This window comes from Abrus precatorius, unplaced genomic scaffold (genome assembly GCF_003935025.1).
Source record: "Abrus precatorius isolate BTA unplaced genomic scaffold, Abrus_2018 Scaffold6, whole genome shotgun sequence".
NCBI classification, from domain to species: Eukaryota; Viridiplantae; Streptophyta; class Magnoliopsida; order Fabales; family Fabaceae; genus Abrus; species Abrus precatorius.
The window spans coordinates 7,273,446-7,417,624 of record NW_020874406.1 but is presented as its reverse complement, the minus strand read 5'-3'; the positions used below and the strand labels follow the sequence as shown (position 1 = coordinate 7,417,624).

At 31.4% G+C, this 144,179-nt stretch overlaps 7 protein-coding genes, 1 non-coding gene and 1 pseudogene across 13 annotated transcripts; 4 read left to right on the top strand and 5 right to left on the bottom strand.

Annotated features, from left to right (window-relative positions):
* Nucleotides 1–23,322: 23,322 nt before the first annotated feature.
* Nucleotides 23,323–26,386, top strand: LOC113868921 (receptor-like protein EIX2). 3 transcript variants are annotated; one of them, XM_027504921.1, is made up of 3 exons: nucleotides 23,323–25,367; nucleotides 25,584–25,904; nucleotides 26,239–26,386. In XM_027504921.1, exons 1-2 carry the CDS (start codon nucleotides 23,345–23,347, stop codon nucleotides 25,901–25,903), a joined length of 2,343 nt encoding a protein of 780 aa, XP_027360722.1. In that variant the 5' UTR covers nucleotides 23,323–23,344; the 3' UTR covers nucleotide 25,904; nucleotides 26,239–26,386. The 3 variants fall into 3 exon arrangements, with proteins under 3 accessions (XP_027360722.1, XP_027360721.1, XP_027360720.1); XM_027504920.1 differs by having other exon boundaries at nucleotides 23,323–25,511; nucleotides 25,630–25,904; XM_027504919.1 differs by having other exon boundaries at nucleotides 23,323–25,904.
* A 43,127-nt stretch (nucleotides 26,387–69,513) lies between these two features.
* On the bottom strand, nucleotides 69,514–70,604 carry LOC113869399 (annotated as a pseudogene).
* Nucleotides 70,605–71,224: 620 nt separating this feature from the next.
* On the bottom strand, nucleotides 71,225–73,564 carry LOC113869398 (pentatricopeptide repeat-containing protein At5g18950). The gene is made up of 3 exons (XM_027505703.1): nucleotides 73,441–73,564; nucleotides 73,256–73,349; nucleotides 71,225–73,161 (listed from the first exon to the last, which is right to left on the bottom strand). Exon 3 carries the CDS (start codon nucleotides 73,063–73,065, stop codon nucleotides 71,296–71,298), a length of 1,770 nt encoding a protein of 589 aa, XP_027361504.1. The 5' UTR covers nucleotides 73,066–73,161; nucleotides 73,256–73,349; nucleotides 73,441–73,564; the 3' UTR covers nucleotides 71,225–71,295.
* Nucleotides 73,565–89,959: 16,395 nt separating this feature from the next.
* LOC113869521 (UPF0496 protein At4g34320-like) lies at nucleotides 89,960–92,102 on the bottom strand. 3 transcript variants are annotated; one of them, XM_027505880.1, is made up of 2 exons: nucleotides 92,017–92,102; nucleotides 89,960–91,407 (listed from the first exon to the last, which is right to left on the bottom strand). In XM_027505880.1, exon 2 carries the CDS (start codon nucleotides 91,387–91,389, stop codon nucleotides 90,271–90,273), a length of 1,119 nt encoding a protein of 372 aa, XP_027361681.1. In that variant the 5' UTR covers nucleotides 91,390–91,407; nucleotides 92,017–92,102; the 3' UTR covers nucleotides 89,960–90,270. The 3 variants fall into 3 exon arrangements, with proteins under 3 accessions (XP_027361681.1, XP_027361679.1, XP_027361680.1); XM_027505878.1 differs by having other exon boundaries at nucleotides 91,743–92,047; XM_027505879.1 differs by having other exon boundaries at nucleotides 91,925–92,047.
* Nucleotides 92,103–103,192: 11,090 nt separating this feature from the next.
* On the top strand, nucleotides 103,193–104,523 carry LOC113870092 (serine/threonine-protein phosphatase 7 long form homolog). Its single transcript, XM_027506690.1, has 5 exons — nucleotides 103,193–103,219; nucleotides 103,265–103,414; nucleotides 103,526–104,031; nucleotides 104,107–104,191; nucleotides 104,290–104,523. Exons 1-5 carry the CDS (start codon nucleotides 103,193–103,195, stop codon nucleotides 104,521–104,523), a joined length of 1,002 nt encoding a protein of 333 aa, XP_027362491.1.
* A 1,320-nt stretch (nucleotides 104,524–105,843) lies between these two features.
* On the bottom strand, nucleotides 105,844–108,243 carry LOC113870091. The gene is made up of 4 exons (XM_027506689.1): nucleotides 108,174–108,243; nucleotides 107,979–108,092; nucleotides 106,873–107,165; nucleotides 105,844–106,617 (listed from the first exon to the last, which is right to left on the bottom strand). Exons 1-4 carry the CDS (start codon nucleotides 108,241–108,243, stop codon nucleotides 105,844–105,846), a joined length of 1,251 nt encoding a protein of 416 aa, XP_027362490.1.
* Nucleotides 108,244–113,341: 5,098 nt separating this feature from the next.
* Nucleotides 113,342–118,867, top strand: LOC113869079 (deSI-like protein At4g17486). The gene is made up of 4 exons (XM_027505221.1): nucleotides 113,342–113,488; nucleotides 116,665–116,915; nucleotides 117,332–117,619; nucleotides 118,362–118,867. Exons 2-4 carry the CDS (start codon nucleotides 116,705–116,707, stop codon nucleotides 118,604–118,606), a joined length of 744 nt encoding a protein of 247 aa, XP_027361022.1. The 5' UTR covers nucleotides 113,342–113,488; nucleotides 116,665–116,704; the 3' UTR covers nucleotides 118,607–118,867.
* Nucleotides 118,868–120,998: 2,131 nt separating this feature from the next.
* LOC113869052 (probable NAD(P)H dehydrogenase (quinone) FQR1-like 2) lies at nucleotides 120,999–122,625 on the top strand. Of its 2 annotated transcripts, XM_027505170.1 has the most exons (3): nucleotides 120,999–121,037; nucleotides 121,149–121,525; nucleotides 122,394–122,625. In XM_027505170.1, exons 1-3 carry the CDS (start codon nucleotides 120,999–121,001, stop codon nucleotides 122,623–122,625), a joined length of 648 nt encoding a protein of 215 aa, XP_027360971.1. The 2 variants fall into 2 exon arrangements, with proteins under 2 accessions (XP_027360971.1, XP_027360969.1); XM_027505168.1 differs by having other exon boundaries at nucleotides 120,999–121,525.
* Nucleotides 122,626–129,042: 6,417 nt separating this feature from the next.
* LOC113870535 lies at nucleotides 129,043–129,149 on the bottom strand. The gene has a single exon (XR_003505558.1). It is a non-coding gene; the product is annotated as a small nucleolar RNA R71 (small nucleolar RNA).
* Nucleotides 129,150–144,179: the final 15,030 nt, after the last annotated feature.

The following is a 144,179-nucleotide window of genomic DNA, read 5'->3' as shown; positions in this document are numbered from 1 at the left end:
GCTCGAGTAGCAAAAGTACAAACTGTCACCAAATGACTGATCATGGTAGGACTAGCGTGTGTTTACAAACAATTTATGATCATTTAAGCATGAAGCCAAACACGCAAGTATGGATTAAGTCAATTAATATACTTTTTTAAAATTAAAATTAAAATTAAAATATTGCTCACATGTTTGAAAAAGTGATGGTCTAAATTTCAGGTATGGTTAGAAATGAGTTGAGTAGAGTTGAATTAAGTTATTACAGAAAAAGTCATGCTATATTTGTTTCAAAGTTCGTTGTACTAAAGTTATATTTGGATCGATGGAAATGGGTAGAAAGAAGGGAAATGAAATTATAAAAATTTCCTTTGTGTAGATTCTTTATAATAAAAATAAACGGAATGAAATATGAAGGAATGGATTTCATTCCATTCCATCTATTGTTAGGCTTTTTTTATCACTATAGTTTATTATCCTTACTATAAGATTAAAGTTTATTTAAATAAAGATGAAAAAAATAAAATAAAATGAAGGATCACGGACCAACATTCAAGAGTTAGATTATTAGGCAAAAGATGAAATTATATAAGGGGCTCTCGGCCAGTAATGGTATCAGAGCTTTCAAATTGCTTGATGCTCATATTTTCAGGGTTTATCAGCTGGACAGCTGACAGACACCTACCAGAGAGACTGTATCTACAGTTGCTTCTGTCTGTAACAATGCCACGAACTCCTGTATTTATTCAGAGCCTAAAGTATCTGTTGAAGGAGGGGATAAGTGTGATAGTCATTATAAATAAAGTAAGTAAGAGTCTCTACAAAATCATGAGTACAACCACAAATACTAGCCAAACTTCTACTGAAATTTCTCCTATTCTCCTAAATTCACCAATCTCTCTACCAAAAGACTGTGTCAGAATTGCTTCTGACAGGATCGAGAACCTGATAGAATACACATATGTTCCTAAAGATGCTCAGATTCAGGAATCCATAGCCCCCTTACTAAGTCCTTATAATGTTTTCAGAAGGAAAAAAATCCTGGACCAATAAGGTTAACTTGTTGATTCTTAGGAAACAGTCGCCAATAAAAGAGTATGTTCAATCCACTCGAATGGACCAGTGTGATATACCTGCCACCAAAGAAGAGAGGTATATTAATCTCGAGATCCCGAAGAACTTCATAGACCACTGGAAAACTGAAGGATATACTGCTCTACACTTTGGAGCAATCAGATTAGTCCTATCACTGCATGGTAGGAAAAATCTCCCAGTGACTGCCAGAATCTCTCTCCTTGATACCACTTACCTCCACTATGAACATGCTGTTATAGCTACTCTCTTAACTACTCTTCATGCTGGAAGTGTGGTTCTCACCATCTTCCTGAATTATAATGTCTCCTTGAAAGATAAAACCTTTCCAACCAGACTGAAAGTTCAGATTCAGCTCATTAGAGCTGAACAAATAGAAGAAGCCATCTCTGCAACACTTCATCATCAAATGATCTATAGGCTACAGAATCATGCCCATGATCTTCCTCTTCTAGGAATGGTAAATGACAATCTCTTTGTCATAGCCAACAGAAATGAAGACGAAGTCCCATCTATTATTTAGGTTCCAAGACAAATTCCCAAGGAAGAACTTCTCAAGTTGATCCTGCTTGGGTGGACAACCAACTATGAAAAGATCAGGAAAAACAATAGACCAATCCAATCTTTTGAAGCTACTTTCAGAAGACCTGTTGATGGTGGTGTCCGAACTATATTCAAAAAACTTGAAGATGAACCAAGCCCTTCTTCCAATTGCTTCCAATCGCTTATGGTTATTCCTGTTGGAAAAGAACACAGAATTCCAATATACAGCTTTAAACCTGATGGATCTTCCATCTTTTCAGACAAATTTGATGGTCATTTCATGTGGGATGTTGATCCCTCCATGTGTGATCCTGACTGTGATTACTGGATGCATACTGGTGATACATCTGATGAAGAATCAGATGATGATGATGAAGACAATCTGAGAAAGAAGAAAAAGAAACTGTGCAAGCTACCGCCTCAGCCCAGAAGAAGAGACCCTGAATTTACTCCATGGGTAGGGATAAGGAACGAAAGAAAACCTTTGCCCATTTATAATGAAGCCCTGGAAATCTTGAGAAAAGAAGGCTTGTTATCCAAATCATCTTGTGATCCAGACTTGATTACATAGCCTCTTCCTCCAGGATTGTGCAATTCTTTCAGCACACCTTTAGAAAAGGTTCCAGTTCCTGTTCCCTGTATGATGTTTACCAAATATGATGAAAAATTTCCTTCATTAGAAAGGAAAGTAGATCCAGTCACTAAGGCCAATACCAGACCTTTAGTGATACCCACTGAAGTGCAACCTGATGGAGTCTTTAAAGCTCCATCTCAGGCTGAAGAAGTTCTCAATTGGCAGATAGAGAATTCTTTAGCTCAAAATAAACTCTTAAGAAAGATGGATGGAAAAATGGACCAGATTGCTGAAACTGTTCATAAGAATGAGGAAAGACTCCAATATCTTTCTGATAAACTCAGAAGATGTTCTAAAGAATCGCAAAAGCAGATTGCTAAATTAGAGTTAGATATCTCAAAATTGACAGAAGAAAAAGTTGTTTTTACTGGAGAATATCATAAAAAAGATAGAGAAATCAGGAGACTAAAAGAGCAAGTCAAAGAAATGGATGAATTGATTGCTGCTAAACAACAAAATAGGGAAGCTGAAGTTAATCCCTTTCTTGTTTTACCTCCTATACAATCAAGTTATTATTCTCCTTTCAGTCCATCCCCCTTTTACCAAGGTACTTTTACAGCACCATCTTATTCCTTACCCTCTGCTTATAGACCTAAACCTAGGTCTTCTACACGTGATTCCAAGGGAAAAGGAAAGATGAGTATTTCCTCTTCAGAAACCATCAAAACAAAGGGCTTAGAATCTTCTGAAGAAGAAAAGTCTCCACCAAAGAAGTCATCAAAAGGAAGTCAAGAAAGAACACCTTTTATAGGCATAATATTTGAAGAAGATGACTTAGCTGATGATTCAAATTCCAGCTTATCTGAAGAAACTGAGAAAGACGCCCATGAGGGATCTTATGAATCTTCAACAGCTGAAGAATCTCAGAGTGAATCAGACTTGTCAGAAATCAAATCTTCAGATGAAAACTTCACTAATATTACTGAAATGCTGATGGTTAATACAACACAATCCAATAATCAAAGAGGATTTTTTTATGATTCACCTGATGAAGAAGAAGAAACCAATAGACGAGAAAGAAAAGGATCAAAGATTAATGGAGGTCCTTATTTCACTCTTGATGATATTTCTCCACAATATTGGAGGAAAAGATTACTTGATTTTGGAGCTTGGTTAGATACTCAATTCATGAAGCTAGATGCAGATCCATACAAAGTCATTGAAGAATTCTGTTGCAGAATGACTGGCACCCTAAAAGAGTGATACCACAACCTTGGCAGTGTCAAACAGGACTAATTTCATCAACTAGGGAATACTTGCTAGGTTCTTGGAGCCATACACCAAGAATTTGTGGGTGACATGTATCTCTATGATAAAAAAATTAGGTAAGAATATTTTGAGATGAGATGCTGTTCATTAAAGAAAAGTGATTTAGGAAAACATCATAAAAGAATGGTAGAAATCTTCTATCTTCTTAATGGCTATAATGATGTTAGTCTAAAAAACACTTATGTTGCTTCTCTTCCTCAAGAACTACAACCAGAGATTCACAAACTTATTGCTGCCCAAGGACAGGATTTAACTAATCTAAGCCTTGGCCAAATTCACCAAAAGACATTGGAATCTCTTGATAAACTGTGCAGGACGCATCTATTCATCTCTGATGTGATGAATGAAAGATCAAAGTTCACTAAATCCTGCAAGAAAAAATATCTTGAAATTGGATGTAAAGACAAGAAGTGTATCTGTTCATCCAAGAAAAAAAGGTAAAATAAAGAAGTTTTCAAAAAAGAAGAAGAAGAAGAAATATTTCAAGAAGAAGAACAAAAGAGGGAAAAACAAAGGCACGAGGTGTTTCATTTGTGGAAAGAAATGACACTTTACAAAAAAATGTCCTAATAAAGATGCCAAAGCCCAAAACCTGGTAAATTCATTAGACCTTGTTGAAGGGGATATTGAATCTGAATATTCTAAACAGGAAGAAGCAGACCAGGATACTGTCTTTGCTATTCAAGAATCGTCTAATGATTCTTCGGATTCCTCTAGCAAAGAAGAAGAATATATTTCTCTTTATTTTACTCAAGAAGTAAATAGTGTTCTTCAAACTCCATCGCAACCTTGTGTGGAAGTGCAAGTTCTTATAAATAAATATGTTACACCAATCAAAGCCATAGCCTACATGGATACTGAAGCACAAAGAACCATGATAAATCCAGAGGTTCTTCCAAAAGAATGTTGGACTCAATATACTACCAGTTTTGTAGCAGCTGATGGAAATATCTTCAATACACACTTGATTTCCAAAATGGCCATTGGAATTAAGTTGTTTCCAGATTGCATAATTTGGATTAAGCCTATAGGAACTCATCTTCCTAATAAAGACATTCTGCTTGGGATGGATGCCTACTGCTTGATTGACAAACTTCAAATTCTTCCCAGAGGAATAAAATTCAAAAGAAACTTCAAGCCTTATACAGATGTATTAAAGCTTTATTCTCTGGAAGAAAGTCCAACAGAATATTCTGAAATCAAGGAGAAGCTGAAAACCTTATGTGCATATAGTCATGAGAATTTCTCTCATCCTAATCCAATCTGGAATAATCCAGAATTTTTTATAAAGTTTCCTTTCAAGCTTAATGAAGACATCAATCCTACTAAAGCCACTCACCCTGGAATGAGTCCAAGTGATCTTCAGATAGCCAGACAAGAATGTAATGAGCTTCTTCGTCAAGGCTTGATTGAACCAACCAAATCAGAATGGGCATGCCAGACATTCTATGTTGAAAAAAGATCCGAAAGGCTCAGAGGAAAGAAGAGGTTAGTAATTGATTATAAGCCTCTTAATCATTTTCTCAAAGATGATAAATTTCCAATCCCAAAAACCTCCTCTCTTCATACCTTCATCAAAGATGCCATGATCTTTTTCAAGTTTGATTTAAAATCAAGATTTTGGCAACTTGGAGTAGATCCTGCTGATAGATACAAAACTGCTTTCTGTATACCAAATGCTCAATATCAATGGAAAGTTCTTCCATTCGGATTAAAAGTAGCACCTTCTTTATTTCAGAAAGCAATGACCAGAATCTTTGAACCTATCCTTGATAGTATACTCATCTACATAGATGATGTATTACTATATTCAAAAGATACAGAATCTCATAAAGTCCTCTTAGACAAGTTCTTTAATCTTGCCAACACTTATGGGATTATGCTGTTAGAAAAAAAGATTCAGCTAGCTCAAACGCATATAGATTTTCTGGGAATGCATTTTTCTCAGAGAAATTATCAACCACAGCTTCATATTACTGAAGAACTTCTGAATTTTCCTGATAAAAATTTTACAGTCAAACAGATTCAACAGTTTCTTGGAATTTTAAACTATATTAGGGATTTTATTCCTAATGCAGCTAAGTATACAAGTTCTTTGTCAAAATTGCTAAGAAAAAAATCCTCCACCTTGGAGCACTGAACAAACTGAATCTGTTCAACATCTCAAAAAGATAGCCCAGAATCCTCCACCATTGAAGATTCCTGGAAATGGAAAAAGAATCCTGCAGACAGATGCTAGTGATCACTATTAGGGAGCTATTCTACTTGAAGAAATTGATGGGAAAAAGGCATATTGTGGCCATGCCAGTGGACAATTCAAAGAATTTGAGAAACATTATCATACAACTTACAAAGAAGCCCTAGCAGTCAAGAACGGAATCCAAAAATTTGACTTCTGTCTAAGGGGTCACAATTTTGAAGTTCAGATGGATAACTCTTCTTTTCTTGCACTGCTTGATTTCAAAAACAAAATGCCACCTGATCCTCAGGTTCTCAAATTAAAAAATTGGTTCTCTAGGTATGATTTTACTGTTAAACATATCAAAAGAGAAAAAAATGTTGTCCCTGATCTATTGTCTAGACCAAAAAAGCCTATTACCATTGTCACTTCCCTAAACACCTATCCATTAATTTTTCCACTCAATGTCATAGAAAGCAGTACCAGCCAAAGTCCTCTTCCTATATTTCCTCCAGAAATGAGGAATGACGGTTTCATTACACCAGAATACATCAAAGATTTTGCTTGGAATCATATGTTCCATTATCTGGCTCTTTCTCTAACCATAATGTCAAACCAAAACCTTCTTGGTTCCAACCTGATGCACCATACTTAAACATCTTTGCTTTATTAATGGATTTTTCCATGATTGAAGAAGATGTATGGTATCTATGGTGTGTTTCTCTTTTATTCCATTATCCTATAGTCTTTCCCACATTCAAAATGTTTGAATTCCTTAATAATCCTCAAAATAATTCATCTCTGTTGTGGAAGTTTCTCACATGGTTTCAACCCATCCATAACTGTAAAAAAGACGTTCAAACTGAAATGGAAAGACTTAGTATTTGGAAAGAGATTAATCTGCCTCCAACTGAGTTTCCAAAGCATGTAACGGTGGTGATTATTCACAGACCATATTTTGAACATCCCCGTATCAAAATTGCTTTATACTCAAAATCAAGTTAAAGTCTGGAATACTTATCAAAGCATACTTGAAATATCCGAACCAGACAGACCACCCTTTAATCAGGCAGATTTGAATGTTCATCTCCATGTCAAAAATGGCACACAAGAGGAAATGATCAAAGTAAAATCCACATGTTCTAAATTAAAGGTAATGGACATTATTTGTCCTCCTGATACTGATAATCCAACAATGTGGGACAAAATTTAAAAAGTAAATCCTCCAGTAACCTGTTCTAGTGTTACTTTTGAAAATTGGGAAACAGAAAGTCATGTCATATTTCGTGATGAAGCTGAATCATCACATGCCACAACAATAATGGATTCCCAAGATCCGTATGACTCTGTCATCTACCAAGAAGGATGGGGCACTGATGATGACCCTAACATATCACCAAGTCACAAGCCTATCTTCAAGGACTGAAGAATCTCTGATGAAGCAACTTTATGTGATAAAGTATCTTTATATATTATGTTTTTAGTGTGACTCAAATGTACTTAAAGTTTTTCTTTTGTATGCTTGTCTAAAGTCACTTTGTAAAAGGTTGGAATCTTATCCAAACCTGTCTGATGTAATGATTATGTCTGTTGTCCATCCTCTATATAAGGAGGAACTCTTGCCATTTGAAGGTAGACCGAATTGAAATAAAACTTGTGTGTTTTCATATATCATGAGTTGTTTCTAAATTTCTCTCTCTGAAAGCTTTGTTTATAATGACTATTCTCTAGTCCCTGACTAGAAAGAAGTATGCTCTGCACTTGCCATTTATTGGATCCTGTGTATCAAAAAATTTCTAGGTGAAAGATCTTGTTGCTACGGTCCTTTTTATTGTAATTCAGAAAGAATGATCAACATAAGTATAAGAAAAATGCATATGGGTTTGCTCAAAGTATTAGAAAGTGCTGTTGGTTTCTTTCTAGGTTATGATATAAGGGGCTCCCGGTCAGTAATGATATCAAAGCCTTCAAATTATTTGATGCTTATATCCTCAGGGTTTATCAGTTGGACAGCTGACAGACACCTATCGGAGAGACTGTATCTACAGTCGCCCCTATCTGTAACAATGCCACGAACTCCTGTATTTATTCAGAGCCTAAAGTCTCTGTTGAAGGAGGGGATAAGTGTGATAGTCATTATAAATAAAGTAAGTAAGAGTCTCTACAAAAGATGAAATTATATATATATGCTTTATCTGGAGACGTAGTCAATGGGAAGAAATATTTTATACCATACATTTCCGATGAGCATCTTTTTTGGGTAAGAGAGGGGGTTTATAGCCTCAACCTCAAGAGTTAGATTATTAGGCTACACTATAAAAAGTAGAGATTCTCATTACATTATGTAAATTTAGCTACCCTATCTCAAGAGGGGCTATGAGATAAATCAAATGACAAGTATCTTGATAACAACCCACATCAGCTTATATGTCAACACATGTATTGGGCTCTTTTGCGTATATTCACCGCACTAGTTTCTCAAATCATGTTGCAATTTATTCCTTCGAAAAATAGCTACTTTTACTGTAATTATTTGGGATGAAAATTGAAAAAGAGGAAATAGAAAATTTTTAAATTTGAATTGAAAAAAGAATGAGATGAGATAAATCTCTCTCTTCTCTTCTTTTAAACCAAATAAAAGAAAATATATTATTGTTTGTATATTCTTTTTTGACTTTTTACTTTCTTCTCATTCAAACACACCATTAGTCTAATAGTAAAGGACATGTTAGTTCCTGAAATATTGGAAAAATTGGGACATAGACATGCAAATTGGAGGAACATGGTGGGAAAAATTGATTACCTTAAACAAGTAAATGAATATCATTTAGTTGAGAAGAAACTTGTAGTGTAATTCGTGTTTGAATAGCAAACTACATGTTACACCACATGACTTGTAATAATTTAGTCATTTTGATATACTGAATTACTTTACATTTGTAGCTTAAAACGCTTTATATATATATATATATATATATATATATATATATAAATGAAAAAATTACTAAAAAGTAGTTCACTGAGTTGATAAAAGGGAAGGAATGGCAAAACATGAAAGAGGCAATTTGTGTTCACACTTTAGCTATGATATAATCCATAAATGAATATATAGTTTTTCACTATCTAATGACGAGCAGTCAAGGTAAAGAGGAGTGTCTCAGAAGAAATAAATAGATTGAGTAAAAGAGTGAGTAATTGTCCTTTATATTTTTATGTAAAGATTAGAATAAGGTCATTGAATAATATTGATTTTAAGAATATATGTTTATTTAATTGGCTATATTGTCCTCGTACTTCATTGATGTTTTCTTATTTCACTTAACAGAAGTGTTAAGAAAAGGTAGAAAAATAATTATTCTCTTAATTTTTCAAATTAAAGTTCAATTTGAAACAAACTAAAACTTTCAAGTGATGATTATTTGGAAATGGAAGGAACACAACTACAAAATTCTGGCTTATCTTGCTCCCATGTAGGAAATGGACAAGCCATAAGATTCAGAACTATTAGTAGATCTACATTCCTCTTTAGGCTTTTTCCACTGTAAAACGTTGGTGTTTTAGGCAGAGGAAGTGATGCATTTTCACTTGTCAACATGTTTATGATGTCTGATATGGTTGGCCTATCAACTGCATTTTCTTTTGCACATAAAAGACCAACATGAATGCACCTTAATGCTTGGTCTTGAATGCATGAATCTCTTATAGTTGGATCCCACTAATTCTAGTCCTTGACCTTGTTGCTGTAGTTCCCAAGCCTGAGGCATCACAGAATACATAACAAATGTCAGAAGTTATATATATATGTATGTATGTGTACGATTAAATGTTACAACTTTCAACAAAAAAATTACTTCTATTGGCTTCTTATTCTTATTATATGCAATATTGTACAAGTTAGAAGAATCTTCCAGTTTATTGTCCACTAGTAGTGTAATGGAATCCACTTTACCTACAAGAGGTTTTATAAACTTGTTACACTACCTATATTTTTCTCTGTTACTCTTGTTATTTTAGGTAGACCTATTCACCTCGTTTTAAACTAATAGAAAATCCAACAGTATCAAGGGGGGTTAAGTAGATTAGATCTTGTCCAAAATACAGGTGGGTGAGTTTTAATTTGGCTAAAGCAGGGTTAATGAAACAACCTTGATTGTTTTACCTCTTTTTTTTTACACCTCCCTTTATATCATGTGAAAAAGAACTTTTGTTCTTTCTCTCTCACGCACACATCACTTGCTATTTATCACATATTTCAAGAGTTGTAAAAGGATTGATTTATAATGAACACTTTTGGTAATCAAACAGTCACAAAAGAACATACATGTCCTATTAGATTGCAATGGCGTTCGGCATTCTAGAAGCCGTTGTTTCTCCTTCCACTAATAATTTCAAGCAACAAGACTCAAAAACTATGAAGATCTGATTTAATTGAGAAAATTCACCTCAAGACATACTCAGGTGACATGCAACCACTGCAGAAAATCACAAGGAACATAATGTCATATAGTCCAAGTGCACATGAAAAATTATTGGCTTTGAAATTGTACTCTCTATGTCCCAACAATTGAGGCAGTATTTACTTCTGATTATTGTGGGCTGAAAATTCTAGCCAAGCCAAAATCTGAAATTTTTGGATTCACATTTTCGTCTAGAAGTATGTTACTAGCTTTCCCATCTCTGTGCGCTACTTTCAATCTTGAATATTTATGAAGATAGAGCAATCCTTGAGCAATTCCTTCAATTAAGTTGAAACCTCTCTTCCAATCTAGAAACATGCTTCTAGTGTGATCTATTCAATGAAAAGATAGCAATAAAAAAGAAAAGGAAAAACAAATCAGAATGACGTCCTTCCTTACCAAATAAAAATAAATCCAAGTTTTATTAGCCATGTACTCATACATTAACATTCTTTCTTCTCCATGGATGCATTAACCCAATAGCTGAAAAGATTCATGTATTGCAGTTCTGATATGAGGTTTAACTCATTTTTAAACTCTATAGCTCCTGGTTTTGAACCTTTTGATAGTCTTTTTATTGCCAGCTCTTAGCTTATTGTTAAATACATAGCGTGCATTTGGGTATACAACTTATTTAAGTATTTATTCAATAAGCTACTTTTAAACAATGAATTATGTCATAAATTTAATGATGAAACTTACTGGAATAAGATGAAAATAACTTATTTTGATACGCTCTATGAAGAAGCTTATTAAAATAAAGTAAAAACTGAGTTATTTTTTTCTAAACTATTTATATGCTCTCCAAACAAATCCTTACAAGTTAACAAGAAAAATTAAAAAGAAAGAAAGGGTTTCAAGTAAGCACCTTGTATAGTGGTCCAAAACCCCCTTCTCCTAACTTGTTTTAATATTAAGAAATTGTTGGTCATGGCCATGATTGATGCATAGCTGAAGACTCTTAAATCACCCCCCTTTCTTTACTTCAATATGAATTTTACCAACAGCATATCTATCTGAAACTACTAATTTCAGCATTTTATTTTTCAGTTTTGGTTGTGTTATCTCTATAAAATATATGATAAAATGAGGTCTTACCTATGAATAAAAATAAAGTCTGTGATGCTTAATTTAAAGATATTGCTCCATAAAAATAGTGAAGCATTTACCTTTAAGTGCAGCTTTTCTCCATAATTTTGTATAGAAAATGCCAAGTAAGATAATTACAATAACAAATGCTGCTGCTGCTGCTTCTGCTGTAACACAAGCACCAATCCACTTCTTCATGTCTGCATTATGTTACCAATTGACTGATATTTATATAAAACATGAAATTTCAAGCACTTGTGTTCAGTTGTAGAGACTGTAAATGTGTTAGAATTCTTATGCTACCTAGATATTTGGTAGAAGTCAAGCACACATGAAAAGAATAATGAGAAGAGAATTTTGAAGTACATTTACAACTTCAAAATTTTCAAATTTGTAGGAGTAAATCTTTATTCTATTTCGTTCCAAATTATGATTGTATAGGTAGAAGTGTAGATTAAAAAAGTGAGGGAGTGAGTTTAGTGCCAAAATATTATTGCTCAACACTAAACTACAAATTTTGTATGCAGAAATATGTCGGGTCAAACATTACTAACCAATCACTTGAGCTTCTTCCACAAAGGCCCCAAAATTTGTAGACCTACATATCCAATGTTATTTTATTTCACTTAACCATTCCCCTTCAAAATTTTGTTTGAAATGTGACCTCTAGTTATGAAAATAGCATTCGAAGTTATTTTACTTCACCTAATCACTCATATTGAAAAAAGTGTTTGGAATGTGACTAATATTTTTTTAGTTCTGAAAAGTATGATGTTTATTTCACACCACTTTTGTTTTATACTGCATTACCTACATTTTTTTCTCTCTAAATGTTAAATCACTTAATAAAGAGAGAAAGAGTAATTTTTTTATTTCACCTTATCTTTTTTTTACGCTGCTTAAAAGTGTCAAATCACTTGACACGAATATGTTAGAGAGTAAACGAGACTCTATTGTATGAGTCTACAGGTGAAAGTATAAAAAAATAATGTTAAATAATAAAATTTTCTATCCCAACGAGTGTAAAGATAAGAACAGTAAAAAAGTGATAAAATAATTAAGGTTCATTTGGAAACAACCCATGTAAACCATTACGTTGCAATCCTCATATGAAAGGAGATTTAAGACTAATTACAGTTGTTGCAATACCTCTTTGAACTGATTTCTTCCTTGTTAGAATGTTAACACTTTCATCAGCACTATACACATAAGCAGGCTCCCAAGGCCCAAAACAGGAACAATTGGTCGAGCAAGCAACCTTACAATCACTAGCACTTAAACTAACATTGTTGTCATTTGCAATTAAACCACCATTAGCCACTGATGAAGGATCAAAATATCCAGATTTGATGTCAAATATGTCACCAGGGTTTCTACATGTGGGTTGTTCCCATCTTTGATATCCTCCCTCAGTGTTACAGTCATAACATGTATCAGCTCGTGCAATCTCGCTTCCTCTGTTTGAATCCTCTAGCTGACCATTTTGAAATAACACTCATTGTGATACATCATGTTAAGTATTTGGACATGATTTTTTTGGGTGATAACTTAAATACTTTTCATGTTAAGTATTTGAATTTTTTGGGCAAATTTAAGTATTTTGATTCCCTTTTGATATATTTTGTAGTTGGAATCAAAAGAGAAACATCACACAAAGTTGAAAAAATTTGAAGAATTGAGTAAGAAGCACAAAAAGCATGAAGTTTGAAGGCAAAAAGAGCTCACATGGTCTCTTGTAGCAGCAAGAAATCCTTGCTGTAGCGAGGATTCTGATAGAGTCGGTCAGCTAGTAAGGCCAAGACCTCCAATTAAACACGTGTATTCCAGGCGGGTTCCAGGCTGTAAGTAGAGGCAAAATAACTAACTGATGATGGTAGTTAGTTAGGGAAAAGATATAAATAAGAGGTTATGCTCCTCTGTAGGGGGCTGTTTTTTTGGGAGAAAAGGTTGGAACTGATTGTTGAAATCAGTTGGGGAAATTCTTTCTCTCTACCTTCAGTTTTGTTTGTAATCTGATCTCTTTTCATCAATAATACAACTTCTCTATCAAGAATCACATTGATTCTTGATAAGAATATTCAGATCCTATAATTCTTGCAAATTCTATTTCCAGCTTTAACACTGGTATCAAAGCACCGATCTTGGTGCCTTGAAAAGCTAATTGGAGCAGCGCATGAGAACGAGGAGCATGGAAAAAAATTTTGATGAATGGGAGAAAGAACGTGAGGAGATGATGACGCGATTGGAATTAACTGAGGCAAGAACAAAGAAGAATGAGGAATTATTGATGGCCATTGCAACGAAATTGGGGATAGGCCAAGAAGACGCCTCCAGTGGACATGAATGTGAGACGATTGGAGGAAGCTCTGGAGCAGAGCATATCAATTCTGGAAAATGGAGGAAACTGGAAATTCCAGTTTTTGCAGGAGAGGATGCGTATGGGTGGACTCATAGATTAGAGAGGTATTTTGTCGTGAAAGGCGTGACTGATGAGGAGAAGATGCAGGCTATTATGGTAGCTTTGGAGGGAAGGGCGTTGAGCTGGTTTCAGTGGTGGGAACGATGCAACCCAAACCCTAATTGAGAGGGGTTTAAGTATGCTGTAATTAGGAGGTTCCAGCCTTCTATGATCCAAAATCCATTTGAATTGTTGTTGTCCTTGAAACAAACAGGAACCGTAGAGGAATTTGTAGAAGAATTTGAGAAATATGTGGGGGCGTTGAGGGAGATAGATCAAGAATTTGTCAAAGTTATTTTCATGAACGGACTTAAGGAAGAAATGCAAGTAGAGTTGAGACTCTATGAACTCAATACACTTTCAGAGGTAATTCAAAAATCGTTGATGATTGAACAGAAGAATGTTGTTTTGAATAGGAAGAATAATTCGCAAAATTTTAGAGCATATGGCAATTATAGAAATGGCCCTTATAATAGAACTGTGATGCTGGAATCTAAGAATATGATTGAAAAGAAGGGAGAACCTATGAGTTTGGGGGTAATTGTTCCACAAATAAATTCAGGACAGTCAAGGGAGGGACCAAGAAGTAGAGGAGGAGAGTTTAAACATCTCATCGGAGCTGAAATGAGGGAGAAAAGAGAAAAGGGGCTATGTTTCAGATGTGATGAGCCGTATAGCTGGGAGCATAGGTGCAAAAATAAACAATTGAGGATGATTATTTTAGAAGAGGATGAAGAGGAGGAAGGCTTAGATTAGAATCAAACAGTGATGGGGAATTTCAATGCACTGCAATTGTCTCTGTATTCAATGACTGGATTCACTACGACCAAATCTTGGAAGGTGGGAGGGCAAATTGGAGATAAGTCTATTGTCATCCTGATTGATTGTGGAGCTTCCCACAATTTTATTGCAAGGGAATTGGTGGAGCAGCTTGAGTTGAGAGTGGAAGACACACCGTCATACATAGTGGAGGTGGGAGATGGACATAAAATTAAATGCAAGGGAAAATGTACTCAGTTAATGATGATGATGCAACAGATCAAAATAGTCCAAGACTTCTATCTTTTTGTACTAAGGGATTGATGTGGTGCTAGGGTTAGAATGGCTGGCCAGTCTGGGAGAAGTTAAGGCAGATTTTGGCAAACTTGAACTGACTTTAAGGCAAGGGGGAGAGTTGTTCAAGGTGATAGGGGATCCTGCTATGACCAAGACTGAATTGTCCTTTGGGGCATTCATGCAAGTGCTCAAATCAGAGGGGGAAGGTCTGTTGTTGCAATGTGGAACAACAACTAATTCGGAAAAGATTGAGCAGAAAATTCCAGCAGATGTGTAGAAGTTGTTACAAGGTTCCCAGGATGTCTTCCAAGATCCACAGGGTCTACCTCCTAGTTGAAGACACGATCATGCAATACATTTGAAGGAGGGAGCCTAAATTCCAAATTTAAGGCCTTACAAGTATCCTCACTATCAGAAAACTGAGATTGAAAGACTAGTGATGGAAATGTTGGTTGTGGGAGTTATAAGACATAGCATCAGTCCTTATTCTAGCCCTATTTTATTAGTCAAAAAGAAGGATGGAGGGTGGAGATTTTGTGTGGATTATAGGGCTTTAAACAAAATTACTATTCCCAATAAATTTCCTATTCTGATTATAGAAGAGTTATTGGATGAGATTGGAGGGGCTTCTATTTTCACTAAACTTGATCTCAAATCTGGCTACCATCAAATAAGAATGAAGGAGATGGATATACCAAAGACAGCATTTAGAACTCATGAGGGACACTATGAGTTTATTGTCATGCCATTTGGTTTAACCAATGCGCCCTCAACATTTCAGGCATTGCTGAACGAGGTTCTTAGACCTTATTTGAGAAAGTTTGCTTTGGTATTTTTTGATGATATCTTGGTGTATAGCCAAGATGAGCAGTCTCACATAGACCATTTGCAAAAAGTGCTGCAGGCTTTAAGGGATAATTCTCTAAAAGCTAATTTGAAGAAATGTACTTTTGGATAGAAAAGCTTGGAGTATTTGGGGCATGTTATTTCAGAGAAGGGTGTGGCGGCTGATGAGGCCAAAGTAGCTGCAATGAGAAATTGGCCTATACCAAAGGATGTTAAAGGCTTAAGAGGATTCCTTGGACTCACGGGGTATTACAGAAGATTTGTGCAAGGTTATGGCAAAATAGCCAAACCTATTACTGATTTGCTTAAGAAAGACAGGTTTTATTGGTGCAAGGAGGCTACTGTAGCATTTCAACAACTGAAAAATGCTATGGTGGTTTTGCCACTCTTAGCTGTTCCAGACTTTTCCAAGGTGTTTGCCATAGAAACAGATGCATCTAGTAAGGGTATTGGAGCTGTTTTGATGCAAGAAGGGAAACCTTTAGCTTTTTGGAGTCGAGGCCTTTCTCCTAGAGCCCAGCAGAAGTCAGTCTATGAGAGGGAACTTATGGCTTTGGTTCGGGTAGTTCAAAAATGGAAGCATTATCTGATGGGCCATCACTTTATAATTAGGACAGATCAACGAAGTTTGAAATTTTTAACTGATCAGAGATTTTTCAGTGAGGAGCAGTTTAAATGGGCAGTCAAGTCAATAGGGTTTGATTTTGAAATTCAATTCAAACCTGGTAAGGAAAACATAGTGGCTAATACTCTTTCTAGGAGAGAGCTGTATTCTGCCCTCTCAGTGGTTAATATGGCAGAAGTTGAGGAGTGGTTAGAGGAGGTTCAATCAGATCCTAAGTGGCATCAGATCATCCAGGATTTACTCCTAAATCCAGAGGCTCATTCAGGTTACACTTATAAGAATGGTAAGCTGCGGTATTAGGGTAGATTGGTGCTGTCCAAGAATTCTAATCGCATCCCTATCATTATGGCTGAATGCCATGATGGCCCCACTGGAGGTCATTCTGGTTTCTTTAGAACCTACAAAAGGGTGTCTAGCTTTTTCTATTGGGAGGGTATGAAGGGATATATTAAAAAGTATGTTGAAGCCTGTGAAGTTTTTTAAAGAGCAAAATATTCAACTTTGAGCCCTGGAGGTTTACTGCAGCCTCTCCCTGTTCCTACACAAGTTTGGCAAGATATCTCTATGGATTTTATAGGAGGTTTACCAAGATCAAAAGGGAAAGACACCATTTTGGTAGTTGTGGACAAGCTGACCAAATTTGCCCATTTTTTTCCCTTTGGGACACCCCTATACAGCCAAGGAGTTAGTAGCTGTTTTCATAAAAGAAATAGTCAGGCTTCACGGTTTTCCATCATCAATAGTCTCTGATAGAGATCAAATTCTTCTCAGCCAATTTTGCCAGGAATTGTTCAGGTTGGCGGGCACTAAACTTAAACTTAGCACGGCTTATCACCCTCAAACGGACGGCCAAACTGAGGTAGTCAACCGTAGTCTGGAAACTTATTTGAGGTGCTTTGTAGGACCAAAACCTAAATCTTGGGTTGATTGGTTACCATGGGCTGAGTTTTGGTTTAACACTAACTACAATAGTTCAGCTGGTATGACTCCTTTTAAGGCTCTATACGGCAGAGACCCTCCTATGTTGATTAAGGGCTGCACTTTTACTTCTAAAGTGGAAGAAGTCAATCAATTGTTGCTTCAAAGAGATGTAGTGTTATTAGAATTGCAACGAAATTTATTGAGAGCAAAGGATTTAATGAAATCTCAAGCTGATAAGCACAGAAGAGCAGTGCATTTTGAGGTAGGCGATTGGGTTTATTTGAAGCTTCATCCATATAAACTGAAGTCTTTGGCTAGCAGACCTTTTGCCAAGCTATCAGCTAAATTCTATGGTCCTTATCAAGTGCTTGAAAAGATTGGAGAGGTGGCTTATAAGTTAGCTTTACCGGAACATACTAGGGTGCATCTAGTTTTCCATGTATCTTTATTGAAAATAGCTATTAAAGCCTCTCAACAAGTCCAACCTTTGCCACCAATGTTGAGTGAGGAGTTAGAATTACAAGTCCAGCCTAAGGAGTTACTACAATGGAGACATAATCAACAAGGGCAGACAGAGGTGTTGGTTCAGTGGGCAAATTTACCACCTTGTGATAGTTCTTGGGAGAGTGTATCCCAATTACAATCCAGTTTTCCAGAGTTTCCACTTGAGAACAAGTTAGCTCTCATAGGGGGGAGTATTAATAGAGTCCGTCAGCTAGTAAAGCCAAGACCTCCAATTAAACACGTGTATTCCAGGCAGGTTCCAGGCTGTAAGTAGAGGCAAAATAACTAACTGATGATGGTAGTTAGTTAGGGAAAAGATATAAATAAGAGGTTATGCTCCTCTGTAGGGGGCTGTTTTTTTGGGAGAAAAGGTTGGAACTGATTGTTGAAATCAGTTGGGGAAATTCTTTCTCTCTACCTTCAGTTTTGTTTGTAATCTGATCTCTTTTCATCAATAATACAACTTCTCTATCAAGAATCACATTGATTCTTGATAAGAATATTCAGATCCTATAATTCTTGCAAATACTATTTCCAGCTTTAACAGATTCACTTTTGAAGAATGTGTGATTATGTGTTTTTCTTGCTACAACAAGACATTGTTTGCTATAGCTAGAGTTATATCGCTGTAGTGAAAGGCAAGTAGAATGACCTAATCTTTACTTACAGTTCTCGCTATAACGAGAATATAGCGCTGTAACAAGAGAAGCTTTGTCCAAAATGGTATAAAAAGCAATTTTTGTGTTTTAGAATAGGTTACTATTCCATTTCAAGATTTTGAGAGAGAAAAGCGTCGGAGAGCTTAAAAGTAGAGTGGGAACACCCATTTTCTCATGTTTTATACCGTTTGTACCCCTTTTCTTGATGCGATGGCTATAATGCGTAGCTAATACTTTTGTGGAATTGAATGTAGATCTTCAAACTTGATATATTCTCAGTAATTTATATAAATATAGATATTTTTTCTTCATTTTTATTGAATTAGTGATTTCAACCTGTGTTTAATACTTGAATATGTTTAATTGATAGTTTCTTGAGCTCAAATCTGAGTTATATCTGAGAAGGTATTGTTTAGATCTAGATCTGATTGAGATTACTCAGTAAATGGTCATTCTAGAAATAGATTTGGAGTTATTGATTGCTTTTAAATTTCAATTGTAATGCTAGATAGTTTGTTAATTGCTTTTATATGATTTTTGTATTTTGCATCAATATCAATGTAAATGATTACTATATTTATCACTGAATTACTAGAATATAGAGATGGAGATAGATGAAATTCAATTTCAATTTCTCTAATTTGATTTTTACTACATTTTACATCATTGTCTTACATTATAATTTTTACTCAATTTTTATAAAAACTATCAATTAATTTTATTGTATATAAGCTCAATCAATTTATATCTTAACAATTAATATATTTTGAATTGCTCTTTGAGAATGATATCCCGATATTCCACCGGTAATTACATGCAATAGATCCGGTACACTTGCTGTGTTTTAAGAAAAAAATTCCAACAATCATCAAATCAAGCAACTGAGTCAAGATCATCTCCCTGGTGAAGGTGTTATGAGGTAAATGATGAAGAATATGCCACATGGAACCTGAGAACAAAATGAGAGAGACATATCCTCATCTCTTCTAGAGCCAATGAATTTTGAGGACGAAATTCTTAAAAGGTGAAAGAGTTGTAACACCTTAGCTTTCATTGCATTTTTGTTTTCAAATGGAGGAGTTTATTTTTGTAAAAATACAGTATTTCTCGCGTAAGCGAAAAATATTTAGCTCATGCAAAATTGTTTAATCTGAGCAGGCACACCTTTGGAGCATTCTTGCTTAGGTGAAATAATTTTCGTTTAGGTGAGATAGTTCTTGCTCAAGCGAGAGTGGATAAAAATTGCTCAACTATGCTTTTGGTTAGGCGAGGAGCTCTCTTGCTTAAACAAGAATGAGTGACAAAATATGAGCTCTCTAGAGGGTTTTTGCTCAAGCAAAAATGTCTTGCTCAACCAAAAAATCAATAGATATGCAAAAAAAATAATTTATCTGCTTTTCTCATTCAAGCAAGAATAGTTTCGCCTAGGCGAGAAAAGGCTGTCGCTCAAGTGAGAATCCTCGAGTAAAGGGGTATTTAAGTAATTTTGACATTTTTAGAACTTAGATTACAAAGCAAGTAACCATTCTCATCTCACTCTATTCCACAACAAGAAAAATGCCTTATTCCCAAAACCTCTCCTGAATATGAACTTTGACAACTTTTCTACTCGATTTCTAGTAAGTTTCTTAGAGATTTTACTTCTAATCTCACTTCTATTTCATCATTTTCTTTCTTCTCAAAAGTTATTCTACTTTGTAATGCATAGGAAGAATTTAGTCTTTTGGACAACATCTATCAAAACTTTACGTAAATCATCTACTTAAGGTAAGGAGAGTTTTATCTCATCGATAAAAATTATACTCATGTGATGTATATAGATTTTGCATATACTCTTTGCTTTTATATGTGGTTGTATGCTTTTTATTTTAGAAATCTAAGTTTAAAAATTGATTCTGAGTGTTAAAACCTAGGATTTGACTCAAGGATCACTTGAATCAAAATTTTCTAGAGAAAGTTAGGAGAAAAATGAGTTTTTAGTTATTTGTTTGAGTTGCTGAACTAGATGATATGTGCTTTATTGTTTACTGAATGACTGAAATATGGTTTATTAAAAATATGCAATTTGAGTTGAGTCTGGAGGTGTTTGACCTTCACCATGACTTGTTTAATGTATGATGAGAGTGCTAATATTTAGTTATGAAGAGTCAAATAATGAGGAATAAATGGTAGAAAATATAACATAAGCAAATATGATGAAAATTACTATAGATAGTTACAGAGATATAGAAGGAGTATGAAAAATGGAGACGATTTTAGAAATATGAAAGAAATAAAAGGTAGTGACTACTATTTATAGTTGCACAAAAATTAATGAAAATGGAAGCTTCACAAGGCTTCATACTTATTTTCCAATTAAACTCTTAACTGTACTTAATCCATGTGCAAGGCTAACTCACAACTATCCATACGCATGTATGATCTCATGGATCCAAGAGGCATGATTGATTGTGTTAAGGACCCAAGAGATATTATAAAATACTGAAAGATTATGATCACAATATGTAATGAATTGTGTATACAAGAGAATGGCACATTACGTTATGCAATTATAGTATATGTTTTATGGCATTGTTGATTTATTTGTTATTTTGCTTGGTTGTTGTGAAATTTCTAAATTGATTATTTGGCTCTATTCTAGTGGAAAGAGAAGACTTATCTTTATTTACATTTTCAGGAAATAAAAATGACCACTTTTCAAAGACCAATTAAACTGATTCAGATTAGGATTACTTCTCTGTCTCTGTATTTGGGTATAGAAATTATCCGCTTATTAAGACTTGATATATTTTAATTTTGTAATTATTTAATAAGTCCTAATATATTTTGATTATAACTTGTAAATATTGAACTCATGTATTTAAGTAATACTAAATATATTAATAATGTACTGCAGTTCAAATTTTATTTTTGTTTAGTAAGTTATGTTATATTAAAAAATATTTAATTATGTGTTAAATTCAATCATTTTTAGTATTATTAAAATTTTATGGATTCAACAACAAGAAATGAAAGTTTTAAAATTTTGTTATGTTTTTTTATCATGATTTAGAAAGAGTCAATTAATAATTTAATTAAAATTATAAATTCTTTATAATACATAAAAATTATAAAAATGATTTATCGATAAAGAGTGTTATATGAATCTGATATGAATGTCAACTTTCTCGTATTAGAAAGTATGTCCTCTCTACATAGAGATGTCATCGGTTGTATGGCACATGAAAGTATGAAATATCCATGTGTAGTATTTGGGTCCACAGTTAGGGACGTCACATAGATAAATGAAATCAAAATGTAAATTTTTAATTATAGAAATTAATTTGTAAATAGAAACTAGCTTATATTATAGTTTAATCTTACCTTTAGAACACACCTTTTTTTTTTTTACTAACAAAAAAATTACTTCAAGTTATAAGTATTTTCTTAATTTCAATAGTTAAAGTTGAGTTTAAGCATTTAAACATAAAAAAAATTATTATAAAAGAATTCACTTATTATATCAAAATTACAAAAGTATAAAACATTTCTCTTTTCAATAAATTTTTTATAAAATTAGTTTTTTAAATTTAGTAATAAGGGTTGAAGTTAACTTCTTTATTATTTTATATTTTTACCTTTTATCATACTTTCAAATAAATAAATAAAATATCAATATTAACAGTTTTATTATGCGTCAATTACTATAGAATATTTGAAAAAAATTATAAAAAATAAGAGATTTATTATCTTTAAAATACAAAACTACACTATATATAAACTTGTTTTAATATATAAGTTTTTACTTTATTAAAAATTTTGGTTTTTAATTCGGTACCTAAACAAATAATTTTTTTTTAAATTATAGTTAGAATACATATTTAGTTACAATAAAGTATAATAAATGTTTTTTATTTTAATAAAATTTTACTATATTTAGTTGTTTAAACTTTATCCTTAAAAAATTCACATTTTTTATTCTAATTTTTATTTTTTAAATATAAGTTTTTAATTTCTTAAAATTTTATGATATTTTCATTTGATACTTCATTTTTTTAATTAAGTCTATTTTATTTTTAATTTCTAGTTAGAATAAATATTTAGTTTTTATAATTAACATTTATTTATAAATTATTTTTTATAATTTTAATTTATATTTTAATTCTCATATGAATTTTTATTTTTATTTTTACATTTTGTTTCTTTTTATCTAACATTGTTGATAAATTTTAAGCGATAAGATTTAATTTAAAATATTTACTTATATAAAGACTAAATTATAACATTTTTTATGTAAAGATAAAATTAAAATATCACATTATATATAGAGACTAAATTTATAATTTAACCTATTTTAAAAAGGTAAAAACTTAATTATTATTATAGACTAAATATTAAATAATAAAAACTAATTTTTTATTTTTATTGTTAGAAACTAGATATCAAAAAATTATTTTTAAGGCTTAATTTAAAGAATATAGACAAGAACAGAAAAACTTATTTAAATTATAAGGATGACAGGTTAAATAAGTAATTAATTTAGTTCTCACATTACTAAATAAACATTATTTTAGTATTTAGATTATAACAATAAAAACTTAAATGAATTTTTAGGGATTAGAAAAATAATTTTGTAATTGTTAAGAATTAAATTACATTTAAATTAAATAAACATTATATATATGGGAGGAAATATATTCTTATCGCAGCACTAGTATAAGTTTAAATTAAATGAATAACTCAAATTTAATGTAATAATTTTTAGACTTACAACTAGTGTGAAAAAATTTTGTAAATATATATATATATATATAATTTATTTATTTATTTTCGTGAAAATTACAATTTTCGTTTTCGTCACGTAAACGAATCAACGAAGCACATGCTTGGTTGAATGTTTCCAATTTATCGTAATTGATGCTGAATGTCACCATAGACTTTCAGGGGTAACGTACAGGAAGGACCTTAGTAGAACAACGTCTAATATATGGAGCGATTAGAGTCACCATAAACCATTTCACTGATTTCTTATACTCAAAACTAATTAATCATCAATGGTTCAACAAATTTCAATTGTTCTGTTGCTATTGCTATATGCAACCAAGTTCCACTTTGGCTTGTGTAGCACCAATATGAAGCTGTTCTGCAACAATAAAGATCGATATGCGTTGCAAATGTTCAAACTTGGTGTTTTGAACAATAGCCACAAGCTCCCCACTTGGTCCAATGAAGGAGATTGCTGTGCGTGGAAAGGGGTCCATTGTGATAACATCACAGGCAGAGTTACAAGACTTGATCTAAAGCAACAATACTTGGAAGGTGAAATCAACTTGTCTTTGCTCAAAATTGAATTTTTGAACTACTTGGACTTCAGCTTGAATGGCTTTACAAGTTTAAGTGCACCTTTTAATAAAACACATGCTAACTTCTCTAGCATTCAGTTCCTAGACCTATCCTTTAATGATGACCTTCATGTTGATAATCTTCACTGGCTTTCTCAATTTTCTTCCTTGAAATATCTCAACCTTAGTGAAATTAATCTTCAAAATCAAACGAACTGGCTTCAGTCCATGGCTCTGCATTCATCACTATTAGAGCTGAGACTGGGTAGTTGTCATCTTACTGATATCAGTCCATCCATGAAGTATGTGAACTTTTCTTCACTTTTAACTTTTGACCTCTCTGGGAACCACTTTGTCTCTGAATTACCTTATTGGTTGTTTAACCTCACAAGTATCTCATATATTGACCTTAGCTTCAACCTTTTACAAGGACAAATACCCAAGAACATGTTGAGTCTTCAAAACCTTAAATCTCTAAGGCTGAATGACAATGAACTCAATGGATCCATTCCTGATTGGCTTGGTCAGCATGAAAATTTACAGTTTCTTGGTTTATCTGAGAACATGTTTCATGGTTCAATCCCTTCATCTCTAGGAAATCTCTCATCCTTGGTTGACTTGAGCATCAGCTCCAATTTACTGACTGGTAATATTCCAACCAGCATTGGACAGCTCTTTAACTTACGGACTTTATTCATTGGAGGTGAGTCCTTGTCAGGTGTTTTATCTGAGAAGCATTTTTTCAACCTCTCCAATTTAGAATCACTGGTTTTGAGTGCACATTTTGCATTTGATTTGGATTCTGATTGGATTCCTCCTTTTCATCTGAATGGCATCAGTTTGAGCAACACAGTTCTAGGTCCCAAGTTTCCAGAATGGATATATACACAAAAGTCACTAGAATATCTAGAGGTTCCCAACTCAAGCATCTCATCCATAAATGGAGACATGTTTTGGAGGTTTGTGGTTAACATTACTCAGCTCAACTTGTCCAAGAACACAATCAGTGCAGACTTATCAAAAGTGACTCTAAACTCTGAACTTATATTTATGGACCATAATAATTTCACGGGGGGGCTCCCACACATATCAGTAAATGTCATCTATTTGGACTTGTCACACAACTCTTTCTACGGACCCATTTCCCCTTTGTTCTGCCACAAGTTGGGTAAGGAAAATAGTTTGGACTATTTGGACATATCATCCAATCATTTAACTGGAGGAGTTCCTGATTGTTGGGAGTATTGGAAAGGTTTGTCTTTCCTTTTCATGGAGAGTAACATGCTAAATGGTGAAGTTCCTCCATCTATGGGCTCATTTGTTGACCTCATAGCATTGGATTTGCACAACAATAGCTTGTCTGGCAATTTTTCGTTGGACCTGTCAAACGTAAGAAACTTGGAATTCATCAACCTAGGAGATAACCACTTTTCTGGAAGAGTACCAACAAAGATGCCGCATAGCATGGAAGTGATGCTGTTGGGATCTAACCAATTTGAAGGCAATATTCCACCAGAACTGTGCAATCTCCCTTCACTGATACAACTTGACCTTTTCAACAACAAACTTTCAGGGCATATTCCAAAATGTTTTAGCAACATTCCTAGCATGGGTGGAGCACAAAGAACAAGTCACTATCCATTTGAGTTCAATTTGTACACCAAAGGCCAAGAATTAGAGTTTGAAGACTATGGGTTGCTTAGAACTCTTGACCTTTCATTCAACAACTTGTCAGGTGAAATCCCTGCACAAGTTTTCAGTCTTGTTCAGCTGCAGACCTTAAACTTGTCAAGAAACCATTTCACAGGAAAGATATCAAGAGAGATTGGAAGCATGAAAAACTTGGAATCTCTTGATCTGTCCAATAACAAACTTGATGGTGAAATTCCTGTGTCCATTTCCTATCTTTCTTTCTTGAGCTTTTTGAATCTGTCATACAACTATTTCACAGGACAAATTCCATTGGGAACTCAGCTTCAGACTTTTGATGCATCTAGCTTTGTTGGGAATCCTGGACTTTGTGGTGCTCCTCTACCATTTAACTGCACAAGCGAAAGTGGTAATGTTGATGATTCAAACCAAGGAAACAATGATGATGAAACTGAGTCACTCTACCTTGGGATGGGTGTTGGTTTTGCAGTGGGTTTCTGGGGCCTTTGTGGTTCTATATTCCTCAGCAGGACATGGAGGTGCGCGTATTTTCGGTTCCTTAATCATGTTGCTGATCAAGTTCTTGTATTTGTTGCTGTCAATTTAAAGTTCAACAGCTAAGGTAAGTGGGAGTTGAGTTCTGTTCGTTGTCAACAATTTACTTAGGAAATTGTTTGTATTTTCTTTTCCGGTCCCGCATTACACCCATTTAACTAGAAATTATCATATAGTCCGAGATCACCATGATGTCTATGATTCTGAATAATTAAAAAATAATGTTTGACTATGTCTCTAATTTAAAAGAAAGAATTAATCAAAAGTTAGCTACGAATCATTTTGTGATTGTGGGAACTTAAGACACGTGATGATCCTCATTATAAAAAGAAACAATATCATTTCTCTATGCATGTTAAAAAGTTTTTCTTTGTTTTATATCTCATTTGTCAAATTTGCAGGTTCAAAACATTGAGGATTGCACGAAATCACCGAAGTACCGAGTAGCTGTGGCGTTTATGCATCATATGTTTTGACCCTGTAATTAATAAAATAAAGCTATATTTTGAACTTCTTAAGGAGAGGCTAAAATAAATAATCCTTTATTTATTTTCACAAGTTGGCATTACGTACCACTACCAGCCATCTCCGAGTTCTTTATAAATAGTTTTGAACGGCTGTGTTTATTTGGACGAGTGTTAAAAATCTTTAAGCTCAAGTTTAGAACTGTAAACTTGTTTGAAATTTGTGTCAAAATGTCAGGGGATTTTATGATATAGTTGATTTTGCCTCTAAACTTCCATTTCAGTTGACATGATAAATTGTAATTTTCATGTTAAATTGAAAAATTTATACTAATTTTGCTACAAATTTATTTTTATGCAAAAAAAATTATATATAAATCACATAACTTCAAATTCACTTCTAAATAAAATCACTTCTAAAAAATTCAAAATCGTCTAAATTCAAGTTTGCAAACACTCATCCAAACATTCACTGCATGGTTGTTTGTTGGATATTCCTCGTTAATTTAAAATGTGTTGTTATTTGAAATAGACTTGATACCTGAATGACGAAAATTTGATGTCAATTTTATTAATTTTATACATTTTATAAACATGCATACCTAAAATACATTCAAAATATATGAGAAAATATCTTGACTATTTCCAAAGTTTGTACCCAAACTTTTTCAAAATTCTAAACTGATAAGTGAAAGAACTAAAATACTCTCAATTAGTTTTACTTAGATTAATGCTATGAAAAAAGATTAATTATTTAAATGATAAAATTATACTAGATAATCCTAATCAAGAGAAAGCTAGATGGTCTAGGAGGATTGAATGTGAATCTCAAAACTACACCCTTACATATAGAAGTGAAATTACCTAATTGTCTCTAGAATGTGAAATACGTAAAATACCCTTAAGTATACTTTTAATCAAGAGAAAAATGGTCATTTTTGAAGGAGCAACGGAGGCATCATTCAGCAGAAAGGACTTCTAAATCAGCCAAGGCTATGAGAAATGTTAAAAATTTAGAAAACTTATCTCTTAAACAAAATTATCTTAAAAACTATTAGGATTTCATCCTTAAGTAATTGAAGGCACATGAGACAAATTAAAGGCCTGAAGTTTCGGTTGAGGTTGGATAAATAGGTAAGTAACTGAGGCAACCGTAAAACCTACGAACAGTTTGTGGCCTTAGAAGTGGGGGGAAAAAGGAGAAAAGCGGAAGTTCAGCCACCTATAATGTCCTTAAGCAATCACAACCACCATAGGAACCAATGAGGGACACTTGTCCTAGCAATCTCACACCTAGTTTGGATTCAATGAGAGGTTAGGTAATTGATTGAGTTTCAATGAAAAATTGGCTATTTGAATATTTCGGATTGGATTCAATCAAATGGAATTAATCTAGTTAAGTTACTATAACTAAGTTATGATAGAATAGTTATCCTTCACCACTACAAATAGAAGGCTTAGGAGTTAGAATTTCTTGCATCAAAGTTAAAACCTTTCTTTCTGTCTCTTGAAACCGAGTTCATGATCTAGTGAGGTTTTGAATTTATAAGTTCTTAAAGTTTTCTTTGAAACCTTGAAATAATTTGTTTTAATCCATGAGAAGTCTTACATCTTGAGTTCTTGGAGTTTTCAAGTTTAGGAGTTCCTTGGACTTGTTGGTGTTCATTTTTCTTGTTCATCATCCTAGTGATTAAGGTGGAGGGTAAATGAGCTTATGATTTACCTTACTTGGACAATAATAAATCGAAAGAAAGGGATTTTCTTACAATCCCAAGGGTAATTTGAAACCAAAATTTAAATGTTCTTAATTTCATTGATTTTTGGTTGTTTGATTAAGATTGATTATGTTGTTTGATTTTTCTTATTCTTATGTTTGATTAGATGGGTTCTTATGCTACCAAAAATGCACTTAGCGTCAGTTCATTAACAGTAGTTATTAATAATTGTCAACAAAACACTTAGAAGATAATATTTAATATCAGTTTTAATAATTGCCGCAAAAAATGCAGAATTTAGCGTCAATTTTGTATAACTGTTGCATAAAATGTAGAATTTAGTGTCAATTTTGCATAACAGCCACAAAAAATACAGAATTTAGCATCAACTTAAGAAAACAGAATACAAGGAAGATCACTTTGCCTCCACCCATTCTCCATCACCCACTCAAAGCTACCATTCACCTCCACCTTAACCTCATTGAGTTATACTATCGCCCTACTCTCTGCCAATGTCACCACTACAACCACTGTCAAAGTGTATTTTTCAATTATGACAACCAATTTTTGGTAATTTTTTATTATTCTTTTCACTTCCTCCAAAAATGGCTCTCCTTCAACAATTTTATACTATAAATTATATAATATATATGTTGTGATGTTAAAAATGAATGGATTGTGAACTCAAATAGCAAAAGAAAGAAATGAGTAGAAAATAAGAACAAGAAAAAAATGTGGAAGCCAAACTTTAAAACAAGATAGTGTTTCTTGCCACGCACTCTAATAATTGAATTTTAAATTTATGATTTTGAATACTTGAATATGAAGGCTAGGGAGGGGAGGGGTTGTAAGGAGAGGAACGGGGGCTAGAGGAGGGTAAGACAAGGCTAGTGGGTGGGGGAGTTGAAAAGGGAGAAGGAAGGAGAGGCGGGGGAGTTAGCTCCACTTAAACAAATTTTACTATTTTTAAATAATTTTTTAAATAAAAAATCAAAATTGAATTAAATAAACGACATTAAGGTCATTTAAGTGTCTCCTAGGATATCTCTGTTAAGTCATACAACAAAGCTATCTTTCTATATGTGTGGATAACATATGCATTTTTTCTATGGATACATTCGAAATGTTTGATTCTTGCTTGAGCCGGATGATGAAAAATTATCATGTCTGATTCTTTCGGATGATGGATCTATAAGAATTCATCTATCCTACTAACAAAAAAACCTAACTTAAATGATCTTGTATTAAGAGCTAAATTGGCTAAAGGAATAGGTCATAATTATTAACTAACTTAAAAAATATATAAAACTTCAAGAACTAAATTGAATAAAAAATAATTAAAAGACTAAAATAAATTTTATCATAAAGTTAAGAGATGAAAAGATTAATTTTTCCTTTTATTTATTTTATATCTTTTAAATTTAAATAATTAAATTAAATTTTTTTAATAATTTTGATAGTGGAGGAAGAGGAAAGTGAATAGTTGAGTATAGAGAAAAAAAAGAGAAATAGGTATTCGGTGATGTGAGAATGAGAAGAGGAAAAGAGGAATTAGGTATGAGATTGAAGGAAAAGAGAGTTAGGAGGGAAAGAGAAGAGTTAGAAAGAAGAAGGTTGAATATGGAGGTTGAAGAGGAAATGTTAGGTTTAGGGAGAGGAGAAGAGAAGATTGATTGAAATTAAAGTTTTCTGTCCATTTTTCGCTTAAACCTATCATTTTTGTTTAAGCTTTTTTTTTTTTTTCCCCACTTAAGCTATTTGTTTTATAAAAATTAGCTCAAGCCATTTTGTCATAATTTTAAGGGAAAATAACACATTTTCACTTAAGTAAATTTTTTCACTTAAGCGAACAATGATTGGAGGTCTAGTTCCCGCCTAAACAGGAGATATCCAAATTACTTTAAGCTCTCACATTTCAATCTCATCAAATCCTTATATTATAATATGTATATATATTAAACTTGTTTGAATACATTTTATTTTAATAATATAAAAAAATCATAATAATTATAAGTAAATAGATGTGATTATTTTTTTTGAGTTTATTTTATTTATTTATTTTTGTTAGTAAATATTAATAAAGATAATATTAAAAATAGTGATGAAGATATATAAAAAAGGTAAATAAACTTCTTAAATTAAAGTTTTATAGTAATTTTTTTCTTTATTTTTCAAAAATTAAATAAAAATTTAATTTCTAAATGTTTTTTATTTTATTTATTTATTTCTGTTTTATGTTCATTTTTATTTTTATGTTAGTCAAGTAAATAAAAATATTTTAGTTTTTCAAATAATAATAATAATTATAGCGATGAGGTATCATGTATTTATTATTGACATTATAGTTATACTTCTACTTTATTTATTAATTAATATTTCTTTTTATTATTTTATTATTGTATAAGTTTAATATGATTTGATGTAGATTTATTTTATTTTACGATTGATAAATTAACTTTATTTTAAAATTTTATAATAAATAAATATATAAAATTATTATAATAATTTATAATGTGAATGTACAGTGTCTCTATCATTATGCATTGTAAATCATCAAAATTTATGTATATCAACTTTATCTTAAGTTTTATACACAGTTAATTTACTTAAAAGAAAGTAAAATCTAACTTTTAAAATTTATCAATTATATACTTATTTATTTTTTAATCTATTATTTAGAACATTCTTTTATTTAAATTATTAAATGATATAAAATAGTAAAATTCAATTGTATTTATTTTTGATTAATTATATATATGTTACTAATTTAAGTATGCTATCTTTAATTTTTATTTTATTTATTAATTAAAAATATATCCTCTCAAATATTTCTCTATTCTTTGTTATGAAATGTAATTCATTTATATATTTATTAATAAATCAAATTTAAACATTTTCATCTATTAATAAAGCAATTTATAGTGTTATTATATAAAATTTTGACTTTTATATGTTTTAAATCATTAAGACTTTTGTTTTTCAATGTTATCTTGAGTCCTATATAATATAAATTTATCAAAATGAAGTTTTTATCTTTTTATTAAATAATTATCTTCTTTAATCAATTCAAATATATTTATTTCTTTCATTAAATAGAATTAACTTCATACTTTAAATTTTTTAAGCAATATTTTTAATTTTGATAAATTAAATAACCAAACATTTGATTACTTAATTTTATTTTTTCATTTTATTATACAAATTTTTGCAACATTAACGCGAAATTTACATTAGCTTTGATTGTCCAATAAATTATAAGAAATTTTTGTATAGCTTACACTATCTTAAATTCTTGTTCAATATAAATCTTCAAATTACAACATAAATTCAAACTTTTTTATTTACAAATAAATTATTTTTTTAGTTTATTAAATTATTTTTAACGATTTACAATATAGCTATTTGATTTTTCTTTGCATTTTATATTATTTATCATAGGATGTGGTCATGTTCGTCTAGTGTGACAGGTATCTCTACACAATTAATATCGTTTTTCCTAGATCAAATCAATCTTGTCCATTTCATTGTGAAACCTCGTCGAAACTGGACGACTCTCAAGACTTCACTTAAGTGCAGGATTTGGTCATATAGGAAGGTCAATGTATGGTGGCCACATATCTTCATCAAGAATTGAAGAGAATTGTGCTTTATACACATTGAACACGAACTCCATGGTGTAAACATTGTGAACAAAAGAGGTTCAATCTCTTTGAGCGTTAGAGCAAGCAGCGAGTGCATGACAACATGAATGATGTAACTTTTGAAATTTCCTACAGTCACACCATTGCTCAGCTAAATACACCCGAAATTCCTGATGACCACAACTTTCCATGTTGTCTCTTTCAAACACCAACTAAGAGCATACATCATGGGTCACTCGAGTGCTACTCATATTCTCAAAGTGTTTCCTATGCTCTTCAATTGCATTTAACAGGATTTGTAAAAAAATTTTGCCACTAGCAAGTTTCGTCTTTTCCTCTGTCCCCTTTTATACGAACAACTTAATAAGACGATAATATGTTGACTTAACTATGGCTGTAATAGGAAGATTGCGAGTGCCTTTTATGACCACATTCATACACTTAGATATATTAGTAATCATGTGCCCAAAGCGACGACCCTCGTCAGCATATTGATCCCACATTGCACGCGGTATGTTGTTAGCCCATGCACACATCGCGAGATCCATATCGCCTAATGCTCTCAATCAGTACAGAAAATTATGCTCAGTCTTTGCATATGCTGCATTCATTAACAATCACTTTGCACGTTTGTTCTTGAACTTTACAGCAAAATTTGCCGCAATGTGTCACAAATAATATGCATGATAAGCTGCAAGGGGATGACACCCACTGCTTGTAGCTTCTAGAGCTGTTTTGATAGCATGATGCCTATCAAATATGACAAGAATGTCCTCTTGTGGTGTCACATGCTAACAAACATTTCTCAGAAAAAATGACCATGCTTCTTTTGTCTCTCCCTCCACCATTGCAAATGCATCTGACAAGATATTTCAGTAGCCATCTTGGGCAATAGCCATCAACAATGTTCCACTATACTTGCCATATAAGTGTGTTCCATCAATCAAAATCAATTTTTTGCAATATTTGAATGCCTCTATGCATGGTGGATAAGTCCAAAAAAAATGATGGAATATAAAGCAACAATAATCTACAACATCACCAACATAGTATGGTTCAGTTTGTATTTGGACAATAGTACCTGACATATAAGACTACAAGCCACCCAACCATCTTGGAAGTTTATTATATGATTCTTCCCAATCGTCATATATCATAGTAATAGCTTTCTGTTTGGCAAGCCACACTTTTCTATATATTATCTTGAACCTCAACTCTGACTCTACTGATAATTGTAGAGATTTGATTTTTATCGTCGGATCTGCTTGTATCATGAGGTATAAGTGGGTGACGATAATATTATAATCCATCTGAGTATGTTGATTCATAGACTCTGGAAAGACACATGTGTGTGGTCCTATCAATTTTTGGACTTCTTATAACTGCAATTTTTGCCGGAAAGTGACACGTATACTCCAATTACAGTTAATGCCAAAATTCACACACTTGCAATGAAATTTTATGTGATCAGATTCATAAATTTTGTACTGAACACCTCTTCGGATCCTGTAATATTTAACAGCAAACGTCACTTCATCTTTGGTGCAAAATACTTGACCAAGTGACAAATCATTCTCTCCCCTATGCTCAAACTTGAACCAGACCCACTCACATTACAATGCAGTGCATCTAAATCAATTGTTGAGGAGTGACTAGGACACTATCGAGCTTGAGATTAGGATTGGAATTAAGATAGCGATATCAAATCTTCATCCAAATTCTGCACATCAAACAATTGTTCATCTTCTTTATCATTAATGTCCTCCTCTTCATCAAAATCTCTGACCAAGCTACCTTGTCTCATTTCCTATGGATTAAGTGATAATGGATCTTCAATATGTCTAACAAAGTGCTCAAAACTTGGAGAACATACCTCATCATGTGAATTGTGCACGTCATGATGGGACATCTCAACTAATGGGCCTGCATTTGATAGAGAAGGTGATAGATCTGAGACTGAACCTCCAGAGCTAAAATGATCACCTTGTAATTCGACAAAAAGCTCTATTTACGAGCTTCAGCAAATGAGTTAAAATAACTAAACATGTTATCAATGTGCTCATCTTTCTGAATTCTCCACCTTTTATATCGAATACCATTTGACCCAATATCAACTGCATCTTGTAGAAAATTTTTGAGACTTGTATATTGTTTCCCTCATACTCCTCTAGTATTCAGCTCTCCAATTGTAACAAAGTAATTGGTGGACTAACAACTAACCAAGCCTGATTGTCGTTACGAAATGTCTCTCTCTCTACTATGTTTGCAATCTCATCATTATAATATATAAATACATGAACATCATTCTCTCCCATTTTACTAAAATTTTTGCACTCAATTTGCCAAATTTTTGAACAACTTGATGCAAACTCGATAAGCTGTTTGTTTATTTATAAGGGAAGAGGATATTGAAATCCATTTTTAAACTAAAATCTACTTGAATTGACTTCTGCATTGTACTGAAATCTACTTGAATCGACTTCTAAATTGATCTAAAATCTACTTGAATCGACTTCTGTATATAACTAAAATTTATTTGAATCGACTTCTGTATATAACTGAAATGTATAAAATTTTAGTGAACATCGATTTAAATCGACTTCTTGACTAAAGTAAAACTAAATCAACACAAGTCAATTGAAGTCGATTTTTGTTCCAGCATCATTCAAAATTTTAATCGAAGTAGATTAAAATTGACTTTTATGTAATTTAAATTAGGATATTTATGTAAAAAAAATTATTTTGGTGTATATGTAATATCAAATTCTTTTTATTTTATTTATCTAAAAAAGAACCCAATTTTCAAAACAACGTTTCTGATATACATTAATCAATTGATTGCATTTTTAATTATTACCTGTTTCCTAGCAACAACGTTGACCATTAGTTATTAAGAAGTAACATTAGAATTTTTCAATGTGTACTCTGGACAATACAATAAAAAAGAATATTACTGCAGCATTTATTAAACTTACGGTTACACATTTTGCATGAGTGACAACGAAGACACGATCTTGTCAAAACCTTAAATACCATGGACCCAGGTTTGACGCAAGGGAAGTGGTCCCTCAAAGTAAAATTAATTTTCTGTGCAAAATGCACAGTTGTTTAGGTAACTCACCCACAAATTAAGGTTAAATGTGCCCACCACTCTTTTAAAATTTCGCCAAACAGCACTCTTATCTTGAAATTTTCTAGTTCCACCCCTTGCTGTGTGATTATAAATAGCAAGTGTTTCCAGAGGCTCTTCAAAATCTCATTCCTCCAAATCCAATCCTCGTCCTGAAGCATTCCTTGTAATAATTGACATCGAATTTCCTTTCCCCAATGTAGAAATATCGTCCTTTCTTTCATAGTTGGCGATCATTTTTGTTTTGCATCTGTGTTGAACAAGGTTTGTATGTTCTTCCTCCTATAACTTTTCCATTGGTGTCGTTACTATTGTTTTATTGGTTAATGTATAACATAATGGACAATTCACTCTTTTATTTTTATTGTTTTTATTACGATTGGATATACACACTTATCCTTTTCTTTAATTATTGGGGTTGCTAATTCAATAATAGAGTACTCAGCTTTTAAGAGCGACTTCAATTTTTACACATTTCTACGAAATAATTGATTCGTTCATATCATCAGAGTTTGTAAGACCATGACTGATCCAGAAAAAAATAAATGGAAAAAGTAACATGTCGTATTAATGGCAAATTCTAAAAAGATTTCATTCTTACTGGATCCGGCTCAATTTTTTGTTAACGCATGTCGTATTAATTTTTTTAGTGTTGCAGGGTACGTTAACGCAATAGGGTGGTCTAATTGGGAAGTTTATGGTATAGTAAATGAGAAGTGAAAAGGAAATGACATCGCAATGGCAATTTTATGGAGTGAACAAACATTCACCATCCAAAGTGGAACTCCAAATTTCATGCACTTCATCAACATTGTCTTGTTTACTCACATTCCAAACATTATAAGCACTGTTTATTCAGACTCCAAACATTACGTTCAAAATTTTTTTCAAACAAGATATATGATATTGGTAGGCTCATGCTTAACCACTGCTTGAGAGCGGAATTTCCGTTGAAAATGTAAGTAATAGCAGTATCCATTATTTTTTATAAATCTCGTGTACTTCATTTTAGTAGTCTTCTTTCTGCGTTTATTGTTAATGTTTTATTAAATGGAACAAGTTAGGTTCAAAGCACTTGACTCGCATATCCTATGATGAACAATGATATTTGAACCAATTTCAACATTAAATAAGGAATTATAATTGTTTCTAATTTTTCTTTACCATTTTTTCTGCAGCTTTGAAAAGTATGTAATAATTGGAAGTGAGAAGAAGAGTAGAAGATCACAGAGGTCTAACAAATCATGTGTGGATTATTTTAGACCGATGCCTCCATGCTTACATTTCAAATTTTCCCAATTTAGATTTGTAAGTTTTTTTTATGCTTTATTAGTATTTGGGGAAGGTAAAAGAAAGATGAGCAGGGATCTCTTACCTAAATGTTAACCAAAATCTTAGGCTTGAGGCTTGTCAAGTAAAAAATAGGCATTGGGAGAGAACTTAATCCCTTTAAATGGATCTTCCTGATGCGATTCTAATTAATCCAAATATAATGAGTTCCAAATGCTCAAACCAAAAAGATTATTAGCATGTACTTTTTCTTTTATAGGTAGAAGATAAGTATAGAGGGGGACAAGGCTAAATGAATTTCAAGGAATTGCAAGCCGTAAGCCCCTATCAGCACACAATGATAATTGCATATATTACTTGGCGATGAAGGATTGCTGAAACCTTTCAACACAATGCAAGAAAAAGTGAAAAGGCTTAAGCATAATACTCTATTTAGTTTGTATTTGTTCCTACTCCATTTGAAATGTAAAAGACTAGAATTAGAAATTCAGTATACTAGCCACTTATATTTCAAGTACAGAGATATACAAAAAATGTATATCTTCATTATTATGTAAAAATATTACAGAATTAATTTCGTAGATTAAAAAAATTATGTGTTCTTCACTAACTTATCTTGTTTCTGAAATTGGGGAAGAAAATTGATGATCTATATTTAATTAATATATAAATAAAATATCAGTTATTAAACCATCGTTGATAAAGACTACTTTTCCTTTGAGACTCTTTCCTACAAAGAACATTTATTTCAAAGTCATGAAGGCACACGACTGAGAGGTTCTTAAACTTTCATTGAATATATAAATAATTCAGATCGTTTACTTTTACTTACTAGCTTCTATAAAATTATGATTTAATTTTTTATATAAATTGATAAAATTATGGAATTGTGTTGATAGTTATTTTTAATCTTTTTCATGCAAATTTTATATATATTTTGTAAGTAGCATGTGATATTAAGAATTAAAACTTTAAAACATTGTATCACAGTTTCAATTTATAATGAAAAGCAACTTTTAAATTAATAAAATATTGAATATTATCGTAAACTTGTAAGGTTCAAAGCAAAAATCATACACATATATATATATATATATATATATATATATATATATATATATAATAGGCTTGACACAATGGGTACCTGAATAACTTACTAAATTTGACGGGTTGAGTTGAATAGTTTAGACTCAATGGCCCATTTAGCCTGCAAAAATGCAGGCCAACAGGGGATTGGCACATCGGGCCCATATTTTTTTTAAATTTAAAAAATAATTATTTATTAATTAAATATTATTTTTATTAATATAAAATTAATTTTTAAATTTTTTATTTTTTATTGTAATTTTTTATTTTTTATTATTTTTTGTGGACCGGCCTATTAATTAAATGACCCACCAAATTTTAAATTTTTTTATTTTTTAATTTTTAGCGAGTTGGCCTGTTAGCCTTCTCTTAAACAAGTTAGGCTAGAAAACCTAGTCCATTTTTTAAATGGAATGAGCTAAAGCTAGTCTATTTTTGGACGGGCTTTTGGGAGGCCTGGGCAAACTGGCTCATTTTACAATCCCTAATATTCACAGTTTTAATTCATCATAAAAATAATATTTTATATTGATAAAATGTTCAATACTATTTTATATCTTTCTCATGTCCTTATTGCACACTGGGTTTAACCTTACTTAAGTGAAACTTACAGGAAATAATTGTCCACCCAAAAAATATTGTGTAATCAATGTTTAAAGTAATTTAAGAATATGATTTTCACTTAAGCATATAACTATTATCTTAAACAAAATTTATTTGGCTTAAGCGAATTGTACAGACAAAGAATTTTTGTATTTTTAACTTAACCAAAAATTGGTGAAATTTATATGGTTATCATTGTATATATAACTTAAACAAATATTGTATGACTTAAGCAAATTTTACATAAAATAATTTTCTTACATTTTTTTGCATTCAACCACTTCTCTTTAGTCATTACTTTAATTTTGATTTCATTACTTTAATTTTAATTTAGTCAAGTTGATCGTTATTAAGAATTGAGATGGGTATATAATATTTTTAAATTTAATTAGTTTCACTTACAAAGATTACAATATAAAGAGAATATAGTTGTTGAATTTTAAAAGCAAGTTTGCATGTTATGTGGGGGAGGAGAATCAGGTGCAGGTGACATTTAAGTAGGATAAATAAAGCCTCAATTTATTCCAAATAAAAATTATTTGATTTCATTCAATCTTTTAGGTTGGATTTTTTTTCAATTTTTTAATCTTAAATTTCAATTACAACAACTGAATCTATTTAACTAGTTGTCAAAATTACAAAGAAAATACTCAAATTAACTTAGAAAGAAACAGAGATGAAAAGCAATGTATTTAAAACAAGTAAGGTTAATAATTTCATATAAATGTTAAAAAAACTCACCTTCAAAATTGTTACAGTCAAATTTTTAAAAACAAAAATTGTCTTAAAAAAATATTTCAAAGGACTTAAAATTGGATGGGAATTTCACAAATGAAGCGAATATTTTGCAAGGATTTAAATTTTGTTGTTACGTAATCGTTTATCAAATACTAAAAAATTTAAATAGCGATATTTCATTTTCAAAAGTATCAATCTTGGTGCTAGTGGGAATAATACATAATAGTTCTTGAAATTAGAAACATCAATCAATTTAGTTCCTATACTATTTCTGAAAAATATCATTTTTATCCCTAACATTACCAGACTATAGTCCCCAAATTTGCCATAAATAAGGATTAAAATGTCTAACAGTACTTGCAGAGAATACAATACAAATGGTAGGGTTGAGTTGCTTTACGACATAGACAATATAATAACAATTCTCAAAATAATACCCAAACAAATAATTTTACAAATCTCAGGTCCTTATTTTAAATTTTCGAAAATTTTGAAATTCTACATCAGAATATTTGTATAATCGTAAGCTGATTGGCCAACGACAGCAAATGCTGCCCAGAAGTACAATTTCTACATTGTACGTCAAAGCACGTATAAAACTGTTGTCAGTTGGCGTGGGTGTGGAATTTCATCACAAGTGGTTCATCTCCAATGGATAATTCCATATTTGCTCTGTTATTTTCCCCTCCGACAATAACTACTCCAATCTTACTGTGATTGATTCATCCATCATAAACTAGTGTCACAAGCCAAGACAACTTGTCTTAGCAATCAAACACAATGAAGAAGCATGAAGAAAGAACAAGATTCGTTGTCTGATGGCACTTTATACTACGTCCAGCTATGGGCATGGAAGAATTAAGAAAACACTGTGTCACTAGCTGCTCAGGTAACTTGTAGAAGCGCGACTAAAATAAAAGTGCCATCATTTTTTAACTAGAGTATAATCAATTTTTAAGAATCATTCAGATCAAGCAACCTCTGTGCCAATTGCTACTGCTAGTTACTAGCATAAAGTAATTATAGTATAAGCAGAAGTGTTTCCACATCAAGGCACTTCCATTCAGTCACTAATTTCACTAACCTCATCAGCTTCTTAAGGATCTTCATGTCACTTCACTAAATTTATGTCAACTACTTAAATTCTGCTGATGCCTTAGCTGAATCCTCATTTCTAACAACCCACTAAGTATTTTTATCACCAAAAGAAATTTCTGAGCTAGTTTCATTTCTAACAAAGATTTGTGCTTGTATTTTGGCTTACGGTATAACATAAGCACATTAATGTGAGAACAGTGTTTAGGGAGGCAAATAGCAGCACCTACTTGAGAATTCAATGATTTATCAATTATCATTGAATCAACAGTGCCAAGAGAAAACTCTATTTCTTCTCTATTGACCTAAAGTTTCATATGCATATGCACCTCAAATGAAACCATAACAAGCTCAGATCTTCAGCATTTGGGTTCTGGAAACCTAGTTCAGATAAGTGAAAAAAAAATACCATAAAATATGTGGTAGAGTTTTTTTTACTCAATAAATATTGCTAACAAGATGCTATGGTAGAGGTTATTTGATAAACTTCTTGGCAAGTACACCAAATTGTTGAAGTAACAAAAGATTATTGTGGGATTAATGTTAAGTACCAAACCATAAGAATGATATCACTTGAGTCACCAAAAAAGTATATAAACAGAACAAAATTTAACTAAGTACAGAATTGTAAACAAAATGAAATTTAAAAGTGTTGGAATTTAATTTTATAAATGAACAGAACTAAAAGACTAAAACTGAGAATAAAAATCAAAATAATTGTAGAATTTAAATGTCTTAATTACTAGAAATAGGTCTAAAAACAATTAAAAGGCAAGTTGAGTTCAGAATTCCTTATCCCTTTCCCTTTACATAAAAATAAATTTATAACTCAAAATACAACTTCATCTAATGGTCAGATTTTCTAAAATACTCAACCCCAATTCCTTGGTGATTGGTTCTAAAATGAAATTAGTGTCTTAATTCCTTAGATACAACTAAAAACATTCAGCATTAAGAATCAAACCCATTAACCACATCATCACAAATTTCTATTCCTAGATAATTTATAATGAGCAAATTAATCTCAGTCCAAGAAAGCTTACTACTTTCCAGTAATAAACTCCTTTTTATCAACCCCATTCACGTAGAATAAAGAAGCATTAAGTTCAAAATCAAGATGTTAGATTAAAACTTGTATCTTGAGCTATATCTAATGTTAGTTCATTGCAAAAGGAAAAGGTATAAGTTAACCCTCACTTAACCCAAAGATATCTAGCTAAACATAATGCAAGTAGATAATATAAAATTGAAATATATTACAAATACTAAATTCATGTTCACAGAAAAGCTTACAGCAAATGAATGAAATAAGAAAGTTATTGTTCCATTACATAAACCAGAGAAAATGAGATGAAATCCAAGTTTCCATAAAAATCCTCCAGCAAAGATGTAAAGACAATACCTTTGCTACCATATCCTAGTAAACTGTATGTAAAAACCTAGGTTTTTGCGCTCTGGAATCGTAAAAGATAGAAAACTAAAAAGATGTCGAGATGCCGCCTTTTTAAAATTTTTTTGCTTTTATATGCTCAGTCAGCATCGTATCCTCACAATCAAGAATCTGTGTCCCCACAAAAGAGTCCTGCAAGACTCATCTTTAGCTCTTTAAGTCCGATTGCAATTTTCTTTCTAATCCCTTCAAAATAAAACTGTCAGCCATCAGAATATGAGTGATTCATGAATTTTTCAGCAAATACAACATTCTATTGAATTTATCAATTAATTGCATTAACTTATAATTTGAATTCAATGAAATATGCTTAAAAACCTTAAATTTTCTAGATGAGTTAGTGACTCATCATTATTGCATACCTGAATGTAGATGACAATGATAAGTTTCATGTTTAGTCTATTATTGTTTAAGATTAAGGAGTCATTAGATTTAATTAGTTGTATTAGAGTATATTTTATAATAATTTTGTTTGTGGAGTTTTAATAATACAGTTTAATTGTTCAACAATGTAAAAGTTTTTAGCAGTTTATGTTAATTGTTTCCTTTTTAAGTTGTGAAAATCATCAATCCATTCCTTTACAATTGGGTGCAAGAGTAATTAGAAACACAATTTCTTGGAGCTCAAAAACTTATAATTCGTGTGGACACGTGAAGTTATTTGTCATCACAATGGAAGGGATGAATCCTTGAAGAGTAACCTGACTTAGTCGTGTGAGCACAAGAAAGCTTTATGTAGCCACACAAAGAGCTGGCGATGAAATGTTAATTGACCAGGTTGTGTGGGCACAGGACTTGGTTGTGTGCCTACACAAGTCTACCTTTCTAGGAAAATGAGTTGTTATCCTTTTGTTGCCACACAAACTTGGCTTATGGCCATGCTAGTTTTTGTAGATTCTCTCTTTCTACGAAGTTAAGTTTTCGTAAATACTTAAAGTGATGTAAATCTTGTACTTTTTTTTCACTTTTTGTTAGATTATTTTAATAATCTTATTATAGTGGCCTATGTAACTTATAGCATGATTCTAATTAATGATTTAACATGATGGTGGTTAAATATAAAATAGAGTCATTGAGGTATAATTGTAAATACAATTAGAAGGAAACCCTCCCCTCTCCCTTCATATTTATAAATAGAGGTTAAAGGGTTCTCTATTTGTTCTATCACTTTCACAGTCTTTAAGTGTGCTCACGGTAAACGCAAAAAAGAAATTTTCTCTCAACCATTCGAGAGAAGCTAAAAGAGAAATGAAGAGTTGGGGAAGATACAAAGGGATCAACGACATCAAAGAGAGATGTAACATCAAGGAACAATGGATTCATGTTAGTACTCTCTAAACCCTTAATTGTATGAGAACCATGTATTGTGTTGTGAGAACAACATAATTCAAGATCTAATGGAAAATGGTAATTTCATAATGGAAATTACATAACGGATTAAGAAAATTATAACAATTGGTATCAGAGCATTGTTGTGAATTTCGTTGATTCTCCATAAAAGATTAGTTCTCCATTAAAGTTTTCCCCAAATTGCATGAACCCTAGGTATTTTATATGATGGATTGACATAATTTTGATGTTAAATAATTATTTTGCATTCAATAATTTAAAAACCTAATGTTTTGGAAGTTAGAAACATTAGATTTTGAATCTGTAATAGGAGCAGGGTCATATATCAGTGAGCAGGGCCATCCATCAGGGAGCAGGGCCACGCATCAGGAACAAACACGACCATGCTTCAACGAAGCACGACCTTGCATAATGGAAGCACGTCCTTGCATATTGTAAGCACAACTGTGCATAGTAATTTTACAGCAAAATAAGGAATATAATTCATAAAATATATAGATAATTTTATAATTACGTCAAAGTGAATTTTACTCACCAAAGTGATTAAATTCTCAAGTTAATTAATTCTAAATTACATTATCATAATGAGAACTTCACAATTTAGTGCTTAATTTTAAGGGTAGCTTGTTAGTCACCAAAGTGGCCTGACTTTAAAAGTTCTTTAAGCATCTAATTGTGTGTTGTAAATTGTTCAAAATTGTTTGATGCTATATGGTAACAAAAAGGGTGAACAATTTAGCTCATTAATTATAACGCTAGGAGATTGCCCAAAGGTGAATTATTGCATATGATTAATGACATTAAGGAAATGTGTAAGCACTTCATAATATGTTTGTATATCCAAAGATGACTTGCATATTGGTTTGAGTGACTAGTTGTCGATTAAAGTTGTTTATTAGCATCATTATAGATAAATTGTGTATTTAAGCGTTACCCAAAGGTAAACTTAAATGCATAATTGATAATGGTTGGTTGTCTGAATCTATTAAGTTTATTCAAATCATAAATGTTTAAGCATGTATTAAATATTTCAGTCCCTATGAATACGTATGGCATGGGTAATGGCGTAGTCAAGTTCAATGAGCTCAATTATGATGATTGGGCTGAACAAGTTCGATTCCAGCTAGGTGTTATAGACTTAGACCTAACAATTATTATAGAACAAGAGCCTGCAGCCATCACAGAGACTAGTACTGAAGAGGAAAGGACTCTTCATGAAGCTTGAGAAAGGTCGAACAAGCTAAGCTTGAGCTTGCTGAAAATGACTATGGCTGAAAATGTGAAGCCATCAATGCCAAAGATTGAAAATGCTAGGGAATTTATGGCAAAGGTAAAAGAGTATGAACAATCGGACATTATTGACAAGTCCGTGTCAGGTACTTTGTTGACTAAGCTGACTACTAAGAAATTTGATTGGTCACGGCCTATTCATGACCATGAGACTGACATGATCAATCAAGCGGCAAAGTTGAAATCAATAGGCATGGAGGTAAAGGAATTCTTTCTAGTACAGTTCATTTTGAACTCACTCCCTCCTGAGCTTGGTCAGTTCCAGGTGAATTATAACACCATTAAGGATAAATGGAACATACAGGAGATTAAGGCCATGTTGGTTCAAGAGGAAGGGAGGCTGAAGAAGGTGAAAGAATACTCTGTCTTCATGAAGGGGATAATAGTAGCAAGGCTAAGCCAGGTAAAAAGGACAGGAAGGATAAGGCCTTATTAAAGGTTAGTGAAGGCCGAATCCAGAAGAGTCAAAGATGCTTCTTCTGCAAGAAGGCTGGCCACTTCAAGAAAGATTGTTCGAAGAGAAAGGTTTGGCTTGAAAGGAAAAGGATTTCTTTCGATCCAGCCAATAAGCAGAACTGAAAAGTTCTTGTACATGGGGAACAAAATGAAGGCACGGATAGAAGGAATATGGACTTACAGATTGATCTTGCATACTGGTTGTTGCATAGATCAAGAAAAGTGTCTTTATGTTCCTGAATGTGCTAGAAATTTGGTTTTTGTTGCAAAGTTGGACGAATTTAGTTTTAATTTTAAGATTGGAAATGGTACTTTTTCTTTGTATAAACACTCGACTATTTTGGATCTGGTACATTAATTGATAGTCTATATCATTTCAATCTTAATGTTACTTTTGCTAAATCTTTGTTCCATGTTGAGAATGTTGTTAGTAGTAATTCGAATGTGCGTAATGAATGCTCTGCTTTCTTGTGGCATCAAAGGTTAGGTCACATATCCAAAGAAAAGATGATGAGGTTAATGAAAAGTAAAATTTTACCTCAGTTGGATTTTGTTGATTAGGATGTATGTGTGGATTGTATTAAAGGAAAACAAACCAAACACACATCAAAGAATCCAGCCACAAGAAGCAGTCAACTCTTAAAGTTGATACACACTGATATTTATGGTACGTTTGATATCTCATCTTGGGGTGGTGAAAGATATTTTATTACCTTTATTGATGAATACTCACGTTATTGTTATCTATATATGTCGCATAAAAAATCTCAATCAGTGGATGTCTTATAAGTGTTCATTGATGAGGTGGAAAGGCAACTAGATAGAAAGGTAAAGGTTATGAGGTCAGATAGAGGTGGTGAATATTATGAGAAATCTGATGAAAGTGGACAATGTCCAGGTCCATTTGCAAAACTTCCAGAAAGTTGAGGCATATATGCACAACATACTATGTCTGGTACGCCACAGCAAAATGGTGTGGCTGAAAGGCGGAATCGTACTATCATAAAAATGGTTAGGAGTATGTTAAGTTACCGTTCTGTACCTATGTCTTTGTGGATATACGCATTAAAGATCACTGCATATCTGCTTAACAGAGTTTCTAGTAAGGTAGTTCCAAAAACTCCTTATGAATTGTGGACAGGAAAGAAACCCAGTTTAAGACATCTTCATGTCTGGGGTTGTCCAACAGAAGTAAGAGTATATAATTCACATGAAAAGAAGCTTGATGCTAGAACCATTAGTGGTTATTTCATTGGCTATCCTGAGAAATCAAAAGGGTACAAATTCTACTGTCCTAACTATAGTATGAGAATAGTTGAGTCTGGAAATGCAAGGTTCATTAAAAATGGTCAGTTTAGTGGGAGTGGTGAAACACGAAAGGTGGAAATTATAGAGACACATCTGGAAACTCCTGTAGTTGGTGTCTCTTCTCAAGTTGTTGTTCCCCTTGTTGTATCACAGTCACACAACATAAAGAGACAACAAGTTAATGTTCCAAACCCACGAGAACAACCTATAGAGGATGAATCAACTGACAATGTGCAAGTCACAAACGATCAAGAGGAAGGTGAACCACAAGAGTTAATGTTAAGGAGGTCTATAAGGCAGAAAAGACTTGCCATTTCAAATGATTATGTAGTTTACTCACTTGAGCATGAATGTGACTTAAGTATTGATGAGGATCTAGTCTCATTTAAGCAAGCCATGGAATGTTACAATTCTGAAAAGTGATTGAATGCCATGAAAGAAGAGTTAAAATCAATGAGTGACAACAAGGTATAAGATCTATTCGAGTTGCCTGAAGGTTCAAAACGAGTCGGTTACAAGTGGGTCTTTAAGACCAAACGTGACTCAAAAGGCAATGTTGAGATATACAAGGCTAGACTTGTTGCTAAAGGATACACTCAAAAGGATGACATAGACTATAAAAAGACGTCTCCGATTTCAAAGAAGGACTCTTTAAGAATTGTTATGGCTTTAGTGGCTCATTATGACTTAGAGCTTCACCAAATAGATGTAAAGACCGCCTTTCTGAATGGTGACTTGGAAAAGGAAAATTATATGGATCAGTCATATGGCTTCTTGACCGCAGGTAAAGAAAGTCTAGTGTGTAAGTTAAAGAAATTAATATATGAGTTGAAACAAGCTTCCAGACAATGGTATCTTAAGTTCGATGATACCATCACGTCATATAGTTTTGTAGAGAACTGATGAGGACATGACCATAAGCAAGGGCAAGGATCCACTTGAAGGACTTGGAGGACCTATGACAAGGGCTAGAGCAAGGAGAGCAAAGGAAGCTCTTCAACAAGTGTTGTCCATATTAATTGAATATAAGCCCAAGTTTCAAGAAGAAAAGACCAAGGTTGTGAATTGCATTATGGCCCACATGGAGGAGGACTAATGCGCTACTTTGCTTCAGTTTTTAAGTGTTTAGTTTGTTTTAAATAATGGCTCAATCCTTTGTAAAGTTGGCTGACCAAATTATGTTTTGGGGTTAATCAACTAGTGGACTTTAGTTTGGTTTTATTTCAAGTTGTAATAACGACCCAATTGGCAACTTAGGCATCAACCTTTAGGAGACCAAAAGGCGCATACTTGGTGGCTTTTAGGTGACTTTTGGTTGCCATAATTTTAGTTACAATAAGTTATTAAGTAGTTTTCATTCCCTAGGTTAGTGGATCATTACTAGCTTAAGTGAAATTTATTTTCTTTTATTGAAAACCTTTGTAATTCTGATGGTAAAGCTTCTATATAAGCTGAACCATTTTTTATCTATAAAGCAAGTTAAGTTTGGTTCAAAAATATTAGAGTTTATCTCTTTTATCTTAGTGAGAATGATTCTCCTAAGTTCTTGAGTTATTCAAGAACACCTAGGCTGTATCAAAGGACTTTCATTTCCCTTTGTGTGTTGCCTTCTTTGGAAAGAGTGGTTCTTTCCTTCCACCATTCGTTCAACCAAAATTCTAAAAAATTCAGTTTTTGCCTAGAATTTCTCGTAGTCATAACTCTTGTTCTACTCACCCAAATTGAGTTATTCTTGAGCCTAAATTGAAGTTCAGAACAAGAACTTTCAACTCGTTTTGGAATCACCTCAATTGGGGTTCTATAACTCAAGATATCGTTGTTTCTAAAATTCTGTCTAACCACCATCAAACCAGCGTTTTTGCTTCCTTTTTCACTCATTTTAACAGCAAGAATCATCACCTAATTTGCCCAGAAATTCATCACTAAATTTTCTAATTTTCCTACAAGGTTCTAACCCTAAAGATCTTAAGTCAACCCTTATGCAAATGAGGTTCATATCAAGAACACCGTTGACCGGTGTATCTATATGAAGGTCAATGGGAGCAAGTTTATCATTTTAGTCCTATATGTTGATGACATTCTTCTTGCTACTAATGATGTTGGGTTGTTGCATGATGTAAAGGAGTTTCTCTCTAAGAACTTTGAGATGAAAGATATGGGTGAGGCCTCATATGTGATTGGAATAGAAATATTCCGTAATAGATCACAAGGATTACTGGGATTGTCTCAGAAAAGGCTACATCAACAAAGTATTAGAGAGATTCAAAATGGAAAAGTGCTTATCAGGGGTGGTTCCAATTCAAAAAGGAGACAAGTTTAATGAAATGCAGTGTCCCAAGAATGAGTTGGAGCAGAAAGCAATGGAATCTATTCCCTATGCATCAGTGGTCGGGAGTTTAATGTATGCTCAAACATGCACTTGGCCTGATATTAGTTTTGCTGTTAGAATGTTAGGTCGATAGTAAAGTAATCCCGAAATGGACCACTGGAAGGCTACAAAGAAAGTCCTTAAGTATTTACAAGACACCAAAGACTACATGCTTACTTATAAGAGATCTAGTCACCTAAAAGTGGTTGGCTACTCAAATTCAGACTATGTTGGATGTGTAGACTCAAGGAAATCGACCTTTGGCTACATTTTCTTATTGGCTGGAGGGGCGATTTCATGGAAGAGCGGAAAGGAGTTTATTATTGCTACGTCTACCATGGAAGCGGAATTTGTGGCGTGCTTTGAGGCTATTATTCATGCTTTGTGACTGCGGAACTTTGTCTTAGGGCTTGGTGTTATTGATAGTATAGAAAAACCGCTAAGAATGTACTGTGATAATTTTGCAGTCGTCTTCTTCTCTAAAAATGATAAGTATTCAAAGGGAGCAAAATATATGGCCTTAAAATACTTATCAGTGAAAGAAGCAGTGTGGAAACAGAAAGTGTCTATTGAGCATATTAGTACTGATTTAATGATAGCGGATCCGCTAACTAAGGAATTACCTCCTAAAACATTTTCTGGCCATGTTGGTAGAGTGGGCATTATAGACAAGTCTATGTTAGCATAATTGTGTGATTCACATATATGTGTATAGATTGTTTTGCTCATATTATTGTAGACATTTTGGGAATTCAATAAAAGCATTGTTTCTGCTTGTTTACTAGTTATCTGAATTGTGTTAATATATATGTATGGTTTGTGTTTGATAACAGGTTGAGTGTTAAAAACACATCAGAGTTACAGTTTGTAGTATGACTGATTAAAGCTATTTTGATTTAGGTTAGTTCTATGATACTTGGAAGGAATCATATCGTCAAATGACTTATGACCACCATGATCCGATCAACTTAAATTATTAAAAGATGATGACTTGATTTATCAACGATATGCACACTTACAATTCATTGAATCCTCAAGTTGTCACATAGGTCAAGTGCGAGATTGTTAGATTATTTTAATAATTTTATTATAGTGGCCTATGTAACTTATAGCATGACTCTAATTAATAATTAACGTGATGGTGGTTAAATATAGAATATAGAGTCATTGAGGATATAATTGTAAATATAAATATAAGAAAACCTTCCCCTCTCCCTTCATATAAATAAAAGAGTGGTTACCAAATAGAGGTTACGGAGTTCTCTATTTGTTCTATCACTTTCACATCTCTAAGTGTACTTACAATAAACATAAGAAAAGAACTTTCTCTCAACCATCCGAGAGGAGCTAAAAAAGAAAAGAAGAGTTGGGGAAGATACAAAGGATCAACGACATCAAGGAACAATAGATTCAGGTTAGTGCTCTCTAAACCCTTAATTGTATGAGAACCATGTATTGTGTTGTGAGAACAATATAATTCAAGATCTAATGGAAAATGGTAATTTCATAATAGTCATTGCATAATAGAAATTACATAATAGATAAAGAAAATTATAACACTTTTTACTTAAAAACCTGAGAGTTCTTTGTAGAAATTCTCTCTTTCTATGAAGTTAAGGTTTGAGTAAGGCTTGGGATCTAGGAAGCCCGAATATTCCAATTTGGCCAAAGTATCAGTATCAGACATGTATCTAATACCGATACATGACGGATACGTCTGGATACATAACGAAAAAGTATCTAATTTTTTATTTTATTTTGAAAAATAAATTCCTGCCTCGATACGGATCAATACATATTTGAGTATGACTTCTGGCCAGTAGATACGATACGTTTAACTTGGTTAATATTGAAACATTGAATTTCAATTCGATGATTGTTCAACACTTGAGACGAAATCTTTGACAAGCATCATCACTTGTCTCCTCTAGCTTGGGCTTGTGGCAGCATGGGTCTCGTCTTGTACAAATAGGGCTTGCCATTCTCGAGGGTCTCAATGCTCAAAATTTTTGCATGCAACATCTTACACAAAATTGAAGGCCTCTATTGTAGTGCTTTAAACTTTCACAACTAGCAGTGGTTTCGGGTCTTGCAAGAGTCACTTGTAACTAGATCATTGGTTGGTGGTGATGGCTAGCAAGTTGTGGATTAGTGATGATGGTTGACAACACGTAGCAGTGGTTTTGGTTCTTGCAAAAGTCACTTGTTACTAGGTCATTGGTTGGTGGTGATGGCTAGCAAGTTGTGGGTCTGTGATGATGGTTGACAACTCGTAGCACTCAATCCTCCTAACTTTAATCTTACATAAAGTTCTAATATGCAAATTTAATATATTAATATGAATTATTTGTCAATATCTCTTTATAAATATTTTGTTTTATATAAATATTAATAGGTCCTATCGTATTTTGAATTTTCAAGAATCTCCCGTATTTTCATATCTTTATTGTACCATATTTTATGAATACTAAATATCTGGACTTCATAGCTTGGGATTTAAGGAATCAAGTGTCGTATTAAGTATCGCTTCATAGCTTTGGGATTTAAGGAATCAAGTTCAACCTGCATCAACTCTAATGGAGTTTGCTATCATTTTCTTTTCTCCATTATGTATAACTAGATTTTGTGGTTAGGGAATGATGAATCTCAATCCGAATTTCTTGTAAATTTGATTCTTACATCTAAGTTCCTCTTTTTCTCTTTCAATTAAGTGTTTGCTTCTATTCTTAATGTTTTTATGGATTGAACATCCGTTAATTTATTTTAGATTCACTTTTATGATTGAAAAATTGGCTAGTGGATTAAATCTTAAAGCAATTCACCATAGTTATTGATAATATCCTAGGAATAGGAATTGATGATTATGTGATTTTATAAATTCTTGAATCTAATGCTTATTTTAGTTAGAAAAACTTAAGAAATTAGGGTTCTTAATTAGGAAGAGGTTAGATATCAAGGAATTGAAATTAGTCTAATTCAGTGGATTTGATTTTTAATTAGATGTTAGAACTTGAGTTTAGATGTGGATTGATTAGATTGAGATTTGTAAGGATTCTACCTTAATTCCCTTATATGTTTGAATTTTATTATTTCATTTTACTATGTCCTGTTTTCTTGCTTTGTTCATTTATAAAACACTATGACTTTTACTTCAAGACTAAGTCCAAATAGTGATAACTTTGTGAGTTGGTAGTTGAGTCCAATCCTTGAGAGAACGATTCTTGTACCTACACTGTATTACTTGACACAGCTGGATGCAGTTGCTGAAAGTTCCCCTATCAGATAACATATACAAAAATAACAGGTACATATTTCATTGAGAAATTAAAAATCTTGTTGACACTGCTTAAAATCCTGCAAAATAACACATGCAGCATTTCTTCCAGGTGTTCCTATGACACCACCTCCAGGATGAGATCCACTTCCACATAGATACAAGTCCCTAATTGGTGTCCTATGATTTGACCTATTCCAGAAAAACATTTTTCTCTATTCTATAACAGTATTTTTCTTTATGCCATTTATGGAATTTTCACTAGTATTGTAGAAATCCAACTTACCAGCCTTCAACTCGTCGCATAAAAAAAAGTGAATCTAAACCCATATTGCTATGGAAAATATTTCCTCCTTCACATATTTGTTAATTTTCAATTCAATATTACAAAAAAATAGTGCGACAAATAAGGATTCAAGTCTTACCATGATGAAAAATCACTTAAAATATTCACTGGCAAGTTACAAACTATGATATCTTCTAAAGATTTTTTGCAAATTTTCTTCAAGCAGCATGTCACCTTTAGCCCTTTTCACAAAAAGAAAAGTACCATTTTTACTTTTTCTTAGCGCTTGCAATTAAAGTGTCTAAAATAAATTATAAGAAAGCTTCAAAAGTTTGTAACTCATTAATGACAATCATCCATGATCCGTTGCAAGCACTTCCCTAATGGTGTACCATTATTTAAAAATATCAATATCATATTCTCAATGTTAATTCTTTTATTATAAAGATTAAATTTATAGGTTACCTGTCAATCCAATTTCCCTTTCTAGATCTGGTGGTATCAGCATGTCATAATCTATGCCAGATGAACAGAACCCAGGGGCATATTGTTCAATCAATTTAAAGCATCTTTGCACATATGATTCCTACAGTTGATAATTATAATAAATTGTTGCAGCCCTTTGAAAATTTTAGACAATGAGTAATGCACACGAGAGTGTGAAAGTGAATTCAATATTGAGGTTAAAAGACGATCAACACAGATGATTTACATGTCAAAGACATAAAAATATCATTCTTTACCACAGCTACACTGTTGCCCAAAATACAACAGTTATTTCAACAAAGTATATAAGTTTGATTATGCAAGTAACTTACTCTGCATGCAGCATTGTCCCAGCTACCATTTGAGAGTTTATATGGTGTATATTGTGTGAATAAGCTGACAACATGCTTACCTACATAATAGCACACATTTTGACTGCTACGCATTTTTAACAAAATACAAATATGAAACATACCTAAAATGAAAAGGAAATTAGTCTTTCAATATAACTAACAACCAAGTCTTATCTCATTAAGTGAGGTCGGCTACATAGATCACACAATGCTATTGAACTCAATCAAAAACTAAATTTTCATAAATCTGATTAATCAAAAGGTCTCTTTTAATAACTTCGTCTAAGATTCTCTTAGGTCTCTCTCGACTTCTCTTTACTAGACTAAGAGTCATGCAATCCGCTCTCCTTATTGACACCTCCAAAGGTCTTCTTTGCACATGACCGAATCACATTAGATGATTTCTAGCTATTTTTTTCACTATAGGTGCTACTCTAATATTCTCTCATATATTATCATTTTGTATCTTATCCTTTCTTGTGTGCCTACTCATCTATCTTAGGATTTTCATTTTTGTCACTTCTACTTTTTTCTCGTATTGTTTCTTTAAAGCTCAGCATTTACTATTATATAGGATAACTAGTTGTATTGTAGTACGGTAAAATTTTTCTTTTAATTATTTGACTACTAAATAGCTATTGTTTGTATAGTGGTGCTCCAAGCTGTGCATTAACAATATTTTGCACCATGAACAAGAATATCTGCATCATGTTTGTTTTGTATCTTGTAATAGTTAAACAGGCAGCAGTTTCAAGTAGAAAAGTCATAGTCCTTGTGTTTTGTTTCTCTAATTTTCTTTTATGAGATTCCATTCATTAAATTATAAAATACGAAAACTGAAACTAAAAGGAATTTTGAATAAATTGTAACCCAAGTTAAATGACAAAGTCAAACAACTTCATTCACTCTATCTGAATAGATAAATCATAAAAGATAGCGAAGCTTATGTCAACCCAGGTGGTGATATGGTATTGTCCAATGAAGAAGGAATTGTCATCTCCATCACAGGCACCATTACAACCATCATGACAAGCAGATCTAATTTCCCCCATACGGACATATCAATCAATAGTATAGGAAAGGAAGAACCAATGTTAACCATTTCGCTCAATAATATTTTCATGTATATAACCTTCTGATGGAAGTGATACAAAAGACATAGCACTAAGCTCTATTTTTACTAATAGAAGACTCCTAATCCTGAAATATAGATAAATATGAAAACTATTCACAAGAGATCATTTAGATACTCTAAACTACTCTAAAGATAGAATCATCATAGATACTATGACATATCCTCTAGATATTCCAACACAATCTATTACCAAATTTCACAAAAGTATAAAGTTATGACTTAACCATGGGAGCAAACTTCGAAATTTTCATTAATTGACGTGAATAAATACTAGATAGCAAGCACACAATAGTATAAGGTGCCTGTTAATGTTACGCATGTCAAAACCATATGACTCTATAATCTATTACCAAACTTGCATGTTAAAAGATTTCTGTATCTGGAGAGTGAACTGAATTTGCTTCAGTAAAATTAACGGGTTAACAATGTACAGCTAAAAATTAATAATGGAACTACATCCAAACCAAAACAAAAATAGGTTTATCTTTCTCATGTTCACAAGTGAACAAAGAGAACAAACAAAAATAAGTTCTTAATATCTATATATGCCAGCACACCTTTCAAAACCAATATGGATGGTAGTTGTATGCTGAGGGCCCACCTCTGCATGATTTAACTTGCAGCAGTTGAACTAGGGTGGCATATCAACAGCTACATTGATTTTTGTTCCCTGTTCCAAATGATGATAGAATCAAGAACATAAAACTTGAGACTAGTCCAAGCAAAACAGACAGGTTCTGATTGAGGAGAAACCTTCAGTTTCTTCTTCAATTGTAAATTTCTATTAAATTAAAGCATATAAAATGCCACATTTGAAGTACAACAGAACAATCATGTTCCAAGAAGTTATTCTTCAAGGATATTCTCAACAGTTGTGTGTGATTTCATTTTAAACTTCAAATATGTATTTTAGAAAGTTTATCTTTGTTGAAAGGGAGAAAAGAGGGAAAACATGTGGATGAATCCATGTATTTTAACTACACAATGGAGCATATATTTATATTGATAATAGTAATAATTATAGAATATTTACCTAATTAACATATTACAAAGATAAACTTGTCTTATTACCATAATTAGATATATTTACAAGGTAAATGAGATCAAGATGGACGACAAGATGGCTAAAAGATGCTAGAAACTGTTTAAGGTAGTTTGATCACATGCAAAGAATGACTATTGAAACCACCAATAAGGAGTAGATGACATGACTTTGAGTCTAGTAAAAAGGAGTAGAAGGAGATCAAGAAGAATCCTTAGTAAGAAAAACACAATTTAATGTGCAAGTGAGATGACTCTTAGATAAAAGATTAAAAAGAGAGCTAGAAACATATAAGATATTGTCAATAGATAATGATGGAAGAGGAGAAAAATGCTAACACCTTAAGACTGTATTTGAGATCCATTGGCCATAATAACAAAAGGTAAGTACCCAGACGTAGAGAGAAAAAAAGAGGAATTTGTTACCAATAATATGATCAGTGGCACCTAAATTAAGCACCCATAGACCAAGCGACGAGGAATAAACAATACCAACAAAAGAATTACCCGTGTGCACAACAGAAATAGTCGAACTAGAGGTCTAACGTTCACCATACCAACAAAGGAAATTATTGAAGAGTATCGGTGGGATGTTGGGAGTGGAAACAGATTCAATGGAAACAGACTACAAAGCAAATTCGAGAGGAACAGACTGCACCATATTGGTTGTTCTAGGTCGACCATGCAAAGCATAACAACGATCAATAGTGTGGCCAATTTTGTGCCAGTGATCACACTTAAAACGCAAGAGACAATCACCAGTAATCTTACGGGAGCGACCACAATCACCTCCCTGTGAGATCAAGGCAAAAGAGTCAAAAGGAGTAAATGACACGAGTCAAAAGAATGTTTGAGGTAGTAATGGCCTTGGTAGGAATGTGTAGCAAACAAGACCAAGCAATACCATAGGAGGAGCAGAAGTGGAGCCTAAAATCTAATTGCAAACTTAGGAGTACTTTGCAAGTAAACCATACAACGTTAGTAACATAAAAAATTGTCTGACGGTTCTCCAATTCCATTGCAGCAGTTGTAGCGGAAGGCAAAAGTTCAATGAAATCGTGAAGAAGACCACTTATATGGCCCAAATAGGTCAACATCATGCCATTAAGTTTCCAAGCCACAACAACATCCATGAGAGTTTAACATACTCTATATAGACTTTGTTTGTCATTAGTGTAAAGCAACTTGGAAAATGACCAAACCAATTCACACGTATCATGGGAGCAAAAAATCTCATTAACAGAAGGATGAATAGTAGACTTGATGATACTGCAAAGTTGAGCATCAATCTTACTCTATTTAGCACGTTTAGTTGCAACCACGGTTTCTTCTTTGGTAGTGAGATGGTTGAGATGATCTGACCCTTAAGCCAAAGTTTGATATCAGAGACCCAAGAATCATATTTACTGTCATTCAGCTTGTCAGTAGATGATAGAGAGTTAAATGAAGAAGATAACAGCAGGCCCAAAAGGACCATTATCAAGCCCATTCGCTTTAGGGATTGATTATTTCATTCTATTGCATTTTTGTTATTTGTTTTGCCACATAGGCATCCTATGATTACCTCATTATATTTGGTATCTTTTCTGTTATTCCTTTTCTTACTTTTGCGCTGTTTTGTATCCAGCCTATTTAAGCAAACTATTGAATGAAAGAAGCAGAGAAAGTTATTCACATTTTATTCCCTTTTCAATTTCGGAGGTCCTCAAACTCAAGGAAATTACGTGTCCATATCAATTTGGTGTTTTCATTGACTATGGCTGATAACACTTGTTCCAAATCCCTTGATTGTCTTGACGAATCTATTAAGCTTCTTAACCAGCATCAATCTAACCTCGCCTCTAACCAAACAGATCTTTCCACCAAGATTGACACCATTCTTGCCCAACTAGCTTCTTTTTCCTTGCCTCCGCCTCCTTCTCCACCTACTTAACCACTCCACCACCCCCACATGAAACTAGACGTTCCACGATTTGATAGGACAGATGCCAAGGGATGTGTCAAAACCGAATGATGACCTTTATTGATTCTGATATGATATATTTATACACAAGGCTATGCACTATTTCTAAAATATATCCATTGAGGTATCTGCTACCTAAATATATGCTATTTACATTTAGAAATATCTTATACACAACTAATGATTACAAAACTCACGGCCAATCACAGATTTGATAACAATCAAAGATATGACAATCAATTTAACGATATAACAGCTAATTAGAGATAATATCTAATCCATATATTTCTCCACAATATCAGCACAACACCCCCCTCAAGTTGGAGCATGCAGATCGTGGATGCCCAACTTGTCCAAAAAAGAATCAAAGTATCGTTTGCCTAATGCCTTGGTAAAGATGTCAGCAAGTTAATCATGTGTAGACACATGTTGAGTGGTAAGACTGCCTTTTAAAACTTCATCCCTCAAGTAATGACAGTCTATTTCGATGTGTTTAGTGCGTTCATGAAAAAAGGGATTGGCAGCAATGTGTAAAGCGGCCTGACTATCACAATAAAGTTGCATGGGACATGGGTGAGCCACCCCAAGAGAATGCAGAAGCGCTTTCAACCATTTGAGTTCACAAGTAGTAGTTGCCATAGAGCGATATTTTGCTTCAGCAGATGAGCGAGACACAGTGTGCTGCTTCTTGGTCTTCCAAGATATGGGAGAATTCCCTAGGAACACAAGCCATCCAGAGAGAGAACATTGGGTTAAAGGGCAACTAGCCCAATCCGAATCACACCAAGCATAAAGTTGAAGGTCGCAATCAGCACGCAACAAAATACCTTGCCCAGGATTGCTTTTGAGATATCGTACAACCCGAAGAGCAGCTTCCCAATGGATTTGCAGGGGTGTTTGCATAAAATGAGCAAGTATATGAACACAATAAGAGAGTTCAGGCCTAGTAACTGTGAGGTAGATCAATCGCCCCACTAAGCGACGATATTGTTCTGGGTTAGACAAAGGAGCACCTGTGGCCAAGGCAAGTTGATGATTTTGATCCAAAGGGAAACAAACAGGTTTAGCTCCAAGTAAACCAGTTTCGGTGATGATGTCAAGTGCATATTTGCGTTGACACAAGAAAATTCCAGTAGGATTACGAGCTACTTCGATCCCTAAGAAATATTTTAAAGATCCAAGATCTTTCATGTGAAAACAAGTATTCAAGTAGGTTTTGAAAGATTGAATAGCTTTACCATCATTCCCGGAGATAATAAGATCATCAACATAAACCAAGACATTAAGTTGAACATCATCGCGACATAATGTAAAGAGGGAATAATCAGAGTAAGATTGAGTGAAACCATACTGTTTAAGGGCACCTGCCAACTTAGCAAACCAGCAACGAGGGGCTTGCTTTAACCCATATAATGATTTATGCAATCGACAAACTTGGGTAGGTTCTGGAGATCAAAAACCAGGAGGCATCTTCATATACACCTCTTCATCAAGATCACCATGTAGGAAAGCATTATTTACATCCATTTGACAAAGCTCCCATTGCTTGGCAGCTGCAACAGCAAGTAGCGTTCTAACTGTAGCCATTTTTGCCACAGGTGCAAATGTTTCTTGATAATCTAGGCCTTCAACCTGATTATTTCCCAAAATCACAAGTCTGGCCTTGTATCGTTCAATAGACCCATTTGAATGATATTTGATTCGATATATCCATTTGCACCCGATGGCCCTCTTTCCTAGAGGGAGGGTTTGCACACTCCAAGTCCCATTATTTTTGAGAGCTTGAATTTCTTGTTGCATGGCATCACGCCACTATGGGCTTTTAACAGCTTCAGCAAAGGTTTTTGGCTCTGTTCCTGCAGTTATAGCTGCTAAAAAAATGTCTATGGGGTAAAGAGAATTTTTCATAACTTACATAGTGAGCCAAAGGGTATGGCGTACCTGAGGAGGATGACGGAGGGGTGGAACTAGTAGAGGGGCTTTTATGATGAACAGTGTTGGTCACATAGTCTCGTAGCCTAGTAGATGGCATTTTGATGCGATGACCACGTCCCAATAATTCAGCAGTGTCAGCGTCTATTGCTCCACCCCTGGGCACGGTAGTCCCGTGATCCTCATGATCATTTAAAGTTGAGGAAAATATGCTTTAAGAAGACAATGGGGCAATGACATTTGTGGTATCTTCAAATGAAGGAGGAGACTCATATACTTCACAGTTAGCATCAATTTGTTCATCATTATCGCAAGACTGGAAAAAGTCACTTAGTAGATTGGGAGTAGAGTTGTGCCTTAAGTTTGTCAGGTAGGGAAATTGATCTTCACAAAACACTGCATCTCTTGACACCAAGAAGATTCCTAACTCCAAGTCATACATTCTCCATCCTTTCTTTCCATTAGGGTACCACACAAAAACGCATTTCCTGCTGCGAGTTGCAAACTTATCTCCCTTGTGATCTTGGTTGTGCACATAACACAAGCACCCAATGACTCGCAAGTGTGCCAGGGAAGGTGGTTTTGCAAAAAACATCTCACAAGGAGTCTTACCATCCAAAAGGGGAGTAGGAGTTCGATTTATCAAGTGACAGGCAGCTAACACACATTCTCCCCAAAACTCAATGGGAAAATTGGCTTGGAAACGCAATGCACAAGCCACGTTGAGAATATGTCTGTGCTTGCGCTCCACTTTGCCATTCTGCTGTGGTGTTCCAGTGCATGAGGTCTCATGAATAATCCCATGATCATGAAAGTAATCTTTCATGCATGTAAATTCGGTCCCGTTGTCACTACGAACAGTTTTTATTTTTCTATCAAATTGTCGTTCTACCATTTTGAAGAATTGATCCAGAAATTCGGAAACCTCCTTTTTATCAGTAAGCAAATAAATCCATACAGCTCTGGAAAAATCATCAACAATGGTTAGAAAATATTTAGCACTGCAAAAGGAAGGAGTTCGATAAGGGCCCCACAAATCACAATGAATTAACTGAAAAATTTCAGCAGCTCTATTTTCACTAATAGGAAAATGTTCTCGAGATTGTTTGGCTCTAAGACATATCTCACAAGCCTTATTACATATATCATTATTTCTACTTGATTCCACATTTGAAAGTAATTTCCCAGCTCCAAAAGATGCATGTCCCAGCCGCTTATGCCACAAATCCAAGGTCAGGTCATTCTTGGTCTTCATAGCTGCAGTTGTGACCTGTTCTTGAAAATAATAAAGCCCCTCTCTTTGCTCACCCGCTCCAATCACCATCTTCGAAATGCAGTCCTGTATGACACAAGATTCATCAGTAAATTGGACTATGCAGCTGTTCTGTTTGGTTAATTTTGACACTGAAATGAGATTGCAATTTAATCTTGGCACATAAAGCACATTTGTTAGCTTTAGTGTGCCATTAACCACAACTGTTCCTGCTTTTGTAGCCACTGTTTGATCTCCATTAGGCAATCCCACAGAGCAATCCACAATGTTGCATACATCATTAAAACATTCCAATTGAGCAGTCATATGATGAGAAGCCCCCGAGTCAATAATCCATGAAAAAATTGGACGCTTACCATTGAATTTCTCAGCTGGTCCTAGTTTGGCAGTATTCAAAAGACTGACCAGTGTTTGCCACTGCTCACCAGTAAGCCCACTGATGGCAGTAGGAGGTGTGCTTTGCCCTTCATTATTTTTTATAGAGTTGGACATGACTGCTTGCGTCGCAAGAGCTTTGGGAGTGCCCCCTCGTCCTCTTCCACCTGCATGCTTTTGTCCAGGTTTGCCTCGTCCTCCTCCTCTTCCTGAACCTCGAGGACGCTCTCCCCACCATTCGGGATAGCCTATGATTTGAAAGCAACTTTCAGAGTCATGCCCCGATCGATTACAATGAATGCATATTCCTGTCTTTCCTTCGTTCTTGTCCTTGTAACGCGATCCACCTTGCACAACAAAGGCCATCGCTTCTCCCTTTTCATCTCTACTATGAGCAACTATGCGCACTCTTTCCTCTTGCACCAAAGTAGAATACACTTTGTTCAGTGTTGGCAGCGATTCCTGTGCTAGAAGATTGGACCTCACTGTTCCATAGAAAGTTTCATCTAATCCCATAAGAAACTGATGCACTTTCTCCTCTTCACGTTTCTTTTCCAGCACAGAGCCAAGGTTGCATGTATATAGACCACATTTGCAGCTGGGTATCTGCTCAAAATTTCCCAGTTCTTCCCACAGTTTCTTTAGTTTTCCATAGTAGGCCACTATGGTCAACCCTCTCTGTTTGCATTCAACCAGTTCAGCTTTAAGTTGCTGAATGTGTGGTCCATTCATAATAGAAAACTGTTCCTTGATGTCCTCCCACAAATCTTGTGCCACCTCCATATGGGAGATGGTTGATCGTAAGGAAGGTTCAATAGTGTTCATGATCCAGGAGACCAGCAAAGAATTATTGGTCCACAAGTCTTCAATATCTGCAGAATCCTCTTTGGGTCGCTCAAGTGTTCCATTTATAAAGCCAAATTTTTTTCTGGCTCTCAAAGCTGTTCTAAGTGATCGTGCCCACTCATCATAGTTTTCTCCTTTCAGCTGCACTTGTGTGATTAAACTTCCAGGATTGTCACTGGAGGTTATATCATAAGGAGAAATCGTTTTCCTCATGAGTGCTCCACTATCAGCTTTCACTTCCTTTTCTTCATTGGTTTTCACCTTTCCGTCCTCTCCAGCCATTTTAATCGAATAGACTAGGAGAGTATCAATTTCGATTTTGGCTCTGATACCATGTCAAAACCGAATGATGACCTTTATTGATTCTGATATGATATATTTATACACAAGGCTATGCACTATTTCTAAAATATATCCACTGAGGTATCTGCTACCTAAATATATGCTATTTACACTTAGAAATATCTTATACACAACTAATGATTACAAAACTCACGGCCAATCACAGATTTGATAACAATCAAAGATATGACAATCAATTTAACGATATAACAGCTAATTAGAGATAATATCTAATCCATATATTTCTCCACAATATCAGCACAACAGGATGGATATTCAAAATCTCACAATATTTTGATTATCTCGGTACACCTGAATCCAAACGACTTTCTGTTGCTACTTTGTACATGGATGGTCCAGCCCTCAGTTAGTACCAATGGATGTTTCACAACGGCCTCATTCTCTCTTGGCAAGAATTTTTACAAGCTTTGGAAACCAGGTTTGCTCCTTATTACGATGACCTAGCGATGCACTTTTTAAACTCTCGCAGCACAGTTCAATTAATGATTACTTGATGGAATTTGAGCGCTTGGCCAACTGTATTGTGGGTCTGCCTCCTCAGTTTCTTTTAAGTTGTTTTATCTATGGACTTTCTCCAGAACTTCGCCGCAAGGTTCAAGCGCATCAACTAGTTTCACTTTCTCAAGTTATAGCTCTTACTAAGTTGCAAGAGGACAAACTTGAAGATCGTCGTCGTTCATTTCGTACACGACACCCACCGTCCACTTCTTCATCTTCGACACCTCCTTCGATGGTAACTGCCTCTACTCCTTTGGCGGTACGTACTCCGGTACCGTCATTACCAGCCCCTGCCACCACTAGATACAAACATCTCTCTCAGGCTGAAATTGCAATTTGACATGCAAAGGGGGTCTGTTATTACTGTAAGGCTTGATTTTTCCTTTTGTATGTCATACAATTTTTTGTGATTTTTTAAATAATTTTAATGTAAATTTAGAGATCTCTACAAATATTTGTACGAATTTGAGAAATAATGATGAGAGAAAATTTACCCCTATTGTGTAGGACATATACTTCGTGATCTATACAATAGTGTTAAATCGTAAGTTGAGACATATGATGACATTGCTTGAAGATTTATTTTCTTAAACATAATCCCACGAGATACAATAGTCCCTTCTTGATAAAATTAGGAACAGAACTAGCAAGACGAAGATGAAGAGATATGAGAAGCTGAGTGACTAAAATTCATATTTGAAAAGTAATATTTTTTCAAAAAAATATATAAAGAATAACAAACATAGAAATAATGGTTAAAAATCATTACCATAATTATCATAATTAAAGCAAATAATTCTGCCAGTTAAAATAATAATTTAATCAGAATAAATATGATAATTAAATTAATAATAAAATCAAAATAAATAATCGTTCAAAATAATCACTATAATTATTAAAATATAAAATTGAATAAATTCAATCATTAAGGTAAATAATTTTGACAATTAAAGTAATAATAAAAACAACATTTCAAATTTTAAATAATTTGAATTTGAATTTAAATTCCTATTTAAAACAAAATTTGAATTCAGTGATTTATACTAGAATCTGACATTTTGATCCAAACTGATGCCATGTAGTAGTCTCTTTTCCAAGCTTGTTTACAAGTTTAGAGCATATTATCTTAAAAATATACACAATTTATAATAATTCTCACATATTTCAATAGGATTTTGATTAATAGTTTAAAATTAAAACTATTAATAAGAAGAAGAAAAAGAAAAGAAAAGAAAATTTGTATGGATTACATAAAGTGTGTAAATGTATCGGACATAATGTCTTTTAGACTATGAATCAAGTCAAGACAAATAAAGCGTAACATATAATGTATTAGTGAATTAAGACTTCTATAAACTAATACACTTAATCAAATCGTAGAAGCTTATTTATTACATTACATTCCACGTCTTTTTTTTGTCATCTTATGCCAATATTCTAGAAATTTTTTCTTAATTTCACACAAGCAACCCCTCTTGGCACTTATATAAGCGATTTCATTATATGTATACTACATTTATATATCACCCATAAAAGATATGAAATTTATTGAAAGTAAAGCTTAACCTCTTTTTCCATGCAATCTAACACTTCTCACACTATAGGAATGAAAAAGTTATTAATGTTAGTAGAATTAACAATGACTTTTTATTATCCATATGAACTTTATTTAAAGGATCTTAATCACAAAGGTTGAGTTCCTATCATTATTAATTTGTTGTTAATTGAAGACTAACTCCTCTCGATGTTTCATAAATAATTTTTTTTCCACTAATTTGACTAGAAGATCATTCAAATTCACTTTTGACCTCACATAATCAATAGATTTGGCTTTATCTTTTAGCAGTTGCTTTATAACATAATGTCTGTAACATATGTTTATTCTTACATAATTATATATTTTATGTTTATTAAATAATTATAATAATATTTATATAATTTTATAAATAATTTTTAAAATATTATTTAAGTATTAATTATATATTTTATATTAATAAATTTATATTTATATTTTTCTTGATTTATTTTTAAAAATTATATAAATAGTAAATATTTTAGTTTTATTTTAGAAACATATTTTGTTTGTTTAAAGACATCTTATATTCAACAAATAAAGTTATAGTAAACACATAAAATTGATAAAAAAAAATAACATTCACACAATTTATTGAATCAATTAAAAGAAAATTATTATGTTTTAAAAAATAAATAAATTTAAACTTAATGCAATATATATATATATATATATATATATATATATAATGACAATAATAATAACTATTAAATTAAAAAATAATTATAAAATATTTAATTTTATTTGTTTCATTAATTTTTTATTTTAAATTAACAAATAAACATAAAATTAACTATATTATAACATTAATGTAATATAAAAAATATTACTGATACAATAAATTAAAATATATATTTATATTTACATATAAATTGATAAATTAATTAATAATTTAATTAAAATACGTGCAAGTTACAAAAATATATATTATTATATAATTTATTTATAATTATATTATTTGTTATATGGTCTGATTATTTATATATATATATATTATAATAATTTTTTTATTTTATTTTCTTATCATTTTTTATAAATTTTTTCTTTTGAATAAAATATAATTTATATTTAAACAATTTCTATTTATTATAAATATAAAAAATTATAACATATTATATTAATATAATAATTGATATTAATAATAATAAAATTAAAAATATGAAAAATTTATTAACAAAATATTAATATTTTATTTTTAAATTTTAATTCGTTTATTTTTTTCAGTTTGTTTAAATATAACAAATATAATAATTTATAATTAAATAAATTTAGTTTTTAAATACGTGTAATCGTGTATAAATAATTTTAGTTTCAAATATAATATAATTTTTATTTATTATAAATAAAAATTATAAAATAATATATTAATATAAAAATTAAATATTAATATTAATAAAATTAAGAATATAAAAAATAAATTAATATAATATTATTATTTTATTTTTAAATATTAGTTTTTTTAATTTTGATTGCATTCTAATCTTATTTGAAGATTTTGCTGCTCTACAGTTTGTTCAAACAAATATAATAATTTATCTTATATTTATATTTAAAATAATAATAGATAATAATAAAATAAGAATAAAAAATAAGTGCGATAGCAGTTTTGGTTCAGAAATATGTGGTTGTGCTAGGTTTGTATTTTATTGTGATGTAGTTAATACAATCAATGAAATTTTTTTTTTAATTTTATATCAATAAATTGCTTAAGAAAAGATAATAAAATAAAATAAAATTATATAATAATAAAAATTTATAATGATTATTGTTATTAAATAATATTAATAAAAATATAATTATTTTATTATTAAATTAGTTTACATATATTCAAATTTTTATTTGTGTTATTAATAATTATTAAATAATTATAATAATTTTTATATAATTTTATAAATAATTTTTAAAATATTATTGGAACATTAATTATAAATATTTTTATATTATAAAATATTTTTATTTTTACTTTTCTCAATTTAATTTTATAAAATTATTATATATTTTAATTATTTTTTATGATAATTATATTTTATTTATATAAAGACATCTTATATTCAATACATAAAATCACAGTAAAACATAAAATTGATAACAAAAAATAATACTTATAAAATTTATTGAATCAGCTAAAAAATTTATTATATTTTAAAAAGTAAATAAATATCATTGTTATAAAAATTGTAGATAAAAAATATTTATATTATAAAATTTATAAATACAAAAAGTAACATATGAGCATAGAAAGAATTATTAAAATTTATATTTAAATTAAAATAACTTATATTTTTAAATTTTTATCTTAATTACAAAATATGTGATAAAATTTAATATAAAATAACAACAATAATAACTATTAAATTTAAAAAAATAATTACAAAATATTAATTTTATTTGTTTCATTAATTTATTATTTTAAATTAATAAATAAACATAAAATTAACTACATTATAACATTAATGTAATAGAAAAAATATTACTGATACAATAAATTAAAACATATATATATATATATATATATATATATATATTACATATAAATTGATAAATTAACTAATAATTTAATTAAAACACGTGCAAGTTACAAAAATATATATTATTATATAATTTATTTATAATTATATTATTTATATTATTTGCTACATAGTCTGATTATATATATATATATATATATATATATATTATAATAAATTTTTTATTTTATTTTGTTATCATTATTTTTAAAAAATTTTACTTTTAAATAAAATATAATTTAGATTTAAGCAATTTCTATATATTATAAATAAAAAAATTATAACGTAATATATTAATATAATAATTAAATTAATAATAATAAAATTAAGAGTATAAAAAATATGTTAATATAATTTTATTATTTTATTTTTAAATTTTATTTCGTTTAATTTTGATTACGTCTTATTTCTATTCAAAGACTTAACTATTCTTTAAATTGTTTAAATATAATAAATTATTATTAAATAAATTTATTATTTAAAAAGTGTAATTTTGTATAAATATTTTTAATTTTTAATAGAATATAATTTCTGTTTATTATAATTATAAATAAATAAAATTATAACATAATATATTAATTTAATAATAACAGAATTAAAAATATAAAAAATATATTATTAAATAACTATTATTTAAATATATTTTGACAACTATTTTAAATTTTATATATATATATATATATTTATACAGGTCAGCCTTAACAGACTTTATAAATAGCTCAAGCCTGACTTATTTACTTAAGCAGGTCTTAAAAAAAGTTTAAACTTAGTTTGTTTATTAAAAAGATCAGACAAGTCAGGCCTAAACCAGGTTAAACCACAGACCCCTGTCAAGCGGCCTGACCTATTTCCATCTCTAGTAACAAAACATATTCGCTTCCAAGAGTATTGATGTCTTTAGCAATTAAAAAGATGTTTTTAGCAACATATGCTAATAAGCATCAGAACAAATTACAAAACAATAAAAAAAATTCAAGGTTGCTAAATAGTAGGATTTTTATTAAAGATCTGAACAAATAATGGAGAAAGCATGCATGTAAAAGGAACATAGTTTATAATTTAAAAAAGTTTGGATTCTTTCAAAACAAGTTTAGCAAAACTTCACCCAATAAAATAAAAGTTTAAATATGCTTTTAAGTCCCTATTAGCAATTTTTTTATTTTAGTTCCTTTGGACAAATTTTATTGATTTTGGTCCCTACATTTTATAGAATCAGTTCCTACTCTTTTAAGTCTCCATGCAAGAAGACATTTTTTCCATCAAACTAGTGCAAGCTCCAACCAAAATGTTACTAATGAAAGAGTAGTTTTTACAGTATTCAGGTTTGCCAATAATGGAAATGTCTCCTCATAGTCAATTCTATAAGTCTGAATGTAACCTTTCAAGTGGCAGCGCGTGGTGGCTTTGTTTGGGACAAACAACTGGGGTTTGGCTGGTTTTGACCTTGCGCTCCGAATGGTGTGGTCACCAGAGTTGATTGGTGGTCCAGCAGCAGCAATAGTGATGACGTTGATGGCGACAGCAGCAAAGGTTTGACTGCCTAAGCACAATGAAGGTACAGACATATGTTGTAATGAAGACCGCTGCTAGGGTTTGAGTGTTGTGATGAAGGTGACTAGGGTTTTGGTGTTGTGATGAAGGTGGCTAACGTTTGGTGAGCAGAAGTAAAGACCTCAAGATCGGAGTCTTTTATACCAACTTGTGAATTCTAAAATTGAATCTTGTCCGAATACATTACAATTTACATGTATATATAGGAGTCAAATCCTAAAATTTATGAGAAAATATCCTAGATATCTTAGAGTATCTCTTAATAATCATAAAGATAATAGAAAATAATGACAGTGATAATGACAATAAATAGTAGTATACTAGTATTTATAATATATTCTCAACAAATTTCAAATATAGCTTCAAGCTAAAACCCCTGAAGCCTCGACAAAATTGGATGATCAAGTCAATATATATATATATGTATGTATGTTAGAAGAATCATATGGAGCTGTTTAATGCGTCATATAGATCTAAAGGAATCTTGTGTCTGAATTACAAATGCTGTTGGCTGTTTATTTCACTTATAAATCTATTATACTTTAAAAGGGCAACATAATTGAGCTTAGGCAGTTTCTTCCTTATATGGTCAACACTCAACAGTACTCAACACTTCCAAGTTCCAAGCCACCCAAAGAAATGATTGTAAAAAAAATTTTATCTTAGTAAGAAGCAAATGTCAAGGAGTGAGCCTCATGCACTAAATCGCCCTTTTTAGTTTTTCGGTTTGTCAAAAGTATCCTCTGAAGGAAGCAACCCTATTTGAGACATGCCCAAATACTAAATGTGGGTGCCTCTCCCATTAGGTATTAAACCAGGGTTCATAACTTTCTGAGGGACTACCCCTCTCTGCTAGAACCAAGTTATCGAACCTCTATTTGTAACTACTCACTTAGCCACCCTTTTATCAACAAATATTCTGCTGTCACTAATTCAAGTCAGAGAAAAAATTAACTGCAAAAATTGATTCAACAACAATGCCAAATTACAAGAATTGAGTAGATGACAACCTCAAACCATTTATCCAGAACCTTCATGGTTGGAGAGAGTAATAATTCCACAAAGTCCCTGGACAAGTATAAAAACTAGATATTTAAGTCAAGATCTATTGTTCTGAAGACGGAATTGCAATCCCAAAAACTTTAAAGTTGAAACCGACATGCAGAGAGTAAATCTTACACCATGCCCTTCTGCCCCAAGGAGAGCATATGTCGCAGACACAGAGCTCAAAACTTTGACTTCGGCAATTTATGCCTTAGCAAGTCAACTGTTGAAGCACTTCCATGCACAGCTTCAGGAGTTGGTGAATCCAAAAGAAAATCCATGAATTTACAGAATTTTTGGAGCTGAGAGCTTCATATCTACAAACACAAGAAAGAGACAAAAATGTTCACATAAATTAGAACACATGAACAATTATTTTAAATTGAAACACCATTATAACAGTTTGGTTGCAAATTAAAATAATGGATTTCAAGATTCTGAAACAGAGAATCAAATGCCTAAAGCAAATTTTGGCACCTTACAAAGGCATAATTGCTGAGACGAGGCTGTCAACTCAAATGCATATTTGACAAGGTCATAGAATAAGAATGATCACCAAATGAATTTTGTTCACTTCTTTTCAATTTTCGAAAACTTAACCGTATGCTTTTTTTATTTCCAGCATCTCCTCTTTTCCCAACCAAAACAATTGGCAGCAAAAGTCTTTAAAAAATTAAAATGTTTAGAGACACCCCTTTTCAGTTTTTCAACCATAATCTGTTTAAGCTCAACATTATAGATTAGACTGGTATCAACTTCCAGAGCATTAGCACACTCAAAAGAACTGAATCTTTTTCCAGTTTCGTGCAATTTTTTTTCATAAAAAAGACAACCAAAATTTTAAATTTGGACTGTAATAATAATAACAACAATAACAGTAATAAATTTAATTTTAATACAAGTGTAATTTTTACATTATCTACCAATTAGATAACACCTTACATTATAATAATATTAACAACACTCTTATTTCCACACCCACTTTTTGTTACATCCATTCTCCATCCCCTCTTCCTTTCTATCTCTCTCTCTCTTCTTCAATCACATCACATAATCCAAGTGAAATTTACAGATACAGCCCAATGATATTCCTTTATTGAAGACAGACTACAAATGAATCACGGCAACTCCTCCCTGTAGTTTTTATATATTCTCTGCATTCCCTTTTCTTCTATATCTACAACCCCTCCTCCAACTCTAACCAACCTCTTCTCCTTAAACAATAAAAAAATTTGAAGCAAAAAATGATAATAAAGAAAATACTGCTTTCAATTTCAAAAGTCAAAGGTTTTTTTATGTTCCCTGATATCAAACTTCCAATGAAACACAAGTCTTTATAGGCTTTAGCTTCAATCCCATGCTTTCAGGAGAAAGGAGTTCTGGAGAGATGCAAGATGGAATAAGTGGGCTCCTTGGACTGTCACTGAATTGACATGGCCTATACAACCCATACCGCATGAAAAAGAACTCCACAGGTATCAGCATTGCATGCGGCCGTTCCTCTGTAACCATTGATCCACAAGCCCACCTGCAAAATAAAAACCCACTCAAACCTATTTTTGGTATGCTTATCCATCTCCTATCATCTATTATTAGGTCTACGTTCTTGATATATTCACACATGCATATGCTTACTACATCCTTACACACAGCTCAACAAAGGCACTAAATCTCCTATCAAGTTTTGAAGTCATGTATAGAGCCTCCGAATGGAAAGAAGAACACCAACAAAAATAAGTGTACAAAATTTAAATTTTTTTAATCCTTCTGTAATATCAGGTCCCCAAAACAAAGTTGTAGCCCATAAATTTTCCAATTCAAGATTAGTATTGCACTATTGCAACATATATAGAACTAATTCAAGATTAGTATTACTGATTAATTGCTTCAAGAAACTGCAAGACATTTGTTCCCTTTCTTCCATCGAGCAGCTGCAAAAGAAACATGACAAAACCAACACAAAGCAAGATGAATACAACAAGCAAGGAAAGAGTGATAAAAGGGAAAAGCAATCACATTCCATCTATAGAGCAGTACAGGGCAAAGAAACTAAATTGTTGTAGCACTGACTTTTCTGCATGCTTGAACTATCTCTCTATTTGAAACCTCAACATTGCCACAGACTTCCTGTTAATGTTGACTAAGCAAAATCAACATATGAAATAACATAAGGAATATGCTAGTGATAAGAGCCTCGCATTACAATACCATGCTAAAGTATCTCTGAAGCAAACATTCCTTCAGCAATCCACACATGCCATAGAAATATAACAAATTTGACATCACCTACACATTACAAGTGGTTCTGGCCTAAACCACTAAGCCTTGGAAGTTAGAAGAAAGTTGAAGAATAGTTGAGTCATACTCTCCATCAAATTCAGTTATTCTAAACTCAGAAACTGTGAGGAATTCAATACAAGTAAATGCATTGTTTGCCTGTAAATAAAAGCCACTAATTCTTGAATTCTCGCTTCTGTCAGGAATAAAACATCAATTCTCTGCTGTTCTGAAATCAAACTTTACAGATATCTAGTCACAATCAAGTCAGAGTCATGTTTATTCATGTATGAATACTTGGTTCAATTTGCTATGAGAAGATACAATTGAAGGTACAATTCACAGTGCGAAATTGCCATGAAAAGAAGGGCACAGTTTATAGACTTCGAAGCCAGGTTTTGGTGTTGTTTGTGCAGAAGTAGATATTTCATTGAAATTAATATTCCCACACAATTTTATACAGGGCAAATAACCCTTTTAATAAAAAAAATTACCAGAAATTCAGAAATATAAACTGAAAATGCAGAAGCAGACATGTTGAAACTTCAAGATATGCAATGGGAAACTTCAATAATGAACCTCAAAAGAAACAGACATAAAATTATAGTCTCATATTTACCAAAGGAACTCAAAAAAATTTTCATTTTATTGGTCATAGATAGTACATAGAAGATACAAAAAACACCAATTGGTTATATCAATTTCTTTCTAAGATCTTCTCCAAACATAAGTTAGGAAAATGAAAACTATCCTTGCTAAATTTACTCACCAAAGAACTGATTATGCTTTCTTTGAGTCTATATCCTATTCTGAACATTAAATCTAAAACAACCAAAACATCATCCAACCTATCTTCTTGTGATAGACTGTTAATCAGGTACTCAAAAGTCTGCTCCTGGGGTTTAAGCTTCCAACTCAGCATGTTTTGCAGCCATTCCATTCCTTGTGTGGAATTTCCTTCTTTGCATAAAGCGGTTATAATATAATCATGGGTACTAGCCGGTGGTTCCAAATGCCTATCATGCATATCTTTCCACAACCTTATTGCACCCTGTGTATCTCCAACTTCACAAAATTTTTTTATAAGAGGAGTAAAAGAGAAAACTGATGGCTCTAAACCCTGTGCCAGAAGTTCATCAAATAGTGTTGTAGCCTTCACTAGCTCCCCTTTCTCACAAAGGCCTTTAATTAGAGAGTTGTACACAATCACATCACGAACAATGCCCTTTTGAGGCATTTCCTCAAAAAAGTTCAGTGCTTCATCTGTCCTTCCATGCAAACACAAACCTGAAATCATTGTGCTACAGCTAACAGCAGTTTCTGCATAACCCCTACCACACATATCCTGTAAGAGCTTCCTTGCTTTGACAAGATCACCAATCTTACAATACCCATGTATCATTGCATTATAGGTGTATTCATTTGGCAAAAATCCTTTTTTTTTCATCTCAAACCACAGCTTCCTGGCCTCACCAAGCCATCCCATGTCACATAGACCTTTGATCACTGTTGTGTACATAACCCTGTCTGGGAAATATCCTCTCTCCATGAGATCGTTAAAAACCCGGAAACCCTCGGAATTTTTCCTCTTCAAGAGTCCATTTACGACTTCTTGATAAGTAAAGATATCTGGATTACAATTTTTGGCAATCATAACATGAAGGATCTCAGATACTCTAGCATACTGTCTCTCCTTACAAAATCCAGCTATAAGTTTATTGAAAACAATATTGTCAGGATGTAAGCCCTTTTCCAGTAGCTCCCTAAGAAGTTCATACCCTTTGGAGACTTTGTTCTCTGCACAGAATGCCATTATCAGATATCCAACAGTTTCAACACTAATGCTATCTACAGCACCAGATTCCATCATCTGTTCATACAACGTCCAAACCAGATCAGTCCTCCTAACCTTCAAACAACCCAACAGGGACGCATTCCAAGTTTCCACTGATGGGCAAATCCCAACCTTTTTCAACACGTCAAGCGCATCTTCAACCATCCCAGCACTGCTGAGACATTGAATGTAGCATTCCAAAGAATCAGGCTCAGGAATAAAACCCGGGCAATCAAGCAAGGATTTTGCTACTTTGCAGGCCCGAGCATCCACAAGCTCACGGAACAGCGCATTGCAAGAAGATTGGTCGGGTGAGAAACCACAACGAGAACATAGCCAGTGAAAGAAACGAAGGGAGAGGAAGGCATTGCTCTGGTGGTTAAGATAAAGGAGGAAGAAAGAAGGGTCAGAAAAATTGAAAGATGGGAATAGGGAAAGAAGGGTGTCCTCCCAACGTGGCTTTGTTCGAGTAATCCTGCATATTTCACGGGTAAAGTCGCAAACTTTGGCATCTAGGTTTATGGTAGGATGACCCTCCTGTTTGATCTCTGAGGTGAGGTTTCGGAATTGCGCAAGGCTTTGGCGGAGGAAAGTTCCAAAAGAATACAAACGAGTCCCTCTCATCATTGCCATGGTCAACAAACAATGAGTATCACAAGAAACAACGATCAAATAAAGAACCTTGGCGGAGCTTTTGGTCCAGCGCCTGGGGCTTCCATAGACCTACCACTTTAATAGACAACAAATTATGATTAAATTAAAATGACGCACATTAATAAGGGTATATCATTCCATCATCTTTCACGAATAGTTATCGTTGTACCATGACTACAATATGAGAAAGCAATTGGAACATTCTGGAGATAGAGATAAACATGCACGTACACGCACGGGAATGAATATAAAGCACCGAGATTCTGAGGCATGAAAATGGATATGTGACCAAAAAAAATTGCATCGAATTGAAAACGAAAAGACTAGTGCATTCAGAGAAGGAAACTATGGCACCTTGGGAGAGAGAAGTGCGACAGGCACGTGTGTAGGGTTTGGAGAAATGAATGGCACGTGCCCGACAAGAGCAAGGGAACGGCGACAGAAATAAGGTGACAAAGGTCGAAGGTTTGTTAGTGACGATGTTTATTAGTTCTGTTCGGAGGGATTAAAGTTGTTATTTAATTTTTTATTATTTTATATAATTTTGTAATACTTTTAAAAATATTTGCTTTTATATTTATAAATTTATTTTAACTTTTTTATTTTTAAACTTTTAATTTATTTTTAAAAATTTTATCTTTTAAATTTATGGTTATTAATATATTAATTATTGATATTTAATTAAAATTAATATTATATAATAAAATTAATAGTTTAAAATAAATTATATCTTAAAGTTATTTAATTTTATTAAATTTTTATAATTTTAATATATATTATTCGTAGTTATAATGTTAAGTCAAAATAATTTTCAAGTTATTATTTAAATTAAAGAATAAGATGAAAGTTCTTTTATAAAATCAAGAGTATATTAGCAACATATTTTATGTAACATTTTTTTTTATTTTTAAATTAATTTTTTTCTCTTAATTTTTTTTAATTCTCAAAAAATTTTAATTAATATTAAAAAGTGTGTTGCTAATATTTTTTATAAATTAAAAAATAAACTTAAATTTTTTTTAAAATTTTAATCTCACATACTATATAAATTTATAATATTATTGTTATATGTATTATATAATTTTTGGTAATTTTATTAATATGCATGTATATTATTTTTATTTATTTTAAGAGTTTAATTTTTATGTTTAGGAATATAAATTTGAGTTTTGTTAAAGACCGCGACATTCATAAATTGACAATTTTTATAAAAAATATATATATTTATTATATTAAAGCTATAAAAATATAATAGAATTAATTTATTGACCATGTGATACACGGAATATATATATATATATATATATATATAATATAACAATAAATAAATAATAATAATAATAATAGTTTTACATAGTTCATTAATTTAAGATAAACATGATAAAATTATATTTAGTAAATAAGACTTATATATAATTGTTATTAAAAAAACAGATATAATTTTTTAAGGATTTTATGAATCTAATAGAAAGTCACATTTTAAATATCAATTATATATTTGACGTTTATTTATAAGATCTTTAATTAAAGTTTTGAGCAATAGATAAGAATAACTACTCTCTTAATATAAATTATAAAAACCTCTTTATAAATTATAATATAAATTATAAAAACCTCTTTATAAATTATATTAGAAGTATCTTTAGTCAATTTCGATTTGTAACTCTTGATATTGCAACTTAAAGTTGGTCATATAAGAAAATTAATTTTAGAATATAAATTCTAACATGTTTTAAAGATTATCCTTGATTACTATTTATGGTCATTGCAAAAGAAAATAAAAAATTGCTTCCTTTAAAACTTGTAAGGAATTCTGGAATTTGAATGTGTTAATGATAATGCAAGAATAAAATTTTGTTTCCAAACATTACTTCTAGATGTTACTTCTGCTTCAAGTACATAAAAGTCCATATAAATTTCACTAAACTATACCGTTACAAATGTCTAAAGATTGATTTATATTTCTCAAAATATAATGGAAACACCATTTTCAATTTTAAATTCAATTTCTCAAAAGTATGCATATTATTTTTTATTTTGTTTTAAGAGTTTAATTTTTCTGTAATTTTAAGATAAAAAAATTAAGTTTTGTTAAAGATTGAGTTTAAGCATTCATAAAGAGAAAAATTTTATAAAAAAATTATATATTTATCATATCAAAGTTATAAAAATATAATAAATATTTCTCTTTTTAATAAAATCTTATTATTACTAGGTGTTTATTTTCAATCCTTATATTTTTTTAAAAAAAATTATACTTTTATTGTATTTAAATTAAATTCTTATTTTAATTAAATATTAAGGTTAAAATATAAAAAAAATAGAATAAACAAAACAAAATACAATTGTATGTCATACAATTTTTTGTAATTTTTTAAATAATTTTAATGTAAATTTAGAGATCTTTACAAATATTTGCATGAATTTGAGAAATAATGACGAGAGAAAATTTACTCCTATTGTGTAAGACATATACTTCATGATCTATACGATAGTGTTAAATCGTAAGTTGAGACATATGATGACATTATTTGAAGATTTATTTTCTTAAACATAATCCCACGAGATACAATAGTCTCTTCTTGATAAAATTAGGAACAGAACTAGCAAGACGAAGATGAGGAGACATGAGAAGCTGAGTGACTAAAATTCATATTTGAAAAGTAATATTTTTTCAAAAAAATATATAAAGGATAACAAACATAGAAATAATGGTTAAAAATCATTACCATAATTATCATAATTAAAGCAAATAATTCTGCCAGCTAAAATAATAATTTAATCAGAATAAATATGATAATTAAATTAATAATAAAATCAAAATAAATAATTGTTCAAAATAATCACTATAATTATTAAAATATAAAATTGAATAAATTCAATCATTAAAGTAAATAATTTTGACAATTAAAGTAATAATAAAAACAACATTTCAAATTTTAAATAATTTGAATTTGAATTTGAATTCCTATTTAAAACAAAATTTGAATTCAGTGATTTATACTAGAATCCGACATTTTGATCCAAATTGACGTCGTGTAGTAGTCTCTTTTCCAAGCTTGTTTACAACTTTAGAGCATATTATCTTAAAAATATACACAATTTATAATAATTCTCACATATTTCAATAGGATTTTGATTAATAGTTTAAAATTAAAACTATTAATAAGAAGAAGAAAAAGAAAAGAAAATTTGTATGGATTACATAAAGTGTGTAAATTTATCGGACATAATGTCTTTTAGACTATGAATCAAGTCAAGACAAATAAAGCATAACATATAATGTATTAGTGAATTAAGACTTCTATAAACTAATACACTTTATCAAATCGTAGAAGCTTATTTATTACATTACACTCCACGTCTTTTTTTTGTCATCTTGTGCCAATATTCTAGAAATTTTTTCTTAATTTCACACAAGCAACCCCTCTTGGCACTTATATAAGCGATTTCATTATATGTATACTACATTTATATATCACCCATAAAAGATATGAAATTTATTGAAAGTAAAGCTTAACCTCTTTTTCCATACAATCTAACACTTCTCACACTATAGGAATGAAAAAGTTATTAACGTTAGTAGAATTAACAATGACTTTTTATTACCCATATGAACTTTCTTTAAAGGATCTTCAATCACAAAGGTTGAGTTTCTATCATTATTAATTTGTTGTTAATTGAAGACTAACTCCCTTCGATGTTTCATAAATAATTTTCTTTCCACTAATTTGACCAAAAGATCATTCAAATTCACTTTTGACCTCACATAATCAATAGATTTGGTTTTATCTTTTAGCAGTTGCTTTATAAGGTTATAATGTCTGGAACATATGTTTATTCTTACATAGTAAGAATTATTTTTTGCAATACTAGTTTGTTTAGTTTATCTTCATGTAATAACATTACCACCATGTGTAAATGTATAACCTCTATTAGATTGTGTCTCAATACAAGAATTACAATAAAGTACATCATTTTTACAACGAAAAATCTATATGCAATACTATTCTCAACATATCCAATAAACATGCAATAAGAAGTTTTAAAACATATTTTTCTTTTTCTAAGATCAAGTAACATAACTTTAGCTAAATACTTTATACTTTTAAATAACTTAAGTTACGCTTATAACCTTCCCATAACTTATAAGGTGTTTTGTCTAAATTCTTGTAAGGAATATTATTCTATATATGACATTCAGATAATGAAGCTTCACCTCAAAGATTTTCAGGAGTAAAAGAACTAATTAGCATGACATTCATCATTTCTTCTTAGTTCACATTTTTCATTTCTATTATTCAATTATATTCCGATGAGTAACAAGGAGTTATTTCATGTATACCCTTTTTTTTTTTTTTACAAAATCATTATTTGAGTTAACTCTTTTAATCTTTTAATTTAATTAATTCTCTACTTCAACTTTATATATTAAGAACATCTCAAAGGCTTCATCTTTACTTTTAATTAAATGTACTTTCGTATATCTAGAAAAATTATTTATAAAAGTTACACGATATTTTTTCACCAATTCTAGTTATGTTTGTTTTAAATCTTCTAGATTTGTGTGAAATAAACTAAGTAATTCATATACGCATTGGACTATTTAGATTGTAAAGTCAATGTATCAAGATGTAATGCAAGATAAATAGTATGGAAGTATGCCACAATGACATGGGAGAATATTAGAGTTTGAGCCTCTCGAATAGTTCTATAAGTGATCTTGACAAAGGACTCTAATTGTGAGTATCTTTTATTCGTACTTACTCGTGAGACATATCATGTTGGTGGAGTTAGTTGTAATGGTTGGAGGTTATATTCCCCACCATTATATATATTTGGCTTACTAGTGAAACTCTCAACAACTATTTGAGAATAGGAATGGTTCCAAGAGTCACATGAGTATGATACATTATTTTAAGCCAAACAAAAAGTTAGTATATGCACAAGTCTCATGCATCATGACTTGCATTAAATTTGAGATTTATGAGGTGTGCGCTTTATGAATGAATAATAAAATTTATTATATAATATTGACTGACTTGATTTTTAAGAAAATCAAAGTTTTATGTCAGTTTATATGTTCTCTTGTTTATTTCTTTCCCTTCTTTTAAATTTTAACTATTTTATAAGCATTTGAAAAGTCTTATCTTTCTTCTTTATTATTATTTTTTTTTTTTGTAAATTTTTTATGTATGTTCAGGAGCACAAATGTACTTGAAGATTGTAACAAGATTCCACCAGCAGGATTGCTATGTTCAAAGACATAATTATATCATTCAGATCATGGTCACATAAGGGGATTCCTATTTATACATAAAATTTTATAAGTTATATACGGTAATGAGAGTCAAAGGACAAGTAATTATTTGATGTTTGATTTTACTGAATTGATAGGATACTAGTTAAGGATTTAACATTTATCCTATGAACTAATGTGGTATGTGACACATTAGATCCTTATAGTACACTGTGTAAAGTAGCATGAGATGCCTTATAACTTATCTTAAGGTTAACTCAATCTCTAGAGCTATCAAAGAAGAAAGTTTGACAAGTTATTTGTAACTTAGAAGTATGTTTGCTTGAACTATGTATACGATAGATTTTGTGAAAATACTTCACTGAGATAAAAATAAGAATTAATTTTAATTATGTGTTGAAAAATATTAAGCATTTTCGTTGTTAAATTCACTAATAACCTCCATGTAATCAAACAAGTAAGCCACCAAATAAGCATACCTTGATATTAATATCTAGAAATTAGGGCATTTAGCATGTGAGACCCCACTTAGAAATATTTAAGCAGTTCACATGCATTTCAATTTAACAAATTGTAACACCCTCAATTGTATTGCTTTTATTTTTGAAAAAATAAGAATTTTGGTGTAAGATTTCTCATTGTAGTAAGATATGTCTCGCTCCAGCAAGATATATCATTCAGAATCAAGCTCTTTGGAGAGTTTTCACTGTAGCACGAGAATCTTCCTGTAGCGAGAAGTAGATAAGGATGACCCAACAATGTAACATCTTAAATTTTTAGTCTTAAACTGTGTATTTTATTTGTACAAAAATAAAATATGAATTTTCGTGTATGACAGGTATTATAAATACAAGTAATTTAAAATATTTTTCTAAATAAAATTATTTACAAAACTTTCCAATAGGACAATATTCGATAAATAAACAGTGAATTTAAATATCATAATAAACCAGATACAATTTTACAAGTATAGGTATTGAACCTGTATTTACATATAACAAATATAATAATTTACAAATTGTTTGTCAAAAAGTGTAGGACCTAAGATAATAATTACACAACCAAAATAGACAAAGTCCTAGAGCAGTCCCAAAATATATCCAAACACTGAAGACCCAGTACTAGTCATCACCATGTCATCTCTCTATCTCTGCTAAGTCCTTGAAATCGAGGTCATCATCTGATTCAAGATAGATATTTCCCGAATCAGCTGCAACCTCAGCTCCTGGTACTCTTCAAAGGTAACTTGGGTCAGCCTTTCAAGATGGTCATAATCATGGTATGTACACAAATAAGTTATGACTACTAGAGTTCTAATCGTATATATATATATATATATATATATATATATATATATATATATATACACACACACATAAGGTATGTTTGATTCTATTATTTACAAGAAAATCAAAAGGGACGCTATAATATAATTTCATCTCCAAAATAATAATATGACTAGGTGTGTCATCCACATGTACAGCCAACTTAAAATGACAAGTTCTCTGATACTCATTAAATACATAATTAAGTCCACATTGTATAGAACTATCTATTAGTCTAATTCTTTCCTGAGGCACTGTCATCTTGGTTTCCTGAAAATTTTAATAAGGATAAGCGTCTATTCTACCATTTACACACCATGTCATAGAAAAATCATAGTTATAGCATAAGAGAAAATATAATCATTCAGCAATCAATTTACAAAATAACAATAGTCATATAATTTCAACATACAAGCTTGTCATAACTCATCCAATTTCTCTCCTTCAAACACGCACTCTCAATGTACTGTGATCACAGACAATAATGTCTTCAGCATTTCTTGAGGTTTTGCTCAACTAGGTAAATAGTCGTCAGTTAGCCCATGTACACAAATGCAACGTATACAATAACGAGCCCTTTAGCAAAAGTATAGTTAGAAGTCTAGTCAAGAAACGATTGTGAGTTTATGTAGTGCATTCGTTCTTAGAAAAAGTGTGTACACATATGCGAATGTCGCTCACTACCCTACATTTTCTCCAAATTTCTCATCGTCTCTAGATTCTATACCTCTAGTGTATCTATGTAACTATTCACACTAGATCCATTCACCACTTTATACTCATTCCATACTCTTTTTCTTATCAAACTTATCACTCAGGTAAGAGATTATGCTTAGTAAAGCACTTCTGGATTAAGTCCAAAACACACACACTACTAGAATATATCACTAACACCTAAATCAGCCAAACATACTTTCACAATAATCCAATATCATTCAATCATAATGATCATACAAATTATAGCGATATGGCGAACGTTCTTTCCAATAGAAGGTTATATGTCTGTCATTCTAGCATCAAAGAGCCTCATTCTAAACGTTCTTTCTCGCTATAACGAGATATCCTACAACTTATACCATTTAAACTCTCTAAAATTCAAATAATTTCACCCGTATAACCAACATATAATGTCATAATAATAAATATAAAAATATGGATGTTACAAACAACCTTCTCACTACAGTGAGAAAGATTTTTGCTGCCAGCTAGTCATTCTCACTATAGCTAAAATAACAGAACAAGGGAAAATTATTATTTAGTTTTCTCGCTATAGCGAGAAATAACTCAGTGTAGTAAGAATGTCGTGGGTTGAGAGGTATTTAAGGGTTTTCATCTTAGAAAACTCGAATTACAATCCAAATTACCATTTCTCCCACTTTCTCTTTGATCTCTCATATCTTTTCTCTCAAAGAAACCTTCTCTAACCCTAAATCTTTTATAGATCTGAACTCGAATATCCAAGTAAGTTTATGGAGCTTAGCTCTTAAATCTCGCTCCTATTTCTCTTATCTCTCTTTTCATAATAGTAGTATACTCTATGATGTTAGAAAGAACTCTAGTTTTTGGGTAGTATCTCTGATCAAAACTTTAAACTTCTCTCTAGATCTCACGAAGAACTTGGTCTTATAGATATATTTCCAGGTAAAGGGAGTTGATCATAAATCTTAAGTTCTATTTTATATTTAGCTTGAAAAACCCAATATACCCTATTTTGAATAGTATATCTGAAGTATTTTCTTGGAAAATATAATGTTAAAATGAATTTTTGGCATAAAAACCTATGCTTTGATTTGAGAATCATCTAAAATGGAATTTTATAATAACAATTATAAACAAACCAAGTTTTAAGAAGTTTTTGTAGAAAAGTTACTCAATGTGTGTGTGCATATATATATATATATATATATATATAGATATTGTAAGTTAGTATTTTTTAATAATATATGTGTTAGATGATGAAAATGTATAAAGTGTTAAACTTTAGGATAAAAGACTTTAATAAGATCAGAAGAGTGTGATCCCCAGCAATATACTTATGAGCTGCACGATTGGTTTGAGTTCGGAGATGTTAAACCTTCGGCACATTGTATTGGATTGTATAATGATACGTTTCTCTATTTTATTAATATATGCTTAAATGGCGTTTTGATTGTCATGAAAAGTTGATGATGCATAATTTATTGATCTAATGTGATTAAACATGTTTTCTTTCAGTATACATATGATGTTAACTAAATTTGGGTAAGCTAAAATTTAGACATGATTCAATGAAATGAATGAGGAAAAAGAGATGAATGAAATTAATATGAATATATGTGAATTGCTGAGAAAATGTAAGAAAGAAAAGGAGTAACTAATACGTGTGATTAGTGTGATTATAATATATATGTTGTAATACACTAACAGGTGAGATTATAACACATATATTATAATAATTGATTAGTGTGATTATAACAATGTATTAGGATAATATTGATTGATGTAAATAGTATAATTTTGGTGCGCCACTGTTGAGTTATCGTATGAATAATTCAGAGATACACTAGGAGTATAGGATTTGAAGTCAATTATAGAAATCTGGGAAGAAGTGAGAGTAGTAAATGTTGTTCACTGATGTGTACACAATTAAAAGTGATATGCATTTACGGACCTCACGTTCATTTCCTGACTAAACTCCTAACTATAATTTTACTATGAAGGCCATGAACGCACACATTGTATCTATGTGTGGTTTGACTAACCAACGACTATCTATGCTAACGTAAGTCTTTCGTAATTAAAAAAAATATGTTGTTAGTGATTTAGGGGCCCGTGAGTACCTCGAATACTATTATTTGAGGACTATTTCAAAATTGAAATGAATAAAGTGACATAAGATCAAGAATTAAATTCATTGTGTTTAATTAAGTGACAAATTATGTGTATGGATGACTCATGTTTGGTTAAAAATGAAATATTTCTATTTTGATGCATGTTGTATTAGAAAATAATTTACGCATTACTTTGATCATAATATAAATGAGAATTTAGTGAGACCGAAAGATGTTCACCCTTACAAAAAATTTCGGGTAAAGAAAAAATAAACGAAGATGAATCCATCCTAATATCATATTCGCATTGGATTGTAAGGGAAAAAAATTGTTTTGTTAGGATTTAATTACATTGAAAGAATGTAATAATGTTAATTAAGTTTTCATTTAGAATTAATATTTTTGATGATAAACCCTATTATAAATAGGGATTTAAGGTGTATATGGAATACTAAGTAGTTAATTGTTTTAAATTTTAATTTATATCTAGCTTTAGTTAGAAATTTAATTTACTAAAAACAGTTTGTTTGTATCATGAAATCGAATTATATATATATATATATATATATATATATATATATAATATAAAATTTTAGCTTCCATTCTAATTATAAATTTAAGTTATGAAACGCATTTTTTCTCTATCATGAATGAGATTTTTATACAGACAAAGTTTTAATAATTTGTTCGATTTTCATTAGTTTATATTCATGTATCTATACAACTTTTCAAAACTATTTAAAACTTACAATTTCCATTACGTATTATTCAAAATTATATATATATTATTAAGAGAAATTATTTGAATTATAGTAAGGATGTTACAGAAATGATCCATGAAAGGGTAATAATACATCAATAACAAATCGCATAACCACATATTTCAATAGAAAAACACCTTGATGAACACATTTTATTAATATTTTACTTATTAGTAGATTTTTAATAATAAAAAAATGGAGTTAAAGAATGTAAATACCATAAAAATGTCAATTCTGTTATTAATTTTAATTTTCTTAATTTAGTTCAATTTACATAAGTTTTATAATTATCTTTTGTAATTTTGAATAATTATGCAAGAATTTTTGGCAATAATCTATGAAATTTGAGCTTTTAGTCTTTTTTTACAGAAATATAATTTTTTGGGTATAAAATTACGCATGTGCCCTAAAATTTATTCTTTTACACAAATGTCCTGAAAGTGGTTAACAGCAATCGATTAAAATCGATTTCCCTTCTTGCAGTTCCACCTTCAAACGAGTTGAACGAAGTCGAATTTGCACAATTAAAGTTGATTGAAGTCGACTTTCTAGCACCATTGAAGTTGATTGAAGTCGACTTTACTGCACCATTAAAGTCGATTAAAGTCGACTTTCGTTGCTTCTTTTTGAATCCAAAGAAGTTGATTTAAGTCGACTTGCATATTACACGTAAAACGATTAAAATCGACTTCAATTTCATTTTGAAGACGAGTATAATCGACTATAAGAGAGTAGCAGCGATGAGGGACTAAGAGAGAAAGGAAACCAGAGAGACAAAGGAGACTAGAGAGAGTGAGACCAAATAACACTGAAGCAGAGATGATGGAAGAAGATGAATAACGATCTATATCGGCTGAATTTTGTTGATCATATTGCAAGCAAGCTGTTAACACAGGTAAATTAATTTTTAAATATATTTAGTTAAATTATAGTTAATTCTGTAAGTATATATTTAGAAATATGTGTAAATGTTAAGAATTATTATATTGTAAATTAATTTTAATTATTTGTTATAATTATAATTATTATATTGAAGAATGTAAATAAAATTATATATTTATAATTATTATGATAATTTAGTTTTGTATTGTAGTAATTTATAATTATAATCATTTTGTTATAATATTTTCATTTAAATCTTATATATATTATTTTGTTATTGTACAGGAAGCTCAAATTTTAAAAAGTAGACGTTATAATATGATGGTTCCTCCAGATTCAAGAATGGAACCATTTCTTAGGCGCAGACTAGTTTTTGACATGTTGCACAAATGGTTTCGATATTTGATTATGATAGGACACTCATAAATACACTTGTAGAACATTGGAGGCCTGAGACATACATTTCATTTTCCATACGAAGAATGTATGATCACTTTGGAGGATGTTGTGTTTTAACTAGACTTATGTGTGGATGGAGTTCCTGTGAGTGGTTGCATTGAGCATGGGAGAAATTTTATGATCGTAATATATGGGCATTATGTGAAGAGTTACTTGGAGTAGTTCCTAATGAGAGAAACATAAAAAGATTTTCTATAAATCTACAGTGGTTCATAGATATATGTGGAACATTACCTCACAATGCTGATAAACAAACTATTATCCATTACACTAGAGCGTACATAATGGTTCTATTTGGTAGGGTATTATTTCCAGATAAATCAGGATTTAGGGTTCATATGAAGTGACTACCTCTTTTAGCTGATTTTACAGAGATTTCAAACTATAGTTAGGGTTTGGCTGTTTTAGCATATCTTTATCGTGAGATATGTCGTGGGGTGAAATACAATGTCACCGAAATTGCAGGTTGTTTGCCTCTTATACAGTCTTGAACATGGTACAAAATACCTCATTTAGCCCCTAGACACTATTATCCTCTCACTTTTCCACTAGCATTAAGGTACTATTATTTATGGTTATATTAATTTTATTATTTATATATATTAAATTTGCAAGTAAAAAATAATTATGCTCATTTAAGGTGGAAAAGTTTTAGGTCATCGACGAGATTAGATACAGATAAGTTATTGCGATATAGGAAGATCATTGATTCAATTGACATTAATAGGGTAAGTTAAAACATGATGTACGCTATTAACTTTTGTTTTAAATAATTATATTTATTTTGTCTAATATTTTATTTTGAAACTTTCAGTTTAGGTGGATGCCCTACAGCAACAACAAAGTCAGGAACATTACACCTCCTTTTGTGTATAATGAGGCTGATATTTGGGCATTTGTGATTGCTCTTATACATTTTACTGTGATTGAGTGGCACCCTGTTGATCGCATGGTTCGACAATATGGTGGAGAACAACACATACTAATCAGCCTTATAAATATTGATCGATTGCATGCTAAGGATAGGAGAGGTGATCTAGAGATATGGTGGCCTGATTATCATGTGATATGGCATGCTACATGGGAGGCACATAGGGAGAAACGAGTTCAATATCCTCTAGCAGATAATGATCGTCCCTCTGTCGAGTACTTTCAGTGGTACTTATCAATCGCTAATAGATTTTTGTCATTGGATGGAGCTTCATAGGATGCAGAGCTTAGGGACTTACCTGATGGTATACCACTACATGTCCCTCCAGCACCTAACATTACACACCCTGATGGCATTCCAGATAGACGCTCTTTCATGCGTTATTTGCGTGCAGGTACACGTGCTAGTAGACATCAGTACCGTGATGAGGCACATATACCAATCAACCTTCCGGTACACGATGTAGAACCTAGTGCAAATCCAATTGTACAGCAGATCTCATGCAACATATACCACCTGACATCCACGTACCCTAGCTACCACTTCATGTCAAGACCTAGCCAATAGCGGTACATGTATGGTTCTTCTCAGCACCACTTCATGTCGGGCCCTAGCCTACCATGTATGACCCCTAGCCAACATTTTATGGGAGGTCCTAGTCATCAATTCAGATCAAATTATTTTCTTACTCCCAGTCCTATGCAACATATATTTTTCAGTCCACCTTTCATGTCAGATGCTAAGGTTACGAATTTGCTAAGGTCATCGACCGGTATAATACCACCTACAGATAATTTATATTGACCATCACCATCACATATCTGAACTCCTTCCTTTAATGTAGGAGGAGGAAGAGCATCAGCAAGAGGAGGAATATACACATCGCAGACCTGTACGACAGATTGTATATTGTCGTTGTACAACAAGGAGTCACCTTGCTGGTCCCAGACGCAACAGGCGTGACTCATAGTCACATATGCTGCATGATGATCTACATTTTTTATGGACTATGTACTTTGAAATTTTAATTTTTTGTACTTTAGAATTTTATTTTTATGTCCTTTCAAAGTTTAATTTTATGTACTTTAAAATTTGAATATTATGTAGTTTAGAATTTAAATTTTATGTCCTTTGAAATATTATTTTTACATTGATATCATTTAATAATTTTATAATTAAATATTAATAAATTTAATTAAAATTGTTATTTTTCTTTAATTTGAATAAAAATTTAAACAATATAACTTAGGGCACAAAAGTCAATTATAATTGACTCTTACATAATATAGAAGTCGATTATAATCGATTTTCTTATTGAAATTTTGAAAACAATTATAATCAACTTATGTACTCGTGTGTGAAATCGATTTTAATTGACTTCTATATAACTCAAATCAAGAAATTCATGTAGAAAAAAAATTCAAGACATATAAGTAATTTTATATTTAAAATTTTTTATTTGTGTAAAAAACCCAAGCTTTTAAGAAAAAATTGAGTGGAAATAATCACTTCCAACATCCAAAATAACTACTCCAGCAAACACCCTCCAAAGGCCAAGTGGAAGTAATCACTCTCAGCATTGATAGTGAACACTCCAGAGCCACTTCCATGAGGCGAGGCTACGCATAATCACTCCCAATGTTCAAAGTGATTACGCGCAAGCCTATTGAGAGAAAGTAGTGCAATGGGACTTGCACGTAATCACTTTCACCATTCATAGTGATTACGTTAGGAAAGTGTTAACTTTACTATAAATAGACTCCCAATTAGAGGATAGTGACCTTTTTGCCATTTTTGTACTTTTCATTTTTACACTTTCAGAGGATTAGGTCAGAGCTCTAGGTGGCTGCCAAGAGCTTATTTTTAGGGTTCTTATTTCTTTTCTCATCTTTTTTACTTTGATTTTCTTGTTTTGCTGAACATTTATTACTCGCAATGTTAAAATATGGAAGGCTATTTTTTAGAGATTAATTCCCAATAAGTTCATAGTGGTTCTTGAAATCGAATTAATTGTAGATACGAAATTCCTTCTTATGAATTTTATTTCCCTAATTTTTTTAGAACTAAATTAAGAATTGAATGGGGATTGTTGCTTAATCAACTAAGTTCCTTTCTTAACGAGGGTTTCAGAGCTCAGTTTGCTTAATGTTGAGCTGGGTTCTAAGTTGGCTTAATCCTGTAATTTATTTAATCTTACATGAGAAATTAGGGTTAATTGACGCTTGTTCTAATTAACTAAATTTTGTGAAGGGATTAGTAACTAATTCTTAATTGATTAATGATTGAACCAATATGAATGAGTTAGGGATTAATCCACATTGTTAATTGACTTACTAAATTCAAATTTTCACTTGAATGCTTGATAACCTTAAACTGACAAACTCCTCCTATTTTTCTAAACTTGATGCAATCTCAACCAATGTTCACAATAGGATGGCTTAGGTTAACTTGGCCTAGTACACATTTAATTTAATTATACTTTAATAGATGTAGTGACAATCTTTTCATCCCAACTTACGTAGTAAATGGATAACAAGACGTTGAATCAAATGTCTAAAACGGTTGATGCAAGAGAAAATAAAATCACAATGATTGAGTCACAAAAAAGTGGACCAAATACTAGAAACTTCATTTTAATACTTATAAATTTCAAATTACATGGTTACGATAACATGAAGTCAAGAACAACGTACGAGCACAGCAAAAGACAAAACACACATCAAACTTGCTTCTACTATACGAAAACAACACCTACACAATCTAAACCATTCAAAACATTCATTCCCATCCCAATCCTTTCGTCTCCAACAGAGTTAAGCTAACATTGAAACTGATAACTAACTAACTAAGCTTGCTATGCAGAGACAAGCACAAATTTCCTGCACCAAATAACATTGACCAAATAACAATCATCAAATAACAAAGAAGAACCCTCACCTGATGGAAATCAACTTAGAGATTGATTAGGGATCTGTTAAGCCCACTATTAGCAGTGTGAGAAATGATTGAGTTTCAATGTATGTTAGCAAGAAGGAAGAGAAGAGAAGATGTTTTGCATCAGCTGCAAGAGGCTACGTATCCAGTTGAGAATAAACAAATCTGGTATTGCTAAATGAATTTTAAAATAAATTTGGACAAAAAATAAAATGGGCCTAAAAATTTGGTTTTATTGAGAGGTAATTTCTACAGTACTTTGTAAATTAAGAAAATGTCTTCTCACATGTAGAACAATTATGTTATATTATAGCAACCACCTTATTAAGAATCTAGATTTTAAAACTAATTTAATTTTAGTTATGGATCAGGCCTCGGAGAATGTACTCAATGTCCACGCAAATACGTTAAGAAATTTTTCTCAAATATGCATTCCACGTTTTGGGTTCGTGGGACATCTGTTGTATAACTTCAATCATAAATGTAACTGGTCCACCACTATTATTATTATTATTATAACCTGCCTAATTTGCCATCAATAATCACTCCCATGTCAGTCCCTTTCTGGACCTTCCTTTCTTGTTAACCGACCACTGTTGCATGATACAATCACAATTGCAATTTTTCATGCAAATACAGTATATTTCAGTTGACCAAAAAAAAGTATATTTATAAATGTTGAGTAGAAAAATAGATGGAAGATAAAGGGATGTTTCATGCAGATAAGAGTCATAAGACCGTCATCTCCCAGAAGGGGAGAGATAAAAGATGCTGCTTTAGAAATGCTGGTTTTCAGAGGAATTCATTAGAGGCAAAGTTTATCTACAATTGGCAATAATCAATGCCTTCAGATAAAACTTATAACACATTTTTAATCAAATCAATCACAATCCATAACAATCTAGTACTGGCACAGTATGTCAAAATCTACTGTAGTAATTACTAGGTTTCCATAATCTAGAAATGTAGGATTCCTTCCCTTTAAATTTTAGCAAGGGCTTTGATAGGAACTGAATCAGTTAGACAGAAAATAACACAAGTTATTTATTTATTTTAATTGATTGAGTGAATTTCTCAGGTTATTTGAGAGAACTTAGACCTCCCTACTCTCAAAGTATACAATCCGTTTTCCAATTGATAATCTATCCTCTGTCCTCTCTTTTATTCTATTTATACAAGTGATACCCTTTCTCCTAATTGCAACTAACAGCTGGAAACTAGGAGGAATGTTGGCAATACTCTCAAACATACTATTTTGAAACACATTCTATGTTATTGACTAAAGTTTTTTTAGAGACTCACAAGAAAATACAAGTCTCACTCTTGATTTAGTGAATGTCACTCATAATTTCCAAAAAAATTTCAATTAGTTATCAAGAGTGTGTTAAAAAGCATATAATAAAATACCACAGCAAAGTAATTCTTAAATCAACAGCTTGTGAGAAAAAAGATATTTTTTGGGGTATTTTGATTGAGTAGCTTCACTTTACAAGCCAAGTAGGTCAGACGAAAAGCAATCAATCATCATGCTAGGCTATATTAAGACAGATAATAATCCTACCAACAGACAATATGATAAACACAAATATCTTACAAAATAAAAATACATTCGGTACTTTTTTTGTCTCAAAAGAATAATAAGTTTTAGCTTCCTAAACATACCAAATGACTATAAGTCAGTACTTTCCCATTATTTACAATATAAACCCAAGTTTGCATGAATCAATGACAGCTGAAAATCAGATATGAAACAGGAACAAATGAATTCTCCAACAAGCAACAATTACTGGAATACTGGTTGACAAGGCAGAAGAACATCACATCATGTGTTGTGGGGAAGCTTTATGATCTTCTGTAGAACCACTGTCCTTGCCCTTATAATATCACGGCTACATGTATCAGCTTGGACTCCTAAATCTTCAATATTCTTCATAAAAACTCCCAACTTCTTCTTGATATCCTCTATTGCAACCTTCACAGCTTCTTCCTCAACAGCAAAATCCACATTCTTCAATAGAGACTCAATCTCGACTTCCAGCCGCTCAATGAGAACCCGGATGTTTTCCAAGTCCTTTATAGCAACATAGGTGCCAACTTGCATAGAGATAGTTACTTCCTTATGTCCTTTCATGGCATTTTCATAGTTCTTTAGCAGGGAGTCAATCCACTTTCCCATTGAGCCAATTGGGATTGCAGTAACAGCAGCTAGTGCAGCTGCAACATGTGGAGAAGCAATGGCTGCTGCTACAACTGAGCAGATCAAGACAGCCGCAACTGTAGCTACAAATATCATACTTGAGACCTTCCTCCAGGTATGGATCTGTTTTACTTTCTTATCAAGCTTATTTTGTCTGACTCGCAACTTCTCAAGCATGAGTATCTGCTGATTGTAAACAGATTGATAGGTTTGGAAGAATTCTTCAGTGAAGGGGTCACCAGCTGCCTTAAAATTCTTCAGTTCCTGCAATGTCCTACCATAGCGTTTCTCTCCCAACCCAGTTTCCTCTTCAAACTGTTGAAGCGCCACAAGAATAAGCAATTGGCTATCCCGGGCTTGCTTTAGGCACTTCTCTAATGCAGTACAGAAATCTAGAGTCTGCAGGCTAGTATCAAAGTACTCCTCAACAAGCTCAAACAGTTCTTGGTTCTTCCATATATCTTTCTTACAGTCTAAGATTACCTTGACAACTTCCTGATTCATCTCAAGAAGGCATTCTGTGACTTGTTTGAGAGATTCAAATGAAAGGGACCGAACTTCAACACCCACTGCAAGAGTATTGATTACTTGATTCGTTCGAGTTTGAAGAGTGCTGTCAAAGGATTGCAAATCAGAGTCAAGCTTACAGGCAGCCTCATACGACCTCAATTCAGTTGCCATATCAGTATTGAGGTTAATGCCAGATGATGTTTGAGGGGTCTTCTTGCTCATATATCCCCCCATTTCTTCAGTTGAAATGATCTAATAAAGAGGCCAAAAAAACAAAATGAGAAAAAGATCACCTTCCACCAAGAGAATCCTTAAAGGATTGATAAAATGAAAAGTACCCAATTTACGATTATGGGCGCAATTTCCTGAGAACAAAAATCTGGGCCTAATCCCAATAAATTTAAGGATGAATACAATCAACTTCAAACAAATCAATGGATACTGTTGCTATCTCATAGATTTGTACCCACTAGAAACTTTACCAAACCACAATTACCACAACTAGCACAAGATCCCAAGTGATGAAATACATGAACAAATGGAAAGAATCAAGCAGGCCCAGATAGAGATTTTTGTAAAGTTCAAACCTTTGAAAGCTATTGAAGAAGATAACAAGTTCCAGACAGTGATTATGACAATAGCTTGAGCTAATAACTGATGGAGTCACCCTTTTTAAGAAGTGGGAAGTAAGAAGAGAAAGGAAAGAAATTTGAGTGATGTTAAAGGTAGGGAACAGAAGATCTTGAAGATAATTAGCAGAGTTATTTACCAATAAAATGTGGGTATGTTGAGTTTTGTCAATGACTTGCACGCTTAAGAAAATGAAAGCAATGAAGAAGGAAAACGCGGGAAGTAATGCACCTTCTCTATCTTAAAGACTCGCGCGTGTGTTTGGGTCTCCCCTTGTTGTGTACACTGCAAAGATGTTGCTTGGAACGCGCAAAGCAATTAGAAGTTGCACAGAGTCGCACAACTTTGTTCTGGTAAGAACATAAAAGTAAAACAACAAATGGAATCTTGCAAGATTTTAAGCTATTTGCTCAACAAGCTTCCCAATAAACTCACATCTGAACTGAAAATACTGTTTGCTTGTTCTTTCTTTTAAGAAAGGTTTATTTTTTATTGTTTTTTATTAACTTTATTTCGTTAATTTTGACCTTTGTCATTAATAATTTATCATTACATGTATATTTTAAGAGGTAGCCATAAAAGTACCAAAACTTAAACTTAATAAAATTATAAGCTTTAAACTTTGACTGAAATTACAAGAACTATGACTTACAAAAAATAAAATTTTAGAGACAACAGACTAAATTTTTTTAAATTTAGGAATTAAAATCAAAAGTAAGGTAAAATGTACATGTAAAATGTATATATTCATGTGAGAATTTTTTTTAATAATTAGATCTTCTCATGAATAGTTAAAATTAAAATATAAGTCATATAAATATTTTAAAAAGTTAATAATCTTTTTTTAATTCATTATATAACTTTTTAAATCTTTTGATTTTAATTATTTATATACAATTGTATTATCCAAATCTATTCCTCTTATCAGATAAATCCCATATAAATATTTAAACTTTTACTTTATTTATTAGTATTCATTTCATAAATATCTTCCTTATATAGAAACAAACAAAATCATTCATTATTCATTAAAATTTCAATCTAACTTTCTCCTAAAAAAACAAATGTAACATTCTAATGTCTATATCCTTATCTTTTTTGTATTCAATAACAAAAGAAAATAATAGAAAAGAGAGCATGAACCCTAGTAAAAGGGGAGAAAAAGACAACATACCATTTTGTTGCTTCCCAACGTCAAAAAACAACAATTTGGAAGTTTCAATTTGGAAAGGACCACTAAAAATCTAACTACTGCCAGCTACTAAAAAAGTTTGCATTACCTTCTCAATAACTTGGTAGCCAAGACATACAGCAAATGACAGTAAATACCAAAATAAAAAATAGAAAGTTATGGATACATATATAATAACATCTCTGAATTATGTTGCTTGTGTTGCTTTTGTTCTAAAATTTTATTAGAATATTGTATCCTGTAAGGCAGCCGAGGTCAGTCCAAGAGGAGTAGAAGTCCAAATTTTCATAGAAATATTCTCCTGTGCACTGATTTTTACTATTTAACAAAATGATTTTAATAATTTATTTACAAATTAATGTGAAATATTATAATTATTAATAAAAAATAATTAAAAAATATTTTTTTAAAACTAAAATATCCCTATTTTTCACTTATGATATCATATTTTATCTATTACTTTTTATTTTAATACATCACTTATTTTTAATAATATCCTACTCCATTTGAATTCTGCTACCAATGTGGAGCACTTTCTTTACTAAGAGAAAGACAGCTTCATATTATTGCACAATAGTTAGTTAAGTTGTGCTCAGAGCTTGATTAATAATAAGGAAGGAAAAAAAATAATTAATAGTCAAAAGGTGATGCTTATTGCACGCAAGTTGCACTTATGTATGTACTGTTTATTTGAAAACATATTTATTTATTTTTATGATTTAAATTGTTATTATTTATGTTTAAACTTTAACTACTTGAGTTTAAAAATACTAAATTATAAGAAAAGTATAGTTTAAACTAAAAATTTTAATCTCTTTACTTCATGAAGAGTTTACTAATATAAAATGTATATAATTTTTATTAATTATACTAATGGAGAAAAAGCACGCACTGTTTAGTATTTATATATATATACACACACCTTTGACGTGGGTGTCATGGCTCCTCCCCACTACACTACTACAATGTTTCACCCTTGCTATCGATCATTTTCTACTTATTCAATGAAAATATGACTCACCTATGTATCTTGACGATAAATATTCATCTATTTAATATTGAAAAAAGTTGGTACATCAAAAGACACTTGTCTTTTTCTAAATAATACCCTTTCCTATTAAAAAAATAAAATAAAATTGTCCTTATTCTCTTTTATTACCTTTGCCAACGTCCTTGCTACAAATGTGCTGGAGTAGGAAATGGTTAAAGTGATATTAAAAAACTGATAATAGAGCTGAAGCTCTTACAATGGTAGATCAAAAATTAGGTTTTTAAAGAAAAGAAATTTTTTTTGTCTAAGCACAATCTCAAGACTCACCACTCACTCTACACAATTCCACTCCTCCTACAGTCGTGCTGGGTGGCCTAACTAACTAATTCTCTCTCCCTGTTTCCCTGCATGAATAAACCTTGCAGATCTCAAAGGTTAAAATGAGGAAATTGGCTGCACAAGGCAAACTAATATTCCCATGTTTGCTGCCATTCTTCACAATTTCCCTGCTAGCCAAAGTGGTTTCAGTCTCCACAGGTTCAACACTTTCCACTTCCAACTTTGCTGGTAATTCTGCTCCATGCTACTCCCAATCGCCTTCATTTTTCCCTCTAATTGCATCGTCTTTACTCATTAAGTAAGTTGCTAGTGATTCCGCAGATGCCTATAACCTCACATTCAAGGGATTCCTCTTCTTCAATTTTATCTACCTCAACTGTCACAATTTCTCCCTCTTCTTCATTTACAGTTTCATCATCCCCAAGTACTAACTTGTCTTTCCCATGAGTTCTTGATATGTAAGACGTTTAAGTCCCCTATTTTTATAGTTATTACAGTTTTTCTCCTCTCTGGAATTTTGAGAGGATAAACACCTTTAAATTAATGGCTAGTTGCATTACCTGCACTTAAAAGTGTAGAACTTAAAGACTTGTTAGGTGAATCTGATAGAATAAAAACTGATAAGACAGAGATGAATAAAAATAATAGATAATAAAATAACTAAAATATTTTAAAAAAATATACTTTTCTTAAAAAAATTATAGAATTTTTAAACATTATTTTTAAAATATTTTTTATTAAAAATGTTTAAATAATTTTTTTATAAAATATTAAAAAAAGGTATGAAGAATGAATAAAAATATAATATAAAAAAATTATCTTATCCTAATATTTTCTGATCCTCCTCAGAATAGTTTTATAATTAATAAACACTGAAAATAAAATAAGATAAACTATCACTCACGAAACAAGCTAAATGAATGTGAACATATAACTGTTGTAAAAAAAGTTGAAAAAACAATGAGGGAATATCATGACAAATTAATCTTGAAATTCCAAATAATTTGTAAGTTGATGAAGATTATACTTATTGCACTAGACTTGTTTAAACAAATTAAGTACAAAGTATCAGCTGAGCTGCATAAATTTAATGCATCATAATTCAGGAAAAATAAAATTTAAATATATTCTTAAATGTAATTATGATACGTTAAATAGGTAGTTAATGGATTAAAATATATTAAAGTTTCCAATAATGAAGCATGCATTATATACTGTCCAAAAAAGAATAATTCAACATCTCGAGCAAGATAAAATTATCAACTCGTAAATTACATATATGCCTCTTTTTGACTCATTAATCAAACCACACATACAGTAAGAATAGGACATTGGAATGTGAAATTTGCATAAATATAAATTTGAGAGTAACTTAATTTTAACAATGGATAATCTAATACCATGACATGAACCAATTATTCCAAAAACTTAAAAGATTTTACCTAAAGACACACGTGAATATCTTTATATCTTAGGCTTTTGAGAGTTTGAAAAGAGAAAAAAAAAATTAAAGAATCCAGAAAAGAGATTCAATATAAAATTTTTTAAATTAAAAATTTTGAAAATATAAAATTAAATGAGTTTTAAAAAATTTCTAAATATTTCTTTTTTATCTAAAAACTTCTAAATAAGAATAATTATTATAGAATTTTTTTTTCTTCTAAAAAAAATAACTTTCAAATAAACCTATTAAATAAAAATACACGAATTATGAATTTACGTTTATTGTATAAGGTATACCGAAAATTAACATGGTTTTGTGGTATTTGATTCTAATTTTGAGGGCAAACAACTTTATTTTTAAGCTAACTTTTTAGAGAAATGGAAAGACTTTTGTAATGGTTATCTTTAGAAGTTTTTGAAGACATCTCTATTACTATTAACAAATATATCTCAATTATTATTATTATGTTGTTATAGATTAATAAGGGTATATATCACACACTAATGTATATCTATATATAGAGTTATTTTTTAACACTAAAAAATATTATATATAACTCTTATCTTTTTCTTGAATTATTTAGGTATATTACAAACAAACAAAAAAGATGAAAGTCAAATAAAAAGATCCTAAGCACTCATAATTTATATATATTATTTTTACATAACAAGTTACTCTTATCTAGTCCTCTAGCTCATTTGGAGGAGGATTAACACGAATGTCCAAGTAAGTCATTGCACAATACATAGAGTAAGGGATCTCAATCTTAACAAGACTTTGCATGATTATAGGAGTAATATAGGAATTGTTAATGATAATAATAGTTAATATCACGCAACCCATAAAGATAATGTTTGGTTAACATTATTATGACTTCATGTTCCCGATCCCATTTTAAAAGTCATGTTCTACTCAAGAATGAGAATATTTTCAGCATTTATTATGCATCCATAACATATTTAATAGATACAAAACAAAGAAAATGTAAGTAAATTATTCATAAATTATATCAGAAGACAGTACTAATTGCTTAATAAACATAATATACTAATAGATTTATAAATTAAACAAACATTCATAGTCTTCTATCTATATTATTCTTTTCTCCATTGAGTAATTAATTATCCATTCATAGACAAGGCTATTTTTAGTTTTTTCTAGATTTCATTCATCAACTTATAAAATTTATAACTAAATCAATACAAATCCATAAATTATGAAATTATTGAGTTTTATTTATTTATATGTCTATTTTCATATAAAAATGCAAGTATAAATCATTCATTTATAGAGAGTCATTCAAGACTTAGTTTTTCTCTGTTATTCTCAAAATAACATTTTCAGCACTAGAATAATGAAACATTTGTAATTAAATTGTTATAACTTAAAAAATCATGAAATCAATTAGGTTCTCTTTCTTTAAGTATTTACTTAAAAAATGCACACATAAATCATTCATCTCCATAGAGTAACACTTAACATAGTTTCTCTTTGTTGTTCATATAATATCATGTTTAGAAATCAATAAATTTAAAAATCCATAACTAATCCATTACACCTCCAAAAAATACTAAATCAATGAGGTTCTATTCTCATAAGTATCTATTATCATACAAAAATATATTCACAAAACAAATCCTTACAAATTATAATTAGAGATCTAATTTTTTTTCTATGTTGGTCACATGTTATTCTATTTCAATATTAGATTTTTAGAAAAATCATAACTTATTCATTTTAAATACACATATAATGAAATTAATGGGTTTATTTTCCTATTAAATCTATTTTCAAGGGAAAATACATGTCTAGACCTGAGACTTACAGGTCACCCTCTGCAAGTTATAAGCCTTTATTTTTTACTTAATAATCGGTTAAAATATTCATATCTTACTCATTTTAAGTCTAAAAATAATGAAATTGGTGAGAATATTTTCCTTTGCCTATCTATCTTTAAAACATACACACACACACACACACACACACATATATATACACACACACACACACACACATATATATATATATATATATATATATATATATATATATAATCAATATTTAAATACTCACAAAGTCTTGCATGTGACAAACTTTTCTATGCTAAGTCATATAATTCCTTTTATTTACCAACAACTTAGTTTAAAAATCATAATCAATTCAATTTCAATCAAATTTTAGTGAATAATAGGAAATTATTTCTAATACAGTATGTAATCTAAATGAAATAATTCTATAATTTTTTGCAAGACAATCCTTATAGTTTATTAAAATTTCACTTTAGTCCCTAAACTTAAGTTTATTTGTAAAAAGATCATTTTACCAAAACTTGATGATTTTCAAGTTATCCAACATATTTTTTTCCTTGCTTTTAAGTCATTATCTAAGTCTCAATATGATAAAAAAAATTTCTTTGATTTTACCACTCATGTGATTAATTATTCTAAATTTGAAGTCTATTTTATGATTAAACCATGATATTTTCTTATTTAATGGTCAAATCTTTCAAACTTAATTCAATAACTTAGTCAACTTCATATGCTTACTCTAGAGGTTTCAAAAGTGTTTATAAGTCCAAAAATTCATTTCTTAGTTGCTTTCTATTTTTAGATTATTTTCCTTTAATTTTATTATCTAAAATCTTCAAAAAATACTTTCAAAATATTATTTAAATTCAACAACTCTAGAATAATACAATCTTGTGTATTGACCTTCTAGAAAAATTTTCATGATTTTTGGAATTTTTTAAGACCAAAACAATAAAAAAAAGTTTTAGCTATCTCAAAATCGTAAATCCTCTTAAAAATTTGTGAAAATTTATGCTCTTCCAAAGCCTAATCACGAATTTTTTCCTAAGGTTAATGTATTTATACTATATGAAGGTCAAACTCATATAATGCATCAAAGAGGATATTTACAAAAACTACATATATTTCAAGACAAAAAATGACTAATTTTTGCAGAAAATTTTAAAAGAATGTTTAAACAACTGCAACACATGAAATCACACATAATCACCATAATATCATGGTAATAATGTTGTCAATGTGACTCAAAGTAGCTGATCAATAATTTAGTCTAAGGTGTGTAAAATATTGTCTTTAAGAATTATTTCGATGTAATAAAAAATCTTCTAGGACATAACAGACTCTTTTTATCTAAAAGCAAAGCTCTCAAGAACTAACAAGCTTCTCTCAACTCATAACTCAAAGAAATAAATAATAAGAAAAGTTTTTGCATCTTTCGTGCGGTTTTCCTAAAATATTCAAAATACTTTAACCATTATAGTTGTTCATGTAAACTTTACATATAACTGAAAATATAAGTAATAATAACAATTAAATTAGAATAATAAAATAAAATTAATAATTAGTAAATTCTTTTGAAATATAATTATATTATTTTCTAACAAATAACACATAGCAAGTAAAGTCATCAACAAAATTCTCTTAAATTACCCATTCACAATTTATTAAGATTTTTTTGCAAAATTTTATGTTTATGTTGTATTTGATTATTTCCTTAGATTTCTTTGATTATTTCCTTAGATTTTCTTGTTTCAATCAATTTTATTTTCATATGTTAACTAGACCCACAAAATTCTCATTCATTATAAGGTGTTAGGATTCCGCTTGACTCAAAAATGAATTAACAAAAATTATTCCTTAATTTATGAATTATACTCCACTTCCTTACTTGATTTTGTCTTGTCTTTTGGTAGGGTTACAAATGTGGGTTGGTCTCCTCTCCCTCCTCTCTTTCTTGGTTTGATGTGAACCTCTTTCTTGCCTCTCTAAATTAGCTTTGAATTTTCCCAAAAGGGTCCTTAAATATTAGAGTCTTTTTGCATAATTTTGGTGGTGGGATTGTTGGTGTTTTTGGAATTTTTCCTATTTTGTTAGCATAGAGGATGATATGGCTGAGTGGTGAGATTTATTTTTGATATATATTAGATGTGGTTGAGTGTTTAAAAGAGCTTGGTTTGGTTGGATTTAGAAATTTTGGCTAAGTATTCAAAATTTACTTTATTTTTCAATGTGAAAATGGCCTTATCTTTAGTGAGAGTTTTTCAAAAAATTTCTTGGTTTTTATGGAGTAGGAGTCTTGCAAATGGTTAGAGGGATTAAAGGTAAGAACTTTACTTTTAAATTCTCCCTCTAATTCAGCTTTTATCCATGTAGAAAGTGGTCCACAAAAATCATGCTCAATGTGAAAATTTTGACCCTTATGATGTCATCTAGTTTGCCTAATTGTTCTTGCTTAGTTTGCTTTTAATTCTTAGTTATTAATTTCATATTTTTCTCATCACATAACACTATTTGTTAGTTAATTTTGGGTTAGGGATTAAAACATTGGCTTATTATCCATGAGTTTTGGTAAACCAAACTTCGTCTCTTATTGGTCTACTTCACTTTAACTGATTCCTTGTTTAATTATTGATAAATTGGGTCTCCTTTCATAACAAAAATTATACCAATTAGATTGAATAAGATAGGATCACAATTTTGAAAGTTTTATCCTTTTTGTATAGCCATTTCACACCACTTTGAGTGCTGAATTTATAAAAATTGGTTTAAATTTTCTATTTAAGGTTTGGACCTAGTTCTTAAACAACTGTAACCTCATTTGACCCAATGATTTACTATAAAATTTTTAAAAAAATTAATAATTATTTTTTTACCCAGATTAGGTCATCATTCTAGGTCTATTGTAGAAGTATTTTGATTTTTTGGCCATTTTTACAATTTTTGTTTAATTTTCTATTTTTATTTTTTTTAACTGATTATAATTTTTGTAATTCCTAATTTAGATGATATGAAATGATTTAAAAAAATTGAGTAATTAATCTCTATTAAAATTAAATTATCTCATAATTTATTTTTCCTTAGTTTGCGTATTTTTCAAGTAAATTTTGTTAAGCATGTTTTAGTTTCTAACTTTATATATATATATATGATTTAATTCTAATTTATTTAAATTAATATAATTAATAATTAATTTAAAATTAGTAAAATTTTAGTTGTTACATTTTTAGATGAGAGATGAGATTTTTAAACTTTTCAAAATTTTCCTGATCTAATGTTTTCAAGTTTTCTTAATTTAAAAGATTTTGTATTAATTCTTTTTTTTCTTTAACTTTTTAAACTTTTTTATTCACATTCTTTTTAAACTTTCAAACCAAATTTTAATATATTTAGATTTACGCGTTAATATATTTCAATATTATAAAAATATAGTTTAAACATTAAAACATATTTTAAATTGATTATAAAAATTTCCGAACAGACAATTTATTTGTTATCAATGAGTGGAGTGGTGTTTTCACATTGGATGGTTGGTTCTTTGGGACAACTACGGTGACTTGGTCACAGTACTACCGACAACATGGATAATACACATGTGAAGATAAAGGAAAGAAAACTAAAATAAGGCTTAATGATCAAAATAAAACATTTTTAAAAAATAATTATCAAATTAAAACAAAAATAAAACTTATTCCCTGGAGTCTTTTCTGGCCACGTCAGCTCTGAATTCGTATATAAAGTAGGCGAAATTAAATTTTTACTATTTATTCATTGAAATCGCCTAGAAAAGGGACGAAATGCTGCAAATCTGGACACGTGTAGCATGAATTCGTATAAGAATAAGACGAAAACGGGAAAAATTTTGAATTAAAGATTCCCGCCTCCAGACACGTGGGCCAATCAACATATTTCGTCTCTGATCAGGACGAATAGCGGATTTCGTCTTAGTCAGCGACGAAACATATTGATTGGGCCACGTGTCGGTGGAGGCCTTCAGTTCACGACTCCGTGGGTAGCAAATTTCTGGTTGTTTTATCTTGATTTCTGAGTGAGAATCTTCATCTGTTGCAGAATCGTGTTCACATTGCCTTCATTTGCAGTGAGTGAAGATATTTTTGAATTAAAATTTGGAGGAGGTTGGGAGAACTTAAATCTGCTACACAGTCATTGTTAAAGGGGAAGAGGAGGTCGTCAGAGAGAGACCACATTGCAGGAAACTTGCCGCTATTCCAGGGAACTCTTACTCGCTGGAAACCGCCATCTCCGGCGCCTGAAATCTGCAACTGAGGTATGGAAAAAATTTTGTATATTTTTTTTAAATAGAAAAACGTAAAATTTTGATTAAAAATTTTAGGAAAAAAGAAAAATAAATTGATTAATGAGATAAATTTTAATTTTAAAATTGATATTAATAATAGAAATATGAGAACTAAATTTATTACATTTTTACTTTGTAGAAAAAATCTGATAGTAATATTTAGATTAAAAATATAATAAAAATAATTTTGGTAATTTTATAGAAATTTAAAAATAAACAAAATTTGTAAAATTAAATTTTTATAGTGATGTTTATAAAATCTGATAGTAATATTTAGATTAAAAATATAATAAAAATAATTTTGGTAATTTTATAGAAATTTAAAAATAAACAAAATTTGTAAAATTAAATTTTTATAGTGATGTTTATATTAAAAATTAAGCTGCATTTAGAATTATCCTACTAAATTGAGGTGTAAATTAAAAGACAACTTAAAAATAATTTAAAAAATTAAAAACAATATTAAATAGTTAAATAAAATTTAGAATAGAAAATTAGAAAATAATTATATCAAATTAGTTGATTAATTATATAAGAAATGATAATTAGAAAATAGTGTATAAAACTTATAACATAAATTCTTTATTTAAATTAATTATGATTAAAATATGTAAATAGATATATTTATTTATAATTAAAGAACAAATTTAGATAATTAAAAAAATTTATATTAAAAATTGAAAGTATTAAAATTAACAACACTGATAAGAAAATTAGTTATCTAATATAAAGAAACAGAGATATATAAATTAGTTGAGATAGATTATTTATAATTATATAATTTAATTTAGAAAGAAAAAAATTTGAATGTAGAATATAAATTTTTAGAATGATTGTAATTAGTTTAAGTTAATTACTGATAATTATATAATTTAATAAATGATGACCAAAAAATAATTTAAAACAAACAACTTATTAATTAATCTTGTTATTGTATGATATAAGATCTATCATGGGAAGTACTACAAAATTTTGAATGTTTATAGTTTTTAATTAATATATTAATTTCTTTTGATGTACTAAGTTTAAAAAGACATGTTAAATCTAGGAAAAAAATTCATAAAATATTTAAATGTAGTAATGAACAGTTTTAATTTGATTTACAATGATTAAAATGAATAAAATGTTATGAATAATTGTTTTTGATTTTATTTGTATTACAATGATTAAAATGTTATAAATAGTTTTTGTATTTAAATTATGTGATGAAGAAAGAACAGTTTGGGGTATTATACTTGATGCATGATATGAAATTATTTTGTATAATTTATATTAAAGTTTAAAATTTTGACCATGTTATATTTTATATTTTATGTAGATGGCTTCATCTTCAAGACAGAATAGAGTCATTCATCCTGGACCAGATGATCCTTAATTATTGCACTTACAGAATATTCATGTGTCTGAACATATTTGGGATGGTCGGGATCATTCTATTTTGAAGGTTAGGAAGAGTCAATTTATTCCAGCTGGTTTGGATGATGTTCCAGAGGAGATTCTTCCACATTTAGAGCTTGCAGGATTTACTGGGATTGCTCACGTATGTCAGTTCCCATTAGACCTCCCGTTGATCACTCCATTAGTAGAGAGATGGAGGCCAGAGACACACACTTTTCACTTGCCTTCAGGCGAGTGTACGATCAATTTGTAGGATGTATCTGTGTTGTTAGGTTTACGAATTGATGGAAGGCACGTGATGGCACCTATTGGAGTTAATTATGCTGATATTGTTGAGGAGAGCCTAGGTATTAGACCATCACGTGCAGATTTTGTTGGTAGCTTCTTGAAGACGAGTTGGCTAGACCAACATTTTACCCATGTGGCGATGCATGCACAGAATCCTTTACAGATCACCAGATTTGCTAGGGCTTATATGTTGCGGTTAATTGGGGGTTTTATGTTGAGTGATCACTCCAGCAGTAGAGTCTCAGTGAGGTACTTACCTTTACTTCAGGATTTTGCTGTCACTTGTGAATATAGTTGGGGGTCTGCAGTATTGGGATATTTTTATAGAGAGCTGTGTATGGCCACCAACATGGATCGACATGGTTTAGGTGGATTAGCTGCATTACTTGTGATGTGGGCATGGGATAGGTTTCCATTTCTAGGTCTTGGAAACCCGCTTCACACACGACTCCATCTTCCATATGCTACTAGGTAATATTAAATATTTATTTCGTTAATATGTTTAACATACCTTATGTGTTAACAAATATCTGTATCTTTGTGCAGGTGGTTGGCCAATCAAAGCAATAGGAAAGGGAGGAAAGACATATCTTATTATAGATATAAATTTGACATGCTTAGTGGTGAAGAGGTAAACTTGGATTAACATTTTAGACATATGTTATAGTCATATTTTAATTTAGTTATCATTATGAAAACAAACCTGAATATGATGTATATTGTGTGCAGATAATTTGGCAACTATATTCTATTGATTTGATTAATTCATTACCAGCTATATGTCGTGAGGGGATGGATTTGTGGAGGGTTGTTGTGCCTCTGATATGTTTTCAGGTGTGTGAGTGGCACCAACCAGATCGAGTAATGCGACAATTTGGTATGGTTCAACATATACCTCGTGCTCCTTATCAGCCAGATGCACTACATGAGTTGACTCTGCGTAGGAAGGCAACAAAGAATTGACAAGAGAAGCTGAGGGATGTTTTAGACATTTGGGAGAGAAGGAGAGAGTGGGTCATGACCAATGACCCCCACATTGGGCAGCTAAGTTTCAACTCTGACTATATGCGGTGGTATAGAGCTCACACTAGACGTTGGATGACAAGAGACGCGGCTGTCTCATCATTACTTGTAAGTGTAAACTACATATTTTACATTTACTTATGTGTATTTGTAATGACATTGTTAACATACATATATGATATATGGTGGTATAGGGTGATGGACTTGAGAGAGCCCACTACTTGATGACAGATGGCCATGATTCATTCACCTTTGATGAGATGCGAGACTTGTGTCAATCTATGCTAGTTTTGAAGAATGATTTGAACCGCATTATGGAACCTATTTCTTCATCTGATCCTCCAATGCAGAGTGGCAATACTGAAGATCCAGTTATAGATGTCGGTCAATCGAGGAACCGTAAGGAAGGCAGGGGATTACAGCGTAGACGCACAGAGGTACATGCGACAGAATGGTCTCTTCCACCGATACCTGAGCGTCCTAATGGAGTATTCTATGTTCCCTCACAGTTTCCTTTCCACACACAGCCCTATAATGCACCTACATATTTTCACTCATCTCAGGCCACCCAGCATCCGCCACAGACTCCTCAATCACCATTCTTGACCACAGAGTGTTATATCCCATGTTCATCACCATTCTTCACGCCACCTCCATATGATGTTCCTATTTTGACACCACCAGCATTAGCAGCAGATATTGTTATTGGGACATCATATGATACCTCATATAGTCAGGGAATAGATTTGAATGCTGACTTCGAAGCAACGGTAGATGTTCCACCTGCAGAGGTTCGTCGTAACCCACATCGTGGAGCTAGAGATCGACCTAGAGAGTGCATATTGACCCTACATCAGCCCGACCAGCCACACGAGGATAGAGCTTAAGTTTTTGTATAAACTAATTATACATATTTTGTGTACCTTTACTAGATGTTTTATGACATATGGTACTTTTTATTCATTTTAATCATCGATCGATTAAAATTTACTCATGTTATAAATTGTACGATTAACTTTCAGGTATGTGATTCATGTTTCATGTTAAGAGAAATAAGGTGATATAAACTACAAGTACATAAGTGCAGTTGAATATAATTACAACAAGTACATCAGTGCATTTGAATATAAACTACAAACCCACATGCTGATAGTTAACAAATGACGTGTTGTCTCATACATAAACTCATCAATACTACTGATTAGGTGATATAGAAGTACATTGACGTACATTGTGACCAATTTGATGACAATTACTACATCAGGTTCTACTTTGTGACTCAACCCAATCCATTTCATTCTTAATTCGAGATGATTTTGGTCTTCCTTTACCTCTGATTCTTGTCTCATCAGGCACTAACTTCCACTCATTGCGTGTAAGAATATTACCATCATTTCCCAAAGGGAACCATTGTGATGAATATGCATGGACAACATTTTGCACAGAGTAAACATCATCAACATATTGCCAAAAGTCAATACTTACCAATGCACAAGCAGCAATCACATGTAAGCATGGAAATCGATATGCCTGAAATCTTCCACATTCACAGTATCTTCTACACAGAACAACATTCCATTTGTTACCACCCCTTTGCGTGATAGGATTAAAGGCCTCTTCAACCTCAAATGTTGTTCTTACTATATCATATCGTCTCACTTGATGCGAAGATGCTTCCTCTTGATTTTTCTGCATTTTTAGCATTAGTTTTGAACAAAACCTCTTACCATGGTTCAAGTCATTCATTGCGTCCTCTCCACGCTTCACAAAATATTCAACCATTCGTCCATAAGTGCATTTAACTAGAGCAGTTATAGGTAAGTTTCTTGCTCCCTTCAATACCTTGTTAACAGCTTCTGACAAATTTGTGGTCATATGTCCATAACGGCGTCCATCAACGTCATGACTCAAAGCCCACTTTTCCTTCGATATGTTGTCGATCCACCTCTGTATTTCTGATGATTCAGTGTGGAATCTTCTCAACTTCTCTTCAAATACAAGCTTCGAAGGTATATATGCTGCAATGTACAAATACTACATGACTTCATAATTCAAATAAATATAAAGTAAGAGGAAGTCAGATATGAATTAAATCATGTTACCTAATTTTATCACTTGTTTTTTCATATCAACGTTCTTGAATCTATGGTTGAAATTGCTCGCAATATGACGAATGTAATAAACATGGTATGCATTAGGAGGTTGCCATCCAACATGTGAGTTTGAAACAACACTTTTGATACTTTAATGTCTATCAGATATTAAACATATTCCTGTCTTGTTTATTACGTGGACACGAATCATTGCCAAAAACCATTCCCATGCTGGCAGAGTCTCCCCTTCAACAATAGCAAATGCTAGTGGTAGGATACAATTATTCCCATCTTGTGTTGTTGCAATCAACAATGTATGACGATACTTACCATACAAAAATGTTCCATCTATTTGAATAATAGGTTTGCAAAAGTTGAATGCTTTCTTACATTGATGAAAACACCAAAACAATCGCTCAAATACTCTAAATCTGTTGTCCTCCTGATGTCCAACAACAAATGGCTTCGTTTCAATCTTATAAATAGAACCTGGAGCATGAAATTGTATATACTTTAACCATCTTGGTAATGTCGCATATGATTTATCCCAATCACCAAATATTCTTACAATTGCCTTTTGTTTTGCCTTCCAAGCTTTTTTGTATGAAATTTTATATCCAAATTGAGTTGTCATCCTTTCTTGAATTAGACTTATAGGCAATCATGGTTCAAGATTAACCATACCTGCACAAAACAACAATAAAAATTGAACTAAGTATCTTTATAGAAAAAAGATGTGACAAAATAAGATATTATTCAAAACTTACCAATTATGCATGACGAAATCAAATCTGAATCTAGTTTGGTATGATCTTGAGAGATTGTAGGGTTGAGACATGTATGCTTACCGCCACACCTTGTTATTTTCCACTTGATTGAATTTTTAAGCAATGATGCTCTTATTCTCCATAGGCAAGCGTTGTTATGGTTTAAACACCTCACATGCAACTTTGTTGGTTTTGACTCAACAACAAAATAATTCTGATGTATTCTCATTGCATGTTGTTTTAAGGCATTTTTAACTTCATCTTTTGAGTCAAATAACAAACCCACATGTAACGCATCTCCAATAACCCATGAATTATCTTGACTAATTTTTTCAGCTTCAATTTCTTGGTCTGGGTGGTCTCAATTAATAGATTTGTAATGTGGACTTACATTTCAAAAAGGTATTTCACCTACAACTACATTTAAACATACAATATTCATCATTTATAACAAATAAACAATTTAATCAATATATTTTTTAAATGTTACCTCCAACATTTTCTTGTTGTAAATTTAAGTTTGAATCAAAATCACTATCAATGTCTGTATCTGATGAGCTATCTAATGGAATATGTCCTTCATCAATATCATCTGTCTCATCATCACTATTGACTTCATCATCTTCATAACTGCATAAATCTCTATATCCTTCAAAATACAAACACTTTTTCAATATGTATTGTAACTAAAAAAAAAATTAAAAATAAATTACAACAATATAATTTATACCTTCTGTAACATTTATATTGACAATTTCCATAGGGTTAGGCAGTGACATTGATAAGCTTAAGTCCAACATATTCGACCCACCTCTTGAACTCTCACCAAATGCAATATCCACGTATAATTCAATAAAAGTTGTAATACTTTGTTGTTGATACGCACTAATCATACAATCAATGTTTTCATCATCACATATATCCAATGGATTGTATTGTTTAGCGCTTGAATCAACCATAAAACGAGAAATTATTTTAGATATGACATGATCATTACTAAGATTCAACTTGTCATGAATCTTTTTCTTTAAATTCATATAATTTATCCCTCTTCTTATCTTTATCATTTTTTTGTTACCTTCAAATGTCACACCTTCGTTTCTAACAACAATTTTTCTATTCCAATACATAATAATAATAATATCATTCATCCTGCATTTATAAAAAAAATATCAATAATTATTTACAATTATACTTATTTATAAAAAAAAACATATCAATATTTATTTACAATTATACTTATTTATATAAATAATATAAATAAATTATTTGTAACACAAACATATTTTTATTTTTCACATTATTTTATATTATATAAAATGTAATATTTTTAATATATATTTCACATATGTAAAATAAAATATTCACAACAACTCTAACATTATTTTTTAATTAAACAAATTTATATTAAATATCTATAAACTTTTAAATTTTTTATTAATTATCTAAAATGTTATTTTTTAATTTCAATCTACATAAAAATATATTTATTAAATATTCATAAATTTTAACTATTTCTAATTAAATAATTAAAACTTTTTAATAACAAAAATATTAGAAAAAATTGTAAATATTAATAACCTCAAAAACCTTCCCAATGTATAACCTTGCACTTTCAATGTGATTTTCAATTTTCAAACACTTTCACCGTGATTTTCAATTTTCAATGCCCCCCATTTCACACTTTATATAGTAATATTTGGTTGGATAAAAGGGTGCAGCCACAAGGGACGGACCAAAAAATAAAAAGTGAAATGCTTTTCGTCTGAATTGTAGACGAATTATGGACCCTTTTTGTCTCTTTTACAGACGAAATAATAAGATTTAACCACGTGTCTAGATCCTATGATTTTGTTCTAAATTGAGACGAATTACTAGTAACTTGACACCTGTTCATCGTTTCGCCTCTCACATATACGAAATGCATGACATATGTCAATATTTAACTTATTTCGTCTCTCTTTTAGACGAAATGAATAAATTTAAAATAAAAAAAATAATTTCATCTGATTAATATACGAAATCAGAGCTGACGTGGCAAAAAAGTACCCCAAACAAGGAATATGTTTTAATTTGATAATTATTTTTTAAAAATGTATTATTTTAATCTTTAAGCCACTAAAATAAGATGGCATGATGAAAGCCGTGGTTTATGTGAAAAATTAAGATATTAAGATTAAAAATGTAATTAAAATGAAATTTAATTAATTTATAATCTCATCATATTCCTTGTGTACTAGTTTTCAAATTCACATTTTGTGCACGATAAAATTTACGTAACAAAATGATATGTTGTAAAAAGTAGAATAATATTACTTGAATAATATTTTTTCGAAAAATTTGATGTCCCTTAAATTTTGGTGAATTATTTTTTAAATGAGAATAAACGAAAAAATGAAAATGAAGTAAAACGAATAAAGATAAACATGTAGATTAACGAAAAACACATTGAACTTCTTAAAAAATTAATTTTTTTTTTAAAAAGAGTATTCTTGTAAAAATAAAATACCAAACATTTGGTAAACAGTACTTTAACTAAAAAATAGGTTTAAAAGAAGAGGTTATAAGATTTTAAAATACAAGAAATGATAATATAAGTATATTTTAAGAGAGAAAAATATAATTTATTCTTGAAATTATGCTCAACTAAACATGTTATTAGTATTTTAAGTTTTATTTTAATCTCTAGTTAATTATTGTGTTGACGATATTAAATTTCGCCAATTTTTTTAATGGAACATTGAACTAGAATTGACCCATATATATATATATATATATATATATAATATAATATAATATAATATAATATAATATAAAAGTTCACATTAATGATGAGAAGAAGCCTCAAGGAGATTCAATCAATTACTGGCAAAATAAGAAAGTTTTATATTTTTAATAAAGAGGTTTAAAAAATATCTAATTGGATCTTTCATTTTAAACAATAAATTATATTAAAGTTTTATATGTTATCGAAATTCAACGTCTAGAAAAACTTTTAAATTAATGTTTGATAATTGTTAAAAAAGAGAGTGATAACATGAGGTGTTCAAAATTAAAATTTGATAAAATTAAATTTTAAATCTATACTTTGATATTTTATTTTAACAGATGTAATCAAACGAAATTTTTATAAATTAATTAGAATCCAGTCCTTGGAAAGTCTTTTAATCAATTTCAGTAATTATAAAGGTAAAATTTAATTTTTAGTAAACTTTAATATTATGATAAGAGAAACTAACATAATACCAAAATAAAAGTATATAAATAAATCAATCAATAAATTAAAATATAAAATCAAAATCAACCTTAAAATTGAAATAAAATCTGCCAGTCAGTATTTCATTTCCTGTGGATTATAATATAATATTATAAACTTATGAAAAGAAACACAAAAGAGAATAATGCATTTTAATATAAAATAATGGAATAACAAATTTATTTACTTGTTAGCATTTGAAGATTCAAAATTTGATGATGAAATAGTGCAGTTTGATCATAGGATTCCCTGCAACAGCTGAGAATAGAAGAATATGATATTATTAAAAGGACGATTGCATATATTATATATTAATCATAATCCAGCTGTTTCTCCAACGTGTGGGATCCTTACTTTTTGTTACAACTTGTGCATACAAACAAAAACCACCAAAATAAATAATAAAATATATTAATTTAAAACACACTATTATAACATAATTCCAGATATTTGGAGGAATTTATAATATTGATATTTAATCTTTTACTTTAATTTTTTTCAAATTATTCGTTCGTGAACTTATTTTACTTTGATATAATTTTTTTAATCAGTGATATATTCATTTTTTTCTACTTATATAGTATTTAACTCATACAAATTTATTAAAAAAATATGATAATTATATAAATTAAAAAAATATTAATAGAGTGATTAAATATAAATAAATAATGATTTTTAAATAATAAATTAAAAAATAGGACCAAATAAAAAATTAATTTTTAATAGATTAAATTTTATTTAAGCTTAAAACATATTTGTACTATTTTATTTTTGAAAACTAACCATAATTGAATTAATTTGATTTTATACACATTACTTATTGATTAAATAAATATTAATTTCCTTTAGTTAATAATTGCGATATAATTGACAACGGTTTATATATATATATATATATATATATATATATATTAATGATATGAATTATTTGGCACTTGAATCGACTCTTTCGAAAGTAATGGATGATAACTGAATATTTTCTTATATAAACTTTATATTTTTATAAAATACCTGTGCTTTAAGTGTAAGCCTGTAATAGAAGTCACAGTGGGTATTTTAAATTTGAAGGATATGAAATATGTTGCACTTGCATTGACTTTTTCGAAGGTAACGAGGATAACTTAAATATTATACGGGCGAAAGTTAATTCGTATAAATATATATACCGACAGATATTCGGTCAAATAGTGAAATAAATTACCTTTTCCCGCGTAAATCTAAAATTATATTAAGAATAACATATTTTTCATCATTTTATTAAAATAAATTTTATAAAGTACAAATTTTAAAATAATAATTAATATACATATAAATAAGGTTTTTATTTTTATAGTTAAAAATTATTTTTTTATGAGACATATTGATTCCTCTATCATAATAAAATATAAAAATAACTTTCTATGATAATTTCATTTTAATTTATAAAAATTAAAGTATTTTCTTAGTTTATGTAAAATTTTATATTTTTTATAAATATATTTTTATATTTATAAAAATTATCTATTTTTTATATTTAGAGTTTATTTTAAAAGTCTCATCTCTTAATATATAATTATTATAAACACATGTAAATTATACATGTTACTAAACTAATTTAAATTTTTTTAATACTTTTTACAAAAAAATTATACCTCTCATAAAATTTATTATTTTTTATTTATCTTAATAAATAAAGTTAGTGCAAATTTAAATTAATAAAAATAAATATTGATAGTAAAATTATATTCATTAATATTAAATGAAAGCAAAATTATCATGTATAATATTTTTATAATTTTTTTTATTAAATTTAACTATTTTATTAGTCTATAAATTAAATGTGTCTTATAAAAAAATCATAAAAATATATGATTTATTTATTTATCTTTGAAAAAATCATTAATTTCAATTTTTATGAGTGAATCTAAATATTTCAAATTAATATTTTTTATAAAAAATATAAGTTAAAAAATTATAATAAAATTTTATTATATTTCAATTTTTATACTAATTTTTTTTTTGTCTTTTTGGTGCATATATTTTAAAGATATTTTCTCAGAGATAACTAAAAGTGTAAAATGGACACAATTTAACGGAGAGAAAAAAACGATGCTGGTTACTTTGAGAAATACTATTTATTATTTTTAGATTGAAGTTTGTGATTTTTTTAATATTTTAAAAAATAAAAAATTATTTATATTTTTTAAAATAAATTATTAACTTACTATTTATAATATAAAATTAATTGTCATAATTATTTCATATACAAAAGCATAAATTTTATTATTAATCAGCACCGAGTATTGTTTAATGAAACAAAACAGAGTTGAGACTGTTGGTGGGGAAACACACAAATCGCGATCACATTACAGTAAAAAAGAAAAGCAAAAATCAATAAAGAGAGTAAACAGACGTTCAACGCGCGATGCTGTCAGTCAATGTCAAAGTGTCAAATTCGGACAGAATTTCTTTCACAATTTTCACTTTTTAGTTGCAAAATTTTGGGTTTGTCACTTTTTTTCACTTTAATATTTTTATATTTTTAATTTTGCATAAGAAATGGCTTATTGATGATTATCTTTCCTCATTAGGCACAAAAAGAAAGACAAAGCAGCTTCTGTGGTGTTCTCTTACTATACAACGCAGCACAGCCTTCACTTGTGTCAGAGCTAAGACAATGTGTGAGTTTCAGGCACACACATACCCATTGTTCCATTCTCTTCCTCTGTCTTGAAACGATGGCTGCTTCACATTTTGGAAGAAAATTTCACTTCACTCCCTCTTCTTCCTCCTACCCTTTGCAGCAAAAGGTTTGAGGGTCTCTCTAATTTCCAATGCTTCTTCCATTGGTTCACTCTATATTTATGTTTTAAAGCTGAATTTTTTCTATGGATTTTCTTTTTCTCTTTGTTGCTTTGCTTGTGGTTTTGCAAGATCAGCTATTCCATTGCTTGTCAGCTCTTATCCTTGTGTAACTATGTTTCATTGGTATTGGTATCTGATCTATGTTCTATAATGTTTTTCTTCTCCTTTCCCATGCATTTTTACTTTTCTCTCACTACTTTCATGTCACAGAAGTTCAACTCAGATATCAGTTAGATCTTCATTTATGTTATTTATTTTCCAAGCTGTAAATTTTACTCATTTTCTCCTTTTTTTCTGTTTGGAAGTTGGAGTTTAACATGTATGAATCTATCTCTTGACTAATTAGAGTTTGGCTTCCTTTAAAAAAAATGGTTTTTTTTTTCCTTATTATTGTGGAATCTTGGATGGCTTAATGAGATTGATTATCAGTATTTGTTACATGAGTTGTCAGATTAGAGTGGATTTTAAAGTTAGTTCTTACTGGTTATTTTTATTTCAATTTCAATTAGTATATAACAAAGCAATCATTCGTTGTCATTTAGCCATTGGTGACAGCTGGATACTAATGCTTCAAATTCGCTGTACACCCTATGAAACTGCTAATGTTGAACTTTTTGCTTCTTGTCTGTATTTTTCAATGTCAATATTCCAGATGTGAATCCATATTCTTACTAGTTACTAAGCCCATAATTTTTTATTTTTTATTTTTTTTGGGTTGTTGTATGGGTATCTTTCTAGAAAGGGATGCGTGAGTCCAAATCTTATGGTTTTAGTTGAAGCATGGATGAGCCGGGAGAACCAATTGCTTCAGTTTGAAACGTGGTTGTTACTAATAATGGGTAATAGTGAAGTTTGTTATTGGATTAACCGGGGTTTACCCAACACAGAGTCAAGAGATAACAAGGTATAAGTGCTTACTATGAGTTAGACTAATTAAATAGTTGGTGGTGAGAAATGAATTTTGTACTAGTAATTTGGGCCTGAATAATGTCAAATGTCAAGTATTGTAGCTCTGCATATCCTGTGGATACTGGTCTGCCCATTAGAAATATTGCTCTAGCTGAATATACCATTATTATTATTATTATTATTAAAGAAAGCCATGCCAATGTTCTAACATCTTAATGACTGCCCATAGAAACCAAGAAAGATTTTGTGGAGGTTTTCAAAGATGAGTGAGAACTGCTATAGTGCTATGGTGTTTCTATGTGTAAAGAGGATCTCTACAGTTGATAACTCTTTTGAATTAATATTAAATGTGTTGGTTATATAACCGAATTTTGTGCTGTTCATAACAGAGGTTCATTAAATGTGTATGCATATAGAATAGCAAGACATGGCAGGTATATAAAACAGAACTTGTAAATTCAGGGACATTTGTTATTGTTAACCCACAAAATTCTATTTACTCTACTTTAAAATTGGCTAGAATGAATTCTGTTTTAGATATCCCTCAACTTAATAATAATTTATTGACCAAGATATTGAACTTTCTCACTTTGGGGATCTTGCCCATCAATATTGACCAGGCTCATACTAGTTGTAATACTTGATCCATACTTCATAGATCCTTTTTCATTCCCAATCAACTCAACTTAACATAAACTTTCGTATTGGTGTTATTAATCTCAATAATATCATTTGTTAAAAATGTGCACGAACCTAATTCTGAATAAGAAGATGATTCACCATCTTGTATAGAAGGAAAGCCTACAAGTTAATCAAGATGAACTTTTAGCTCCAATTTTCCCTTAGGTCCGAACAATATCTTTTTGCCACATATAGCACTTGAGGCCATAAAGGGAAGTCAATGAGAGAATAAACTTAATGTAGCAGAGATGAGAATTTTTTGTTGGATGAGTGAACATACTAGACCAGATAGGATTGAAAATGTATGAATCAGAGAGAAAATTGGGGTAGTACCTATTATAGAAAAAGTGATAAAATCTTCTCTTACAGGGTTTGGGAATGTGTGGAGAAGACCTACAGAAGCCATTCAGGAGAGAAAACTAGATGGTAGGTAGTTCTATTGCTATAGGTAGAGAGAAACTAAGTAAAACTATAGGTGAACAACCCTTAAGAAAGGCATTGTTTGACTTTTGTAGCCGACTCCACCTAGTGGGAAAAATGCTTGGTTGTTGTTGTTGTTGTCATGTCCTTTAAATCCTTTAATTTATGTTACTTGAAACCTTTTATAGTTATATCTCTATATATTTCATCTTTAAACAGAAACAGATATAAATGATATGGTTACCTGATCCTAGAATATATGACACCTGCCTAATACAAACAATTTCTATCCATTGTACTCTGTCTAAATGTTTGATAGGCATGTTAGATCTCATACACTGCAATTTCCTCCTTACATCATAGCTTAAAAGTGATATATGCTGAACAGCAGTACAAACCTTAAACTAGATAATCTAACAGAACTAAATATTTTCTTCACTTATGTCTAATACAAACATCAATATATCAAGATTCAAAATGAAGAAGAAATTATACTTTCTGTTAAATAAAAAGATGTTAGTGCTCTGATCTTTCCTGGTGTTTGATTAAATGATGATAAACATAGGAAAAAAGACCAATGATGCTACTGATGCATTTTCTATTAAGCATTTAGTCTGGATCTGGAAGGAAAATGAGTCTGGTCTGTCATCAGTTGATTTAAGAGAGTACTGAATTTCTTGCCTTCCAAAATTGAAACAAGCTATATGCGATAAATTAATAGCCATTCATAAACTTTCTAGAACACTTGTCATGAATGGCAGGCAATTAGTGTCCAGTTATGGAAGTATTATTGCAATAAATATGTGGTTTCTCTATGCATGTCATGTGGTTTCATATTCAGATACATAAGATTGGATATGTTGTTATCTGGAGAAGACCATGTGGCTGAAGAGATTCCTTTTCTTTAACAATTGATGTTTTCAAGAAAAAGAAAGTGTTGTCCATTATTTATTTATTTATTTTATTGTGATACATAATTGTCAGTTCAATACCTTGGTCCATGACAAAAAAAAATCTGTCTTGAGTAAAATAATGTGCCTTCAATATTGGTGTTTTGTTGATAACATGGAATATTTTGAAATAATTTATTTTGGTTTTAATGTATATGCAGGTAGGAAATAGATATTGAATGCTTACCGGGTTCACTCAAAATGAAATCAGGATTTAGAAGTGGCTGGCCCTCTGTTGTGCGTCTTCGTCTCAAAGACAAATCAGTCACCCCTTTTTGCATATTCTCTAAAGTGAAATCAGCTGGCAACTTACCTGGAAATGCACCTGTCTATCTCAATGTCTATGATTTGACAACAGTAAATGGCTATATGTATTGGGCTGGCCTTGGTATTTTCCACTCAGGTGTTGAAGGTCAGCTGACAGTTATAAACCTTTTCAAATATATCAAAAACAGTTTCTTCATTTTATAGTAAATTATGTTCCTAGAGTTTTGGTTGAGAGTTATTTCTATCTGTTCCACCTTTTCATGGAACTTTTTCATCCTATATTTCACAAAATTTGGTTTTTAATAGACTGTTTGATCATATGCTCATTTAATGCCGTAGATTAAGTACACTAGAGGTTATTTCTGTCTCCAAGATTTAGATTAGATGAATGTTTGATCGTATGCGTAGGCAAAGGTGTAAACTGATATATCTATGCATGTGCATAACCGCATATAACTTGTATCTGTGAACATTTAGTACTTCCTCTTTTGCTTTATTTGGAGAGAAAGTATAATTCTGGATTCCCTGAACATTTTCTAAACTGGCGTATCACGCTGACAGTTTATGGAGTAGAATATGCATTTGGAGCCCATGACTATCCAACAAGTGGTGTCTTTGAGGTTGAACCTCGGCAGTGTCCTGGCTTTAAGTTTAGGAAGTCAATATTCATGGGAACCACTAGCTTAGATCCTCTCCAGATTAGAGAGTTCATGGAGCGCCAGTCTGCAAATTACAACGGTGATACTTACCACTTGATAGTGAAGAATTGCAACCATTTTTGTGAGGACATTTGTTACAAGCTGACAGGGAATTCAATACCAAAATGGGTCAATCGTCTTGCAAGAATTGGTATATAACATCTTTTTAACTTCCAGACCAATCTTTCATGTTTAGATTGTATTACTTTTTGAGTTGATAAAGAAGATGGGATGTAATGAACAATTGGGACCTAAAAATGCTTTTAAATTCTGTTTCCACAGCTTGGTGGAAGCTTTGGTTAAATTATTTCATGCATTGTATCAACAGTGCTTCATGGCAAATGTAACATACGGCATTTTTGCTCCTCCTTTTTGGATGACATGGAGCTTCTGGCAACAATGCAATACCTGACATCTTTGCATACTCACATTTTAGGCCATGCTTGTTTTATTAAATGGAAATTTTGGAGTGAGAATTGCTTTGATTTAAAATGTCAGATGAGATGATTGAAAGTGAAATGCAAGTGCAATTCATCTGCACCCTACCCCACAAGATTTGGCCATGAGACTCTGCTAATGGTGATTTTTCACCCACTCTACCAAGCAACAATAATGAAAATCAAACCCTTCCATCCCATTTTACATTTCACTCTCATCTCTATTCTCCGTCTAATTGTAGAAGCATGGCATTACTGGGGTTGACATATAATAATTTGTCCTTAAACTATATTATCATCATATCACAATTATAATAAAGAATTTCATTGAAGAATAAAATTTCACCTTTTCAAGGAAATGATTATCTGGGTTGGAACTCTTTTTCGGAGTCAATGGCCTTTGCACACTCAAATTCCGTCATACTTCTCTGACTTCATTTCTTGTCCTCCTTGTAGGTTCCTTTTGCAACTGCATCCTCCCTGATGCCCTTAAAACTTCCACTGTTGAACATGATCCCAATTTTCAAGGGTGTGATAGTGAGAAAAGGAGGCTACGAACCGCTTTCAGTTGCTTGTCATCAATCTCAATGCCGCAGAAGGAAGTATCTCTGTCTTCATTATTTCTGCATTCCCACTATAAAGGCTGTCTACCACCATGGCAGTTGAAGAAATCTAAGAAGGGATCCTTAAAGCAAAAATGAGAAGACTACTTTACTTCACAGTAACTCTTCTCTGCTGTAGAGTTTCCATTGCCTTTCTGGTTCAGTCATTTATGTATGCTCTTCCTCAAGTGCAAAATTTTCTGTCCATATTTATTTTGGATATGCAAGCTCTGAGCTATGTTGGTTCTTTCTTTCCTTTTTGTTTTACCCCCTCTTTTATCATGTGTCTAGTTTTTGCTTGTAATCTGTCTTATTGTGAATCTATGTTAGATATATTGCTGTGTCAGCTCAATTTTTCATGGCTGGAGAAAAATCTGTCATTTGCTAAACTTCTCTCAAGACCATACCAGTTAGGAATTTCTGATATAAATTTGGAAAACACAAATTTGCAGGTTATTTATCTAAGCATCAATAGCCAGGATTTTCTTACTAATGATTCAGGTTGGGAGCATGTCAAATAAACACCAAAATGGTAAGATAATAGTATAATCGAGAAAAAAAATATCAAAAAGGTATTAAATGTTACTTGAATATTTTTTACAGTTTTATTAATTTCAGTTTTTAAGGATAGTTTTAAGTATTTAAAAATAATTTTTTATTAAAAATGGTATTTATTGTATTTTTATTTTTAAGATGATAAGTATTTTTTAAATAAAAGTTTATTACTTCTAGTTCTTTATCACTTTTTTTTTCTCAAATTATTTATCACTTTAAAATATTAAGAAAACATTAATTTTTTTTCAATAATGCCGTTATTATTGTAGATAATTTTTTCCAATTAATTACTATAATACTCTATTATTCTGGGAGTAGTTCTCTTTAGTATAATTGTACGGCACGCCTAAAAATTTCTCATACTTTTACAACTGAGTTTCGAAGTGTCACTGGTGAATGGTGATATCATGGTATGATGAATGAAGTCTTTATTGAACAATTATTAAGTAGGCCGTGCTTTTAAAATGTTGCAGGAATTATTCCTTCTCTGAATTAGATAGGTCTTAATTTACCAATAATTGCACTAGAATTTCTAAATTTCATAAAACTAAATTACTATATATTGAAAGACCGATTAATGCTTTGTTGTGAAGTGAGATAGGAAAGAACAAAATAAAAATTGGAATAGAAAGGAAATAGAGTAAAAATAATTTATTGTTTGGAGGAATAAAAATTGGAAGAAAAGAACTGAAAAATAGTAAAAAGAAATAAATGGATGATAAAAAATATATTTAATATTAGTTAAAAAGATAAAATTAACTTTAAGAATATAATTTTTTATTATATATTTTATCGTAATATAAAATTATTTATTATTTTTTAGTTATAAAATAATTTTTTAAACAAATAAAAAAAATTGCAACAGTTCATGGCTAAGATGCATTTAATGTAATATTTGCCATAAATAAAAAAAATTATCGCTTTTAGTCACTTAAAATAAGTTAAGTGGTGAGATTAATATTTTTTAATTAAATAGTAAGAGGTATAGATACAAGATTTGAACATGATCTGCACACAGACGAGAATGAATGGATTCATTTTTATTTCCTGAGTTATTTATCTGTGTTTAACGATTAATATTTTGTCTGTTTCAAACTTTCAATAATTTGAAATTAAGTAATTTTGCGTTTACATTAGCCACTAAAACCGGTGAATAAACTTGTTAGTTGCACATGTCATAAGTTCTAAACATATATGTAACCATTAATAATTAAATTGTGCATTGATAGTTTAATATATATATAACGACCGGATGATTTGAATCTGTTGATCAGAGAGAAATTTCATTTACTTATTTTTTTAGTGAAGAGGAATCAATGAACTCCTTCTTAGTCCAAACTCTAGAACCCAGCTCATTTGATTATTTGCGAATTTCATTTGGCTACTCGTGCCACGTTACAAGCTCAATAAAATTAAATAAACTAAAGCTATGAAGTTGTCGTAGTAATTCAAGAACCAGCATGGCAGTCAGTCAATGGCCATCTTCTTATCTACCAATGAACACAGCTCAGAATCGAAGTCAAATTCAACCTTGTTCACGTTACTATCGTCTCCATCTTTCTGTTTTTTCTGTTGCCATGTTCTATGGCCTTTAGTAGACCTTACATCACATTTGATTCATGAATTTAATGTAAAAAATTGCTACCGACACACTCTTCAATATATCTTTTGTGATTAGTCACGATTTAAGTAAGTTAATGCACTTATCTCGTCAAATGATAACTTTTTAAAAATTATTTTGAGATAGAAAGTATGTTAAAAATAGTATTGTACAAGCATCTCTCATTAAATATTATTCTTCCAATTTGTCTATATGTATCTTGTTTTGCAAGTAAGCCAAAGAAAAGCCTTCTTGTGTACACCGTTTACAAAACTTGTCTCGGATAGAACATTTGGCAGAAATATTATTCATAATCTCACACCCATTTGGATTTCGATGGGTAAAGGAGGAGGTTGCATACCAAGCAAGAAAAAGGCACCAATTTCTGCCCCAGAAAAGAATGATCCTGTTAGTACTGAGAGCCTAGTCATAGAAAATAGAGAAGCAACTTCAGGCCAAGAGAAGCTAGTCCAAGAAGTCAAAAAGCTGAGAGTTTTTATAGTGTTCTACTCAATGTATGGCCATGTGGAGTCGTTGGCAAGATCTTTGAAGAAAGGAGTTGATTCCATTGAAGGAGTAGAAGGGGTCTTGTATCGCGTGCCGGAGACACTGCCTGAGGAGGTCTTGCAACTGATGAAGGCACCCCAGAAGGATGATCAAGTACCATTGATATCTGCAGAGAAGTTGGTTGAGGCTGATGGGTTGTTGTTTGGGTTTCCAACAAGGTATGGGAGCATGGCATCACAGATGAAAGCTTTCTTTGATTCAACAGGACAGTTGTGGAGGGAGCAGAAGCTGGCAGGTGTGCCTGCTGGCTTTTTTGTCAGCACTGGCACTCAGGGCGGTGGCCAAGAAACCACCGCGTAAGTTGACCTTTTTACTAAATTCTAATTCAGATCAAAAGTATGTCTTAAATTTGGGCTAAAGGCTTGTAAGGTGAGAATTCTTCAACTTTTATAATTTCGACTTCAGATGATTTGTAGTCAACATGAGACTTTAGGTAAGTAGGTTGCACTGGGAGAGCCGTGGGGCCATTTTTTTTTTCAGTCAAGAGCAACCAATCATCACTTCTACCATAAGTTTTAATACAATTTTAAATTTGAGTAAAGGCCTAACTCAACCCCAAATGCTAGCTTATGCTGCAAGGATTGCTTTAGCCTTTATAAGTTAATACTTTAGCCATGTTTGTAGTCTTGACGTCGGACTTCACAATATGTTTTGTAATTGATATTTGATTTATGCTTTGTAGTGGAAATTTTATCTTCTTGAGAGAAATGTTATCTATCATGTCTTAAATTGGGTTCTGTAGTAGCTTTTGTATAAGTTGACACTTTTATTGGGGAGCCACAATGATGTGTATCAATCTATCATGTTTTATGATAAGTTATTTAGAATTAAGTATTTTCAATCAATGAATTTGCATTAACACTCATGTGAAAATGTACTTATTTCATAGGCAACTAAAGTAGTTCATCTAAAGAGGGAAAGTTAATATGAAATATACCACTTGTACTATTATTGATTTGCGCAAACTGACATTGCATCTTCAGCGCTGGTGGAAGGTCTTGAGTGGCATGAGTTGTTTGACCTTGGAGCTGGGATTGGTGAGAAGGGGGGGGGGGTGAAGGAATGTTATTCTGATTGTTCATGTATTATTAAAATGGTAAATGTCATGATTTTGTGACATAAACCTTAAACCAATTAACATGTCTTCTATAACAATTGCTGCAGTTGGACTGCAATCACACAGTTAGTCCACCATGGGATGCTTTATGTTCCTATTGGTTACAGCTTTGGTGCTGGAATGTTTGAGATGGAATTCATTAGAGGAGGATCTCCATATGGTGCTGGAGTTTTTGCTGGAGATGGCACAAGACAAGCAAGTGAAATGGAGCTGGCCCTTGCAGAGTATCAGGGCAAGTACATGGCCACAACAGTCAAGAAATTAGCCCATAAAAGCTAATTCCATGTGATTAATCTGAGTTAGGCCAGCATTCTAGTCTGTCCCAACTGATCAAATAGTATTTTTATTCAATTTCAATATAATGATGGATTTCATATGTTGTGTTTATGTGTCTAAGATGGGCAAGAGTTCTGTCCTCCTCCATGTTGGAAAAAAAATAAAAATACTGTACCCCTTTTATTTTGTAAAATTCATACTCTGATTCTATGTTATTTAATAAATTTTTCATTGAAATTTTTGAATGGAGACTAACAGAACACGAATATCTTCCCAGTATAAGTAGGAAAGAATTGATCCAGAGAAGTATGGAAGGTAGGATGGTAATCCATATGAAAACTAAAGGATGACATAACACTTTAGTAAAACTAAATGAGGGTTTAAGTGTATGTACAAATATGAAACTTCTTGGAAATAAAAGAAAAGGGCAGAATTAAGAAACGTTTGTCAACAATTAATGATTTCAAACATCCAAAATAAAAACAACAAATCTACGGCCAGAAAGGTATTATTGAAAATCAAACAAGTAGAAGAGTAACTCGACAAAGCTAAAAACTTCCAACGAAAATCATGTTCTAAATGTGGTCAACTTGTTCACTATACAAAAGAATGTCAAATGAAAAAGATAAATTAGACATCAATGAAAAGTTGAAAATTGTAGGCAATACCTATTTAACAGATGTAGATCATAATTCTGAATCAGAATAAGAATCTAATTATGGAGACTAAAAGAAGATAAAATATATCAGATGCAAGATGAAACATGTAACAAAGCAATGCACTCAAGAAAAACAGAAGGGGGATGTACAAGGACTTGTGAAAATTGTACACAAACTACCATCTAAATATAAATACCAGGTTTAATAGTAAATTTGATGATCTACAAATTAATACTCCTAAAAATATTCAAACAAACATAAAATATATTTCAAATAACAAAATAAAAGAAGATAAGGTTATGATTAACAAAAAGATATAAGTAAATAAAATAAAACTCAACATTTAAGACAAAAAGTAGTTAATTAGAAATATAAATGTATTACTATTATTAACACTCTTCCACGAAAATCTTGATCTCCTTTTTGGCTGACATGAAGCATCAGTCACTAACAAAATATCTGACATCACTTTCAGTACAGGCTCATTTTATAGACTCTTCATTTTATATTTACTTGGTTCACAAAAAATTGAGGCATCTACTAACGTGTAATCAGTCTATAGTATCATTCGACTCTTTGCCAATCCCGATAGTCACCTTCTGCTGCCAAAGTCTTTATTATCATTATGAAGTTGACATCATAATTCAAGATCCCGCATGCAAGTCAATGACCATGATCCAAATAATATATTATCTCACTGATTAAAACAGCTCATAGGTGAAATCAAACCCAAGCTTGTTCACCTTACTCACTTCATCATCTTTCCATTATTAATGTTCCCTTGTTCTATAGTATAGCAAAACTAAATATCTTAATTTCAGATACCGACCGTTGATTGTTACAATTTTCTGTTTCTTCTTCCAACTTGTCTCCATTGGTATCTTGTTTAGCTAGTAAGGCAAGTATTGCAAGATTGCATTATTTCTGTTCATTTTTCGGCAAGTGTAGTGGTCTTAATTTGGGATAAGATAAATTAATATTTGGTAGAATTAACACCCCATTTTAAATTTCAATGGAGAATGATAAACGGCACAAGCGTTCGACTCATAAAAGAAAGATCCCCTCACTGATGAAAGCATAATTCAAAAGTTTATACTACAAGTGCAAGCCAAGAGAGAAAATGTTGATAATTTTCATTGTTATACTCAATGTGTGGCTGGGGAGTCATTGACGAGATCTATGAAGAAAGGGGTTGATTCCTTGTATTGAAGCAGTTGAAGGCACCCCACAAAGATCACAGGGTACCATTGATATTTGCATAGAATATTGAGGCTGATGGGTTGTATTTTGGGTTTCCAACAAGAAATGGGAGCATAGTAGCACAGATGAAAGTGCCTTTGGATTCAAACGGTGAAACACACGTTCCTGTTTTTAAAAGAAAATGGTTGTAAAAAAGGGGGGAGCGCTCCCATTTGTTATTATTGCATCACTTAAATTTATCATTTTGATATTCTAAGAGAAATAAATCTTTATAACCCATTTAATTTTTTTCTTTTTGTATAGATAGTTTTGGATAAATTTTAAGATTTAGGAATAATGTTTTAAGGAGAAAAGGGTGTCATCAGTTATAAAAAAAACTTCTGTTTGAATTCTTAAAGTATGCTCATAACTCTAAGATATAAGAAATATTTGTTCTTAGCATGTTTTGTTTGTAGAGAAGGTATGTTTTTAAAATTCGAGTATAAATTTAGATCTGAATAATTTTTAAAAGTTTCGTTGGATGTTGATGATGTCTAGATTCATTGGTTACTAGCTCTCTTGTAGTTTTGGTAAATAATGATTACAATAACTTATTTTACAATTATTATTTGAATTATTTACCATGCATTATTGTTTAAAATTTTATTTACTTGAAAAAATAAGTCTTAAATTTATTTCTTGATCAAATGAAAGTTTATTATAATACATATTTTGCTCAATTACATGAATTTTATTCGTAAAATATGAAATGAGTAATTAAATTAATTTTATTAGATGATATTTAAGTATGATATTTGCCTTAAGACCTTTATCATTGAGAATAAATTTGGTTTATGCATGAGAATGATTTTCTATGACATAAATATGTTTTAGAGAAGTTATGTTAGAATTCCATAAACATGGAAATAGTAATTTATGTGCACCTAGTTATATTATGGGATGAGAGGGTTAAATGTTAGATGGAGCTACTAGTTCATAGAGAGGGCTATTAATGAGCTGAAACTATTCTATTGAGATGAATGATGACCTGATGTTGCAAGGAAAATACTACAACTACTCTTAAGAGAAAGGCCATCTCTTAGAAGGAAATGACTATAAATGAATTGGAGCTACCTTGGTCTTTGATGCTTTCATTAGTGACTATTATAGGACTATTTCTATGTTTCCCTTATGATATTTTAGAAAACTTATTGTGTGTGTGTGTATATATATATACTGTAGTTTTAAACTTTTAGTTTATGATCAAACTTTTAGAAAAGCAATTAGAATGAATGAATGTTTATAAATGACATGTTATAAGCAAGTTCCATGATTGTGAACTATTCATACATTATTTATTTCTCTTTCTTTTTCATTAAGTTTGTGTGACTCACCTCTGTTTATTTATTATTTTCATATAGTTAGCTCATCCAAGTAGAAAATTCATTAGTAGGCCTCCATTATTTGGTAGTCTTATTTCTTTTTTGCTTTTGTTTTATTTTAGACATTTTAATGCTATTATGTAGTTATATTTTATTTTAATTATGCAATAACTGTTTTAATTTTGATATTATAAGAATCTAGAATTCCCTTGGTTGTAGTTGAGTTATAGAAGTATTTTGACTAATTATCATATTTTGGGATAATAATATACAAAGAAAACTCTGTTGAGAATTTTTTTGCTAACTTTGTCATATTACTTGTTTAGAAAATTTTGTTGTTTTATGTAATGGTTTCTAAATAGGTTTGTCAGGTTAAATAGTATTTCTAGGTAACTTTGGTATCACAAATTAGGTTGTAGGTCTTAAATAGTTGCAAAAATAAAGTCATAATAGAATTGTGTTAGTAAATTGTGTATCAAGACATAATGTACTAACAAGAGTCTATCAACATCCAATTTTTGTCCAAAAGAAAAAAATGTTATTCACTTGTGCACTCCCTCAATTTACTTTGTTGGGCTTGTTTTGTCTTTAATAATTATTATACTTTTTAGGTGAAGATGCAACTAACTCCTAGAATGCGTATCGTCCTTGATTAATCTTATGCATAGGCTTAGAATCCTACTTCTAGTGGTCGTAGATAGGTATGAAGATAGGTTAAACTGTTTGATAATAAGTTTAATTTAAACTTTTTAACAAATGTAATTAATTGAATAAGTCAAATTTGATCTTAAAAAAAACCTTTTAGACTTGATAGAATAGTCTATTTAAGACTATAATAATATATTAAATAAATTTTATATAAAAATTATAATATAATATTATATTAAATAAATAAAATTTTAAAATGAATAAAATTTTAAAATAGAAACCATAATCTTTTTTGTTAAAGTTAGAGAGTATCCTTACTACATACTTGCTAGGAGAGAAAGTGTCGTTCGTTGGAGTTTTTTGTGTTATTGTTACTTAATCTATCTTGTACGCATAATGCTAATTTGTATGTGTTTGCTATACGTTTAGTGATTTACTTATTTATATCAAATATGTAGTTTAAAGTGATAAATAAAAATATATAATTTTATTACAAATTTCAATATGTTGAACCATTTTTTTTATGGTTTATTTAGGTATAAGCCTTATGATCTTTATATAGATATACCTACTTAAATGGTTAGATAGTCTATCTATAAAAAAGCTTAATGGCCTACATAATTCAATTACAAATATTTAAGATGTTAAACCAAATTTTTTATGGTTTATTTAGATATAAGATGATAAGTCTATAATTATACCTTATTTTATAACCCATATATTCATATTTAACCTTTACTTTATTTGGAGTTTACACTAATTTATATATTAATTATGCAGTTTGGTATAAAGATACCGCAAGTAGACTTTGGGTGCGTTTTAGGCCCAAATTGATGGAAGATTAGAGCTTCGCATTAGTCAGCACGTCCAGACCCTTTTAATAAGCACTGAAGTGCTTCAAGCCCATGCACGGTCATGCTTAAAGCCTTGCACGACTGTGCTCATCTGCGGGAAGCCCAATTATGAAGAATTTTTAGAATTTTCAAACCCTATTAAAAGGGAGACCTCAGGCATCGTAGTGGAGATCGGTTTTGACACCTTGGTTTTTGCTCTTTCACCTCATCTCTCTTCTTATAAGGGAATCTTTGGCATATTCTTGGCGAGACTTGGAGCTTTAAGTGATTGTACTTGAAGACTGATGACTCATCTCATTCTAGTTTACTTTTCTCTATGACTTTGTTTATGATTGTTTTAGTTCTTTTCTTTAGCATGAGTAACTAAGTCCATAGCTAGAGTTATGAGAACTATCGTTCATGAATTTACAGAATTTTGATGTTTGAATCTAAATTTGATTTTCGTTTTGTGATTAGATTTTATTCTATTGCGTTTTTCTCTTAATCTTAATTAATTATATGTCAGGCGACCTTACCTTGGTTAATTAATAGATCTATAGGATAAAACGAGATAAAGGATTAGGTGGATCAAACCAATATTTTTTTTCTAATCGTTATTAAATTAACAAGTTCATAGGTTTCTTAAGCTTTCTTAAATTGATGTCTCGCATGACCATTGAGGATGTTAATTTAGAGAAAAGAATATTAATATTACATGACCATTGGGTATTAATAGTATTTGTATAAATGATTAGTAATCACAAGGAAATCGAATTTAGAGTAAACAGAAAAACAACATAAAGGATTGAATGAGAAAATATATATGCCCTAGGTTCCTCTCCAATAAGTTTAAACCAAGAAGTGCATTGTATTTCTTACTCTTAGTTTTATAGTTGATTTTATAAATTCTTGTTTTAATTAATCTCATATCTTTGAAGTTTAAACAATTGAATTAGAAAATTCTTAATAATTGGAAATCAATCCTTGTGGAACGATATTTCAGGAACTTAATTTAAGAACCCTTTATTACTTCTCGATGGGTACACTTGCCCTCCGATCAAGTTTTTGGCACCGTTGCTGGGGATTATTTTTTCAATATTAAGAAAATCTCAAATTTAATTGATTTGAGCAATTTATATTTTGCTTTATTTTAATTCTATTTTGTTTGTTGTTAAATTTTTTTATTTTTATAATTTTTATTTTTTATTTTATTTTATTTATTTTATAATTTCTTTTAATGTATGCTTACGCATTCTAAGTGCTTTACAACTTGTTTATTTGATCTGAAGATTGAAAGAACAGTCTGTAGACAAAGGAAAGAATTAAGAGAGCAGAGAATGGCAGAGAAAAAAAAGATCAATTCAAGATTACATGACACTTACTGTCAGAGGCACCTCTGGAAGCATCGCAACCCCTAATGTGGAGGCCAACAACTTTGAACTTAAACCAACACTCATAACCATGGTCCAGAACTCCATACAGATTATGGGCATGCTTAACGAAGACCCTAATCTTCATCTGACAAAGTTCTTCTGATTGACGGACACCATCAAGTACAATGGAATCTCCAACGATACTATTTGACTTTGCCTTTTCCCCTTCTCAGTATCTAAAAAGGTGAATGCATGGTTTTCCTCACTTCCAGCCAATTCCATCACAACTTGAGAGGATCTCACTCAACAATTCTTGGGAAAGTACTTTCCCCCATCAAGGTCCTCTAAGCTTATGATAGAGATATATTGCTTCTAACAATATGAGACATAATTGCTTTTCGAGGTGTGGGAGCGATTCAAGGAACTATTGAGAAGATGCCTGCATCATGATTTTCTGACATGGGGACAAGTATAGATCTTTTACAGTTGCCTTTCAATCACTACCAAGTCTACAATGGATGCCGCAGCAGGAGGATCCCTCATAAGAAAAGATCTAGAGGATGCATACAAGCTAATAGATGAGATCTTCTAGCTTTCAGTGACACATTAGTGACTCTTACGACATCAAGAGGAAAGAGACCAACCCAGTCTACCAAGTAGAAAGCAGCAACCCACTAATGAACCAAATGGTAGCCCTTACAAAGTAACTAGAATCTTTAATGAAAGCTCAAGACCAACCTGTAAGAGCTCTTGCAAGTCCAGAATTTAAGCAAGAAGAGACAAATTTTATGGGCAATCACAATTTGGAATTCAAGTGTTGATTACTTTTCCTATATGCAAAATCAAGGGCCAAGACCAGAAGAGAAAGAAGCCCCTAGATCTCAGTCCAACTTTCAAGAACAAATGATGCAATATGTGCATTACTCTGATAAGAGGATAACAGAGCTTGAATCCAAATTGGACCAATATATTGAGAGAACTGATAAGAAGTTCGCAGAGGTCAAATCTGAAATACAAGCCAACTCTTTTAAGATGAGTACACAATTAGAGCAAATTACGAACCTTCTGAGTGAAAAAGTAATGAGAACATTACCATCTCAGCCTGAACCTAATCCAAGAGAGCAATGCAATGCCATCACCCTTAGAAGTGGAAAGAAATTACAAAAATTGTAGAACAGAAGCACATGCACGCCCATTCTTGCTAAGAAGCACACCCATACTGATTCTACATGCACACTATGCTTACTGATGAGCACGCCCCTACTGAATTTGAAGCATGACCGTGCTTCTACAAGCACGTCCATGACAATAACAAAAGCATAGTCGTGCATCACCATGAGCAAGGTCGTGCTTTAATCAAAGAGCTTGAAAAAGAAAAGAAGAAAAAGACCCTTGTTCAACCAAGGTCCTATGAGCCTAAGATACCTTTCCCACAGCGACTGCAAGGTCAACCTCCTTATGATGAAGAGTTTCACAAGTTATTAGACCTATTGGGCAAAGTGCACATCAATATGCCTTTTATTGATGTTATCTCGAAAATGCCTAAATATACTAAATTTTTAAAGGAGATTTTGACTAATAAGAGAAAGCTAAGAGCACATGAGACTATGAAGCTCACCCAGGAGTGCTCATCTATAGTCCTTAAAAAGTTTCCACCTAAGCTTAAGGACCCAGGGAGTTTTACTATTCTTTGTACAATTGAAAAAACTCATATTGATAAGGCTTTATGTGAATTAGGAACAAGTATTAATCTTATGTCTTATTCTATTTTCAGGAAGCTTAGAATGCATAAACCTAAGTCAACCTCCATGTCACTTCAGCTGACAGATAGGTTAATCACATGCCCCAAAGGCATAATGGAGAATGTACTTATAAAAGTTGGAGAATTTATATTTCTTGTTGACTTTGTGGCACTTAACATAGAGGAAGATGATGATGTCCCCATCATACTAGGGAGACCGTTCTTTGCCACTGCAACGGTCATCATAGACGTATAAGAAGGGAAGCTCACACTGAGGCTAGATAATGAGGAAGTTGTATTTCAAGTTTTCAATTCTTTCAAGTACCCTTCTAGCCAAAAGTCTTGTCACTTTATGAGCACTGTGGATGTTGCTTTTTGACCCAATATGGCCCAATATCAAGAAATATCCCTAACTATATGGTTCAATATCTAGAAACATCCCTAATCATATGGCCCAATATCTAGAAATATCTCTAATTTAGAAATATCCTTATTCTAGACTTATCCATTCTCTAGAAACATTTCTAATCTAGAATTATCTTATTTAAAATACTATAAAATACTCTATGTTCTAGAACCATCCTTGTAATACTATAAATACCTCATTGTACTCCTCATTTTGGCATCAAGTTGAAGAATAGAAGCAAATTCTCATTCTCTACTAAGAGTTTCAAGCTCTAGTTCTCTCTTGTCCTATTTGAGAGTTCTAAGCATTTCTTGGTCACTTTCCCTTACTGGTTTCTGAGCCATTTGGTATCAAGAGTCAAGTTCCCAGCTTCCTACGCTCTTGGTCGTTTAGAATTGACCTAAATTCTCCTTGCTTCTTTCCTTACTGAAGTTAGTTTCGGTCACTCTTAAGCATTTTGAGTCATTTCTTAACAAGCCAACACCGTAGACGCGCTCGGGAGAGGTTGAAGACAGTGACATCATCAGTCGTGTGAGCACCATGCATTCAACAGTGTTGCGCCGCATATTGTCCCCAACCTTTTCATAATTTTATTCACACCCATACAACAAAATGCCACCAAGATGCCAAAACTGAAGGAATGCTCAAGAGATCGAGATGGACGAGTTACGCCGACAAACTCAAGAACTACAAGAAATTGTGGAGGAATAACAAGCTCTACTCAATCGTCGAAGGAACTCCAATTCAGAAAATGATTCTGAAGAAAGTGACTCTTCGTCTAACACCAGTCACCCACGAAGAAAGAGTACTCGAGGCTACTTCGACAGCATCAAGATAGACATTCCTGAATTTGAGGGGAGACTACAGCCAGATGAATTTGTGGATTGGCTATAGACAGTGGAGCGTGTGTTCGAATTAAAAGAAATTTCGGATGAACAAAAGGTCAAGATCGTCGCTGTTAAACTGAAGAAGCATGCATCCATTTGGTGGGAAAATATAAAGAAGAAACGTGAGCGGGAAGGCCGAAGCAAGATAAAGACATGGGAGAAAATGAAAAAAGAACTAACTCGTAAGTTTCTTCCTGACCACTACTATCAAGATAATTTTATTAAGCTCCATAATTTACGCCAGGATTCTAAGATAGTAGAGGAGTATACTAGAGAATTTGAATTGTTGATGATAAAATGCGATATACAAGAGAAGGAAGAACAAACAATTGCTAGATTTCTTGGAGGGCTAAATCCTGAAATTTCCCAACTTGTCCAACTACAACAGTATTGGACCCTAGATGATGTCATCAAGTTAGTCATTCGAGTCGAAAAGCAACTCCCTAAAAGATCAATTTTCCAACCATCATCCTCACGAAGCCCTTTTACCTCTCGCAAAGCTCAACCATCGCAACCTACAGCTCCAAACAAAACCCTTTCCAACCCTGTTAAAGACACTAGCCCAAACAACCAACCCAATCCAAATCGTCTAAATGCTTCAAATGCCAGGGTTATGGGCACATTGCTTGCAACTGTCCCAATCGAAGAGTTGTCACTATCATTGAAGGAGAGGCCTACGAAGCATCTGAAGAAGAACTTGAATTGTACCAAAATGAATTCAACAGTCTTCCAGTATTTGATGAAGAGTTGACCCCAGCAGATCATGGAGAAGCCTTAGTGGTTAGACGCAGTCTTCACATAGCAGCCGTTAGAGAAGAACCATGGATGAGACACAATATATTCCACACTCGATGCAGTACTCAAGGTAAAATTTGTGATGTCATCATCGATAGTGGAAGTTGTGAAAACGTTGTGTCTAGCTACATGGTGGAGAAATTAAAGCTCCCTACTGATGATCATCCACATCCCTACAAACTACAATGGCTGAATAAGGGTAATGAAGTCAAGGTTAGTAAACGTTGCCTAGTTGCTTTCTCAATCAGGAAAAAATATCAAGATGAAGTTTGGTGTGACGTCCTTCCTATGGATGTCTGTCACCTCTTATTGGGACGTCCATGGCAATACGATCGGAAGATTGTGTATGATGGGTTTAAGAATACCTACTCATTTGTCAAAGATGGAGTAAGAATCAAGTTGACTCCATTGGGTCCAGAAGAAGTTAACCCGACCTCACGCAAAGTCAAACCACTCGTATCCCTAATCTCTAAACCACAGCTTAAGATGACGCGAGAAGAATCTCAATCAACAAGCTTATTACTCATGGTCGAACAAAACATTGGAACACCTATTCCACAAGAAATAAAAAAGCTCCTTGCAGAATACCCAGATGTGGTACCTGAAGAAATTCCTCCTAGTTTACCATCTATAAGGGACATCCAGCATGCCATCGACTTCATCTCAGGAGCTGTTATCCCAAACAAACTTGCTTATAGGATGAGTCCACATGAACATGCTGAAGTACAATGTCAAGTGGAGGATCTTCTCAAAAAAGGATTGATACAGGAGAGTGTCAGTCCATGTTCAGTCCCTGTCATATTAGTGCCCAAGAAAGATGGAAGTTGGAGAATGTGCATGGATAGTCGAGCCGTGAATAAGATTACCATAAAGTATCGATTCCCGATTCCATGACTCGATGATATGCTAGACCAACTACATGGAGCAGTCATATTCTCGAAGATTGACCTTCGCAGTGGCTATAATCAGATTAGACTACGTCCTGGTGATGAGTGGAAGACCGCTTTCAAGACAAGAGATGGGCTATATGAGTAGACTGTCATGCCGTTTGGCTTATCCAATGCGCCTGATGAATCAGGTACTACGCACTTTTATTGGAAAGTTTGTAGTTGTTTATTTTGACGATATTTTAATCTATAGCAAAAGTAAGGGAGAACATCTAAACCATATTCGCCAAGTGTTGGACGTTCTTCGGGAGCAAAAGTTGTATGCCAACCTAAAAAAGTGCACCTTCTTGACCAATGAAGTAAATTTTCTGGGCTACATCATTACGAGTGAATGTGTCAAGGTTGATCCTAGCAAGGTTGAAGCAATCATCAACTGGCCTACCCCTAACTCTGTGCAAGAAGTACGGAGCTTTCATGGATTAGCCTCGTTCTATCGAAGATTCATAAAGAATTTTAGCTCTATTGCTGCCCCGCTTACAGATTGTATTATAAGAGATAAATTTCAATGGTCAGAACGCACTCAAAATAGTTTTGATGAGTTGAAGAGACGACTAACTGAAGCTCCAGTTTTAGCACTTCCTAACTTTGATCAGGTGTTCGAATTAAGCTGTGATGCTTCGAATAGCTGGATTGGCACTATTCTCAGTCAAGAAGGAAAGCCTATAGCTTTCTTTAGCGAGAAGCTAAATGATGCTAAACTCAAATACTCCACCTATGATAAGGAGTTCTACGCTGTTGTGAGAGCACTACAACATTAGAGTCACTATCTGCTTCCTAAGGAATTCATCCTTTATACAGATCATGAAGCCTTGAAACACTTGAATTCTCAACAAAAGATCAGTCGTAGACATGCATCCTAGAGTGAGTTCCTTCAAGCCTATCTGTTTCTGCTTAAACACAAGTCGGGGGTTCAAAACAGTGTAGCAGATGCGCTAAGTCAACGACGTGCATTACTATCTACAATGCAGATGAAGGTAGTAGGTTTTAAAATTATTAAGGAATTGTATCAAGATGATCCAGATTTTCGAAACATTTGGAGCTCTACAGAAAATCAACCTTTCTAACATTACCCTCGACAACAAGGATTTCTATTCAAAAACAATGTCTTGTGTATTCCCCAATGCTCCTTAAAAGAAGCAATCATTTGGGAAACACATGACGGAGGATTAGCCGGACACTTTGGACGAGACAAGACAATAGCCTTAATCAAAGAAAACTTCTATTGGCCGAGACTTGAAAGGGATGTTATTCGTCACATTCAAAGGTGTCGAATATGTCACCTTGCCAAGTCCACAAGCCAAAACACTGGGCTATACCTACCTCTTCCAGTACCAGTTGCACCATGGGAGGATATCGGCATGGATTTTGTGTTAGGATTACCTCGTACACAATGACAGAAGGACTCAGTAATGGTGGTCGTGGACCGGTTCTCTAAAATGACCCATTTCATACCTTACCAAAAGACCAATGATGCTGTTCACATTGCCGATCTATTCTTCAAGGAGATTGTTCTATTTCATGGAATTCCCAAAACCATCACTTCGGATAGAGATGTTAAATTCTTAATCTATTTTTGGAGGACTCTATGGAAGAAGATGGGCACTAAACTACAGTTCAATAGTGCTAGCCACCCCCAGACTGACAGACAAACAGAGGCAATAAATAGACTTCTGGAAAATCTACTACGAAGCTTTGTTCAGAAGAATCTTCGACAATGGGATCTTATCTTACCTCAAGTTGAGTTCGCCTACAACAATTCTAGTAATCCTGCTACTAGAAAATGTCCATTTGAGGTCGTGTATGGTACTAGACCTCTTAGCCCATTGGACTTGATCCCTATTTCCACTAATAACCAGTTCAGTGTCGATGCTGACCAAAGAGCAAAGGAGATTAAGAAGCTTCATGAGCAAGTTCGACCACAAATTGAGAAGCAAAATACCTAGTATAAAACTCAACGAGATAAGCTCGGAGACATGCTATTTTCAAAGAAGGAGATTTGGTATGGATTCATCTGCGGAAGGATAGATTTCCAAAGCAGCAAAATGCTAAATTGTCTCCAAGAGCAGATGGACCATTCCGAGTAGTACAGAAGATCAATGACAATGCTTATAAGATAGAACTGCCTGAGTCATACGAAGTTTCTGCTACATTCAACGTTGCAGATCTATTGCCTTACTATGAAGATAATACTTAGACTCGAGGACGAGTCTTTTCCAACCAGGGGAGTATGACCCAATATGGCCCAATATCTAGAAACATCCCTAACTGTATGGTCCAATATCTAGAAACATCCCTAATCATATGGCCCAATATCTAGAAATATCTCTAATTTAGAAATATCCTTATTCTAGACTTATCCATTCTCTAGAAACATCTCTAATCTAGAATTATCTTATTTAAAATACTATAAAATACTCTATGTTCTAGAACCATCCTTGTAATACATTAAATACCCCATTGTACTCTTCATTTTGGCATCAAGTTGAAGAAGCAAATTCTCATTCTCTACTAAGAGTTTCAAGCTCTAGTTCTCTCTTGTCCTATTTGAGAGTTCTAAGCATTTCTTGGTCACTTTCCTTTATTGGTTTCTGAGCCACTTTTCCTCCTCCAATTTATGTGAAGCATGGAACCCCAAGAAGAAGGCCAAGGAGGAAGTAATATAAGAAGAAGAAAAGACACAAGCTTGAACAATCTATTAATAAGCCTCCTAATTTAGAGCTTAAATTTTTTTTTCTCTTTATTTTAATCCCTATCTTATGAATAATTTTTCTGATGAAATAAGTGTTGGGGAGGCAAAGCTATTGGAGAGACAATTACATATCAAGGGAGTCACCTTTGAGACTCATGTCTTCTTCCCACCTTGATTTAACAGGAACGTCAGGCTCATGACGTTAAACAAGCACTCCTAGGAGGTAACCTGTGTATTTTATTTTATTTAAATCTTATTTATTTTTGTTTATTTTAATTTTCCTATTGTTATTTTATTTTTAGAATAAAGAATAAGCATATTGAAAGATTGAAAGAACTGAGTTAATTACTCCTGCACACACTTTTGAGCTCTGATCTGAAAGCACGCCCGTGCTCATACCATACACGGCCATGCATTCAGTCGCAGTTATGAGAAAAAGCTTTATATCATAAACATGGGCATGCTTAAGATTTCAGCATGGGCGTGCTTATTCACTTGAAGTCGTCGCGCCAAGAATTATCAGGGAACCTCTTTCCTTTTATTCAATTGCCCTCCTTGCATGTTTTTAATTTGATTACTTTCAAACATTGAGGACAATGTTTTGCTTTAAGTATGAGAGAGTAGTTCCTAATTATATGATTGTTATTACATGTTCTTGAGTAAAATGTCAATGCTATTTTTTTATGATAATTTAAAACTTTTTCTCTCATGGAACCCAAAGTTTTTAGATAAAAGAGCATGTTGAGTAATTATTATTAACACTATACTTTCATTTGGAAACTAATAATTAGCTAAGTTCCTTACTTTTATGCTCTACATTAAACTTCAACCCACAAATATGAGTTTTGAGCCTTAAAGGGAATTTCTATCTTAATTTAATTAATTGTACCCTTTCCTCATTGTTTGTGTGATTATCTCTTTAGAATTTGTGCTCTAGAGCTTGAATTGGAACCGACTTAAGACTTCTCTTTTTAATTGCATGTTTTAACGTGATTGAGGCATGATAGGATTTTTATTCTTGGCTTTCAGAATGTTTGAGATACAACTAGTTGCTCACTTTGAGCTTTATTGATTTTCTTGGTCCCTTACATTAAATTTATAAAATATTTTGATGACCTTAAGTTTATGAATGGAGCAATTGAATTGTTGAATTGCTTGATCAATTCTCCTTTATATCTCTCATGTGCAAAAAGAAAGAAAGAAATGAAAAATAGAAGAAAGAAAAGAAAAAGGGTTATATATGATTAAAAGGAAAGAGAATTAAAGATATTATTTATATACAAAAATATAAAAATTACTCTAAGAGCTTCATTTGTAAACTTAGGGGATGTTTGTAGTCATTATAATTTATTACCTCTTTGTATATCTCTTTCCTTTCATTTATCTCACTTCAATTATTATAACCCCTTAGCCACATTATAACCTAAAAAATACCTCATGATTTTTACTTGCATTTAATTTATTTAGTGGAGAGTTGGTTTATAGTCAAGCCTATGATAGTACACTTTTCTTTAGGAGAACTGAGTGATATCTCATTTTATCCCTTAGTGAGAGAAGAAAGTAGAGTACCTTAGTTGATGTTTGAGCAAAAAGTATGAAAATATAAGATTCTAATTGTGAATCCTTTTGATTGTTTATACTCAGTGATCTTACTCTTGTTGCTCTCTTTATCTCTGTTGTCTCGGGTTCCTTGTGTGGTATCATGTTTCAAGTTATTATGTTATTCTCTTAACCAACACTTTACTTGAGGACAAGCAAATAGATAAGTATGGGGGAGTTGATAAGTCTGTAATTATATCCTATTTTATAGCTCATATATTCATATTTGACCTTTACTTTATTTGGAGTTTACACTAAATTATATATTAATTATGCAGCTTGGTATAAAGATGTTGCAAGTAGACTTTGGGTACGTTTTGGGCCAAATTGATGGAAGATTAGAGCTTCGCAGTAGTCAGTACCCCCAGACTCTTTCAACAAGCACAAGGGTACTTCGAGCCCATGCACAACCGTGCTTATTTGTGAGAAACCCAATTATGAAGAGTCTTTAGGGTTTTCAAACCCTATTAAAAGGGAGACCTCAGACATCGTAGTGGAGATCAGTTTTGACACCTTAGCTTTTGCTCTTTCACCTCATCTCTCTTCTAAGGGGATCTTTGGAATATTCTTGGCGAGACTTAGAGCTTCGAGCGACCGTACTTAAAGACTGGAAACTCATCTCATTCTAGTTTGCTTTTCTCTATGACTTTGTTTATGATTGTTTTAGTTCTTTTCTCTAGTCATTCTCAAAGGAATTTTAATGCTACTTCCGCCTTATTCCATTTGTGGTAGTGATGATGATCTTTTTCGAGGTGTTTAAAAGATTTGTCGTAAATCCTCATCAAAATTTAAACAAATTAATGTAGTACTAGGGTAACCCTAGATTGTCTCCTATGAACATTGGTTATTAATCTTCATTAAACATGTTGAAGGCATTAATTAAACAAGCAATTAAAATGGGGGGTTTTGTGGTTTCAAATTAAAACAAAGAGCAATGAGCAAATGAGTTTAATTAATTCAAACAATAGAAAACAGCAATCCTTAGTTCATCCACATAAATTCTATCCTCATTCCACTCAAGATTTAACATTCATCCTTTCTTCCATGAATTAGGTTAATTTAACAAGCGAAAATCAACCTTATGGTCCCAACGAAATTACGCAATTTGTTAGGCTCTAATCTCTCATCCCAAAATTACGCAACCTTAGAATTAAACCTAGGATTAAGCAACCCTTAGTTTAGAATCTCCTTAAAACGAAATTAGGGTTAATTGAGCAATACCCCCCTCATTCACCATTAATTCAATTCAAGAGACAAGGAAGAAGTAATTCATGAAAGAAAGGAATTATATTATCATTAAATTCAAGGAACTCAAGAACCCATGTGAATTCACTAAGGATTACACAAACTTAGCCCTCCATGGAAATGGGGATAAAAAACGCAATTGGAAAATGCAGAAAACTCATTAACATTAATGTAAAAGCAAGAGAAATGAGAAACCAAACCCTAGGTTGGACCCTTGGCTATCACCCAAGGTTGCCCTAAGCTCTGGAAAGTATTCTAAATTGAGTAAAGAAAAGAAAAGGTTCAAAAAGTGTAAGAACTCCCTACCCTAATTTGGTAAAAATCTATTTATACTAAAGCTGGCGCCGCCCAAAGTAATTACTCTCATTCTTTCATAGTAACCACGCGCAGCATCAGTTGGGTTTTTCCTCTCTGGAGTGATTACTATGAATATTCATAGTAGTTACGCGCAGCACTGGGACATTTTGGGTCTCTGGAGTGATTACTATGAATATTCATAGTAGTTACGCGCAGCACCTTCAATTTTTGCATGCTCTGGAGTGATTACTATGAATATTCATAGTAACCACGCGCAGGTTTGGTTGATTCTGGGCTGCTGTAGTTGTCACTTTAAGCTTTGGAAGTGATCACTTTGGTCCCTTTGCTGGAAGTGGCTTGCTGTAGTTGTCACTATCAATATTGAAAGTAGTTACTTTCACCTCAAATTCCTCAAAATCCAATAATTCTTCAAAATAAGCTTGGGGATTCCTGCCATATTATTCAAATGATCAAAATATGTAAAATAAACTATCTAAATTCATGTAAATTAACAAAAAACTAAGAAACCTATATTATTTAGCCTAATTGGAATATTCATCTTATTTACACTATCTAAGTCTATTCTTTTCTATAAAAAGTAATAAATGATGTATAAAAATGTAGTAAAATGTAGATTCATCAGGTAGACTTCATTTTGGCACTTGCATTGGTGATACTAAAGCTTGTTATCAGTGTGGACAAATTGGTCATCTGAAGAGGGATTGGCCATTTATAGTGACACATCCTACCTATAGTGATGCATTAACACCTATAACATTAGCTTTTACTCAAACTCCTATAATTCTTATTAGATAGTCAAAGAGTTCTTTTGATAGACAATTGGAGAGTTTCTGTGTAATATAAAAACGGTTGAGAAAAAGGAAAAGTACCCTAATTTACCGCACTTCCTTAACAACTAAAATGGTGGAAGTACTTATTTGCACCCAAGACTGGCTTAAAGGATATTCTTCACCATTACTTTCAAATGAAGAGTTTGAAGAGCTTGAAAATTTTGAGTAAGGTAAGAACACTCATTATGTTGTTATTAATGATATTACAAGTTAATAAATAATTACTAATTATATATAATGATTAAATATTTTTTACTTAATGTTAATTCTTAGTTGTTAAAATGGTAGTGTTGTAGTAGTTGTTAAGATGTGTTGATGTTTAAATTTCCTAGTTATGGATAATGTTTTATGGAATTATGATTTCTTTTAAAATGCTTTGTTCCGTCTCATTAATCGCCTTTGGCTGAACTTTTTATACCAGTTTGTGTTTGTGTTTAAATTTTGGTTGTGCCATGATATTTTTATTAATATATTGTATGGTATTATTTTCACATTTGCATTTGTTTGATTTTGTTTGTGTATATTTGCTGATAGTTTGTAAGTTGTCAAATTAATTGTTTCTGAGCATGCTTTTATCGATAAGTGGCCTAGTTTGTTAGTTATATTAAGAATCTTTAATTTGTTGGTAGCTGAGATTTTAGCATGGTTAACAACCATGCTTATCAGTATATAGGTCACCAAGGTATTCTCTCTCTTTTCAATCACTACTTCATGGTCATTTGAATTTCTAATTTATTTATCATTTGTGTTGCTTCGGAATTACATCTTCTGGTTACCCTGTACTTATGCAGTTATTGCAATGGACCAAGTCTCATGATGTGGTATGCTTTGATATTGGTATGGGGAAATTTTGACTTTTCCTTTTATCTGTTGTTGTCTGAGGTAAATTGATTCCCTGTCTCTTTGTCAGAGACAAGATATATTTACATAACTTTTTAATATTACAGATACCTCCCTGGACCAGATGATATGTTAGTTTTGGACATTGCGTATTTGATATATCTAAAATTTGAATAATATCCAAATGCCCTCCAAATTTCATTGTTTATGGTGTTTATGGATAATATGCAGGTGTGACACTGAAATTCCTTGTATCTGTAAAATCTTTTTTAACACACTAATTTTTTATTCAATTTCCTATATATTTATGTATATATGTACAAAAGTAATTTCTATCTTTTGTTTCTTAAATGATTATTGTTTGAAACTAACTAGTTGCAGTGTTGTTGACGATATGTTCCTAAGGTATACTTACAACTCTAAGATATAAGAAACATTAGTTCTTGGCATGTTTTATTCATAAAGAAGGTATATTTTAAAATTTTGAGTATAAATCTAAATCAAAATAATTTCAAAAAGCTTTGTTGGATGTTGATTATGCCAAAATTTATTAGTCATTAACTTTCTTGTAGCTTTGAAATTATTTTGGAAAGTGAATTAGTAGTTGTTCATTGTTGTGAATGGATAATGATATAGTGACATATTTTATAATTATTATTCTAATTACTTATCATGTATTATTGTCTAAAATTTTATTTGCTTGGAAACCAATCTTAAATCTATGTCTTAGTCATATGAAAGTTTATTGCAATACATATTTTGCTCAATTACATAAATTTTATTCATAAAATATGAAATAAGTAATTAATTTAATTTAATTTAATTTAATTATAAGATATGTAAGTATAAGATTTGCATTAAGACCTTTATTATTAAGAATAAATTTAGTTTATGCAATGAGAATGATTTTATATGATATAAATATTACTTAGAAAAGTTGTTAGAATCACATAACTGTTAGCAAAAATAACAATCTAGGTAAACCCTAATTGTACTTTAGAAAGAGAGAATCTAATAGTACATGAAAAGAGCTATCAATAAGGTGACACGACGTATGGAAGGAGGAGGCTTGCTATCAAATGCAAAACCCTAAGGAAAAAGCCATTTTGGAGGAGAGGATAGTCAACCAGGTGAAGTTGGCTTAGTTTTTGTCACACCTTAACACTGAACCTGACTGACATCTAATAATAAGCACACAAAATTTATGGAATGTATTCATATATGAGAGAGTTAAAGTTTATAATATACTTTTATCATATGAATGCATGTAGTCATATAAATAAGTAATGTACGGTTCAAATTTTTGTATCTACATCAAACATTCTCTTATATTGTATGTAGTCATTTTTTCAAAGTAAAATACATGTATAAAAAATCTTCATCATCAAATCAAAAACAGTTAGGAATATATTTTCCTTGACATTAAACGTATTCCAAGAACATGACATAACACTGAGCTTGAGTGTGTGTGTAGTGTCAATAAATTCAAACTAGTAAAACTAAAATAAATACATCTGATAAAACATGTGCATAAGGCATCAATACATCAAAAGTTGACACTAACATGACCCAAAATATAATTAAAATAACCACTAAATCTGACAGCAACCTATAAGCAGTCCTTTTACACTAAATACATAAAAACATTAATCGTAGAGAAGATCAATTAGAAGGAGGTGTATGCCTATGTAGCAATCCCCTTAAACAAAACATGTGGAAGGCTTCCAAACTTTATTAATATTCATTTAGATAATTGATGTGGCTGGAAGGCTGGGCACTAAACAAGCCTAGTGATACGTCAATTAGGAGTAAAAGTGTTGGAAATTTGGGCATTAATTTTGTATGGCTTGGATGCATGAAAGGGTGCATATTGGTTTTAATATATACATATCAATAGGGAGTTTCTAGCTTTAATCAATTTGATTAAAATTGATGGCATGTTCGGATAGTAAAGTTTCAAGGTTATTGGTATAGAATTATAAAATAGTTAGACAGCAAAAAAGGACTAAAAATTTGGACTATCATGCATAAAATGGCCTAAGTATTTGTTGGTCAAGTTATGGTGCAAAGTAAATAGAAATTTTGTCTTCTTAATTCAATTAAATAGAATAATGTGCAAAACCATTAGCTCAACAATTTCAAAAGATGAATTTACTTTCTAATTCTCACTAAAATCTAGTGTCTAGCTCAGGGTTTATTTCAAGTTTATTGATAATCAAAATAAATTAAACACGATATCAATCACGAACAATGAAAGAGAGAAAAAGAAAGAAAGAAAATTTTTCACAAAAATACACTTTTATTATCTATAAAGTTGAAAAAAGTAATAATAAAGTGAAGTTAAGGGTGCTACAACTCCTGTATCTATTACTTCTTTGTCTGAGTCTATGTCAATTGTTGTCACTCATGATAAAACTGTTGATCCCATTGTTGGTGCTAATGTTGATTATGATGTTCAGAATCCTAATATTGTGGTGCCTCAACTAAGGCAATTTGAACGTGTTCCTAGATTTATTAGACCTACTAGATTCAAGGATTGTGTTGTTTATTTGTAGGAACATGAATTTATTTGTGTTGACAATTCTGATTCAGTTACTTTTCATAAATCCATTTCAAATTCTTATAGTTCACAATGACACTTCTATGCAAAAGAATAATATATGGGATTTGGTAGAGTTTTATGAAGGTTGCAAATTTGTTGGTTATAAATGGATCTTTAAGACCAAACATGATGCTAGAGGAGAGATAGAGAGATACAAAGCAGACTTATTGCTAAAAGTTACAATTAGAGGGAAGCCATAGACTATAAAGAGACATTATTTCTTGTGTACACCAAAGAATCTTTTCGTATTGTGATGGTTTGGTTGCACATTTTGATCTAGAACTTCATAAAATGAATGTTAAGACAACATTTTTTGAATGTCTATATGGACCAACAAGATGATTTTTTAAAAGTTGTAAAGAACATAGTTTAAAAATTGAAAAGATTCATTTATGGTTTGAAGCAAGCCTCTATTGGTACTTGAAGTTTGATCATATTGCAAGCTCTTTTAGATTTAAGGAAAATGTAGTTTATCAATGCATTTATCTGAAGAACAATGAGAAAAAATTTGTTGTTTTTATTCTTTATATTGATGACATCCTTTTAGAGAATAATGATGTGATTTTTTGAATGAAACTGAGCAA

What these genes read in the sequence shown, in the direction of transcription:
- LOC113869079 (XM_027505221.1), top strand. Translation starts at nt 116,705, where the DNA reads ATGAAATCAGGATTTAGAAGTGGCTGGCCCTCTGTTGTGCGTCTTCGT. An exon ending in TTTCCACTCAGGTGTTGAAG is followed by an intron (nt 116,916 to 117,331) that starts GTCAGCTGACAG and finishes TCACGCTGACAG; the next exon opens with TTTATGGAGTAGAATATGCA. An exon ending in CAATCGTCTTGCAAGAATTG is followed by an intron (nt 117,620 to 118,361) that starts GTATATAACATC and finishes TCCTCCTTGTAG; the next exon opens with GTTCCTTTTGCAACTGCATC.
- LOC113870092 (XM_027506690.1), top strand. Translation starts at nt 103,193, where the DNA reads ATGGCTTCATCTTCAAGACAGAATAGA. An exon ending in CATCTTCAAGACAGAATAGA is followed by an intron (nt 103,220 to 103,264) that starts GTCATTCATCCT and finishes TTGCACTTACAG; the next exon opens with AATATTCATGTGTCTGAACA. An exon ending in ACATGCTTAGTGGTGAAGAG is followed by an intron (nt 104,192 to 104,289) that starts GTAAACTTGGAT and finishes TATTGTGTGCAG; the next exon opens with ATAATTTGGCAACTATATTC.
- LOC113869052 (XM_027505168.1), top strand. Translation starts at nt 120,999, where the DNA reads ATGGGTAAAGGAGGAGGTTGCATACCAAGCAAGAAAAAGGCACCAATT. An exon ending in GGTGGCCAAGAAACCACCGC is followed by an intron (nt 121,526 to 122,393) that starts GTAAGTTGACCT and finishes CAATTGCTGCAG; the next exon opens with TTGGACTGCAATCACACAGT.
- LOC113868921 (XM_027504919.1), top strand. Translation starts at nt 23,345, where the DNA reads ATGGTTCAACAAATTTCAATTGTTCTGTTGCTATTGCTATATGCAACC.
- LOC113870091 (XM_027506689.1), bottom strand. Translation starts at nt 108,243, where the DNA reads ATGTTGGACTTAAGCTTATCAATGTCACTGCCTAACCCTATGGAAATT. An exon ending in ATCAGATACAGACATTGATA is followed by an intron (nt 107,166 to 107,978) that starts GTGATTTTGATT and finishes TTCATGCTCCAG; the next exon opens with GTTCTATTTATAAGATTGAA. An exon ending in TGGCAATGATTCGTGTCCAC is followed by an intron (nt 106,618 to 106,872) that starts GTAATAAACAAG and finishes GAAGTCATGTAG; the next exon opens with TATTTGTACATTGCAGCATA.
- LOC113869521 (XM_027505880.1), bottom strand. Translation starts at nt 91,389, where the DNA reads ATGGGGGGATATATGAGCAAGAAGACCCCTCAAACATCATCTGGCATT.
- LOC113869398 (XM_027505703.1), bottom strand. Translation starts at nt 73,065, where the DNA reads ATGGCAATGATGAGAGGGACTCGTTTGTATTCTTTTGGAACTTTCCTC.